Source organism: Phoxinus phoxinus, assembly GCF_949152265.1.
Source record: "Phoxinus phoxinus genome assembly, chromosome: 9".
Lineage (NCBI taxonomy): Eukaryota > Metazoa > Chordata > Actinopteri > Cypriniformes > Leuciscidae > Phoxinus > Phoxinus phoxinus.
This window is the reverse complement of record NC_136884.1, coordinates 18,792,483-18,916,420: the sequence shown is the minus strand read 5'-3', so window position 1 is coordinate 18,916,420 and position 123,938 is coordinate 18,792,483. Positions and strand designations below refer to the sequence as shown.

General features: G+C 38.5%; 3 protein-coding genes across 4 annotated transcripts; 1 reads left to right on the top strand and 2 right to left on the bottom strand.

Moving 5' to 3' along the window:
* Nucleotides 1-12,541: 12,541 nt before the first annotated feature.
* On the top strand, nt 12,542-26,537 carry nup50 (nucleoporin 50). Of its 2 annotated transcripts, XM_079622467.1 has the most exons (9): nt 12,542-12,842; nt 13,021-13,259; nt 13,982-14,060; nt 14,340-14,420; nt 14,505-14,697; nt 21,255-21,812; nt 23,183-23,264; nt 23,348-23,466; nt 25,554-26,537. In XM_079622467.1, the coding sequence occupies exons 3-9, from the start codon at nt 13,992-13,994 to the stop codon at nt 25,751-25,753; spliced, it is 1,302 nt and encodes a 433-aa protein (XP_079478593.1). In that variant the 5' UTR covers nt 12,542-12,842; nt 13,021-13,259; nt 13,982-13,991; the 3' UTR covers nt 25,754-26,537. The 2 variants fall into 2 exon arrangements, with proteins under 2 accessions (XP_079478593.1, XP_079478592.1); XM_079622466.1 differs by lacking the exon at nt 12,542-12,842 and having other exon boundaries at nt 13,114-13,259; nt 13,982-14,075.
* Nucleotides 26,538-32,580: 6,043 nt separating this feature from the next.
* kiaa0930 lies at nt 32,581-53,899 on the bottom strand. The gene is made up of 10 exons (XM_079622468.1): nt 53,565-53,899; nt 45,981-46,129; nt 44,649-44,753; nt 44,444-44,521; nt 43,701-43,802; nt 40,020-40,160; nt 39,747-39,935; nt 37,451-37,610; nt 35,402-35,557; nt 32,581-33,729 (listed from the first exon to the last, which is right to left on the bottom strand). The coding sequence occupies exons 1-10, from the start codon at nt 53,704-53,706 to the stop codon at nt 33,689-33,691; spliced, it is 1,263 nt and encodes a 420-aa protein (XP_079478594.1). The 5' UTR covers nt 53,707-53,899; the 3' UTR covers nt 32,581-33,688.
* Nucleotides 53,900-57,518: 3,619 nt separating this feature from the next.
* large1 (LARGE xylosyl- and glucuronyltransferase 1) lies at nt 57,519-95,089 on the bottom strand. Its single transcript, XM_079622913.1, is given in 16 exon segments — nt 57,519-60,054; nt 61,315-61,510; nt 61,740-61,886; nt 63,371-63,649; nt 70,873-71,036; nt 71,155-71,310; nt 73,891-74,016; nt 74,656-74,768; nt 74,910-75,014; nt 76,511-76,682; nt 79,318-79,441; nt 79,670-79,752; nt 82,863-82,932; nt 82,934-83,168; nt 92,086-92,265; nt 94,951-95,089. Coding segments are annotated over 15 exon segments (2,274 nt in total). The 5' UTR covers nt 92,192-92,265; nt 94,951-95,089; the 3' UTR covers nt 57,519-59,856.
* Nucleotides 95,090-123,938: the final 28,849 nt, after the last annotated feature.

Below are 123,938 nucleotides of genomic sequence, written 5' to 3'. Positions count from 1 at the left end.
CATGTCTGAAAAATTGAAAAATGTGTTTTTATTGGTGTGTATTAAAGTCAACCCTCATTCTTCTATCGGGTCTGACCCAGAATTTTTTTTTTTGACATTTTGAAAAATGTAGCTGATTTATTATTTATCGGAGGGGTCCAAGACCCTAGGACTTTTGTCGCACCTGAATCACCCAAAAAAAATGTTTTAATGGATTCGAGGATGTTTTGTGGTTAAATTTTAAAAAGTAACAAATCCTTCACTCACGGGTCAATTTGACCCCCTTAGGAATGAATGGAATGCGAGGAATGCTTCAGTACACATAGAAAACCCTAAAAATGCTAAAACTTTACCAAAATAATATTTTCTAATGTCTACATCATGTGTCTCTGAATGCATACTGAAGAAACACTGACTTTAGGACCCAGCGGAAACAGCTCATTTCCTCCAAATAGTGCTATAAGGCCATCTAGTGTCTAGAGTCAGGAAATATCATGTTATATCAAATAAAAAATCCACAAGAGGTCGGCGAAGACACCCAGTGTAAAATATGTTGAGCTGAATTAAAAGATTTATGCATGAAGTTGTGAGTTTTTTTGAATTTCAGTTGAAAGAATGTGAGGAATGTGCTTCAATTTCCAAATTATTTATTTATTATTTATTGATTAAATATAGTAATTAAAACATAAATTAAAAATTAAAAATCTCCAAAAAAAGGCATAAAAAAATGACAAAAATATTATCAAAATGAAATAAAATAAGCTTTCTGGACAAAAACAAATCCATTATAATTTTAGGGCATCGGGTCATTTCGACCCACAAGGGAAGGATTTGTTACAGGACGCGAGGGAAGGATAAATTGAGCAGTTAACAGATTTCTATGTACACTAATTAAATTAAACTATACTCTCAGTACACAATAGTTTTACAAATGAACTAAAGAATGCATTTATTTCCATTCAAAGGGATGGAAACCGATTGGGGAAAAAAGATTCCCCTTATCATGTGGCTCCCTCTAGTGGACAGCGTTCATTTCACTGTCTTCATCTCAGTAGAAATGGCTGTAAGATGTTTTGAGAAGTTTGGAGATCTGACAAACACCCGAGGAGGATTTTGAAAAAGTATATATATATAAAAAAAATGCGCTTGGTCTAAAAGGGTTGTCCCTGTTCTCTTAATGAACCGTAGTGGGTGTGTTTTGGGCTTTACTTGCAATAAACCAATCAGAGTCTCATCTCCCATTCCCTTTAAATGCCAGTTGCGCTCTTTAATTGCTCGGATTCGCTATTTACATAGCAAGCGGAAAGACTGAACGCTTCTCCAGAGTTGAAACTGATCTGCTTAATTTATTTATAATAATTTTCACATTGTAATCCTTTTATTTTTAATATTTGGCTAGTTTGTGTGCGTAATAACCAGAGTGGTCGCGCGCGTTGGGCCTAACGCCTAACGCGCTCGAGAGAGAGAGCTGGTGCTACTCTAGGCAACAACAAAAATATTGCGCAGTCTTTTTCAGTGTCCTCAAAATAGCAACGCGTCAATGCCCCTGAACACACCTCGTTTTCAGACCAGCACGTCCATGGGCGCACAAATGGGCGGAAATGCATTTGCTATTTAAACAACGTGTCGCAGGACGTGAAAATGATAACTGCGTCGGGCTGAAACTAGCAAAAACACTTGCGTCGTGTCTGGCGCTGCATTGCGCGGGGTGTGTGATAGGACCCATAATAGTTTTTTTTGTTGTTTTGGCGGAATTTTACGAAACTTGGTGCGCGCCCTCAGATTGTCCTTTTCTCTTTGCGTGTCAAATTTCATAACGCTTGTACATTGCATTCATCAGATATAGGTCAACTCATAAAAATGGGCATTGCATGACCAGGTAGTTAACTTATATATTTGCAATGCCACCAAAAAACGTGCTAAACTTCACTTCATCACATTGATCATTACACAAACTCTGTCTGTAGAAATGTCAAGTATTGTACAGCTTGATATGGTGTCATTCACAGGTGTATTATCATTTTAAATGATGTCCTTGGTGACTAATTGTTCTCATAAAATGTATGCAGCATCTGGGACAAACTTCCAGCATCACCTACACTAATAAAGCCACAATCTAATCCTGTCTACTTTAAACAAACCTCCTCTGGAGCTCACGGATCTGTTACCATGACAACAACTCCCAGGTGAGAACAGAACAGTCTAACCCTAACACACAAAAGAGCGGGGCTCTGAACACTAACCAGAATAACTAGCATCGCTTATATATTTAGAAATGAAGCATTAGGTCAAACATGTATTAAATACAAAATGATCATGATTTTAACGGTAACAGACTGTAAAAATGCTACGGTGGGAAACTGTTAATTGGTTAACAGAACGTTTTGTGTACTATATACGGTGAATAACTGTGATAGATCTGACTGTACATTTAATATAATTTTACAGTAAAATACCAGTTTATGGAAGTGAAAAATAATTTACAGTAAAAAAAACGTAAATTGACATTCCTACAAATTGATGTATTTTTGCTGTATGTTTCTTTATAGTTTTTTCTAATCAGGTATGTACTATATCTTAGGGTTTTATCTTACATTTAATGTTGTTTACATGTTTTAAATGTCATGTGTGTTACCATGATTGTGTTTAGTGTCTGTGTGAATGACACTGTGCAGCTTCTTTATTATTAACTATCTTGTGTAAAAGCTGCTTGTGATGAACTTGGACTCATCATGTGACTCTCATCACCACTGTGATTGGTATTTGTCAGTGTATTACAATGGTACAAAACAGATATTATTACTTCAATAGGTCCGCAAATTAACATTATATCAGTTAATGGCATTTTACTGTAAATTTAAGTGAAGTCTGTTAAACCTAAAATGTTGCTACCTTATTTTTTTACAGTAAATTTCTGGCAACCAGAGCTGCCTTTGTTTTGTTTTTTTACCCTAAATTTAACAGATTTTTTTTCTTTCATATTGACTTTAAGCTGGTGGAACGGTAAAACAACAACCGTTTCATTAGCTATCGACACATAATGTGACTAATTCCAGCCGCTTTCCTTCACATATCTTCGAGACACGTGAACATGACATCAGATCTCCGATGTCCTGAAACTCACTCTGACTTTAATAAGAGTTTCCTGGAATAGATGAGTGTGTGTCACTTGAGCTCGGCTCTTACTGTAAGCATCACGGCATGAGAGAGCGGAGATCTGATCGCACCGTAACCTTCATCTGCACATGCCAGCACTGGGAGTAGTTTTAGACTGAACTCATGTGCCAGTTTGGGAAACATGACAAACATACAATGCCTTAAATATTCTACGTAGCCATACTGTATTTCCACCACACGTATTTTAGCCAATAATGAGTATAGTTTTCTTTGAAAGAAAAACATTGCAATCATAAGTGCTAATCTAACTTGTCAACAAATCAATTAGGACTTGCAAATGTTATGTCAATATTCATGAGCCAGGTTTAATGAATATTCAAATGAGATGATGGAGTGGTTTAGTAGTGCGCATGTGGGCTCTACAGGTTTGAGTCTAAAGCTCTTTTATTCATATTCTGTTCTCTATATAACATTCTTGTCAATGTAAAGTGCGAAATGTTGTTTTCCATTTCAATTTCGGACTTTTTTTCAACCTCACAAACCGCATACGCTAAATATCCTGAGATTACATTAAGTAATGCTGAGCTGCTGGAGCTCCAGATGCTCCAGATGCTGGAATTCAAGATCTGAGGTGCGTTGAGTTGCCAACTATATGAACAAATTAAGACACGCTTCGTCGGCTGTAAATACTGAATTCCACTTGGCAGGCAGATGTATTTGAACGCATATCATCACAGTTTTTGACATTTATGATTCATAACTCCTTACAGAGGCAGAAACAGAGAACCAAAACATCAGAGAAGATCTGAATAAACATGTGTTATGCTAACATTGTATGTGCTATATTTATATATATATATATATATATATATATATATATATATATATATATATATATATATATATATATATATATATATATATATATATATATAACCGCTCAAAATTTGGGAAACATAACTATTTTTCTCTAATGCTCATCAAGCCTAGCAGTTATTTGATCAGAAATAACTTAAATATTGTGAAATATTATTTAAATTTTTTTTAAAGAACAGCATTTATTCAAAATATAAATCTTTTCAAACAATATCAATCTTTACTATCACTTAATAAAGGTATTCATTTCTTTCAAAAAAAAAAGAAAGAAAAAAAAACACTGACCCCAAAGTTTTGAACGGTATTGTATAATTACAAAAAGTTTTCTATTTTTAATCAATGCTGTTCTTTTTTACTTTTTATTCACCAAAGAAAGAATAAAAAAAGGTTAAGCAGAACACAGCAATTTCCAACATTGATAATAAATCAGCATATATTAAGAATGTGCAGGATCATGTGACTGGAGGAATTGGCTGATGAAAATACTTTGCATTACATAAATATGTTATATTTTAAAGTATGTATAAATATATATATATATTAAAATAGAAAACCCTTATTAAATTGCAATAATATTTCACAATTACTGTTTTTTCTGTATTGTTGATCAAATAAATGCAGGCTTGATGAGCATATAGACTTCTTTCAAAAACATTAAAAATAGTAATGTATCTACAATGCACTTAATCAATAACTTTACATCATGTTCTTGTTTATTATTTGAAAGAGAAGTATTTGCACTAGTCAGTGAACACTAATATTGAATAGGTGTAAATATACAATTGTGTACTTTGAGTCCTGTTTAGTTTTAATCTCCATCACAATCGCTCACAGATTTCACATCTAGGCAAGTGTTCTTGCTATTTTAATGTAATGGTTGTTTTGGATGACAACTTTCATTTAAATGATTAAAAAGATTGTGCCGCAGTGGCTTTATGGTGCTGAAATATGGTTAAAGACACGCAGATAATGCCAGAGAGATGGTTCCATTAAGAGAAACCAATTAAATTTCCTCTTAATTTGTCCATTCACTCCTATAATTACAGCATGTTAACTAAATCTGCATAATTAGACTTTCACTGATCTGTGCTGCCTGATTGACATTTAAATATGTCATCTGAACAAATTAGCAATTAGAGACGCATACCGCAAAAAAAAAAAAAAAAAGAATCAGCCCACATGACTTCATTAATACACTAGTGAGGAGAACCCATGACCGCTTTGAGTCACATATAGTTAAAAAATCTAATTTTTTTCTAGTCAGAAAGCCTCTACAGATTTTTTGCTATTTAAACTGTTAAAAAGCAATGAAAAGAGTCTAAGTGAGCGGATATTGGCTGGAATAAATGACAATATGGACTCAACCATATGCTAATAGTCAAAGGTCTAGCTAGATATTGGAAGTTTATTCCCATCAGATTTACAAACATTTTCGTCTTTCTGTTGATTTCGTCTTTCAGTCCGGATTTAGACCGTACCATAGTACCGAGACAGCTCTCGTTAGAGTCACAAATGATTTGCTCTTATCATCCGATCGTGGTTGTGTCTCTATTAGTATTACTTGATCTTAGTGCTGCATTTGACACCATTGACCACAACATTCTTTTAAATAGACTCGAACATTATGTTGGCATCAGTGGAATTGCACTAGCATGGTTTAAATCATACTTATCTGACCGTTATCAGTTTATAGCAGTAAATGAAGAGATGTCTTATCAATCACAAGTTCAGTATGGCGTACCACAAGGCTCCGTACTAGGACCGCTGCTGTTCACTCTGTATGCTACCATTAGGAAACATGGAATTAACTTTCACTGTTATGCCGACAATACTCAGCTGTATATTTCTTCAAAAACCTAACGAAACCTACCAATTCACAAAATTAACGGAATGCATAGCTGATATAAAAAATTGGATGACTATTAATTTCCTACTACTAAATTCAGAAAAAAACAGAGATTCTAATTATTGGACAAAAAAATTCCACACGTAATAACCTAGAGTTACTGTCTAACACTTGATGGCTGCTCTGTTAAGTCTTCGTCGTCGGTTAGGAACCTGGGTGTGCTCTTTGATACCAATCTTTCATTTGAAAGTCATGTGTCTAGTATCTGTAAAAATGCATTCTTCCATCTTAAAAATATATATAAATTACGTCATATGCTCTCAATGAATAATGCAGAACAATTAGTTCATGCGTTTATGACCTCAAGGCTAGATTATTGTAATGCTCTACTGGGTGGTTGCCCTGCACGCTTAACAAACAAACTACAGCTGGTCCAAAACGCAGCAGCTCGAGTTCTTACCAGAACCAGGAAGTATGACCATATTAGCCCCGTTCTGTCAACACTGCATTGGCTGCCTATTAAACATCGTATAAATTTTAAAATATTGCTGATCACTTACAAAGCACTAAATTGTTTAGCTCCGCAGTACTTGAGCGAGCTCTTAACGCATTATAGTCCTTCACGTCTACTGCGATTTCAAAATTCCGGCCAGTTAATAATACCTAGAATATCAAAATCGACTGCTGGCGGTAGATCCTTTTCCTATTTAGCACCAAAACTTTGGAACAGTCTTCCTAACATTGTCCGGGAAGCAGACACACTCTGTCAGTTCAAATCTAGACTAAAAACACATCTCTTCGGGCCTAGCATACACATAACACATTATAGACTTCTAATTCAATGTTAGGCTGCATAGTTTAGAACAGCCGGGACCAGGAACACTTCCCGTAAATCCTGATGTACTTGGTACATCATAAGAAGGATGGCGTCTACAATAATATTAGTCTCTCTGTCTATCCCGAGGTTTACCGCTGTCCACCGGAACCAGGCCGTATCCGGATCTGATGAAGGACCAGCGCCAGGACACGACGACGACGCTGACCTGAAGTGTCAACCAGTCTCTCCTCCTCTCCATTCCGACTTCACCCAACCGGAACTGGACAAATTCTCTTGATTCATTCTGACTTCTGACCTGTAATGCTCCTGAATCATAATCATACACTGTTCGCTCGTTGGCCAGAGGAGAACTGGCCCCCGACTGAGCCTGGGTTCTCCCAAGGTTTTTTTCTCCATTCTGTCACCTGATGGAGTTTTGGTTCCTTGCCGCTGTTGCCTTACCTTCTGGCTTGCTTAGTTGGGGACATTTAATATTCAACAATATTATTGATCTACCTTAAAGGTGGACAATGATGAAATTGTTTTTTGTATAAAAAATTTAATTAAAGTGTTTTTTTCTCTCCAATAAATATGATTTACAGAGCATAGTTCATTCAAGCTTCCAGAAAACAAGCCAAAGTGTGACTAGGAGAACCTCCACTGACAGTAAACACAAACCATTCTTGAACATACTGTGAGTGTGACCTAGTTTGGGGTCACAAAAATAATCAATTATTTGTATATATAATTTTTTATCTGCATATGTATTTCTATTTACATACGTTTTAATGTATCATAATGAGTTTGCACTGAACAGTTCAGCTGTATTTTCTGAATTCTGGTGGCAGTTGAGAGAGTTACCGTGGCGACTGCAGCACATCCTCTCAGACAATAAAGACGACTGTTAAAGCAACCACTAACTCTTGTCTCTCTCTCTCTCTCTCTCTCTCTCTCTCTCTCTCTCTCTCTCTCTCTCTCTCTCGTTTACTGCTAACTTAAGGTTAGTTAAAATCATTAAATTTCATATCAAACTGAAATTTTGATAACATTTTGATAACATTTTAATCTGTCATATGGTAATGTTACAATGTGCCCTAACTATGGGGCATGTTGTAACATTTCACTTCCATTCTTTAGCGGTAAATCAAGAAAAGGGTATAGACTATTAATGAAACAAAATGCAAGTAGGTTTAACTTACACAAACTGAGAAAGTCAAAAAACGTTAGATTGTCCCCCACTCTCCCCTGCTGCTAAGTTTTTCACAGCTTACTGTCCTGCCGACTGCCCCGGGACCTGGAACAATATGTACAATACAAGGAAAAAGATTAGATAAAGACTTATATACGAAATATTTTCTTGACAAAATTAAACAAATAGGGTTATGTCTTACTGTTATAAATAGGGCAGTCAATAAAATAAAATAATAGCAATAAAATGTTATATCATACATATGATATAAAGCAATGTGTTAAATATTTAATTCATATTTTTAGTTAACATGATAACTTTGACAGCCCTAAAAACTGCATTTTATTTAAAAAAAATTGCAGAAACTCAAGCACCTCTTGGTGTCTGAAACCATTTTTTAGAAGAACTAATAGAGAACCAATAGAGGACCTAAAATCAAGACTGTCTCCAAAGAACCATATTAGCAACTCAAGAACCCTACACAGTGGAGGGAAAAGGTTCTTGATACGAAGAATGTACTAACTTGTTAATAAAAAAAACCTTGTCTGCTCATTTGCATCTGGGTCCTATCTCTTGCAGAAGTTTGACAAATCGAACCCGCCAACACAGGACCCAGTAATGAGCATCCGTGTAGTCCCCCCCCCCCCCCCCCCCCCCCCCCCCCGTAACTGCCCAAGAGAGACTGGCACTCCAGCGGGGATTGTTATCGTTTCGCCAGCAGGGCCGGGATGTTCGGCCCTTTGCCCAGTTCTTCTGGACAATGGCTAAAGGCCTTAAGTATGATGATGTGTCCCTCAAGGTTGCTTTTAACCTCTGCCTGGATGACCCCTTGCCACAGTCGGAGATGAAGCAACTGGGAATTTTGGATTTTTTGAACTTCACCCATTATCTGTATCACCGCAAGATACTGACACCACCAGATTCAGCTCGCAGTGACCATACTGCCATCCCTCTTTTGTCAAATTCAAGATCTTTCTCTGATTCCAACATTAAAGCGTAGACTGAGAAGGAGGAGGGTAGTAGGGATGTCCAGATCCGATCATGTGATCGGAAATCGGGCCCGATCACGTGGTTTCAGACTCGATCGGAATCGGACGTTACCTCCCGATCAGGACTCGGATATATATGTAATGTATATATATTCTCATTATTTGGTTATGCGTTATACATCTATAGTTATGCGATGGCACAGAGTTAGACCCTTTTGACTCCACACAGAAACAGCAACGCGTGCGGCATGACATCACTTTGTTGACATCACCAAAAGTGAAGAATTTATGTTATTTATTACTTGATTGTTTAAGCTACCTCACAGAAGTGCTCTGTTTGTTAACAGAGTTGTTGAATGTTAAAATAAGGTGAATTAAATAAAAAATAAGGAACATCCTGGATCTGTTTTTTCGCTCTTCTTTATTCTTTTTTTATGTACGTATTATAGAAGTATCGGAATCGGTATCGGTAGATACTCAAAATCAAATGACTCGGACTCGGACTCGAGGGCAAAAAAAACTGATCGGGACATCCCTAGAGGGTAGTCCAGACCACTGTCTCTGAGTCAGTTGCAGTCATAGTATGCAATCCCTGCAGAAGATTCCAAGTCCTTTCCAGTTGTCTCAGAGTCTGTCACGTCCATCCTAGTCACAACCGAGTCTGTCAAGTCTAGTCACCCCAGGGCCATCCATGACAGTTCCAGCCACGCCAGATCCAGTCAAGTCTGTTCTAGTCAGCCGGGTGTCGGCTGAGACTGTTCCTGCAGTTTATCCTGAGTCAATCAAGACCACTAGTTCCAGATCCTCGTCTGACTCCAAAGTTTCTTTGGAAGAAAGGAAGAGAGCGACCAATATGGCTGCATCAGTCTCCGAGCCAGTCGAGCCCGCTCCTGCCAGTCCAGAGCACATCAAGCCCCCTCCTGCCATTCCGGAGCGAGTTAAGCCCCCTCCTGCCAGCCCCCTCCTGCCAGTCCTGAGCCAGTCAAGCCCGCTCCTGCCAGCCCAGAGCACATCAAGCCCCCTCCTGCCATTCCGGAGTGAGTTAAGCCCCCTCCTGCCAGTCCTGAGCCTGTCAAGCCCCCTCCTGCCAGTCCTGAGCCAGTCAAGCCCCCTCCTGCCAGTCCTGAGCCAGTTCTGAGCCAGTCAAGCCCCCTCCTGCCAGTCCTGAGCCAGTCAAGCCCCCTCCTGGCAGTCCTGAGCCAGTCGAGCCCCCTCCTGCCAGTCCAGAACCAGTCAGGCCCGCTCCCTGCCAGTCCTGAGCCAGTCCTCCTGCCAGCCTCCTCCTGCCAGTCCTGAGCCAGTCAAGCCCGCTCCTGCCATTCCAGAGCGAGTTAAGCCCCCTCCTGCCAGTCCTGAGCCAGTCAAGCCCCCTCCTGCCAGTCCTGAGCCAGTCAAGCCCCCTCCTGCCAGTCCAGAGCCAGTCTAGCCCCCTCCTGCCAGTCCAGAACCAGTCTAGCCCCCTCCTGCCAGTCCAGAGCCAGTCAAGTCCCCTCCTGCCAGTCCAGAACCAGTCAAGCCCCCTCCTGCCAATCCAGAGCCAGTCGAGCCCGCTCCTGCTAGTCCTGAACCAGTCGAGCCCCCTCCTGCCAGTCCAGAACCAATCTAGCCCCCTCCTGCCAGTCCAGAACCAATCTAGCCCCTCCTGCTAGTCCTGAACCAGTCAAGCCCACTCCTGCCAGTCCAGAGCTAGTCAAGCCCCCTCCTGCCAGTCCTGAACCAGTCAAGCCCACTCCTGCCAGTCCAGAGCTAGTCGAGCACAAATTGTCATGCCCTCAGAAGCCGAGGAAAAGGAGGCCCCATGTTGGCAAGTCAAATACCCTTCTTTTAGAGGCCCCTAAACCATTGGCCCAGGAGGGTCTGATGCAGGTGAAAAAAGTTTAATTTACCAATAAAAACTAAAATATCTAGTAATTTTTGCTTTGCTTTTGCAAGTGAGATGAATAAATGCACTCACATTTAGTCTAGAACTACAATAACCATCAGGTTTACACACAACGCCTCTGCACTTCGATTTGTCTCAACGTGGGGACAGGAGAACTGTCAGTCAATAAAAGGGAAAACAAAGAAACTTGTGTTACTTATTGGAAAAGTAACTCAGATATTTTGTTGTGCATTTAAAAAGTAATTTGTTACTTTAGTTACCTGAAAAAGTAATCGGATTACGTAACTCAAGTTTCTTGAAATGAGTTACCCCTGACACTGCTAACTTACTCTAGTACTCAATTGAAATACGGTATTGTATATTGTATTGCTTGTACAATAAAAAAAAAAAAAAAAAAAGGATTATTAATTTCAATTTGATGGAATTTTACTATGAATTAAATTGCGCAAACCTCAAAAAAGGCTTAAAATTGTATGTTGCTTTGGATGAAAGCATCTGACAAATGAATAAACCTAAATGTCTTTGGCTATAATGACAGAAACTGTCAAGACATTCAAAGTTTTGTCAGTGCTTCACACTATAAAGTCAACCTTGAGTCAAAGGGTTTGTTAACACTATAAACATTCCTGTAGCTCAAAGCATGGCGCTAGCAATGCCAAGGTCACGGGCTCAATTCCAAGGTAATGGATGAACTGATCAAATGTTTACCTTGAACGCGAGGCCAAATGCATACACATGTAGGCTAAATTTGACAAACGCCTAAAAGGCCTTCTATATTGTTTAATGCATTTTTTCACTTTTAGTCAATTGAAATGATTGTAAACATGGCACAGTCAGTCTCGGATGATGGCTACAGTCACCTCGGCTTTATCCCATCCATCTGGTCAGGGCTCTCCTGTGGCCACCAGGACCTCTGGCATAGCGGATATCCTGCTTTCTGAAACACCTGCTTCTGAGTTGGCACAGAAGTGTGGGATCCTGAGAGATTGGAACACAGCCATCTGTTTCTCCACGAAGTGCCAGAAGTGCCTGTAATCTGCCTACAGAAGGAAACAAGGCTGAATAATATCCACAGACACACACACACACACACACACACGCACGCACACACACACACACACACACACGCTGTTTGACCCATGCTGTAGCACTACAAAGTCATCTCACACTTATATCAACTGTATATATGTTTACTCAAGATAAACATCATGTAGAAAGTAGAAAGTATACACAAATGTTAATTTCCAGCGGTGGAAACCTTTCCATTGCCAGAGAGACTATTAAAATGAGTTTACTAGTTAAGACTAAATCGTGTGAGAATGAAATACATTGAGAATTTGATTATAAAATAATGCTATAGGGGAAATAAATTGGGTTTTATAACAGCAATAAGGTTGTGCTGTGAATATTTTATGCTGTCCCTTACAGCAGCTTTTAACTGGGACTATTTACATAATTTATTACTTAAATATAACATGGTGAAACAAAGTAACGTTATGGTTTTTTTGCAACTGCTTACACACAATTTCTGAAACCTGACACTCAAGCACCAGAACCACACACCAACTCAGCAAAACCATATTCTCTCGGCCTTCGACTCAGTTTTCAATTTCATAAAACACTTTTTGCAAACCACAACACGCAACTCTCTTTGTAGTAACACAAAAAATCTAACAGGACATATCTAGATTTCCTTTTTAAAACACAACCTATCAAAACACCACACTAATTGAACAGAGCCTCACACACACTCCTCACATGTGCACACACTCATTGCTTTACTTAACACCAACCAATCATGGCTTTAGAATAGGCCTATAAATAGGCCAAAGGTCAAGACTGTGTTATAGCCTACTGTATTCACAACCACAAATGCTTTCAGTAAAAAAAAAAATAGTTTGGTTTCAATCTTGCTTTCGTGTTTGCCATCAATTTTTCAACACCTCTCTATTAGCCTACTTTCAATCTTGTACAGAAATGTACATAGGAGCTTATGAAAGAAGACCTTTAGGTTTTGAGTAACTGTCTGTATATGATATATCCAAAACTATCATATTATGGCAAAGGTGTTTGCAACCTAAGACAAATGTTTGCTTTTGAGATGTGTTTGTGATACTTTGAATGCAGTGCTTCATTTGGCAAGAGATGTGAGGCATTTTGCATTTTGTGTGTGCAATTCTTGGATTTGTACAGTTTTGAAAAAAAGGGCATAGTTTTAAAAATGTGTTTAAGGAGTTTTAAAAAAACTGTAAGCGAATTTAAACATTCGTTGCATTCTCTTCAGCAAGACATGCCGTATTCATTGAGAGACTTCATTTCCCACAGACTCCTGCGGCCATTACAGCTCTTCGCACATGCGCAGTGTGAGGTGCGGGCGCCGCTTCTCTCTGCACATGCGCACAATACTTCTCTGTGTGCACATGCGGAGTGTGAGATGCGTTTGTAAGATGGCGGTTTGAGCGCGCGGCCTGCTTCTGTATGCGCGAGATTGAGATTCCCGCGGTCATCATTCAAGCAGTCGAAACTGTGTGTGTGGCGCGAACGGTTAGCGGGAATTGTGTGAGGTATGTATGTAACTTTATTAAAATAGTGGTTTGTTTCACACTGATCCGTGATACGTCGCATTGATCTTTATTTCAGAGCCGGCCCGTCATTAGCACGTTTAAACCATCGTATTCAAACAAACGCACCAGATAAACAGATAAGCTCGCTGCTAATGTGGTATAATGCGATTTGAGTCCGAAATTAATCGATTAAAATCATATTTGAGCTATTTAATATCCATCTGCCGGTAGTTGCTCAATCTGTCACGTCATTCAAATGAAATGCGCTTCAAAGACGTAATTAATGACTCATGTGGTAACATCTGAGGGAATTTCCGCATTATTTCATTTGTGTAGATATTATAATGTGGGTTTGAATGTTGTCTCTTCTTTAGTGAGTCAAATGTAATGGTTTTGGTTGACGGATACAATTTAACTAAGTAGGACTCCTTCCGGGGTCATGAACCCGAGACCTCAACTGATCCACACCGTAGACCTAAACTAACCCTAGACCTATTGTGTACTTAAGATCAGAGGACTAAACCAGGTGTACTAGGATCACTTGATATTTTAATGTTGATCCAGCTGGTGTAAGTTAAGTCACAAGCTTCCTTTTTACTCTGTAAGATAATCTGGCATTTCTCCATTAGTTTCTGTTCTAAAGGAATTCCAATAATCCCAACTCTGGTTCAGTTGATTTGTCTCTTATCATATTTACTGACTGCCATGTGTTTATTTGACAGCTGAGCTGTGATGGCCAAGAGGATTGCAGAGAAAGAGTTGACGGACAGGAACTGGGACCAGGAAGATGAAGGAGAGGAGGTGTGCCGTTTTAAAGTATCTACACACTTTCACTGTCAAACATCTTTACATTCCCGGTGGAAATGCTTTTGTCATTAGTGTCTCTTAACCTCTAGCCTATAACCGCTCTGTATGCATTTCTCCCAATCCCAAAACTACTCGGTTTTAATTTTACATTGTACATCCTTATGATATATTTTTATTTTAGATTCAAGCATGCCAAAAAAAAAACTGTTTAAGCGGTTAAGTGCTTCAGCCAAGAATAATTGAACGTTTGAAAATATAATCTTGTGTCTTCAGGCAGGAATGTTTTCAGTTGCAACCGAAGATGTGATGAAGAATCGCTCCATCAAGAAAGCCAAGCGTCGTAGCGTGGCAGAGGTAACACTCCTCCTGTGTCCCAGCATGCACCCGGTCATGTGTTTTGAGGGTGATTTATAGATGAGTTTTGTTGTTTTGTAACAGGGAGAGAGTGGAGGGGCTTTCAAAGCTTTTAAGGGGTTCTCCCTGACATCGGCCGCAGGGACGGCGTCATTCTCTGGCTTTGGTAACGGCGCTGGTTTCAAACCGATGTCCAGCCTGACCAATGGCAGCGTGGCTTCAGTGGCTCCATCTTTTGCCAGTTTTAACGTCCCTACGTTTGCTAAAACTAACAGTGGTAAGTGGGGGTTTTTTCATTAATGAAAAAGTTAATTGTTCACGGTGCCCACCTTAGCGTTGCTCTGGTTTCACACTCAACTTGATTCTATCGAACCCCGGTGCGTTTGCACTTGCGATCTTACGTAATCGCAAACGTGCACGGCGAATGATAGAAAATAGAAATCGTGCCAGATGGAGTGTCATACAAGTAGCCTACTGTAAGCTTGAGGATGCAATATTTACACTGCTCTATTCCTGTAGATAAATGTATATGTATTTGCAATTAAATAATTTATTTTATTTTTTCAATTAATATAGGCTATATATCAGGAATCAGAGTCTTCTGGGTTTAGATGGAATTGTTGTTGTTGCACTGTCTCAGATTTTGTTCAAACCTGGTCTATGATCAAGACCTGGCTGTGTCCCAAAACCAAAGCCTGTAAAATATATCTGTTCAAATCCTGTGTGTTCATATTTTCAGTTTTACATCCTGAAAATCACATTATCTGGTAAGCAATATTTGGACATTAATATAATGAAAAGTACTATCATGGGGAGCCCAAACTTTGTAGGGTGGAAGACAAACATATTAATATGACTGAACCATTACAAGTTTGTACGGCATGCACTAGATTTGGAAAAAAGTGTGAAAAGACTGACATTAAGGGTAGCATAAACTTAGAGCAAAATCTAAGAAGGTGCAGCAACTGTTTTCCTGCATTTTGTCTGATTTGACACAGAATGACCGAGCTGCATGTCATGTGGGTCAAATCCTCCCATTCAGTGCTACTAGACAGTGATACATTTTGAAAAATATACATCTGATCCTTCTGCAATTACGAAACACAATTTGTCTGTTTATAGCATTATCTCTTTTAATGTGATAAAAACACTAAATAATAATTTTGACTGTAATTTACGGTGGTGTAAGGTGCTGGAAAAAGCTTTAAAATGGACCTTGAAAATGCTTGAAAAGTGCTTGAATTTGACCTTGGAAAAGGTGTACGAACCCTGAGGACGTTTAAGTATTGTGTTGATCTGCCGCAGAATCCAGTGAATTAATGCTCATGCAATATTAAAAACAAAGACGACAATGCGAAAAGAGTTTTAATGTTTATAATACGATCCGCTCGTATGAGGTGTCACTTTAATACTTGAGCTCTGACACATCATGTCCTTCACTGACTACCTTTCGCAACTGTCTTGATAACTGCGGGTATGTCAAAGCTTTGAGTGACTCCCATCAGTGCAGAATTGCTTGAGTGATGTGAAAGTCGATATGACTGTTCAGATTGAGGTAACTGCAGTCTGAACGTAGCCTTAGAAATGGCAATAAACTCCAACTCATGTTATGCAAATCCACAATATAAAGATAATATCTCAGCCGATTGATTGGCCGGTGTTAGAAGACCTTTATTTTGATGGCACGTCTGACTTTTATTTTGACGAGTGGCCCTGAGAACGGTAGTGCCTGAACACCACGCTCACACACATTTTATTATTAATAGGAACTCAAACAATACTTTCTCATTTCAAGTCAGCATTCAGCAAATTAGGGATGGACATTTTTATAAAATAATACATTTGAATATTCGGGCTCATAAAATCGAATATTCGTTTATTGAAATGACGTTTAACGAGAAAGACGTTGTTATTTTTTTAAAGTAGAAATTGTTTTTTAAGTTAAAGTTTTTGTCACCATTTCTGAACAAGCTTACAGTTAGGCAATATACACAACAAACTTACTATATATCTTAAGGTTTTCTTTTAGTTGAAAACATTAAACAATGTGTAAACCAAAAATATAAAGGACAAAATAATTTAAGCTCAAGCAGCGCGATAAAAAACTGCTAATAAAGCAGACTGTGCAGTTATCGTACACGAGTCAGCAATATTATTTATTACATGGCTTGGTTTTGTATTTATTTAATGTATTTATTACATGGCTTGGTTGAATTCTAATGTAGAATGCGCCGTTGCCATGAAAAACAGCGTTGCCATGAACACGGTGTTCTTTAGCGGAAGCAATGCAATTGTTTTTAAATAAATAAACTCCTTTTTATTTGTTAAATTATTGATTTATTTGGTAGGTAGCCATGTGATAATGTAGAGCGAGGCGGTTGTTATAGCGAATACAACACCGACAGGCTGATCAGGACCCCGACGCGAAGCGCTTTTCTATGTGATTTTTCTTTTTAACTCGAGTCAGCATATGAGTATTGTGTTTATATTGTTTCATGTTGAGAAAAACAATAATATCCACCACATGCTCGAGTGAGGACACACTGCGCTGACAAACGTTGCAGAAACGCAAAGATAACAATGTGCTAAGTTTCTAGCGGTACTCCTGTCTCCCTCAACAAAACTTACAGAAAGCATATGTCTGAAAATGATTTTGCTACCTAAGGCAATGTACCGTATCATCTCGGCTAACTTGGGTTGCAGCTGCGCTTACCTGCAGTCGTGAACGGATGGACAGTCTTTCCTCAGTCGACTGCTGTTTGGATTTCATATGATTTCTCATTGTGGGGATGATATGTCATATTCATTAATTTGATCAAAAGTAATTCCATTTTGTAAGATCATTTAGTAAGATAATTTTCATCTAAGTAATTCCAAACTTCTCGAGGCAGACGACAACATTGTGATCAAATACAATCATCATGTTAAACGCTCCACAGCGCCACCACATTTAATTATAACTGCGAGTTAGTGCTTGGGATTCATCATGGATTCGTTTACGGCCAGCAAAGCAACATAGTAAAATTCTTATAGTATTTTATTTTTCGAATATTAATTACAGATTGAATATTCGTGCACACCCCTAATTAAATGCAAATGTAGATGTATTATGAATTGGTCGATTTTGGATGTTATTTGGACTTAAAGCACATGTGCTGTGCTACTATTTGTCTTGAAGCCAAAGATGAGGCGAAAGAGTCGTGCGCTGACAGTAATGCTCTTTCCACCTTCATAAATAATCCAGTTGTTTGTGGCTCACTATGGATATGGTCTCAATTCATAGTCTATTTTGGGCAGCAGTATTCTCAGATCTTCACAGCTTTTGTATTTGTGCTTTATTCCGTTGGCAATCATAGAGACTGTTTACCTCAACCCACAAACTGGTATTTTTAGTGTTGTGGCACCAACCCAGTCTGACATGATGCATTGCCCAGCAGTGAACGCTCTGAGAATTAGCTTCCTTTCAACTCATGAGTTTGAACCGCCACACAACCAGTGAGATTCATTAGTGCACCACTAGTTTTGACAAGACATAATTGTTATTTATTGCCTAGTTATGCATATTTGTTCTATAAAGAAATTGTTTCTGACTGATAGGACATATGTATTTCTTAACGTATCTTAATGTCAAAACAATTAAGTCATCAAAAATGATTAAAATGTGATCCAAAATGTTTTCAGGTAACTTTATAAATGAATATTGCCATACGCATTTTAATCTTATGGTTTTATATTGATGTTTGAAGGAGTAAATTATAAATAATAATAAATAAAAGTCAGTAATTGAAACAGAATTTAACTTTCTGGTTCTGATTCAATATGTAATACATGTTGGCAATATGTAATTGATGTTAACTCCGACCAGAGTAATAATAATATGTAATGTAATCTGGTTTTATGTTCAATTGTACTTGCACCAAAAAAAACACCATGACCATCATTCAAATGTTTCAAGCTGAAGTGTGTAGATTTTCTCAATCTATTTGTGCGCTTTTGAGATTTTATTCATATCTTGGTCTAATACCTTTTTTTTTTTTTTTTTTTTTTTCTTTTTGATACCGGGCGAGTAGGGGTGTAAGGATATTCAAACCGACCTGAAAATACTTCCGGAAATACCGAATAATAATTCATGACGTACCGAATGCGCCCCGCCCAGCTCTAGCCCATTGTTAAGGTTTACCGCATCACATAACTAGTTTTTCTTCCTTGACATACAAATAGTAATGTCCACTCCCAATACAGTCTTCAGTTCAGGTGTACATCTACCTCACAGATGCCTCGTAACATCTGCCTTCTAGACGAGACGAATGCCAGCGTCATGTTATCATCCGAGTCAACCAAGAAGCTCTCAGAGATCAATTACATCTCCCAAATACTTTCTTTGGGCACGAGTAACTGCGCATGTAGGAAAGGCAGCCGGAAACTTTTGCGCATCATTTTGAGTTGGTTCACTAACCAAAGGTCTAGGAAAAACTTCCCCACCGGCGAGATCGTTCCCTAGGATATCATCTTAACCCAGCAACATTTTGTGTGTCTTGTATTCAAGACGAATACAGCGTTGTAGCCTCACCACCATTAACTGGCCAAAGCATGGAGCTTATTGCGATTATTGGTACGTTCGATAAGAAACTGTCATTTTTCAAATTATGTCCATTTTATCACGAAATTTCAAACAATAAGTGCCGTTTTGACGCTCTTTAATGTGGCGTGACAGCTCGCTATATATCCGCCTCAGTTTAAGCAGCGTAGCACAAGTGAACGCAACCATCTCTTCCTTATAAACGTGAATGAGAGGTATCTCCAGAACATCTGGAGGTATGTTGAAAGATACAGGACAGTTAACTGAGACTTATTATTAGGGATGCATCGATCCGATATTCAGTATCGGTATCGGCTCCGATACTGCCATTTGTGCTGGATCGGGTATCGGTCAGACGAGGCCGATCCAAATCCGATATTGTGCGTATACTATTCTGTGCTATTGTTAAGCCCCACAAAAGGCACAAAAACATTATAAAGCACCATAAAGTTGTCCTGCACTATATTATAAGTGTTCTGAAGCCATTATATAGTATGATGTGAGATAGAAATGAATATTTAAGTCATTAAATTCAAGATCACGTACACTTTTCCCTCCGCTGCGGCTGTCAGTCATTCTCCATTCAGCATCAAACAGCGCGTCGCGTTCGGTTACGACAGTCAACACGATGAAAAACTCTTTTCAAGATGATTCAAAGTTACTATAATTATACTTGATCTGTAGATAAAGGTCTATGATTTTGCATTAAACAACTTTATCTTGCTGGACTTTATTGCTGTACCTTAATCATGTTACTTTCTACCGGGTGTCTCTCACAACACTGGAGTCAGAGCATTATAATTGTTCTTCACGCGCACAGTAACTGACATTTAAAACTTCTAAAAAAAAATGCTCAATAAACTATTGCATAGATAGATACTGTATAATACACTACGCATCAATATGTCTTTCCTTTGTGATTTGAACTTTTTAATGCGCGGACTCGAAGCGCTGCGCGCTGTGACTCGTGTTGCTTCAAGCGCATCATTCTGTGCTCGGGATGCGCATAAGCACTGTGTGCCGCACTGTACTGGAGCCTTTCATATCATAATACAGCGACGCAATGAACGATTATTAATAGCCTTTCTAGTTCTGTCCTATCTATCATATGTTGCTGCCTCATTAAACCGCTGTGCTATACATTTAAAACATGTCTCAATTTTATAGTAGGCCTAGGCTATAAAATAATTTATCTTTTTGATTTTTGTTATCTTGTTTTTCATGAATGTATTTTACAACAATACAAAGAGGTATCGGTATCGGTCGATACTCAGAATGTTTGGTATCGGATCGGATCGATTCTGAAAAAATGGTATCGTTGCATCCCTACTTATTATATCTCGTGTAATCGCTCAATCAGTGTTTCAACGGCAGAAAGACAACAGCTTTAAAACAATATCCCACGTAGTAGTACATTTACCTCAGGAAAGTCATTCAGTGTCACAGCTTGTTAGTTCGCTAGAGAAATGAACTCTTTCGCTAAATATATCCACTTTACTAGCTTTACTAAATATGAATTATATTTTACTTAGTCTGTTAGTGATGTCTTTTTATTTAATGTCTGTCTAAAATATCTGTCATGAAAATTACAGCCAATGTGTAAATCATTTTAATGCAATAACGAATTGTAGTAAAAACATAGAATTACATTTAGAAGTTAATACAAAAACTGCCTTATGTGCAGTTTACATGTTTGCATACAGTTTGTTATTTGTGTGTTGATTATTATTCTATCTAAAAAATAAATAGCAACTGAATTTAGGCTATTAGTTTGGGCTAGTTTGTTGGCCTTTAATATTATAGTAATGTGCAAGTAAGGGTTCCCTATATAGTTTACAGCATTAGCAGAGATGTCATTTTTATCCTTAAGAAACTTTATAACTGAATTCATTCAAAGACAGAGGCACATTTTGTTCAGTAAACCACGGTTTAATAAAAAAAAAAAAAGCAATTTTATGTTTTTGTACCACTACCTACTGGCTAGTGTCTCACTATTCAGGGAAACAAAACTTAGTTTTTTTGTGTGACAAAGGAATGTGAACAACACCAGTCAACATTTATGAGGACCATCATTTTCTCCATTGCCCCACTACCGTTTAGTGTTCTTATATAGGCCATGACGTTGTGTTGAACTGGGTCACTTGACTTGACCGGCCAACACACTCTACAGTCAGAGAGGGAGGATGGGCGGCACTGTTCACAGAGGCATCTCTTCAGAGCTCTTAGTCACCCAGCGTCTCTCTCTTCATCCTCAGGTCCCTTAACCTTCAGCAGCTCCGCCCCCTCCAAGCCCACGGATGATGTCACCTCCAACGGCTCCGTCCCCAGCAGTAAAGAGTACAACCGGCAGCTCACCGCGCTCAACTGCTCCGTGCGCGACTGGATCACCAAACACGTCAACGACAACCCCCTGTGTGACCTCAACCCCATCTTCCGGGACTACGAGCGACACCTGGCCAGCATCGAGAGGAAGTACGGCACGTCAGACGGTGCGGCGGAGAAGCGGCTGGTGTCGAGCGGAGCGGGAGCCGCCGTCTCCAGTCCTGCTGTCAGTGGAGCAGCACCGCAGCTGTTCTCCTTTAAAGACAAGGATGTTGACAAACCAGCAGCTGCGGCGGCTCCGAGCGTCTCTTTTAATTTCGGCCAGAAGGTGGACAGCTCTGTGCTCGGTGCGCTGACGTCCAGTGGAGCGCCGTCTTTCTCCTTCTCCACCTCCTCCTCCTCAGGCGTGTCGGTGTTTGGATCTGCGGTCAGTAGTGCCGGTCCTGCGGTGTCATCCTCTATGAGTACAGCCAGCAACAGCCAGACTGCAGGTGTGTGTGTTCTCGTGTTCACTAATACAGCAAGCGCACTGATTCATAGGTTTTTGCTGTAAGGGTGTAAGTGGTGTTTAGTTTATTTCATGGCATCTTTCGGTTTCGTGTCAGTCAAGTGCAATATAGGGTTTATTGGGGTGTTTGTCTTGATGTGTTAGCTGTTTGAGCTATAGGGGAATTGTGTAATGGTACATTTACAGTTGAAATGTGGGAGAAAATGATTTGTTCTTTCTGTAGAGATTCTGAAGAAATGGACCATGTTTAAAGGATTAGTTTATTAAAAAATTTAAATTCTGTCATTATTTACTCACCCTCCAGTTGTTTCAAACCTTTATGATTTTCTTTCTTCTGCTGAAAACAAAAGAAGATACTTTGAAGGATGTCATCAACCAAACAGTGGATGGATCTCATTGATTTCCATAGTATTTATTTTCCTACAATAGAAGTCAATGGGGTACGTCAACTGTCTGGTTACTGACATTCTTCAAAGTATCTTCTTTTGTGTTAGCAGAAGAAAGAAAATCATAAAGGTTTGAAACATCTTGAGGGTTATGCATCGCTATAATCACGGTACATCATTCATCTGCTAACAGAAAAGGGTGAAATAATGTTTATAGAATAATTAAAGATGCACCCAACAACTATTTAGATTTTTATATTATATTTGATGTTAAAAATCCGGATTTTTTTTTTTAGTTTTGGTATAAAATAGTTTTAAATAAATATTAGAAAAACACGTTTTTAAAAACTTCTTAAAAAAATGTGCACAGGCTGTAAATTGAAAAATTGAAGGCTGTAAAAAATGTAAAAGCATGAATGTATGCTGTTGTGTGCAAAAAAAAATATATTTTTTTTATTTCAAGCCTTTTTACATGTTGCATTTTATAATATTAGTAATGAAGTCAACACCATTATTCAATATCCTGCGGAAACTATAGATGTACATAATAGTCTTAAAATGTTATAAAACAAAGTTTCAACATGACTAATGCAATAGTCACTCACTTTTCTATGACTAAACATTATGTGGAATGGAGGTATACGTCTTCAATATCCACTGGCTAAATCTTGTGTACCTTCTCAGGGAAAGAACAGGTCAAGATACATGTGACTGATGATGAAGGGTGTAATTTTTAATGAAATTATCTGGACAATTTTCATTTTGGATGTCATCAATTAGATGAGATGATGGCGCTCTCACTGAACACACTTGTAACAAGAATATTCATGATTCTAGTGCAAATGCTGATAACGGATATAAAATCAGCAGAAGTCAGACTCATATTTAGAGCGTCAGTCAGCACATTTCAGAAAAATGCTGAAACATGATGTTTTTAATGTGAATTTCCTGTGCTCTTCTGTTGTAGATGAAAATGGGGAAGAATCAGAGGAGCCGCCGGTTCCTGTGGTGAAAGAGATCAAGGAGAAAGACGCCTTCTACTCCAAAAAGTACACTTCACGTCCCCGTCACTCTTTAAACACAACACCCGTGTCTCTCGGATATTTTATGTTTTAACATGATCTTTCCGCAGGTGCAAGTTGTTTTATAAGAAGGACGGAGAGTTTAAGGAGAAGGGGGTCGGGACGCTGCATCTGAAGATGGTAGCTGAGAGCAAACTTCAGTTGTTAGTGCGAGCCGACACAAACCTGGGTAAGTCATCAGCTGTTACATTTCAGTCAACTACAAGATACTTGACATTATCTGTAAAGAACCGTTTTTAGGATGATGATATGATGACAATAGTCAGGCTATGTTAATTGTGAGATTAAAGAGTCTTACAAGAAATAATCGGCTACCACTTTCTCAATGTTATAAGTGTGAAATAAAATTGCAGTTGTTAGATGAAAGGTACATTGTGTGTGTGTGTGTTGGCCATGATTAGAGAAGATCTGGATCCCCCTGCAGGACATTTCATGAAATGCAGTCATCTAGCTTGTAGTTTAAAGGGATAGTTCACCCAAAAATTACAATTCTGTCAATTACTCACCCTCATGTCATTCCAAACTAGGGATGTAACGGTATGAACATTTTATCCCAACATTTATTGACCAAAATTATCACGATTATTATATTATCATGGTCTTGTTAAAATGAGATGACAATGTTTCAACAAGTTTTATATTTGGAAATCAACAAACAACAAATAAGATTAAGCAGCTCTATGCACTTTTTTTAAGCATTCACATGCATATCTCTTCTATCACCGCGGAGGCGCTCTCGTTTCATTAAAATGCAAAATAACTATGATTCGCACACAAAGTGCCTAAAATGCACAGAATTTGGATGTCAGGTGTGTTTTAACAAGAACTGGAGTAGGCTATGAGAAGAAAATGAAGACTCAAAAACATTTATAGAAAATTGACCTATTAAACTTGTTTATATTATTCAGTTTGGGTAAAAGTATGTTGTGTTTTATAAAAAAAGAAAATTGAAAATAAATATTTGTGTGTGCTGTAAAGAGGTTAGAAAAATGTAATCGTAATCAGGTAAAATCGGTATCTGCATGTCAAACTCAATAAAGAATCGGCTAGAAAATTGTAATCGGCGCATCTCTAGCAGAAAACAAGGGGAAGAGAATAGATATTGCTGATTAGTGTATCATATCTATGCAGTTTATTGATCCTTTTCTTTTAACAGTTCGTGAAGAACATTTCATAGTGCTCTCTACTCCAGTGTGATCTGACAGACACCTGGGACAAAGACTCATGATTTAGAAACAAACTCCAGCGAGATAAAGAACTTTATGAAAACCCATAGACCTTTTTCTACAACTAAAGTGTAATGATGGGAACATTGATCTTGGAGTGAGTTTCCTCGTGTTAGTGTCGTAAACTAATGCGACTGGCTGTTTGAATGCTGAATTCATTTGTACCTCACATTAAGCTATCGAACGGCTTCAGAAGTCTTGGAATATAGTGTACGAAAACTTAATGGTGCTTTACAATATTTGTTTTATCTTTAGTGGGGCAGACTGACGCTGGACAGGATTTACCACGAGTTTTCAAAATCACCATAATCAAAGCCGGTGTTCGGGATATTAAATCTTAAACGATAATACTAACCGTCAGGACATTTTATCGTGAAACCGGTAATCGCTTCATTCCTGCCAAACCTGTAAGACTTTTGTTCATCTTCAGATCACAAGTGAAGATGTTTTTGAGAAAATCTGAGCTTTCTGTCCCTCCATTGACAGCTACAAAACTACCACTTTGACGCTTCATAAAGTTTGTAAAGACATCATAAAACTAATCCCTATGAATTGAGCGGTTTAGTCCACATTTTTGTTCTACAGGCCCACTCGGGCCCACCACCCTGTCTATTTCCACCATCCCCACCACTAAATAAATAAAATAGGCCTAGTTTTTGACCCATAACTGTAATAAACAAGGTCGTGACGCCAAAAACTACTAGCCTAACTCATATAAATTTCAAAAGTTAAAGACAACTGTCGTAATAAAATAAGAAAAATTACTCAATTGCGAGCACAAATACAAATAAAATGAAATAATGTTTTTCAGGTATGTTTGTTCTTTTTTAAGTATACCGGTAAAAAAATCAGGCAAGTGACAGTTTATGATTGACGCAGTCCTTAATGTCGAGCTTATTTTTGTCAATCTCAGCGAATACCTCCATTTTAAGAGATGTATCATATAGGCAGAAAGATTTATTTCTGATTCTGCTGTAGTCTGTACACAACTGATGTACGAGTGCTTACTGGCTCTTCTGGTTGTTTACAGGGAACATCTTGCTGAACATCATGGTGCCCTCTTCCATGCCCTGCTCACGAACTGGCAAAAACAACGTGATGGTGGTGTGTGTGCCAAACCCTCCCGTGGACGACAAGAACCCCAGCACACCCGTCCCGCTGCTCGTGCGTGTGAAGACGGCGGAGGACGCGGACGAGCTGCACGGGATCCTGCAGGAAAAGAAAGCCTAGCGCGTCGTTCTTACGTGTCTGACTGAACGTGGCCCACACCTTCTGTCTGTCTGATCTAGAACTGTTCTTTTGTCCCGTTAATCGTCTAGAAGAGTGATGGAAACCGATGGGTTCTTCTACTGTGAGTCACCGTGGTCTACTGTAAACGCTGCTCGTCGTATCAGAGAAGGCCACATGTATAGACACGAGTCTGGATTCATCGACATTCCTTTGAGTTTTAATTTAGCTGCTATTAAGGAATACTTCGAGGTTTAGACAGAGCCGACTGTTTTACGCCGATCCATTTGTTTTTAATTCGGACTCAGTTTTCAGAGGCAAGTGTGTGTAAGATCTTTTCTGTACGGTTTTCCAATGCTTGCTGGAAGAGTAATTTAGAGGTCAGTATTACACTTAATTTTTTTTTTTAAGAACAATACATGCATCAGATTTCCACTGCTCTAATCAAACATAACCCCCCACAGTTCCTCATAGCAGGAAGTGATCAGATATACCGGAGATGTTTCATACGGCTCATTTTCTCGCAGTACTTGCTGTGATGGTATTTATTTTGGTCGAGGGCATGTGTGGATGTGTGTAAACCACAGAACTGCTGAGGTTGAGAATGAATGCTGGCTTTATGGCAATCTGTCCTGAAAATGATCTCTGGAAGTTTTTTTTTTGTTTAGTTTTTTCCTGTAAAGTGGCCTTTTTACTGCCTTACACAGTGAGGTGTGTGTTTAAAGTGTTGAGCAGCACTCGATCTACCTTACATTCATTTACTGGTGAATAAATCAACTGAACCTGACACGACTCGCTTCATTTCCAGCAATCATGGCTATAGAAATGGTACTTCGGCCACTTACTGACCTCGGCCGAATCGAACAATTAAAGGGATAGTTCACCCTCATGTTGTTCCAAACCTGTATGAGTTTCTTCTGTTGAGCAAGAAAGATATATTGAAGAATGTGGTAGCCAGACAGACAGTTGACTGTAGCCATTGACTTCCATTGTAGGGGAAAACATACTTTGGAAGTCAATGGCTAGTCAAATGATTACCGACATTCAGGGGCGTCGTTTTTGGCGGGGGTATCTCCCCAATAACCAAAACTAGCAAGTACATTTTGACTAACTTTTAGAATTTATAATAATTAGCCTACGTATCTGTTAATGGAATAGATATTTCAATAAAGATTTATATTACAACTGTGCATGTTGTATATAGTTTCTGAATGCGTAGGTAGCTATTTTTCATTATAAATTAAAAGTAATGAGGAGCCAGCAATGGTTTTAACTGTAATTGTCATTATTGTAACAAATACAACCTTATTGTACAAAAATGACAAGTCCTGTCACTCTTTAGGCCAAGTACAAGTTGGAATCAAGAGGACCTTCTTAAAGTATTGATTAAACAAATGGTTTTCCCCAAATGTGTTCTGCTAATAATGACAGAGATTAGGAAAAATCTGGCTTTCAGATATTCCAAGATGACAAGAAATGTACATTTTCAATATAAGAAAAAAAGTTAGTTTGACCCCATGGCACTTTTGATTTAAAAAAGTTTTTAGGTGCTTGAATAAAATAAAATGCATTAGTATCCTATGTAAACAAGTGAATGTAACTAGGTTATTACTTTACTGCAGTTATGTTATCAATGCATATGTGGATACCACACAAAAAAAAAACTATTTGCAAAAAATGAATTAATAAATGAATCTCATGAGGGAGCATGTCCCGGGACCCCGCTAAACGGTTCACACTTAAACCCCCCAATATTAAAACCAGAACTACACCCTTGCCGACGTTCTGCAGAATATCTTCTTTTGTGTTTAACAGAAGAAAGAAACTCACACAGGTTTGGAACACCATGAGGGCGAGTAAATAATGACGCAAATTTAATTTTGGGGTGTATACAATCATAGATTGTATCATAAATCATAAGATCATATTGTATTTGATCATTTATTGCAGAAAAACACTTTATATTTTATAATAACACACAATAACATTTTGCCTTCAAACTTTTTAACCATATTCCCACTTCTCTTCTGAAAGAGTACAACTACAAACCAACATTTGATCACATGTATTACTACTAATAAATAGTTCACCCAAAAAATAAATTGGTATCACACGCCTCCATTTGATTCCAAAGCTGTGAAACACAAAAGATACTTTGATGAATGGATGTGGTGATCACTGACCATTTTATGGACACAGAAATGTGTTTCTCATGTTACTCGTTCTGCAGAGCTGATTTAGGCCCACATTGTTTTCTAGAACTGTCTCTACCCAGATATCAGAAACCGGGGTCGTGAACCTCTTATTAAATAAGTTAAAAGTGTAATATAACAGCTTTTGGTGTTACTGACCCTTGGTTTTATGCATTTAGAGGATGAACAACATGTTCTGAAAGTTAAGTTGTATGGTCAAGCACCAAGAAGAATCCGCTGAAGTGCTTGACCCTTGTGTTTCTGTCAGGACTCACGCGGCGCTCACTGAAGCTGATGACGTCGAGTCTCGCGGAGCCTGACCTTCACCCATATTTAGGAATATTACATCATTTGTAAAGGAGTGAATCCTGCAAGAGTGTAAAGGAGTGTAACTTGCTAAATGAGGGGGACGGCAATATACATTTTTGGTAAATATTCAAATTAAAATAGATTTCACTACAAGAAATTGACATTATTCTAACTTTAAAACGCACAAACTTTTCTTCAGGGAGAGCATTTCCCCCGAAAGGAACCTCCAAACCCCATAGTGTCACTAAATCCTGTGGGAAACACTGTTTATTCTATGAACGTTACTCCAGAATAGTGTAAAGTTTGGTTTTAGGCTAGTAAAGCCGTTTATGCCAAATTCCTACTCTACCTATCTTATGTCACTTGAACATAGTTACATCAGACAATGCTTGGCTCTTTTTAGGTGGCAGGAGTGAAACTTTGACATCCTCAAATGTGTTGTATTGTTTCAGAATAATGAAGGCAATAAAAAAAAAGTTCATATAACTGCCAGAAGTGTGGGAAAATGTCCCCGGACAAACTAGATTTGGGCTAAGCCCCGAATGTTTACAGTGTCCGTGAACCAGACTTATTATTTTGAAGTCCCCCTGTAGTCAATAATTGTATCCCTTAAAACTCATCTTTAGTGTCCAAAATAACATATTTAAGTGTTAATTTACTTGTAAAAAAAATTATTCATGCCTTAAAATAGCTTGAATGTAACTCGACACCCTTGCTTAATTTAGTATACGCAGATCTATGAATATGCAAATTAGCCCCGCCTCCACTCACTCACACAGCTCAGAGATCCACTGGTTGACGATCACACGTTGATCTGATTGGTTACAAGGTTTGTGACGTCAGAAACACCAGCGATTTCACACCGTGTTTTTGAGACTGTCTTTGGTTCACTGCAGTTTTAAACAGAAAATACTCAATACGCAATGGTGTTGACATGTGAATTTGCACATGGTTTGCCTTAAAGCGTATTAAAAACACCAAATAAACATATGAACAACATTAAAAGCTTGATTTTCACCACAGCGGGACTTTAACTGAGTCTTCAACCGGAGATTACTCTAATAAGCATGAGTCTCGTACCATGTAATTTAGAGTAATATTTCCAGTATTACTCTGAGGTCTGGTATGAAGTATGATTCTTCTGAAGAGATGGTGCTTTAAGTAATATCATCTAGTGTACACTAAAATTCCCTTTTGACATTTGTACTTGCTTCTGTATACAGGGCACATTTATCACTGATAGAAAATCTAATTCTTTGATAAAGTCTGAGTTAGAATTAATATAATATCTTGGTGATTTTAACATCCATGTTAACGCAAAAGGTGGATTGACTCCAATAGAGTTTAGAATCTCTGTAAATGCCAGACAACACGTTTCAGAGTCATAATCATACTTCGTTTCAGAGTCGTAATCATACTTCGTCACATGGCATCAATGTTGATGACATTGAAATTCTGCAGAGCGATGCATCTGTCACCTTTGGCTTGCTTAGTTGGGGTTTCAATGGAAAGTCAAAGGGTTTTTGAACAAGCTCAAGATATGTTCACATTTTACCCCAAAAATCAGTAATTACCCCTTGTGTTTTGTACGTTTTTGTCTTGAATAAGTGTCTAAATGTGGCTGTCGAGGACATTAAACGCCATCAGCCGAACAGAACTCATCTACTCACCAGTTCAGTTTTGCTCATGCAGTTTTACTCTGTAACTCTGGAAAGATATTAGTTTGTTTATCTCAAGCAATATTTTGCCAAATGTCTCAATGAATCCCAAAACTGTTATGTACAATTTGCATGATCTACAAACTTTTGACCGTAATTAATGTTTAAATTTCTTTTAATTTAAGTAATGCCCTCTTTCTTTTTTTTGTTTTAATTCTCGTTTATTTTTAGTTTGTCTAGTTCTGTGCTATGGTGTTGGTGAAGTGTTTTCTTTAACTATTCTTTATATTTGTTATTCTTAATGCTTAATGCTTGTGTTATAATTTAGTTGTTCCACACTGTAGTAAACTGATGTTCAAATAAAGCAGCAAAAGAAAACCCAGCCAAAAAGAAAAGAAAAAACTCAGTTCCCTTTTACAGCCTGTTGTGTTTATAATCATGTTCTTGCAAACTACTATAAACCACTCCAGGGAAAACTGAAAGTGGTCAGAAGCTTAGTGGTGGTGGTAATGTTGAAGTCATGTGACCATAGTGTAGTTCGTTTATATCTCTTTACTTCTGACGATTGCATTTGAGCTTGAAAATTCATAAAAGTTTTGTTCATTTGTCAAGATTTTTATGATAAAAAGATATTATGATTATGACTAGATGTGTAAGAATCATACATTTTTTGTTGGTCACAGAGCTTATTTTAAAAAAAAATCCAAATGCACTGTAAAAAAAAAGTTGGTTTAACTTAAAAAAGCAAGTTACCTTACATTTTTAATTACAACTAACTAAAAATGTTTGAGTTAATACAATGAAGAATGGTTTAATAAACAGAAACTCAAAATAGTATGTTATCTTCACACATTAGTTATCGAAGTTGATTTGACAAAAGATAAAAAGTTGTAATAAATCATGAAAATATTGTTTTACACTGCAGGATGATGTCAACTTCCGGGTTGGCATAGAATACATCACACTGTCTTGTATGAAGTAAAGCCTCGTCTGCTGAAATGACGTCCCTTGGCCAGTTCAACACACATTTCCAAACGGGATTTGTAAATGTTTTGAAACTTCATGAACGAAGCAGTTTTGAAAGCGTCCATCAGTGACACTTAAAGGGATTCTCCCCAAAAATGAAATTCTGGATATTACAGTTTTTCTTGATTGCTTAAACACTATAACCTCGTTTTTCAACTAAAATGTTCAAAACCAAACGCCCTTTATCAAAAAGCACACCCATCTCCCTAAACTATAAACACTATTCCCCTGTTTTGACACATAAGTCAGATTTGTTGAACCGTCACTGCAAAACTCTACACACAAATCCTTAATTTCTCATCGCCTACACCAAGTTGTCATTTAGAAAGCACTAGTATTCACTCAAGTCAGCACAGCTTCAGCTCAGCTAACTCAGTTACCCAAGAGGAAACACTAAGAGTCGAAACAGATCGCACACCAATCAGAACCTTCTATAGATAGATAGAAGGGCCAGAGTCAGCTCATTGGGTTCATGAACAATGGATCCAGGAAGACATGAAGGTTGAGGACACTGGAGAGGAGGAGGAGTGGAGGAAGATGAATGAGAAGGCCAAAGAGACCAGCAGTGCCACTCTAGTTGTCCATGGTATGACTATGAGGGCTGGGGTACGAGGAAGGCCTAACTTGAGTCGCTCCATCATAAGAACCTTCCGGGAGAAAACCAGGTAATGTACTTCAGACTGCTCTGTAACGTTTGCGAGCTGTACTACGTGCGGTCACAACACACACATGTCCTGCAGCTGTTGCTCTATACTACTGTGATAAACAAAAATGCCTCAAATACAGATCGCTTTCTGAATGCTTCAATTTTGTAAAAAGGATGTTACAGTTACAGTAATCAGTACTTTATTTTTCTAGGACACCGAGACGATGAAATGGAAGAAGCCTGGCCAATATCTCAGTTGACGTGTGCCGCGGGGAACGGGCATGCGAGAGGATTTACCCCTGCTGTCTGTCCAGGGCCAATATAGCCTGAGATGTGGACGAGTTCTCTGGCCTGACCCAGACGGGACGGGATGCTGGGGCAGAGTTTTGTTTTTCTGTTTTGTGCTGTACAGTACATTAAGGAATAAAAAAATGTGCCAATGTATCCATTGGTTGTGTCTTTTGTGTTCATCATGTGAAAAGGTTTGTGAGGGGGGAACCACAAGCAGCATTACTTAACAGTTTTGGAGATGTTGTTTTGAATCTATTTTGTGTGTGTGTGTGTGTGTGCGTGTGTGTTGTTTTTTCAACAAGAGTGAATGGTTTTGAGTGTAGAGCCTGAAAATAGGATGTTTGGGGAACTGGGTGAGCCGTTATAGATCAGTCTGTTCATCATCATATAAAGTGATCGTCTCTTCAGGAAATTTGGACCAAACCAAATTTTTGAAGCGTCAAAGTGGTAGTTGTGTAGCTGTCAATGGAGGGACAGAAACTCAAGATTTCATCAAAAATATCTGCATCTGTGTTCTGAAGATAAACGAAAGTCTTACGGGTTGTGAAAGACAAATTGTGCACTATCCCTTTAAGTTTTAAATATGTTAATTCATGAAAGGTAATAATTTGGGGGGAAACTAATTATTGATGTGCTTATTAACCCTTCACATTTGTGTGATATTCAACAAAACACTTAATCCCAAAAAAAAAAAAAAAAAAATCAACAAGAGCTTTTTTTATGTGTATTTTCATAAAGATGTACAGAAAAAGTGTTTATATATATATTACCAACATAAATATGACAACATGCACATTTACTGCTGAATTACCACTTGATACAAAAAGCGCATGTAAAGCGTTTAACAAACTGGGACTTCCTTAAAAACAGCCTTCCACTGAAGCTTCGCACATCCAGCAAAAGAGAAATAAAACAGACTAGGGTCTTAAAATAGATCGAACAACAACTTCAAAATGCTGCTGGCAAATCTCCCTATCAAATATCAAATGGATATTAAAGCTGTCGGATCAGTTATTACATTCAGCTGACACACACACACACACACACACATACGTACGTACAAAACAAAGTAATACTGACACTTTGGGTTGGCTAAACATGTTCAACTCCAAAAGCCCTTTAGTGCAAAAGAGTTCTCAAAACTGAAACTCGAAGTGGACCGAACGCGGAGAAATCACAGCGGAGGGAGAGAGAAAAGCAGTGTCACGTTTAAGAACAAAGTGTCTCTGTGGACGGAGATGTTTCCAAGAACTGTGCTCAGGTGCTGTCGTCGTCCTTCTCCGAAGAAACGGGTCATGTTCACTAGTATTTGGATATCACAATCTCCTCGAACACATCAAGTGACGACAATCGTGTAAGTATAGGACGTTCGCTGGACATTAGCTATCAAAAGGATGGCGTGTGTATAGATCAGCTGGTTAGTGATGTATTAAGGCCTAGAGCTGCGAGGAAACGTCCTTTGGAAAATATACTATGCACAAAATCAGCAATATGGTGAAACCTACGAGTGTCTCTCGAGGGAGGGGGGGAGACGGCTGTGGTCGGCACGGTTCACTGAGTATCTAAGCAGCAGTGTATTTACAAGAACGACATTCTTTATTGTGTTTCATTTCCCAATACACACTTCCCTTTCGCAGCGCGCCCGAGCCGTTCTGGAGGGCGTCTCACTGAAGAACAGGCACTTCTTGATGGAGTTTGTTCCCTTTTCCTCTTGTCCGTCACGGTTGCACTGTGTTTTTGGTTTTCTGATGGCGGTTCCTCAGGGGCCTGATGTGAGGAGGCACTTGGTAACTGTTTTTTGAGGAGTCTGGAAATGCTATGTCATCAAAATGGGCTTTTGTCTCACCTCCAGAATATCTAAACAGGAAACATTAGAGACATTAGCCATTACAATTAACGTTCAAAGATAACGTACAGAAAATAAGTTTGTTTGGGAACATTTAAGCTAAAATGTCTTGCCATACATACAGAGTTACTCGTCGTAATTGCATTCTTACTAGTGACAATTAAGTTAGGGAGCTTTCGAATTCATTTCTTACTGGAAACATTTGAGCTCTCTAGTTCAATTCTTGCTAGTAAGAATTCAAATTAGATTGACAATTTTATTCTTACTATTAAAAACTTGTATTTATTCTATGCAACACAGATTTGAGACTACGTCCATTTCCCTTGCAAACACCACCTGTGCTGCAATCCTTCAAAATAAAAGCCCTATTAGCTTTCATCGTGTCAGAATAACCACAAGACTGAGATGACAACTCGGACATGTTTGGTCATTGAAAAACTCACCAGTACGGTGGCCTCAACCTAACAAAATTTCCTTTCATTTTGGTGTTTAACATGTATGCAAATATCATTTTTAGGCTTTTCATTACTGTGACAAATGAGTTTTAAAATTTATTTATTTCTCTTGTTTTATCCATCATGATTGTTTAAATTTTCAATAATTATATATGAATTACATAGAGTGATGGAAAAATGCCACTATTGTACTAGCGCACCATTTTCATTACAGCATCTATATGGGAATACATTTGTCAGACATTGGAGTTTTATCGGCCAAACTAATGGAAAGTCAAGTCACCTTTATTTATATAGCACTTTATACAATACAGATTGTTTCAACGTAACTTTACAGTGATCAAAAAATCAGATTGAATCATTATTTTCTTAATATCTGGCGTGTAAAGCAGCTCTAAAAAGTAAATAGTAAACATTATTCAGGTGAATATCGCACTCATGTACTGATATTTGGGAAAACGGCACTCTTGCTTGTGTCATATTCATGTTCACTTAACCCCCAAGTTATAAATATATAAAAAACACATACAGGGATACTTTTTTCACCCGTAACTTGAATTCTAGGGGCATTCTAGCTTCACTCTAATAGGCTTCATCACACAGTGAATGTTTTTGTTTGCTTTTTGAGTGACCTACTCAATAACGTTAAAATGACAATTACGATATTACTGTAGACGATAAATAAATATCGCACAGCAAAATGACCATCCGTGATGTAACGGGACCCAGCCTCAGCAATATTCTGTGAGTGGATAATGTGAATAAAACCCTTGCGATGATGAACAAAACAGGTATTTACAACCCATAATTAAATATGCATATAACTGGGTATATCTTTTCTGTCTGAGTGTAAATTCATCTTTAAAAAGAGCTTACGGTACATAGCCTACCAATATTTCTTCTCTATAAACCATAATTTTATCATTTAATCAACACTAAAAAAATAGTATTAATTAAACGTTTATATAATTCTTAAAAGATCATTAAAGCCTCAGCGCTGCTATTCATCATTAAAAACGCAACTTTATGAAATGACGAGGCACGATTAATCATAATGAACGTGCTGAATGAGCGCTGTAATACTTTTTCCTAGTAAGACTGCAGTCGAAGAGCTCTGTACAGGCATTCTTACTAGTAAAGAACTATAAGAATTCAAATGATAGAGATGTTACTCGACATTTTCAGCTAACCCGGCGTGCCGTTAGTATGGAGGGCAGGTGTGCAGTACCTGTGGTGATGCGATGCAAAGGAAGAGTCACATAGGTGAGATGAGAATACAGCAGAAAATACTCCTCTTTTCTGTTCAGCTTGAGCCAAGAACCCACCAGCGAACGGCCCGTCCCTGAGAGAGAGCGGGAGCGCAGGTTTGTAGTGTTGCACAGGTCTGAGGAGAGAGGAAACAACTTACATTTGACTTGCGATGGAAAGCCTGACAACCTAATCGTTGCAACAACTACAGAGCAAAAATAGAATGTGTTTTTCCTCCACATAATTGTATGCAAATTAGTTTTTTTATTTCTTCCTGTTTAAAACTAAGGCTGTCAATAGAATAAGCTATTCTGACTGAAATCATGAGATTATTTGTGTCTAAAGAAGAATATAAAAATTAAATTGTAATAGTTATTTTGTTAAAAGCAGGGCGTTAACATAACATGAGCTTTAACAGCCCTAAACATACCAACATTTTCAAACAGCCATCCTGTGTGGATCCAGAAAAATGACAAAAAGATTTGAATTTTGTATATATGAATTTTACACATGACATTAAATTAGGAGTTCAAGCACAATGTCCTGAAACCCTATTGTTTTTGTAAGATGTTCTTATTTTTCTGCCCCAAACTTTGGTGGGATGGTTCATAATTACTAATTCGCCAGGTGGCGTCCTTTGCATATTCTATTTTAACTCCAGAACCGTGTGGGCTAGATTCACATTTATTTATCTAAAAATGTATCTCTTTTGCCAGAGAATTTAATTTCCACCGTAAAAATATTGTAAAGATATGTTAATGAATAGTCCTGGCGACATCCATTTGCACAAACTGATCTCTATCCGTCTTATTGATCAATACATATATTTACGCAATGTCAAAAGTTAATAAAACTTGATACACATAGACAGCAGGATATTCTGAGGCTGCACACCAAGTTTAGTTCAATTCCACCCATAGGGTGCGCTACAACTTCAAACCCACGGTAACTCCACAACTCTATGACCCATGAAGATGAAATTTGGTACACATGCTAATACGTTCATTAAATATCACTCATGGCCGCAAGCAGTCAATCATATTTCAGCATTTTCTCAATGTAAATGACAGACGAGGGATTTAATACTAATGTTGTCCACTAGAGGAAGCCACCGGATAAGAAATGTTTTTAATCATAATGGCAGAATATTTCCTCATTTTCTTATTGAAGTCAGTTTGTCTAGTTTAGAACTGTCATGCGTGTTTTTTTTTTTCAAACTGGTTAGTATTAGAGAAGATCCCAGGCTGTCGATTCTACACCGCTGTCTTTGCTGGACAAACACACATTTTCATTTATCTAGAGACACATGGCAGCTATATCACGTAATTGTCTACATGAGCTATTGCTGCTTGGACCCTGAAAATTGCAGCTTGCGGCTATATTAAAAATGTATTGTTTTAGTGGTTTATTTTATAGATTTCTTTAAAAATAAAACAAATTTTTAGAGTTGAAATCAACTTTAAACACACATAATATTGTAATATTACAGTTTTCAGATGGTACAAAAACTAGGAGAAGGCCAGGTTTCCGTGTCCCGCAGGGAGAAGCGGTGTTGTGTTAGCGGCCCCTAAGTTAATAACTAGTGATCTTTGCAACGGAAGTAAATCAATCAAAAGTAACTTCAGCTGGACAATAACTTTATTCTAGAGCTGCTGTAAAGCCAAAACAATCTCTGTTACTGTCATTTCCTATTATCACTGTAAAGCTGCTTTGAAACAATCTATATAAATGAAGGTAACAAAAATTATTTTAAAAAGTAGAGGTAATCAGAATACTGTGTTTTGACCAATCGCAGAGCTACTACGATTCTTTGGCTCAGTAATTCGCAGTTTAAGACGGCAGGAGATCATCAAAAGATCACAACATGGAGAGACGTCTGCTGGAAACTTGTCATTTTATAATTAGAATATTTACAGCTAATTTTACCTCTAAAAAAGTAAAAATAATTGTTTTAAAATCGTTTTAAAAATACAAATCTATAAGATACGCCACTAAAGCGGTTCACTGTTGTTCCAGTGTGTTTGTGTACCTTCATCATCCTCCTCTCTGAAGAACTCCTCACTGTCGTTGGCTGAGTGCGATTTCTTCATCTCGGCGTTTCGGTTTCGGGGCACTTTCCGGCGGAGAGACGGTGAGAAGAAGGATGGTCTGTTCCTCTCTGGGGTAGGGGGAGTGCTGAATGATGTCACCTAGAAGGAAAACAGGACTGTCAATTCGTTTAAAGATGCACATTAATTACATGATACAAGATTTGATCGATTCATTTTATTAATTGTTTTTTTGTGTGTACTAAATGAATGTGCTAAATTGATGCACCAATGAAAAACAACGTTGGAACACTTTTTTTTTAAAAGGGTTGTTTAACACAAACGTATGTTATCATCAGTTATGCATGTGTTCCACGTTACGTATAAGAAGTCTGCTTTGGGCCAATTCATTCACTCATTACATTTATATAGTGCTTTTCTCAGCACTCAAAGCGTAAAGTGTGCTGAAGTGTGTTCCCCCATAGAAGGGGGAATCTCCTCAACCACCAATCATAAAGCTCTGTCAGAGCTTATTGTACTTTAGTAGTAACTGCGGTATATATTATGCCTTATTTTCATATTAATATTATATGGTATCTTATTTTATCTTTAATTTAATAGCACAGTGAATATTTAGAGCTGCTCCAGCAGGGCTCAACCAGTGAGCAAACTTCCTCTTGTCTTTTGTTGTTAGATTAGCATTGAGGACAAAGACAGCACTAGGTTTATTAGGCTGCTGTCACTTTAAGAGCTGTTATCCAACATACTGTTACAAATCTGTTTACGTTCACTTAAGACATAACTGACTATGTTTCACAAGGATACTTGCATATACTTTGCCTATAATTTGACAATATTTTGTGTGAATTTGTCCATTCAAGCGCAAGATGACGAAAGAGAACCAATTTTAATTAATAAATAATATGCTATTCGAGCACTGCCTCCTGTGATGTTTACGCACAGAAAACATGATGTGATTACTGTACCGCCTTCCTGTAATAATGTAGGGTACCACTTCTTATACATAAATCATGTAATAGCCCGGTTCTGTCAACACTGCATTGGCTGCCTATTAAACATCGTATACATTTTAAAATATTGCTGATCACTTACAAAGCACTAAATGGTTAAGCTCCGCAGTACTTGAGCGAGCTCTTAACGCATTATAGTCCTTCACGTCTACTGCGATCTCAAAATTCCGGCCAGTTAATAATACCTAGAATATCAAAATCGACTGCTGGCGGTAGATCCTTTTCCTATTTAGCACCAAAACTTTGGAACAGTCTTCCTAACATTGTCCGGGAAGCAGACACACTCTGTCAGTTCAAATCTAGACTAAAAACACATCTCTTCGGCCTAGCATACACATAACACATTATAGACTTCTATAATTCAATGTTAGGCTGCATAGTTTAGAACAGCCGGGACCGGGAACACTTCCCGTAAATCCTGATGTACTTGGTACATCATAAGAAGGATGGTGTCTACGCTAATATTAGTCTCTCTCTTTATAGGTTTACCGAAGTGCGCCAGATCCAGGCCGTAACCGGATCTGATGAAGGACCAGCACCAGGACACGACGACAATGCAGTCCTGAAGTGTCAACTAGTCTCTCCCCTATGGTGGACATGTGCCTGGACCCATCCACAACACATCCCTGAAGTGCCAGCCTCATCAGCCCTGTGAAGGCCTCATCGACATCACAGCCATCGGCACCAATACTCAACAAACTCGTCTCTATACCGCCGTGATGACTCTGACCTCCAACCAGATGGAAATGGAAAATACTCTGAATGTTCTGATCCAACCTGACTTGTGACCTGTAATGCTGCCCGGATCATAATCATACACTGTTGGCCAGAGGAGAACTGGCCCCCGACTGAGTCTGGTTTCTCCCAAGGTTTTTTTTCTCCATTCTGTCACTGATGGAGATTTGGTTCCTTGCCGCTGTTGCCTTGGCTTGCTTAGTTGGAGACATTTATTATTCAACAATATTAAATTGATCTGCCTTACTTCAGGTGGACAATGACGAAATTTTCTTCTAGAAACAAACTTTGTTGTATTATTTTCATGTTATCACTGTGAAGCTGCTTTGATACAATCTGTATTATAAAAAGCGCTATAAAGGTGACTTGACTTAATAGTTCATGTTTTTAGTTGCACAAATGACGCATATGTGCTGAGTGAACGATCAGTAATCAAGAGCATACAACATAAGTCTCTCAGTATTTGTGTAGAGATTGAAATTGCAGCATATTATGACTGATGAATTGCAAACAGAAACAGAGTTGAACCGACCCTCTCGTGGATGGGGGAGTCTTGGTCCTCTTCAGTTCCACAGGGTGAGGTGTCTCCAGTGGGCACTCGACTCACGGCCATCTCAGCGTGACCTTTCCCCTGAGGACCCTTCATACGCACAAACTCCATGTTGTTGTACTTGTAGAAGCCGAATGACATCCGCTGGGCCATCTTAGCGGCCACACTTACCTATCAAGTTAAGAGATACCATAAAACACACGCATGCATATACGAGATAATGAAAACGTTGGACACGCACACAAGGAAGCGTACCCGGTTGTCATAGACCTTCTTGAGGGCTTCGTAGCGGATGGAGCCCTGGAAGATGACGCCCTGGAATGTGTTGCTTTTGTCACTGGCCACCAGCTCCACACAGACCATCTCACCTTCCCCAACAGTCATATCGTTGAAAACCTGCCCAGAATACACACACCAATCATGACAATTACACCACTGCTCATTCAGGAGGACTAATTATTCAGGCTGTTGCTTAATATGCTCATATTCATCATAAACTAGGTATCATTCGAAAGCTTAAAACACTCAAAAATTCATCCTGTGAAACCATTTTGAAATTGGACATTTTAGTGGGCTCCATTTCTGAGACATCAACTTCAGATTTCAAGCACTTGAATGTCAAATACAAATGTCATTAAACTGCAGGTCATATATTACTTAATGCACTTTTCTTTGTTCTTTTTTTTAAATGTACAAAAATGCAAAAAAGTGTCTGGTAGCTATGGGTGATCCGGATGCTCAACATCATATATAAAGTAAGAACATTCATTCTTATTTAACAAAATCTTGTTGTGTCTTTAAGGTGTACTTCCATCAAAATAATTGTACTTATTGTATTTCGTGTTCTATTACAAAACACACTTGCTGATATTGAGGTGATATACGGGAAAGGTTGGGGACAGGTTTGGTGGTATGGGCAGGTTTATGTTGCATTGTTTTGAAAATTTTTGGAAAAAAAATGTTTGTGTGTGTTTTTTCTTGTTGATGTATGATTCAAGGAATATCCTGTTTAAGAATATAGTATAGTCGAGGCAATAAAAACATGCTTTGCTTCCAAATTACTTATAGGTTGTTGTCTAAAGTAAATATTTAGCAAACTTAACTAACTCCCTTCACACAAACAGTGTTACAGTAGCTAAAAGTACAATACAAATAAAGCTACTCAATTATTAATTGTAAACATTTACAAACATTTACAAATGTTGAATAGTTTCAACTTTAGATTGGGTACTGCAAAAAGGTGAACAAATAATTATAAATGATTTGTAAAGATATGTAAAAAGAGTGAATTCAGGTACTTTTGGACACTTTTGCCATTGAGAGGACGGTCCATAAAGGTACTAAATGATTAGTAAAGGTTTATAAACAACGAATAGTTTCAACTTTAGATCGGCTACTGCAAAACATGAACAAATAATTAATAAATGATTAGTAAAGATGTGTAAATAGTAGAAGTCTGCACACACACCACAAACAAAGACCTTTGCAGACTGGTTATGAGTGAATGAATAATATAACATGAATAATTAATTAAACTATTTTTTTAATTAAACAACATTTGTAAATGTAAAAAGTGCATTAGCTAATAAATAAATTGAAGTTTAATGTTAGCATTTTATTTACATTACACAATGATTAACTGTAAGGTTGGAAATAATCCAAGATTATTTCAACGCAACAAAGACGCTTGCTTTTCTCTCAGACATTTCCAGTACAGCAGTGCTAAGACTGATGTGGGCCTATTAGGCCAAAGCTTTTGGACAATGGGGGAAATGGTGATGGTCTGGTTGGTCAGTTTGAATATCTCACACCTAGGTGTTAGTCACATGGTCGGAGGAGATGACAAAACAGCATGGCAAATGTTCTTCTGGTCTCTTTGCTTTGGATGCTGAGCTGGTCTGGAGACAGAGGCTCTGCCTTTGTCTCTCTATTTCTCTCTCTTTCATTAATACACACTTTATCTTATAGCTATTTGAACATATATACCGGTAAACCAATTATCCCTTAAACATTATATAAAGTTTCTTGATTTATGTTTGATGATTTATTAATGATGCTTTTAATCATTTGTAAAACAACTGTCGAAATCTTTGAGATTTTTAAAAAGTGCTTGAATATATGAATTGAAAGTTTAATAACATTTAAAAGCATTTAAATTTACATTAAAGGGGTCATGACATGAGAAACCAAATTTGCCTTGATCTTTTGGTATATAAGAGGTCTTTGTACCATTAAAACGTCCTGCAAGTTTCATAGCTTAAGACTTCCTCCCCATTATAAACGAATCATTTATTTAATCAAGCTCTAAATACAGCTCGTTCTGGATCCATGGTAAGAAGTGACGTCACGGTACGAAGTGACGTACCAGCGTTTGCATATGACCGCCTCCAGCACAAGACAACTACGCTTAAAGCGCAAGACAACTACGCTCATTTCGTATCATCGTCGCGCCCGCGCGCTGCGCGCCTCACAAGTGTTCAGTCGACGGACAGCGAGTGGGTCTGTGTACAGGGAAATTACGATGCCACGCAGATGTGCTGTTCCTGGCTGTGGACAAACAACATCTTTGAATACGCTGCGAAAGATCCAGTCGTCAGGGGAAAATGGACGCACTTTATTTTTTGCGGACGTCTCAGTCACGGCAGTGTTAGTTTAAGCGTTTGTTCTATAACGTTACATTTGAAGGATGACTGTTTTGAGAACAAATCCCAAAATGATGCTGCCTTTGCCAGAAAACTGTTGCTCAAAGATAAGCCGACTATATTCTGGGCTCAACATCGACGACGCAAACTGTAAGTAATGTATTTAAAACTTTAAACTACTTTTTAAATACGCTGAATCCGCATAATGTTCTGGCTGGGGGCGTTAATAATTGATGCATAGGCACTGACGTTAGCCAATCATAACAGTGGGCGTTAACACTGAACTCTTAAAGGGGAAACACCCTCAAAACAGACTGTTTGAATCAGAGGATGAGAAATAGGGTGGGAAAAGGTCATAAATCACTACATTTTTTAATTTTTTTGTAAAAAAACTATAGTAATACTATAATTGCACCTAAGGGAACATAATAATAAAATAAAAAAACCCATGTCATGACCCCTTTAAATAATGATCTTCTAATCATAATGTAGTTCATTAGTAAACATTAACAAGCACATTATCTCATATTTCTAGCTATGTGAATATGTTAAGCATTATGTAACGTGTGTTAATGATTTATTAATGAAAGTTATTATAAAGTGACTAAAACATTAACTACAATGAGAAAATATACAAATAATTCAAAACTTGTACATGTACATCTCGTATTAATGTATGTCGGTGTGGTTTTATTGACTTCACTGCTTACAGATACTATATATGATGATGATATTAAAATCTAGTTTGGAATACAGAACGAAACTGATCTTAATTTAAAACTAATTTTAAGTTCTGACAATCGTACAAATCACTCCATTTATGACTCAAGACCTCACCTGACAGCTATATATACTCCTTTACATATTACAGTATGACGTAACCGATACGAAAATTACAATCTTTGGTAAACTAGTTTTTGTGCTAAAACACATTTGTAGCATTTTCTGAAAAAGAGAAAACCCTGATCATCAGCCAACACACGTATTGTTTGGTGCAAGAAACCTTGTCTAACATTTGATTGGATTTATAAATACGGCTGCTTTAAGACGGGGCTTAATCCGTGTTTGTGTAATCTGCCGGAAAAAATAATGTACTAGTGTTGTCAACAACATCAGCAAAAGCACATAAACCTGTCCAACCTGTTCGTATTCGATCACTGCGATATGACCTGAAAGCTAATGTACTTCATTTCCTTATCTCGTAGACACACACCTTTGAATAACCTCATGATGTTGCAGTACACTAGCAGTTTTGTTCTAGCATCGTTGCTCCAGCAGCACATTTGAGAGTTACCTCCTCAAAGTTGTCAATCATGAAGAAGATGTTGGGGTAGCTCATTTTGGACTCTTCCCCTTTGCTGTCCATTGGGTGTTTGCTTGGAGAGGCAAACACTTGCTGTAAAATAAAGAGATGTTTTCATTGAAAACGTTTGAAATGCTTTGAATTGAAACGCTTTGACATTTGAAATGTTTTTATTGCAAACCGTTGAAAACGCTGTTTTCATTAGCATATACGCAGAAGCAATTCATTCATTCATTCATTAAAGATATTAAATATTTGAATGGTAAAACACTGCTGAGTGATTATAATACTGACAGACATGCCATCAGGGTGAAGGAAGTCATTTCTTCATGGACCAGTTCTTCAACCTTAACCTATTCTCGGTTATTACCGGTACTTTGTTTAGTTCGGGTTTCCTCATAGCACACATACTATGGAGACTAGGAGACGTCTATTTAGTGTCTGTGTTTTCATCTGGAACATGTTTTTAGAAAATAGCATCATATTCCAGCTTAAGTGCTGGAAGGTAACAGGGTTGACAGTCTTACAGGTCAAATCTAAGCAACTGTAAACCCTGTCGCTTTGGGTTTTTTTTAGTAAACAACTGACTAGTGAAAAGTGTATTCGATTATTTTTTATAATAAACACATTGAACATTGAGCTAAGACTAAAATCGACAAATTGAACTTTAAGACTGTCAACCCTGTTACCTTTCTGTATATCCCTATACACTAACTGCACAAATGTTGTCTTACCTGTGATTTCTTTTTGTGGATGTGGATGTCTCCTGCATCTGAGCGTGTGCAAACTGCACATGTGACCACATAATCCAGCTGTGGGACAAAAAGACTTCATAGGCAAAACCATACCAAACCAGCAATATGAAAACATCAATGACGCAGAGATATTGGGTTAGCACAGATAAACCCTGATGGCGTCTGATCATTGAGGTTTGCTTACTTTCTGCAGGATGAGATTGAGATAGACGCTCTCCTCCCAATCGATGTCAGGATCACCGAGTCCAGGCAGCTTTTTAGAGTCCCTTCTGTAAACCTCAACCTCCACCTGAAACCAAAGCAGCAAATCATCCTTACAGCAAATCAAACACAACTTCAGATTCTCTGTCTGGTTAGTGCCTGGACAGTTCAAAACGTTACTTTTTGGTGATCTCTGATTGGCATAATATGTCATTATTAATGTAGGAGAGATTAAACATCTCAGACAATCTATGTTTAGCCTTATCGGGTACTTTTAAATGGCAACTACAGTTTTACGTTTCAAAAATCAGCTTTGCCAACTGCATCAGAAATGACATCTGAGAAGTTCTCCATCTCATTAATCTTGAATAATGTCCAGATGATTGATTATAAAGCAATTTTCTCAGTTATCTCAGCAATTACTACAGATGTTTGTGGCTTTATTTATTTATTTACTCTGTAATTCTTTTCTGTTTAGTAGAAGGTGATAAAGAAACAGAGTATAAGAGACAGGACATACTTGGGCGTCACCCAAAAATGAAAATTATCCCATGATTTACTCACTCTCAAGCCGTCCTAGGTATCTTATTTCAGACAAACACAATCTGAATTATATAAAAAAATATCATGGCTCTTCCAAGCTTTATAATGGTAGTGAATGGGACCCAAAAAATTGGATCCATATGTTAATTTTTCGTACAAAAACCCATCGCTTCGCATCAGAAGGCATTTAATAACCCCCTGAAGTCATATGGATTACTTTTATGAAGGATACACTTTTTTGGGGGCTTCAAAATATTGGATCCCTTTCAAGTCAAGTCATCTTCATTTATATAGTGCTTTTAACAGTGTAGATTGTTTCAAAGCTGCTTTACAGAGATAAACGTATAATTTAAGGTAACAGATTGTTTTGGCTTTATAGCGGTTCTTGAATAATGTTATTTTCCAGCTAAAGTTAGTTTTGATTGATTCACTTCCGTCGCAACGATAATTTGTTATTAAATTATTCCCTACCATTATAAAGCTTGGAAGAACCAGGATATTTTTATATCTCTCCAATTGTGTTTGTCTGAAATAAGATGGCTAAGACACCTAAGATGGCTTGACAGTGAGTAAATCGTGGGATAATTAAAATTTTTGGGTAAACTTTGGTAATCCTTGAATCATTTACTCACACTCATGTCCTTCCAAACATGTATGACTACCGTTTGTTGCAGTGCTCACAAACAATAAAATAAAAACCAAAGGCATGTATGAAATGTTTTAATTAGGTGCGAAATATTTGGACCAATTAATTGATTGACAATTGATTCACCTTTTTCCCTTCTGTTTCGTCTGTACTGACATATGAGAGCTTGCGGCGCACATAAAAGAGCATGTCGTCCTGACGGGGTGCCCATTTCTCCATGAAGTATGTGGAGAACATCCATGTCCAGAACACTATACGGTCATCCTTGAAGCACCCTAAACAAAACAAAACAAGAATCAAGTACAGGTGTTTTTACTTAAATGCACAATATGTTTGTTTTTAGGACACACACATATACAATAAGACTGCAAAAAAATTAATTTGTAGATGGATTTCAGCTTAAGAAAAATTCTGACCATTGTTGTCAGATGCTATTGGTGATATTGAATGTTAGTGTAAACTTGACAAACAGTTTTGACAATATTGCAAGTCAATATGAAATCAGAAGTGATCCCATTTACTTGCTTAACACACATCGATTAATGCTTATAATCTTATGCCAAGATTTTAATAAGTTGCTCCAACTCTGAAATGACTTTCCTTTCTCACTGCATAGGTAATATTATTAACCAATGGTAAATTAGTCATGTGCATTCAGTTCTAGGGTACATTAACACAACAACAATGTACAAAAAACTGACAACGTTGTCAAAACAATCTCTGTTCGCACTGATTTGCGAAAACCACTACAAACGCTGTATTATTCTTGCCAGGACAGTAGTTGGCGATGTCACTTTGTAAAGAAACACTACACGCCTATAGACTGGACATTTAACACGCATGCACATAACATCACCATTTTCACAAATTTGCGTTTTTGTAGTTTACACAGAGACGATAACGGCATTGTTTTCAAAAACTTGAACTCGTTTTCAAAAGTTTGCGTTTTCAGTCCCCAAAACATCATTGTCTTGTAAATGAACGGCCAAAACAGTTGAATGAAAACGGTGACGTGTAAATGGCCCCAAGATTCATTCTGGTATGAAAAGCCTTTCAGCAGCCAATCAATTCTCAAAAGGAATAATAAAACGGATATAGACTTTGCTAGTCTTACAAGGTTTGAGAACCTTTTTTAAAACCTATTCTAAAGTAATCAAGTCATTTAATACAGTGTATATGTCATCATGAGTATCCTAAAGTTAAATACAAATGAAAATAAGAGAACAAGTATTTGATACACTGCCAATTTTGCTGGTTACAAAACATGTCGAGGTCTGTCATTTTTATCATAGGTATCTTTAACTGTGAGTGACGGAATCTAATACAAAAATCCAGAAAATCACGTATGATTTTTAAGTAATTAATTTGCATTTTATTGCATGACATAAGTATTTGATACATCAGAAAAGCAGAACTTCATATTTGGTACAGAAACCTTTGTACAGACTTTCAGCTCCTCCAAAGATTTTCTATTGGGTTCAGGTCTGGAGACTGGCTAGGCCACTCCAGGACCTTGAGATGCTTCTTACGGAGCCACTCCTTAGTTGTCCTGGCTGTGTGTTTCGGGTCGTTGTCCTGCTGGAAGACCCATCCATGACGCATCTTTAATGCTCTTACTGAGGGAAGGAGGTTGTTGGCCAAGATCTCGCGATACATGGCCCCATCCATCCTCCCCTCGATACGGTGCAGTTGTCCTGTCCCATTTGCAGAAAAGCATCCCCAAAGAATGATGTTTCCACCTCCATGCTTCACGGTTGGGATGGTGTTCTTGGGGTTGTACTCATCCTTCTTCTTCCTCCAAATACGGCGAGTGGAGTTTAGACCAAAAAGCTCTATTTTTGTCTCATCAGACCACATGACCTTCTCCCATTCCTCCTCTGGATCATCCAGATGGTCATTGGCAAACTTCAGACGGGCCTGGACATGTGCTGGCTTGAGCAGGGGGACCTTGCGTGCGCTGCAGGATTTTAATCCATGACGTTGTAGTGTGTTACTAGTGGTTTTCTTTGAGACTGTGGTCCCAGCTCTCTTCAGGTCATTGACCAGGTCCTGCCGTGTAGTTCTGGGCTGATCCCTCACCTTCCTCATGATCATTGATGCCCCACGAGGTGAGATCTTGCATGGTGCCCCAGACCGAGGGAGATTGACCGTCATCTTGAACTTCTTCCATTTTCGAATAATTGCGCCAACAGTTGTTGCCTTCTCACCAAGCTGATGCCTATTGTCCTGTAGCCCGTCCCAGCCTTGTGCAGGTCTACAGTTTTATCCCTGATGTCCTTACACAGCTCTCTGGTCTTGGCCATTGTGGAGAGGTTGGAGTCTGTTTGATTGAGTGTGTGGACAGGTGTCTTTTATACAGGTAACCAGTTCAAACAGGTGCAGTTCATACAGGTACTGAGTGGAGAACAGGAGGACTTCTTAAAGAAAAACTAACAGGTCTGTTCTTACTGGTTGGTAGGTGATCAAATACTTATGTCATGCAATAAATTGCAAATTATTTATTTAAAAATCATACAATGTGATTTTCTGGATTTTTGATTCTCACAGTTGAAGTGTACCTATGATAAAAATGACAGACCTCTACATGCTTTGTAAGTAGGAAAACCTGCAAAATCAGCAGTGTATCAAATACTTGTTCCCCCCACTGTATGTAAAATAGATTTAGTTTAGTTTCAGACAAGCAAGGAATTGGATGTTGTCCACTGGTGACATCTTTATTGATGTTAATGAGCCATTTAGTTTTGTCCAGACTGAGAGTTGTTGTGAAAACCAGAACCGTTCCAGCTCTGGCATCAGATCAGCGCCTTGCCAATGGAAAGTGGTTTATAGTAGTGGTTCCCAACACAGGGACAGGGAACTACACTGCGACCAAAATGGTCGCATATGCGACCTTTTGAAATGCCATTGCGACCCTAATTTTTAATGGGTCGCAAATGTATCACTGACTATTTTTGTTCCTACCTTATGTTTTAGGCAATATGCTATGATTTACTATGAGCATTTATTAAAACAGAGATGTGTATTTTAAGAATACGTTTTATAACGTGCTCTGAGCATTCAACACAAAGTTGGCTTCAGCCCCGCGACTTATAAAGTAATCGGGTTGATGTGTGCGTTTATATGTCACACGTTTCCCGCATAACCATTCTCCTCTATTGGTTCTTTATTTGTTTTAAAAAGCAGACGTAATATTAATCCGTCTCTGGTCATGATTTGGAGACAATGAGCATTGAACCGTTTTGCTTATTTATCACGCAGTAAAAATGCCCCTCCCCGCGGCCAAAACCAGTCGTCTGTGGATGAGAATCCAAAACAATTAGTGGGATGTTGTCCTGCTTCACTTCACAGGCGCTGAGTGAAATACGAATTTTAGAATGACGGGACACTCATTTATATGACACTTTATTCAACAGGAAGAACAGCTCGTTCCGCACGTCATTATACATGCGCAGTCCTTTCAGTTTCGGTTTTCAATCCGATCAAGTGTTGACGTGTTCTCTCGATCGCATTACAAAAGGAATAAACCACCCCTTTCAATCCGATCGAAATTGCATTCGGATCGAGCTCAATCCGATCGATTAAGGCGTTTACATGAAGATTTTTTTAGTCCGATTGAGCCGTCAATCCGATTATAAGTGTCCATGTAAATTGAAGCTTCTCAATGACAGTATGAAGCACGCGAAATGTATAGACATGTACATATGCCGTGACGCAGCAGCACTCCCTACTGCATTTCGGCGTCAAGCAAACCAAGCAAGTGAGGAATCTGAATAGGGTATATGTCGAACGTCGCATGACGAAACCGGAAACCTGGTCTCATCAGTAGTATATTCCTGCACAACCGGAGGCTGCAGTTTTAGGACCCCAGTTTTAGGACCGCAGTTTTAGGACCCTAGTTTTTTGTGACAGCGCCACCTACCGAACTGGATGATATAGCGGCGGCTGCTGTTTTAGGACCGCAGTTCTAGGATCCAGGTGGTTTAGTTTGTACATAGTATCAAGAAGATCCACCTTGATCCTAAGTCTCATTAGAAAATATATATATATATTTTAACAAATAAGATTATGGAATAGAATAGCTCCTGCAGCAGGTGGATTAGAGCAAGTAGCATCAATACACGATACAATTTAAAAGATTAATATTAAACTTTTACTTAAAGCTCACTTTAAACCACCATCGAGTAAGATAGGATATTTGTATCATATTCCGGTCACGGTTTAAAATGGTTTTAAGTCATAAAAAGATGTTGAAATATGGTATAATAAAGCAATTTATATGCAGCCAATGGCTACACCTTGCTTGGCAATACTGTAAACATTCTTAATTCATATGAAAATACCCAAAATCGAACGAAAATCGCACACAAACCACATATAGCCTACTCGAAATCATGCATTTATTAGCTTCTTGTTTCAGGTGAAGAGATGTGTCTTAGCTTTGTTATCACGGATAACAGGACCGCGTCATGCAGAAGGGCAGGATTATTGTCACGTTGAACCACGTGAGATGATACATTACTGACGCAAATCAGGAAGAGGAGACCCAGATCTCTCTGTGTTCGCTGTTTGAGTTTTATCATAAACACTATCGAGTCTTAAATCTTTCTAATTATGCTCAGTTTGTCCAGATAAAATAAGTAAGAGTGTGATGTTTTAACGAGTAATGAATGTTGAACAACAATCTGTTGTGATTAACAATGATTAACAATTAACAATCTGTTGTGATCTTTGCCGCGAAAGGGGTTAAATTTGTGTTTTTGGTAATACAGTTCTGTAGGTGGCGCTGTCACAATAAACTAGGGTCCTAAAACTGCGGTCCTAAAACTGGGGTCCTGAAACTGCAGCCTCCCGTTGTGCAGGAATACCCTTCTCGGTCTCATCGCATACGCTTGTCATAGAAAGTGTTAACAGCCGTATGAACTGACGCCGATATCTATGGAATTTTAAGGTAATCAGCTAACCTACCTATCTCACTTTGTTATTGGCGTTTTATTCTATTTAAATATCTTAACGTTAGAGTGAAGATTTTTTTTTTTTTTACTTTTAAATATCGATCTTCACATGCGAGGGACATTGGTTATGATCATCTTTGCTCGCTCCTTTTTAAGTTATCTTGAGTAAAACAGTAAAAAAATGCATGAAGCACATACAAAAGACCTGAACCGGAAGCGATGCGTTCTGTTTTCCGGTTTCGTAATGCGACGTTCGACATACACCCTATTGATAATTGAGTTCAATGTAGCTTATAATATAGCCTTATTTGTGGCTTATTATATTTCACTTAATTGTGAAGTAGACATGCATTTTTTTTTTATCTTTAATACTGAATAGTCAATAGCTGCTGAAAATCTATTATTATATTATTTTATGGATTATATTTATTTTAAGAGTTCAGGAGTCTGCCCATCTGTGGCAACCATAGCATGTTGAAATCCAAAAGAAATTAATTTAGCACATTATTGTGTACTGTATTTTCTATTGCAGTAAATCTATCCCAACCAATGTTAAAGAAAACAAGGCGGCATGTGGTTTAAAAGATGGAAAGTAAAATAAAAAAGCACATCTGTATGCAATACAGTTTCATTATTGTTCATTATTATCCAGAGCGGCTTACTATAAATAATTTGTGCGACCAAATCATGTTTTGTGCCAGTAACTGAAAAAGTGCCACCAGTGGAAAAGGTTAGTGTAGTTGACATTTACTTCCATGGGTAGCCACCAAAAAGAGAAATGATCGTATGCCCTGGACTCTCATATCCTCGTTTAGAAAGAGGAAGATGTTCAGTTCTGCCTGAAGATCTGCCACTCAACAAGCTTACGTTATAAATCTACAAGATTAATGCATCATTCATTTGCCCATGATTTACTAACCCTCAAGCTATCCTAGACTTTCTTCTTTCAGCCGAACACAATCAGAGTAATATTAAAACATATACTGGCTCTTCCCAGCTTTGTAATGGCATAGTGTTTCCACAAAGCGCATCCATCCATCATAAATGTAATCCATACGTTTTCAGGGGGTTAATAAATGTCCTCTGTAGCGAAGAGATGGGGGGTTATGTAAGAAAAATATCCATATTTAAATCTTTATAAACTATTATCAATCACTGGCTTCTGGTGACCTCTGACCCGACGTAACTCCACTGGAGTCGTATGGATTACTTCTATGATGAATGGATGTGCTTTTTGGATCTTCAACGCTATTCAATGCCATTATAAAGCTGGGAAGAGCCAGGATATTTCTTTATATATGTATAATATATGTCCGGCTGAAAGAAGAAAGTCATATAGGATGGCTTGAGGGTGAGTAAATTATGGGATAATTTTCATTTTTGGGTGAACTGTTGCTTAAACGTCTAGATTTGAGGTTAACTCGACACAAGGTTGCAATATCTACTGCCATTTCCCCAGTAACCAGCAAGAGTATAATATCTTTCTCTGGTAACACAGCTGGATAAAGTTTGTAATGCTGTGAAGAACAGAGAAAATCCCTGGTTTATTAACACATCCTGGAAATGATCCACCTATATATGCTTAACTAACAGGACTGAGGGAATTATTAACATTTCAGAATAAGGTGAAATTCAGTTAATAGTGTAGAATATAGCATTTAATAATTTCTACATTTTTCCAACATTTAAAGATGTGTAAATTAACATTAATGTATTATGTATGAACAAAACATGAAATAATGTCTATACAAGTTAGGCTAACATTAATCTAGAATAATAAAAAGTTAATTTTTAGTCTAAAGCATTAGCTAATGTTGAACAGTACAGTAAAAGTGTTACCAAAATATAACACCTTATGAGACGTGTCAGTTGTAACCAGAGGAAGATGTTCACAGAAGCAGAAGTGAAGACCGTGCAAAACGTACAACATTAACAGTGTGTCGCACAGAGAATGAAATATTTAACAGAGACAAAAATCAAAGACAGACGACAGGGACAGGGAGAGAGAGTGACGCACAAAGACCATAATCAAAAATGGAAAATGGCTAAAATTTCTTCAGTGCAATTTGGCTTAGTTGAGTGAGGTGACCTGACATATCTATATGATTCAGAATATGAGATTCACTCTAATGTGTTAATGTGTATGATCTTTGATGTGACTGGAGTTACTCAGTTATCACTAGAGTGACCCGGACAACACAACACTGTAACAGGAGAGCAGCTTCCCTGCAGAAAAAGCACCTAACAGCCAGAGTTCATCAACAACATTTTAGGACGGAAAAAGCCAAAGGGACAGTCATGAAATCAATCAGCCGAAATATAGTTTCACAAAGCAATATTATAAATATCTGGTGTATACAGACAGTACCACACATTACTGAGTGATGTCATTGTCAACAGGTGTTCGCTATGAGGGAGTTGTATTGTGGTTTCATCAACCATAGATAGATAGATAGATAGATAGATAGATAGATAGATAGATAGATAGATAGATAGATAGATAGATAGATAGATGTCGAATTGAACGCTGGAGCGAGACGACAGCACTATGACATCACAGGCTCGACAGCGCGGCGGCGCGCCTCGTGAATAATGATGTCATACGATAGAGGACCACCGGCTGCAACAAAAGCTGATGACCGCGGCCTGTCGTCGCGCCTGAATAACATGATAAAATCACGCTCTGCGGACGTGTCTGCGGCGTTCACGAAGGACCGAGAGGCCGTGCGTGTTCACAGCTGAATGTAACGCTACTGACCCAGTCCGCTGAGGTCCTGTTTGACGCTCAGGCGGTTGCGCTCGTCCGCGATGGCCTTCAGCATGTGCTGCAGGGACTGGTCCGGTTCGGCCGGGTCGTCGCTCTGGCCCGAGAGCGCTGCCATGATGCTCGCGGAGGTCATGACACGATCGCACCGCTCATCGCACGGCAACCCTGTTCATGACACGAGCCCGAGCACAACAACACTAGCGCCCTGTACTTCCGTCAGCTGAGACGGGGCGCGCGCGCGTGACTCGCGGTGGGAACACCCCGTGCTCTTCCTGACGTCATGCCGTAGGCGTCGCTCACACAGGGGCACTTCTACTAACATCACTATTAAACTAGTAATTGATGAGGTTTTAGTATCTATGTTTTTCCTCTTGTTTTTCATCAGAGGGGTCAATTGGACCCTTGGATTTTTGTCGCACTTCATCAACAACAACAACAACAACAACAATATGAATGGATTCGACGAGTTTTGTAGTTGAAATTTAAAAAAGTAACAAACCATTTTGGGGGTCAATTTGAGGGGTTTTGGGGGTCAATTTGGGGGTCAATTTGGGGGTCAATTTGACCCCCAAAGGAATGTGAGGAATGCTTCAGTACACATAGACAAACCAAAATTCAAACTAAAAATGCAAAATATTGTACCCAAAAAATTATTTTATGTCTACATGTGTATCTTTTTTTACTGTCTATGATCTGAATGCATACAGAAAGAAACTGACTTTAGGGCCCAGCGGAACAGCTTATTTGCTCCATATAGAGCTACACGGCCATCTAGTGGCTAGAGTCATGAAATATCATGTTTTATTATTTTATTTCCACAAGAGGTCGGCAACGATGTAAGATATTTTGAGCTGAATTAAAGGTAGGGTAGGTAGGATTTATATAAAAACTTTTTACCAAATTTGATTAAACTTTCTATATATAGCAATGCATAATTAAAATGTAAGTACTCTGATAAAAAGAGTATAAAAATCGAGTGACTCTAGACCGTTTAATCTTCATTAAACACAGCTCATTATTTCCATTCGGGACGAATCACAGGATTGGCTTGCGCGACTGTCACTCGACGTCGCCATGACTACCGCCGTTATTACTGGCTCTGCCCACGTGCGCGCAGTCGCGCACCCGTTTTTAGGTGGGAGTGAATGGAATTAATGAGCTGTGTTTAATGAAGATTAAACGGTCTAGAGTCACTCGATTTTTATACTCTTTTTATCAGAGTACTTACATTTTAATTATGCATTGGTATATAAAGACAGTTTAAACAAATTTGAATAAAAGTTTTTTTTAGACAATTCTGACCTACCCTACCTTTAAAAGGGTTATGCATGAAATTGTGAGTTATTTTGAATTTAAGTTAAAAGAATCTGAGGAATGTGCTTAAATTACTATTTACTCTTCATTTATTATTTATTGATCAAATCTAGAAATGTAAAGGTAAATGAAATAAAAAATAGAAGAAGAAAAAAATAACAAAATGAAATAAAATAAGCTTTCTGGACAAAAAAAAGTTTTTTTTAAACATATTGTTTTATCAAGGTCTTGTGGAGAGTCACATGATATGAATATGAAAAAAAATCGTATAAGGATCTCATAATGAACATGTTCACAAAAGGCTATTTAAACACAATTTCTTTCATGTTTTTATTTACACTGTAACAAAAAATATGTTGGTTCAACTTAAAAAAGCAAGTTACCTTGTTGCCTTAAAATTTTGAGTTTGTTGTAATTAAAAATGTGAGTTAATACAATGAAGAATGGTCAACAGAAACTCAAAATAGTATGTTATCTTCACACATTAGTTATCAAAGTTGATTTGACAAAAGATAAAAAGTTGTGATAACAAATCATGAAAATATTTTTTTACAGTGTAGATATGTATTTTTCTCCGTGCTCCCCTCTTGTGTCTGCATCTCACATTTTATTAATAGTTTTGAATAAACGATTGAACATGTTTGGGATTATACTATTAACATTATAACCTAATAGTAATTATTACTATTACTAAAACTAATATTAGTATTAATGATAATTAGTGATTAACTAATAATAATTAGTAATTCATATTATTGTCATAATTATAAGTTTTAGGTTTATTACGAAAAACAGGAATCAGTCAATGAAATATTGGCATTCTTCCTTTGCCAGACATAAAAACTTTTATTGATGTTGAATAATTTGGTAACATTTTACAATAAGGTTTCATTTGTTAACATTAGTTATTGTATAATAAGTAACATGAACAATACAATTGTTTCTGTATTTGTTAATTTTGTGTTTGTTCATGTTATTCACACTACATTAACTGAGGTTAACAAATACAACTTTTGATTTTAATAATGTATTAGTACAGTAAATGTATATTAACAAAGATGAATACATGCTGTAGAAGTTTAGTTAATTATTAGTTTATGTTAACTAATGTATTACATATATATAAAAGCCTAATTTGAATGCAGCCTAATTTACTTTAGCGTTCCCTATAAAGTGAGTTAGGATTGTTTATAATATTCCTTTAAATGCAGACTTCCATTCTTGATATATTGTTGCAACATTTTGGTTGTTTAAAAAATAATTACCATGTTGATATTTAATATACCATAAAAAGGCAAAATGACAGCCGTCTCTGTGAAACATTTGGCTGTTTTTATATATAATTTGATGCCACCTTAACTCAGAGAATGACATTTTTAATTGTTTTATGGCGTTAGGAGATTCATAAAGATAATGCAATGAATGAATGTATGAAATACTCAAACGGTAAAGCATTGTTTCAGCATCGTGTACATAACAGTAAAATGAGCAGGAGACAACACGATGTGATTTTATTCAGAAGCGGTTTTATCTGTGTTATCCTGGACATGTGGCTGTTTCTATTCATATTAAACACACATCAATCAGCTAGTGTGCACACACACCTCAGAAAATACTGGAAAATCATGACACAGCTCCAAAGCAAACATATCAATGATGAGCATCAGTAGCAACATGATGAAACATGTATCTCACAGAAGGGCATGACTAGTAAGGCTTCCACATCAGAACATTTCAGTGACGTGGACGGTTTCCAAACGACACAAAATAAAATGAATGGTTGGAACCGAGTATATCCTTTCGGTTTTACACACATATGCTGTCCATTAATAACTTCATCTGCTGGTTTTACTTCTTATGTAGCAAATACAGGAGACTGGGGCTAGTTGTCACCAGTGTTGGGGGGTAACGCATTACAAGTAACAAGGTATGTAATCCGATTAGTAACTAGAAAAACTTGTACATTTACAACAGTTACTTTTTCAAATAAGTAACGCCAGTTACTGTTTTCCCATGTATTGATCGACACCTCTTCTGTCCCCATGATGTGAACTCATCTCATTTGCACAAAACAGAATCTGTTTTTCTCAAAAAGAATGAAAAACTGTGAAATGCAAACTTAGAATATTGTGCAAACCTGCATTAATTAAATATGTTTACACAAATATACTTTATGTATTTAATCTCACTTTATTGACCAAAGGATTTGCTGCTGAATTTTGACGATCAAATTCAAGAATTCTAACAAAAATGACTTTAGATAAAGATCACATTTAATTTTTGTTTTGTTGTTATTGCTGACATTTCTTCTGTGATTCAGAAAGTGAGTACAGCTGAAGGGTTTGTTTGAGCAGCGCCCTCTGCTGTACAGGAGTAAATGTGCATTTCCTTCAGCCTGAGGCTTAATATTTCACTTTTGGTGTGAAATGGCCTTTACATTTGCCAAAAAACAAACTTTTTGTAGTTGTTATTATTAAAAATCAAACTAGCAAGCCCAGCCCCGGTGAGAAAAATGTACGTAACACATTACTTTTCATAATACTAAGTAATGCAATTAGTGGTAACTTTCCCCAACACTGGTTCACATAATTGAAAAAGTGGTTAGTTAAAAAAAAAAAAAAAAAAAAAAGTCAAATGTTTTTTTTAATGCCAAACTAAAATGTACTATTACATTTTTGTAATACACATTGAATAAGCGAACTCAAAAGCATGACACACATCTTAAATTTTCACCGTTTTTTTTAAAAACTGCTTTACAGTTTGAATCATCTTGAAAAGGCATTAAACAGCCCATAATATTTGCATTGCACACTGAGTCCGAAATTCTCGCAGGTTAAAAAATAAATACGACCTCACGTTGTGTCAATCACGTTAACACACTGCCTCCGAAACTTTCGTCCGTCATAAAAAAAATTTGATCGGGTTCGATTTTCTGCGTTTTTCTTATTCTTATTCGACAATTCAGAGACACCGAAATGCGAAAAAAACGCATACGAAAATGTCGGCCTCGGTGTGCAAGAACATACTGTGACAACATGCCCCTGTATAAGATTAACTGTATCTTTATTACCTGGACAATACCAGTGAAAATAGCTTTCTCAAGACTGTATGGTTCGTTTCTATACAGAAACTGACTTTAAAAAATAAACCCACCCTGAGAAATATCCACTAAAGTAAAATGAAAAAGTGACAACTAGCCAGATTTAATCTAATGGACCTGTCTTGAAAATAAGCAGCACACATTCATCATCACATTCATGTTGTTTTCACAGATTATTTCTATCTGCTTGTATTATATGTAAACACAAACTCTTCTTCCAAAACTTGCCAATGCAAGTGCGAGTGCGTTCTCGGCTGTGCCGCTCTCTATAGGACATCAGCACGAATGCTCCTTTTCTCCTTCAAACCAATGAAGTACGATGAAATAAAGCAGTGAGCGAGCTCAAGATCTCGCAGGCTTACTGTGATGCACACGGCACAGACCGTAGCCGATTAAAAGCACTTCATTGATACCGCGGTAAACACACGTACGCTGCCGAGAAGTCGGTCGAAGTGTACAAACATCTTGAAAATATCTGATTCACAAAAAACTCACAATCGTATAGGTGATAAACGGATGAATCCCAGTATATAACATCAGACAGGAGTTTTAGAGACGTGTGGCAGATGGAAACTAACACATGTTGAGCTTGTGTGCCGTCAGGGTGGTAAAAAAAGCTGATAATTCTCCGAATACGAGCCTGAGTCAGACAGGATGGAGAATAACAACTCATGACGCTGCCCTGTCTTTTACAAATAATGAAGAAAATGGTTAAGTTTGTTAATCAAGCCTGCGGTCGCGAGCATAAGTCGGTTAGTGTGCTGTGATGCCATTTAAATAACCGATGAAGTGTTCACTTTGGCCTCTCGTTGCGTATTATTGCCAGTCCGGTGAATGAAGATCCCTGTTCATTACACTGTTCACTACACTGTTCACATCTCCAGTGAGAATGAACATCTCCAACTACTTCACAACACACAACAACTGTGTCGACACACAGACTGAAACCTTGAATCCAGAGAGAGAGAGAGAGAGAGAGAAAGAGAGAGAGAGAGAGAGAGAGAGAGAGAGAGAGAGAGAGAGAGAGAGAGAGAGAGAGAGAGAGAGAGAGAGAGAGAGAGCGAGAGAGAGCGAGAGAGATTGTTGATATAATGAGATGGATAATTAGAGAGATATAGACAGACTGTTAAACAGATAAATGCAGATTTACATAGATAGATTGATAGACAGACAGGAAATGATATATTGAGAGAGGAACAGATATAAAGAGATTCAGACAAATTGTTAGATGGAGATATAAACAGATTGTTAAATAGATTGTCAGACAGAGATAAGCACAGTTCAACAGATATAGATCGAGAGATATAGATTGTTAGATAAACAGTTTTTAGACAGAGATTAAGACAAATGATTAGACAGACAGAAGCATAGACAGAGAGATTGATTGAAGAGATGAAAAGAGAGAGATAGAGGCATAAGGTCAACAGATAGATAAACAAACCAATAGATTGATATTCAGAGTCAGATGTTAGAAAAGGTAGCAAAGAGACGGACACAAAACTGACCGACAGGCGGAATGAAAGATGGAGAGACCGATTCAAGGCTTTAATCTGAAGTGCATTAGTGTTGTCGTCCATTTTTTAATAAGTAACAACAGACATCATTTATCTAGAAGTTTCCATTTGCTGAATCTGCTGGCCTTCTCACGAGAGTGGCTTGGAATCAACAGTTTAATTCTCGGCACTGGTGTCAAACGCCACTGGTAAACGTCTCGTCGGATCCCTGAATGAATGGATGATCACAAGCCGTGCCTCCTAATAACCCCGCGTTCTCAGTTTCACTGGACGCATCCATAAAGGTGCTGTCGCACAGCGCTCCAGGATCAGCCCGTGGCGGTCACCGGTTCGGTTTCCTGGACAGTGTGCTCGGCTAGCTGTTGTTGTCCACTGTCATGTATTTGAGCGCGGCGAAACCGTAGCGCCGAGACATGTTCTGCTGGAACTCTTCCTTCAGCGTCTTCAGACAGGCACGGTACTGTTTGTTTGAGCGAAACTTGGTGATGTCAAAGCTGGGCGCGTGCGGCATGTGGATCATGTAGGCGTTGGGCAGGACCACGAACTCGTACTCCTGAAAATACACAACAAACAACATTACATGCTGAACGATCTATGTATTCCCAGAAAATAAGATTACAGTTCTAGATAGAGATGCACCGATTGATCGGCTGGTGACCAGAATTGGCCGGTTTTCACGTGATCGGCGGGTTAGTCTGACCGATTTTATGCTGGTCAAATGCACTCGGGCGCCGCATTATCAACATCGCGAGTCTATTTTTGCCGCGCTGGTCACGCTCAATTAAAGTGAAAGCACTTTTGATGGACAAAATAAATATGATTTCACACACAAAGTGCCCAAAATGCACAGAATTTGCATGTCTAGTGTGAGTTTAACAAGAACTGGAGTACTAGGCTATGTCAGAAAAGAAAATGAAGACTAAATATTTATAGAAAATTTACCCATTTAAACTTGTTTATATTATTCAGTTTGGGTAAAAAGTATATGGTCTTTTATAAAAAATATATATTGGACATAAATGTGAAAATGGGAGATCGGAATTGGCAAAAATCAGAATCGGCCTAGAAAATTGTAATCGCCGCATCTCTAGTTATAAATATAACTGCAATTATCGGGGTTCAAGCGGTTTAAGGCCTTTAAAAGCACATGCATACTAAAAAGATATGTTTTAGCAAGCCTGTTAACATCTCAATTATAGATGGAAATTACCATTTTCAGCCAATACAGGAAATTTACCATAGGAAATATATGGATTTAGTAGATTTAGTAATTCATTGGCCAATGGTGGACATGCTTTTTGATAGCATTGTTGACGCATAGACAGTCTTAGACACCTTTCCTATGTGATTACGTAATGCGTGGTGCATTGCAGTGCTAGTGCAAAACGATCATTTGTGGTTAAAAAGTATATATTTTTTTAGTTTGTTTAGAAAATGGCAGATGGTTTGGCTAGATAAGAGCCTTATTCCTTGGCTGGGATCGTGTAGAGCCTTTGAAGCTGCCTTGAAACTGCAGTCTGGACCTTCAAAACAATCATAACCGTTAAAGTCCAGTATATGGAGAAAAATCGTGTAATGTTTTCCTCAAAAACCTTCATTTCTTTTTGACTGAAGAAAGAAAGACATGAACATCTTGAATGACGTGTTATGAAATTTTTCTGAAGTGAACTAATCCTTTAAAATTATGTGTTCTACTATTTAAGAAATAAAAAAAAACTAATCCGTCACATCATCCGTCTAGTCAGAGACTAATATGAAATCCCAAAAAGATTTTGAATGAAATGTAAATAGCATTAATGCATAGAAGTGTTACCTGAGCGTCCAGCTCCATGATGTGAGCTACTTTATTCCACCCAAACCCCACAAAGCGCCGGTCGTACTCGGGGCTTTCTCGTCTGACCATTACATACGGCTCAAAGTCGGCCTCCCACTGAACTCGGTACGGTGTTGTAGCGGTTCTCCATTTGGCAAAGTCTGTGGGAGCATGACCTTTTGTCCAGACATGATATCTGTGGACAAGTAAGTGATTATTAATTCATCAATTTAGTCATCGTAAAACGGTCAAGAAAATACAAAAACATGAAAAATAATAATAACTAAATATATAATATTCAGATACGTTTGTGATAGGTTGGTTAAATTTATTAAATTAAATTCATTGATTAAAAAAATATGATGAAATATTCAGTCACAAATCTAAACAAAATATAATCTGCCATAAAAAAAAAATTTTTTTACCTGAATGTGAACAGAGTGCCCATATCGAGCTGTGACAGGAGCTCTGCTTTAGATTTGGGAAAAGACAGCCGATAGCGCAGCGTTTCAAACGCCGGAACCACGAGAGCCTTTTTAGTGTTCGCCATATCCAGCTGAACAACTGATTTCCTAAGACAGAAACAAACTGGATTACTTGTAGAACGGATCTCTTGTACAAATCACATTCACAACCTGAGAACATTTCACTGACACCAATAACAGAAAACATGCTTTAATGTAAATGGGTTGACACTCTTGTATTTCTTATTTGAGAGCAAAATTAGTTTTGCTTTCAGCTTTTATTAGTTACATTGGTATTCGTCTAGTATCACCCCTGTTATGCTATGACTTTTGTCCCCTTATATAATTCGTACATCATATTTTAACAAAGTGACATCAAAAATGTTTTTGAACACATGGTTTAATCAAAGTCAAATTTCTCTTATAGACTATCAGTATTTCTAAACACATGGTCAACACTGTTATTGTTTGTTTTTTTATTATAAAGAAGTGCAGTGTTGACAGTATATAATGTGGTGATACAAAAGTATCACTCCCTTCTTGCACTCGCCACATAACCCCCGAAACATTTTAGGTGTTCCAGGGTTGACAAAACACTTAAAAAAACAACTAAATTGAATAAGTTACTGAAATCAATATAATGTATACAGGGCTGTGCAGAGTTTCTCAGGAACAGGGGCTCAATGGGGCATCTGTAACTACGTAATAATTATAACCATTACCTGAGTATCATATAAAAACATGTTAAGGCAACAATTTCTCAGTCTGACAGGTAAACTTTCGTTTTGAGTGATTCTTTACAAAAGTGTGCATCAAATATGCTAAGCAAGGAGGCTTGAACGTGCATGTTCGAGATGCTAGAACAGACCTTATTGGTTAACACATTTGAGCTTCTATTCCTTTTAATGGCGGTTGGCAAATCCACCTGAAGCAGCTGACATGACAAACGATCGGGCTTAGAACAGCTGATACCAGTCAGTAAAAAAAAAAAAAAAAAACTTAATTGGCCCCAATACCGATCCTTGAGATCGGCTAGGGACATCCCTACTTTTCACATTTTATCATAGTTGTGTAAACTTCTATAGCAGTGAATGGGAGATGACAGCAGATATAATTTTTGTATTTCCATATGCTCTAATAGCAAAAGAAAAAATCTGCATTTCCACAACTTTCAAACTTGAAATTGATTACAGATGTCAAATGTAATATCACTCCCTCAGCTGTTGTATTAGAAACACCACAGCACTCACAGCAGCGGTAATTTGTTTTTGTCAGTTACTGACAAAGTAATATAACACAAAGTATAGCATTATAAATGTATTCAAGTTTAAAAAATATATATATTTTAAACTTTATTAGATTTGCGATGTTGATAACTGTGGAAACATCATGACAGTCTCTGAAAAGTTCCATTTCCTAGACAAAATAAAGTAGCACATGGGCTTAGTTTTGATTATATTTTTTTGAGTTTTTAATTATAAAGAATGACAATCAGTAACCAAAGATTTAGGATTGTGGTCAACAGTTGAGATGAGACCAAACCGAAATGGACCAACATTGTTTTCCCATTCCATATTTAGGTTTTGTCTTACCTGAGGTACTCATAGAGTCCATACATTGGCAAGAAGTCAATATCCGACAGGAACATGTAGGGTGTGTTGACCTGCCCCAAAGCAACATTACGCAGCAGGTTAACAGGGTAGAACTGGCCTTCTTTATAGACTATGTGGTATCCCACGTTGCTCCTGCTCATCAGGACCTCCGAGCCCTGAGCGTATCGCAGAAACTGCTGGGCTTCGGCATCGGAGAGGTAGAGGGCCAGACTGATGGGCCCTTCCCAGTGTTTACAGATGGCCTCTAGCATCTGCAGCCTGGAACAAAGAAACACTCCAGTAACTGACCAAACACATACAATCTGATACAGTGGGTCCGAGACCACAGGTGAAATTGCTTTAATTTTGTATTTTGTCTTTTTAATTTTCTCCAGCGTGATTTAATAAAGATTCAAAAAGCATTATGTGCTTCAATGGAAGCAAGGAAAAGGTTCCCACCCCTTCTGACCCATTCATTTCCATGTTGTTGTCTTTTTTAAAGACGTTTGTAATGACAATATTTTTTTTAAATGGGCCACCGATCTCGATTCATGGTTTTCGGTCATGTGACTTGCATGGAGAGCTGGAGGGCAAAACATCCATAGAACTGCAGCACAGGCCTGTCAATTTTCCAATCCTCTTCCTGGAGGCAGACCAACAGTGCACATTTTGGATGTCTCCGTTATCTGACCCATATATTTTTGGTCTTGGAGTCTCTACTAACGAGCTGATAAGTTAAATCAGGTGTGTTTGATTAGGAAGAGTGTGAAAAAGTGTAGTGTTGGCGTGCCTCCAGGAAGAGGGTTGAGAAAAAAAACCTCCACGGACAGAACATTAACATTATCATGGTCTGGTCGATGTGGTAATTACAGTATGTCGGGCAGGAAATCCAAATGTTCGTCTATCATTCACCGACCTCAAATATGGCTTATTTGAAACATGTAAGTGATAGGCTTACGCTAGCTTCTATACATGGCCACTCTCTCTAATGGTAAGCTAGATAAATGTGTGCTATTATTTGGCACATATCCAAGTGTTCAGGCGGAGACCACTTGCATGTTTTCCTGATAACAGCGGAAAGTCAAAATTCTGACTTTGTTCTTGAAATTGACATTTTATATCTCCCAATTTGGACTTTATAACTCGCAATTGTGTCTATGTCACTTCAGAGAAAAAAAAGTACGAATTGTGGGATATAAACTCGCAATTCTAAGGAAAAAAGGCAGAAAATAAAAAATTTTCTTAGAATTGTGAGATATACTCGAAATTACTTTTTTTTCTTTAATTCTGTGGCAAAGCATAATGAAATGCAATAGAATGGTGCAGGTATGACGTCACTTTGTAGGCCAATCGGCAGTTAGCATCACACTGGATTATCACACTGGATTATCACTATAAACAAACTCGGTGATCAACACAAGTTTATGATACTTGCACGTTTTGTCTCTTGATAGACTTAAAAGAATTATCGCAGGTGAACACAACTTATATGAATTTTGAAGTCTAAATGCACTTGTTTGATGTAAAAAGCTAAAGATAGGCTATAAACGAACTACACCACGGTCCCACGAATTCAACGTCACCATCACTAATCTTGAGTTAGGAAGATTAGAAACTAACGTTTGAGTTAGGGGTTTGAGTTGAGGTGAACAAGGCTGAAAAAGCGACTGAGTTTACTTGTTCTGCGAGATTTAATCTCCTCAACAGCCTCTGTAGTCCCATTTAACCAATTTTTAGCAACCGTCTTTTTCAAGACACGCAACAGCTTCAAAAAAAGCATGAGAGGTGTAATACTGATGTACTTTATGTTGTAGAATAAAACGTGAAAGTGTCTTGAGCTTGTGTTCACCACAGACCTTATTTCAGTCATTTAACAAAAAAAAACTTCAAAAAACCTATTGACTTCGGGACGATGGAGCCTACAAAGTGATGTCATACCTGCACCACTTTATATAATGGTGATTAAGAGATGAACAAATGTTCCTCAATAGCCCGATACTCAAATTTGAAATTGTTTAAGCGTGTGTGATCTCATGATGTATACACAGTACACATGGTGTTTACACAGATATATTTTTTTATAGCCTATCATACACCCAGATGCAGCGCCAGATGCGACGCAATAGTTTCAGCCCGACGCAGTTATCATTTTCACGTCCTGCGCCACATTGTTTAAATAGCAAATGCAGATCGCTCTCTGAAAGACGTGTTCAGTCTTTCCACTATCAAATTCCACTATTTACACTATTTACAGAGTACTCACATTTTTATTAATTTCTACTCAAATAAATACTTTATAACTGAGCATAACTAGAAAACATTTTTTACATACCTGAATATACTCTGATAGACTATGGGAACCCTGAATATTTTCATCTGTACAAGTAGATATATATACTAAAAGTCAAAATTTCTTACTGATTAGTAACAAAGAAACGCTTTAGAAACAGCAAAAAAAAAAAAAAAAAAACATTCACAATATAGCAATAATTGAAGTATACAAAAACAGCATGACGTATCAAACGGACTGCACTTCTATCCCTCAAAGTCTCACTTCCATTCAAGTCGAACTAGATGTGGCATCTACTCTGACAGCCTTATTGCTCTTGGGTGCTATACTTGGCCGTCAAAGAGGTCATGCCCTCCAAGATGACAGCGGATTGCACCCGTCACTGTTGACAAGAGCGATAACCCTCCGCCACTGGCACTGACTGATGAGTTGTGTGAAGTAGCCCGAACATGCCTGACTAGACAGAGCCATCCCTCATTACACTGATCACAAAAGCCGTGAAGCTTTGACTCAAAACACTCCAATGGGGTTCATTTCCATGAGCAGTTTGCCAGTTAATGTCATCAGGATGATGAATGATGACAAGGCAAATCATTTTAATTGAGTTCAGGCCAAAGCGTGAATGCCATTGCGTATGATCAGGAGTAGAGTATAGGATACAGTGCGGTTCAATTAGCAGGAAACTCATTTCAGTGATCATTTACAACATTAAAGGGGGTCCTATAATGCCCTTTTCACAAGATGTAAAATAAGTCTCTGATGTCCCCAGAGTGTGTATGTGAAGTTTTAGCTCAAAATACCCCACAGATATTTTTTATAGCATGTTAAAATTGGCACTTTTTGGGGGTGAGCAAAAACGCACCGTTTTTGTGTGTCCTTTTAAATGCAAATGAGCTGCTGCTCCCGGCACAGAGGGCGGAGCTTCAAGAGCTTGTGTGTGACACAGACAAGCACTAAAATGTCAGAAACTGTTCTGCCTTTTATGTTTAAACCGGAGTCGGACAATGATGGAGAGATGGGAGAAAAAATCTATTCACCTAGCTATCACGATTATTTTTTATTACAGAATCGATATTAATTCAAATTCAATTGCTTTATTTTTGTCCTTGCTAAATGGACATGGACACAATTCTAAATTATGAGGTTGACAGAAGTTAGCCACTTTAAATGTGTCGTTATCTATGAGTGTTGAGTGACGTAATATCCCAAGTGGACACGTGGAAGAGACGTGAGGCTGAAAGCACTGAAAAGCCCTCGCACTACTCATATGCTGAGAGAGAGATAAGACAATAGAGCTGCACGATTCCTCTGTGATCTCGATTCAAACACCCATGCGATCTTTCAATTCGTCTGTCTATTAAACTTTGACAAAATCTTATCGCAACATTCAAAGCTGTGTTGGCACTGCCGCTGACCTGGAGAGAGTTGTCATGAAACAGCTTCACAAATAATCTTTTCAACCTCATAGTATCATTATTTCTGTGATGCAATTGTTAAAGCAGGGCTATGCAGTTTCGGGAATTTCTTCGCTGTATTCTCGCAGGTTTCTCTATAGAGCTCCCCCTACAGCTTCGGAATAGATATTTGACAACACTGTCAAAAAACTTGTTGTCGACTCTCAGATATAGGCTAGTAGATCAACGACATCAAAGCAGACGGGACATTCTATAAAACGTCGTCTTCATTCGGGTTTGAACAGCGAGAGGGAGCGCAATAATGATATCATTTTAGCAGATTTTTTTGGCGTAAAGAAATTCTTTACATCGCGAGACCTGATATCACGCGATACTTCCTGATGCGGCGGCCGCCCGAAGTAGTGTTTTTTTTCCGCTCACAGGTGATAGGGGAGTGCGAGACCACAACCATTCAACCCGAAAAAAAGTAATATAACCATTCCAATGACTCCGAAGCTGTTCAGTTAAGGTAAAAAACCTGCATAGTTCACCTTTAACTTTTCCAGATGGTCTAGTGTTTAAAAAAATTGCAATATCGAATCGCAATACTTGTAGAATCACAATTCTTTAAAAAAATCGCAATACATATTGTATCGGCACCCAAGTATGGTGATAGTATCGAATCGGAAGATAGGTGTATCCTCCCAGCCCTACTAACTAAAGTTAGACAAGTGAAATCATAATCAACCACCCCTTTAAATAATACACAAGTCTGAAAGGAATTAATATAAGTGCTTTAGTAAATTAATAAGCTTCACATTTCTGCTTTTAAATCTGCTCCACAAATTGGCCCCAAGTCAGTTCCATTCTAAGTGTCTCACTGTAGAGCTGGACGATATGGCCAAAATTTATATCACAATATATTTCTTAATTTCGGTCGATACGATATAATTCCGATATCGATATGAACAATATAAAAGCCTCAGGAAAAACTGCCAAGAACGCCCACAATTAATGTCTGTACCTTCTAACTTCTGAAAAATTTATTTCCCAAGTCTCTGAAACCTCCTCCTATAAAACTATATCATATATTAGAAATAAAAATGGTACAAATAAATTATTGTTAATATTTTATTTGTATTTAGCCTTCATACAAGAAATGTGAAATCGCTGTCAAATAAACATAAGTTAATAACTCAACTTATTAATATACTTTAACTTTAAGCTATAGGCTAACATAGGTTGATTATATTCTTATAGATTGAAAAAAGTGCTTCAGCCAGGATAAAGAATATGAAAAGTGCTCAGAGTTGCTGCAGAAAACAAACCCAAAAAAAGTGAGCAACAACAAAAACACAAGTTGCTGAGGGACATTGAGTGTTGTTGACACCCAGAGTTCATTTTGATTGATGAATCTGAATGTAGAGTTTACATGAACGCTAAACAAGTGATCGGGTTGATGTGCGCATTTGTCACAAGCTTCAAATCAGAATAGATTTTTTGACATGCGCTGTTTGCACATAATAACTCCATTCGCCGAATCCGCCATTTTTGCCTGACAAAACAGTCAGGAGAGTAAATTTAATAGATTAACGTTGGAGGATTTGAACTTGAAAGACGGCGTGTACTGACGCCTTTCCGCGGTTAAAACAACATTTCTTCTGATGTTCATTCATGCTTATTTGATGCTATAAATGAACTAGAAGGAAGAGATGATCGGTTCACGAGCAGCTTTAACTGATGCTCTACAGCGATCTGTCAGACACATTAAAGAGCCACAAAACGGTATTTATTGTTTAAATTTCTTGACAAAATTGCCAAATTTGAAAATTGAGGCTTTGTTTCATATCAAAAGTAACCGAAAAGTAACCTGGTCTGTCCTGTCTGTCAGCGTGTTGTCAGTGTGCTCTCTGCTCAGCGATGTATTTTTCACTGCGTGAGAACAGTGTGGCGTGAGAGTGCCGTGGCTTGTTGGACATAGCAACAGTAACTAAAGGGGGCGGGTCTTTGCGAACGGTCAATTTGGAGACAATGAACATGAACCGTTGTGCCGTGCTGCTTATATTTATCACGCAGTAAAAATTAAAACGTAAACATAGCCCATGCCTGTAATGTATATCGAAATATCGGAAATGTGTTTAAAAATCATACCGTTACTGAAAAAAATTATATTGCGATACATATTGATATTGAAGTATTGTCCAGCCCTACCTCACTGTAATATTATTTGTTTTGTTTTTTTTAAGAAAATGAGGGACAAATGACTTTTTGTGGTAATCAACATTATGCCACAGATGCTGTCGATTGCACTTTATTTGTATTGAACTGAAAATATTCCTTTAAAAGGTTCTTAACCCTTTATAGTACGGCGTTGCCATATGGCAACAGTTAATTTCTACCAATTTCCTTGTTATTAAAAAAAAATACAATATACTGCACTATGGGAATTGAAAGGGCAGGCCTTAATGTAGCCAATGATGTGCTGTTTTTAAGTCAAATGACATTTGAATGTCCCTCCAAAACTGTCTTTCCCTCCGTCACCCTCACACGGAAGACACCGGTTGAAGTGCTCCAGAAGATGCTCCATTAACCTCATTTCTAAACATCTCTTCTCAAGGGGGATTTTTTTACAGTATGTTTGATATGTAAATTAGATATTTTTATTCACAAATCAACTTTGTCTAACATAGTTTTACTGTAAATTGAGAACATATCACTGACTACGTTTACAAGCTGTTAAAATTCAGGTTATGGTCGGGTTAAGGTCACTATTCGGGTTTCTGAAACATTCGGGATAACCCGTTTACATGCGTGAGCAGAGAGAGTTACTCCTGTATACATGGAATGTGTAATCAGTCGCCAATATCCCGATGTAAACGGCGACGCACGGTTAGCGTCTGGACGTACGGACAACATTAAGACGCAATATCCGATTCTTCTTCCTGTATCCAAAGACAACAAAAACAACAGCAGCAGCAGCGCGCGGATAATGAATAGTTTGGGGCAGATAGCGATAGTCTTTGTTTGCGCTTTGGCGCTGGTACTGATCCACCAGCAGCACTTGACACTACTGTGCCTCATGGTCTTTATTAATAGAAGGAGAGAAATTGAGCAAGAGATGGGAAATGTAGCTGGAGCTGTGCCACACATATAAAGAAATTGGTCTCCTCCTCGCTCCAAAAGTGTGGTGATGTGCTGCGTCTCGCCATGTTAACCTCGGCTTGTTTACTTCCGCTATACTGCACGCGGGTTTTTTTATGCGCCGTCTCTACTCAAAAGACCAAGATTCCTTGCGAATAGAACATGCGCAGAACACACATTTTGATGGGGATATGCCGAAACGCGTTTACAAGACCAAATATTCGGGTTAGAAAAGGGGTACCCCAGGTATAATATCCCGATTTTTAAAAACCGGGATATGAGCATATCCGGGTTTTTGCCGGTGTTTACATGGCCGTGCGCGACCAGGTTATTGCTAATATCCCGGTTTTGAACGGGTTATTGGCTGCATGTAAATGTAGTCAATGGCAACGCTGTACCACAGTGGAATTGCAGTAAAATAAAAATCAGAATTTTTAGAAAAACTACTTTTTTGACCATTTTCCAACGTGGTTTCCCCAAGTTTTTTGATTTGTATGATTGAAGCCATTTCAAGAAATAAAAACTTATTTGAAAAATATTTCATGGCTAGAACATAATGCATACCATAGAGGGTTAAATGGCATCATCCATTGATCAAGTTTTGTGCCCTATATTGGCCTGATGCATGTAACATCCGTTGGTGAGGAGGTGTTGTAAGTGGGCCTATGTTTTCTTACCTGTCCATAGAAAGCTGGGCCACCAGAGTCACGTCTGTGTTATCTACGGTTGGTTCATACTCGTAGTGCAGGAAATAGACGTGTGTGCGGTGCACAGTAAAGCGCTCCCGACGAAACTCGTAACATGGGTCATCTTCATCCAGCTCGGAGAGGGTCTTTTGCAGCTGCAGGGATATTAGGAAAACAAGAGTTATTCTTTCATGCTGCCTGAACAAAGAAATCACTGCAGAGCTTTAAACTTTAAAAGTTGCGGTTGAAGTAGCCAACAGTGATAAAACTCACATTCTCCGAGTTGTGGTCCGTTTCACTGGGACAGCCAAAGAGCTCGCGCCTCAGCAGATTCCCATCATACTCCAGGAACGTCAGATAGAGATTCCTGAAGAACTCCACGTGTTTGTTCTTAACACGCAGTTTCTTCGGAGAGTTCCAGTGAATCACCTGGAGTTCAGAAATGTGGGAAATTATATGAATCAACCCTTTGCTTGATTTGGTGTCTTGTTGCTTCTTTCAATATTAAGCACATACACTATATTGCCAAACGTTTTGGGGCATCTGCCTTTACATGCACATAATGACATTCTTAAAGGGGTCATGACATGGTTTTTTTTATTTTATTATTATGTTCCCTTAGGTGCAATTATAGTATTACTATAGTTTTTTTTACAAAAAACTTTTAAAATGTAGTGATTTATGACCTTTTCCCACCCTGTTTCTCATCCTCTGATTCAAACAGTCTGTTTTGGGGGTGTTTCCCCTTTAAGAGTTCAGTGTTAACGCCCACTGTTATGATTGGCTAACGTCAGTGCCTATGCATCAATTATTAACGCCCCCAGCCAGAACATTTGCGGATTCGGCGTAACTGTTTAATAGTGGCTGATGCATGCGAAGCGATGGCTCTTGCAATGATAAAGCCTTATTATGTTTGAGCCGGAATCAGAGGAAAATGAACCATCACCACAACAACGAAGACTGGATCAGCCCGTGTCCACATGGAAAGTGAAACTATTTTGAATTAATAAAAAAAAATTAACCCGAGACACTTGAAAACGGATTATTGTTGCATAATTATCCTATAGCTTTATTTGCTAACAGTTTAACATTACTGAACTAATTCCAATGAAATGATAGGGTGTACCACGGACAAAAATGCATGCACAGACAGGCCATCTTTGAAGATGCAGCATTGATAAAGGCAACATCTTTGAGCAACAGTTTTCTGGCAAAGCCAAGCATCATATTGGGATTTTTTCCTCAAAACAGTCATCCTTAAATGTATAGAACACTGCCGTGACTGGGACGTCCGCAAAAAATAAAGTGCATCCATTTTCCCCTGACGACTGGATCTTTCAGCGTATTTAAAAAGTAGTTTAAAGTTTTAAATACATTACTTACAGTTTGCGTCGTCGTTGTTGAGCCCAGAATAGTAAGCACGGACTTATCTTTGAGCAACAGTTTTCTGGCAAAGCTCAAAACAGTCATCCTTAAAATGTATAGAACAAACGCTTAAACTAACACTGCCGTGACTGAGACGTCCGCAAAAAATAAAGTGCATCCATTTTTCCCTGACGTCTGGATCTTTCGCAGCGTATTCAAAGATGTTGTTTGTCCACAGCCAGGAACAGCACATCTGCGGCGTCGTAATCTCCCTGTACACAGACACACTCGCTGTCCGTCGACTGAACACTTGTGAGGCGCGCGGCGCGCGGGCGCGACAACGATACGAAATGAGCGTAGTTGTCTTGCGCTTTAAGCGTAGTTGTCTTGTGCTGGAGGCGGTCATATGCAAACGCTGGTACGTCACTTCGTACCGTGACGTCACTTCTTACCATGGATCCAGAACGAGCTGTATTTAGAGCTTGATTAAATAAATGATTCGTTTATAATGGGGAGGACGTCTTAAGCTATGAAACTTGCAGGACGTTTTAATAGTACAAAGACCTCTTATATACCAAAAGATCAAGGCAAATTTGGTTTCTCATGTCATGACCCCTTTAATCTGTAGGGTTTAATATGGAGTTGGCCAACCCTTTGCAGGTACAACAGCTTCAACTCTTCTGGGAAGGCTTTCCACAAGTCTTTATGGACCTTGCTTTGTGCACTGGTGCGCAGTCATGTTGGAACAGGAAGCGGCCATCCTCAAACTGTTCCCACAAAGTTGTGAGGGAGCATTAAATGATCCAAAATGTCTAGGTATTAAGAGTTCCTTTCACTGGGACTAATGGGACAAGCCCAACCCCTTAAAAACAACCCCACACCATAATCCCCCCTCCAACAAACTTTACACTTGACACAATGCAGTCAGGCAAGTACCGTTCTCCTGGAAACTGCCAAACCCAGACTCGTCCATCCGATTGCCAGACAGGGAAGCGTGATTCGTCACTCCAGACACCTAGAGTCCAGTTGTGGCGTACTTTACACCACTGCATCCGACACTTTGCATTGCACTGGGTGATGAAAGGCTTGAATGCAGCTGCTCGGCCATGAAGCTCTCTAGTCTACGCACTGATCTTGAGCTAATCTGAAGGCCACATGGTGTTTAGAGGTCTGTAGCTATTGACTCTGCAGAAAGTTGGCGACTTCTGCGCATGCGCTGACCCCGCTCTGTGATTTTACGTGGCCTACCACTTCGTGGCTGAGTTGCTGTTGTTCCCTATTGCTTCCACTTTGTTATAATACCACTAACAGTTGAACGTGGAATATGTAGTAGTGAAAAAAAATTTCACGAATGGACTTATTGCACAGGTGGCAACCTATCATGGTACCACGCTTGAATTCACTGAGCTCCTCAGAGCGACACATTCTTTCACAAATTGTTTGTAGAATCAGTGATTTTATACAACTGTGGCCATGGAAGGGATTGGAACACCTGAATTCAATGATTTGGAGGGGTGTCCCAATACTTTTAGCACTATAGTGTATGTAGATGAGGTGTTTGACATATTCACAGAATATAGTGTTACAAAATAAGGTGGATAGTATACGTGTGAAGAAATCGTGTGCTCTCCACAGTGATGTCACCTTGAGGTCGGACACGTCTTTGTAGCACTTCTCGGAGCGGGTGTGATCCGACAGCTGAACATTCCAGAAGCAGGGCAGCTGGTGCACCAGGAATGGGTTCTGCTTGATCACAGCGTTGAAGATGTCCTGCAGGCACAATGTTGTTCAGAAAATTGATATTATGTTAAGCAGCTCTACTCTAAAATAAAATTGCATCTGCATTTTGTTGTTTATGATGATAGAATTCACAGTGCAAAATTCATTCGGTGAGTACACAGAAACAAATGCCTGTGATTGGCTACTGCATTCATATCCTCAACAAAAACGTGTGATTTGTTATGCTCAACGCTGCAAAAAACAATGTATAAAAAGAAATCTTTGATGCAACATGAGCAGATGCATTTCCGCATGCAACACTTTTCATTCATTTTCACATCACTTTCATTGCGACAGTCATTGATTTGTTTAGTTGTTTATGGGCAATTTTTTGCTCCTAAATCTTCAATTTGGGGGGCATTTTGGTGCCATTCCTTGCCTCTAGTCTGTTCATTTCGGACTCTGATCTGATCTGCACTGCCCACAGCCTTTTAGACCTTTAATCCCCGTCTACTTATTTATTGATAAACAAATCAATTGAGGGTCTCCCATGTGCTTTTTTGTGAAGCGTTATTGGTATTGCTGCATCATACAAATGTACCTAGTTGAAAATGAGTCACTTATAATGTTATAGTCTAAGTAGACAGCAGGGCAGCTCAGTGGGCATTGAAACAGAGCCGATGTTTTCACCTGATCAGCAAGTGATGTAGACAGCATGCTCATGAGCTCCCTCTCTGCCGTCAGCCGCCACATCTGTTCCCACTTCAGCTTCCTCAAACGATCCAACAACAGCAGAATCACACCTTCAACACACACACAGCACTTATAATATAGTGGATGTTGTGTAATCTAAAAATTTACTCTTTATTTATCAGAATCTTTGGTATTTGTTCTAAAACTTGTCTTCCCTTCAAGCGTGATAATCAAAAATCTGTCTGACGTACCGGTGTTGAAGCCTCTGCCCAATGCTGGCCACGGCCGATGGTTCTTCCACAGGTTCCCCAGGTACCAGTCGCTCTGATTCTCCACTAAACCAAGAACCTGCTGACCTGAAACACACAAACACCGCCACAGTGACTTTAGCATCTAAATTTACATTACTGATCGTAGCATCTGAGTTACTAAATATCACTAAGAAAAGCAGGAGAGGCCACTGTATAAAGTCATTTTCATATTTAATAAATGACTTGCGTCTCAGAGTGCACAAACTAAATGAAAATAAAAACACTTTTCGGAGGATGCCTGATGTTTGGCTTTGACGACAGACTTTGCTCAGGCATTTCAGAACAACCAAAACAGCATTTCAGATGCTGTGGAAAAAGATTGTTGCGCTGGTTAGTCCAGTTATGCCACCCAATCGCAAAGTCACATGTTTTTTTTGATGCACATAGAAGAATTTATTTAGTCAATGTGTTTCCATTGTTGTTTATGCACATTTTTCTTACCGGATAAATAATGTATCCGATTCTAACGAGAGCACAAGTTTTTTTATGCGCATTTTTAGAATGTTTGTGCATCTTGGCGTTTCCATCCAGTGTTTTTTTTATGTGATATCCCAAAATTTGCATAAAAATAGGCAGATGGAAAAATAGATAATGATTGTGTCTTGTTCAAATGTTTGATATACATTTCTGAATTCATTATACATCACATTTTTGGGGAGTTGCACCACATGACATTTTACAAACTGACCTAACCTTACATTTTTATTAAAGGTCTAAATTATCTGATTTTTAATTTAATTTAAAAAAAATTATTGGGATTGAGCAGAGATTTATCATTTCTTCTGCATGCTGGATGCACTTTTTGACTTTTTCCAAATATTAATAAGCAGAAAAAAAGATTAAATTATGCAGCTACTTAAGTTTTTCCTTTCAAGAATTAAAAAAAAAAATTCAGGTTCTTTTTCTTCACTGTGATATCAGAAGAGCTGTATCACCCTGACATTTTTTACTTTATGCCCCCTAAAAACGAACATGAATTTCAATACAGATATGAAAAAAATCCCCCCAAAAGTGTGTGGTGTGAATTAGCATATAGGACACAATAAATAAATAAATGAGTGTCACATCATTGATTTAATTGACATGAAATCACATTTGTGTGTGGAGTAACAGACGGGTACTGATCCTAACAAACGGTCAATAAGACATGCACTTCTTTTGGCTTTCCTTTCATCTGTTCTTCAAGACACAATAATCAAACATATTCAACAGGAGCGTGTCGTTGTTTCTAAGCAACAGGGTTTCATGTCGAAGGCCAATCCGGTACAGTGGCATGTGACGTGACTACAGTACATGCGAGTAACTGTTGATAACACTTCAGGCATGAGATCAAATAATGCAGTTAAAGGCGCACAAAGGGGGGTATTTGATACAACCAGTGATTCAAAACAAAAGATTCGTAATTGTTTCAAAGCTGCATGAAGCAGTGTTTCTGAAAGCTCACCAGCCACAAAACTTGCATTGTTTCATTAAAATACATTTGTAAAGTGCAATTGACACAAAAACAGCTGTCGTTTCAATGAAATCTTGTTCAAAAGTACCTTTGAACTTGTGGAAGACGACCCACAGCTCAGCGATGTCTGTGGCGAAGGTGATGTCAGTATCCAGGACGATGACCTTCTGGAGGTCGGAGGGCAGCGTCTTGGTCAGCACCAGCTTCATTAGGCCATAGATGCCAGAATAATGCTTGTTAGGTATCCAAGACACCTCAGACTGGAAAACACACAGAGAGCAAACAAAACACATCAAATTAATTTAAAAACTGCAAGACTGCAAAAAAAAAAAAAAAAGGAAGTATGTGTAATTACAAATTATTTACTCTGTAGAGCAGCGTTGCACTGTCAAAAATAGACATAAGGTCCTTGATACATATTTTGGATTGTGAAAAAAATATCACCCAATCGAAATGCCAAGTAAGCAGCTGCAATACGTTTTGCCACTGATTTAAATGTCAGAAAGTCTTACATGTTCGGACTAACCAAAATGGTGCTGATTCTCATGCCGGAGCTGGGGCTGGTTCGGTGGTTTGGGTTTAGTCCCGGTTGAACTGCCCAAAGGACGGCCATGTCTGTATGTGCATGGGCTTTCTGATCATTGATGATGATCATTGAGCATTAGAGCTCCAACAAAGCGTATGAAGATTGCTGTTAGAATTTATTGTTGTATATAAATGTTTTTTTACTGCTCTGATTCAATTATTAACCGTTTTAACCGTTACTTTATTTGATTTGTATAATAACACAACATAAGACCAGAATATTATTCTCCTAAAGATTGATCCACCAATCCGGTGAGTTGTCATGGAAAAAGACATCTCAGAATTCCCAGGAAGTAGTCGAACCAGACTAACCTCTCAAACTACTTGTATAGAGCCGTGGCTAAAGATTTTCGCAAAGTTTTCTGATTCAGTGTTTAAAGATTATTTTTTCACATATTTCTATGGTATACTGGAACACAATGAAAAGCATTGCATGAGTTTTAAAGGCTTTCGTTGGCAAAAACTTTCAATATATGCAAGCAGCGTCAATATTTACAGTGTTGACCCTTCTTTATAATCTCTGCAATTCGCTCTGGCATGCTGGATACCAGGTTTTGGGCCAAATCCTGACAGATGGCGAACTGCTCTAGCCTTATTAGTGCTCGGAGTTGATCACAATCTTTAGGCTTATGCTTGTCCACTCGCCTTTTGAGGATCGATAACATGTTTTCTGTGGAATTACGATCCGGGGAGTTGCCTGGCCACGGATCCAAATAATCTCAGAGCCACTTCATTATCACTCTTGCCTTGACACATGCTGTTCCATCATGCAGGCAAATGCACGAATCATCACCAAATATCTCCTGGACTGTTTGGAAGAAGTTGCTCTAGCAGGATGTTTTGATGCATGGCAGTGTTTGATACATGCCAGTGTTTTGGGGCAAAAATGTGAAAGAGCCCAGATCCTTGGATGAAGTGCAGGGCAGGGCAGGGCAGGGAAGGCCAAGTATGGTAACCCATACCTGGAATTTGTCCTCTACATTTAACCTATCCACATTAGAAGTAGTGAGTAGTGAACACACACACCGCGAGCAGTGGGCAGCCATTCACTGTGGCGCCCTGGGAGCGGCTGAGGGTTGAATGTCTTGCTCAAGAGTACCCAAGTCATTTCCTGTCGGTATTACAAATCAAACCCGCGACTTTTGGGTTACAAGTCCAACTCTCTAACAATTAGGCCACAACTGCCCGAAAGCAACCTCACACATGGATATTCTCAGGATGCTTCACTGTTGGCACGACAAAAGACTTGTGGTAGTATTCACCTTTTCTTCTCTGGATAATCGATTTTCCAGATGTCCCAAACAGTCGGAAGGGGGCTTCATTAGAAAAAACAACTTTGCATCCGCTGTCCAATCCTTGTACTTCCTGAAGAATTTTATTCTGTCTTTAATGTTTTTCTAGAAGTGGCTTCATTGTTGCCCTTGTTGGCACCAGGCCGTTGTCCAAAAGTCTTCACCTCCCTGTGCAGTATTGTCACCGTTGGGGAGAAGTTGCTCTTGCAGTATGTTTTGATGCATGGCATGGTTTGAGAGATGGCAGTGTTTTGGGGCCTATTGTGAGTCCAGACCCTTGGATGAAAAGTGAAATGAAGGCCAAGTATGGTAACCCATACTCGGAATTTGTCCTCTACATTTAACCCATTCAAGTTAGTGCACACACATTAGAGTAGTGAGTAGTGAACACCTGCTGCCAATATTGAGCGAGCTCTGCACTGAGGTGACACGATTCTGTAGCCGACTACTCAGGAGGAGACTGTCCTGGTGCTTGCTGGACTCTCTGGGATGTCCTGAAACCTTCTTCACTGCAGTTGAACCTCTCCTTGAAGTTCTTGATGATCCGGTAAATGGTTCTTTCAGGTGCAATATTCTTTGACGGTAGCCATTGCGAACACATGAACACAATGATAGATTGAAAGCACTTCTTCCATTCTTTTATAGCAATAAGTGTGCTTCTATAATCGAATCAGAATGATGAAGTGATTTCACCTGACTAGTATACGTTCACACTTTGAAATGATGTTAGCTGGTGTGCCAGCGCCAAAAAAGTGTACAATTTGAATTAGAAGTCAATAGTTTTATATTGGTCTGTCATTTATGACAGTATTATAATTACAAGTAGTTTATTCATTAATAAACACTGCTTTAAATCCAAGTTGTGATTCATTTCAGAGCTGGTTGATTTAGTTCATGAACCAGTACCTTTTTTAAAGTTTTAATCTCTACTAATTGGGAAAAATCCTTGTGACATCAAGGCTGCTGAAAATGTGCATCACCGTTGAAGTATACTGAGCAAAGCAGTAGCTACACAAACCTTCAGCTCATCAGCGTCATAGAAGTTGACATGAACGGCCGGCACCATCCAGGTGTGAAAGAGGTCGGCCAGGATCTTCCGAGCGATTGAGTCCGTGATAATATGGAAGTGGAGTGGGTTCCGTCTGACACATAGAGAGAGAACAGACATTCGTTGTCACATTCGGTTTTCAGCATAATTACTTTTATTACCCCATACCTTAAATGTCTAATAAAAGTTTTTTACATACAAATCATGTCTAGTACAAAGGACTAATACCTATGATGAAAAGAGTGAAAGAGTGACTGGTAATTCCAGTCGGGTCACCCACACTTTTGATGCTCTTGGACAACCACAATGACTCTAAACTTACCTGTGAAACAGAACTGACTTGACCAAAGTGACGACATCTCTGCTCGCGTTGTACCCCGCACACACGATGGCAATGTGAATGGTCTGTGATGAGAAAGACAAGTAGTGTTCACAGCAGTCTGAAGCAGCACTAATGCAATAAAGAATGGTTTTAAAATATGACACTGCATCTACAAAATCAATTTTATAAAATGTAAGATGTAAAAATACACCGCCATAATGCTAGGTTGTTATGCAGTTTCTCAATGGTTGCTAGGGTGCTTTTGTTATAGTGTTCTGGGTGGTTTCTAGTGTGGCCATTGATGTGTAGATGCTAGGCTTCTCTGGATGGTTACTAAGTGTTCTGGAGTGTTTTTTAGGGCATTGCTATGCGTTTCCTAAAATGTTCTGGAAGGTTTCTTGGGTGCTCATATGCGTTTGGCAATCGAAGGAGACAAGCTGCTGATAGAGCCGCCGCATGCATCATATAAATCTCCTGTCCGTGAACATTCAGGCTTCCCAATACGTTACAACAGCGATGGTCAAAAAAATGTGGACAAAACTGTCACTCTTTGTAAACTTTGCTGCCGTGTGCTCTAGTGTGATCAGTCATGTACGCCGGGTGTTGATAGTGTGTGAGTGCAGGTGAGACCACACACTGCTTTTCTGTTTAAACACACACTCAGTGCTAATTCACACAGGCACAAAACAATAACAGAAGAGCTGGGCAGGACTCAACAATAAGGACTGTCCGATGGCACGGGAGTGGCGTGAAAGATGCTGACGGAACGGTCACTGTCCCGATCGGCTCAGTGCGGCACCATCACAAAAGTTTATCATTTGCACATGGTTTTAAGCCTTGCCAATTTAAACATTCAAGCACAAGAAGATGCGAAAGAGAACTTGGACACGCTGTACATTTTCACGATCTACATTTTCCCATGGTCATAAGGCCGCAACCCAATTTTTTTCCGAAATTTGACCTACTTCCTAAAAGATTTTATAAAATAATAAATTTACTTTTTGAAAAAAAAAAAAAAACAGGCAAATTTATTTAACAAAAATGGTTTACACTCAAGTACCATCCCATTTTACCAACCAGTTTTTGTTAATTCAATAGAGTTAGTAAGTTGATACCACAGTCAATTGAAAATATGTTGAAGTCATTGAAAATAAAGTGTTATTTTACCATGGTAAATACACAATACTAACATGAACTGTTAATGCAACTTACGGACACTAATCCTGATGAACAGAATGAACATCACACCTGCGTGGAAATCCTTCACAGCTAACGCACTACATACCAGTTACGTAATTTATTGGTGCTTTTTGGTAATTTTATAACTTACGAAAAACCAACGCAACTACGATGTTGCATGCTCGGAATTTCTTTTGTGCATTATATATAGTAAGTTAAGAAACCCACCAGGAATCCCCTAGGATTTCTAGAGAGTTGACTATAGCCCCTTTCACACAGAGATTCCAGAAAATACACAGATAATGTGTCCCGGGATAGTTTTTCTTTCTTTCTTTGTTGATGACGAACACAAACTTTCTTCTAAGAGCAACAGAGTCGCATGATGGCATGTGCGTCATCACTACGACACACCCCTTACGGCATTGGTCCTGGCTTTTGTTCACACAGGCCGTGTTCCGGGACTGATCCCGGCAATGTTACTAGGTCCCCAACCCGGCATCAATCCCGGCATCAATCCCCGCATCAATCCCGGGACGTGTTTGTGTTCACACAGAAGGCACTCTGGCAATTTCGCAGCAATTTCCCGGGATCAACGCGCTGTGTGTAAGGGGCTATACAGTTGCAAGAGTGTTCTTGGTTTCTAGGGCCTTTCTATGCAGTTGCTAACATGATCTTTCTGACCACTTTCTGATACAAATCTGACATCACAAGCAAGTTTTACTTTAAGCAAGTTTCCATCCCTCCTCCAGTGTAACTCCGTGGGATTTGTTCATCTCTTTTGTCATCCAATATCATAAAATCGTAAGCCTGATCAATAAGTTTAGTAACAACACACCTGACCTCCCCTTAACAAAACATATAATGAGGACAGGCTAGGGGTGTGCGATATTACGATTTTTGATCGTGGGCGATTAAAATGTCTCCACGATCTGCTTTTGAAGAAATATCGTAGGATCGTGCATTTTATCAGTTTGCATTTCTGGCGCCTCCGTCTCAACATACTGTACAGCGCGACGTATATTCACATGAAATGCAGAGGAACGGGACACTGTAGTTCATAAAAATGTATTATTTGCATGTGCTTTAAAGCCTTGCCGGTTAAACATGTCATTCGCTGCTGATGCGCTGTTCTAACGGGCGCTTTTCTGAGCGCAATAACGTACCCGACGCCCACATGCACTAAAGCCTGTCTAACAGCGTCTGATTACTGAACTAAGTTATCTTTCGAGTCTTATTGCGCTAATACTGTCAAATACACACAAGGTTTACATAAACAAAGTTGGTTATGTCTAAAGTGAAAGAACAATAGAAAAAATTAAGAAAAATCTGCTTGTCAAATGCATGTAGACTCAGATCTTAGATGCGCAGATCTTAAAGTGACAGTAGCCCTAATAGTAAACATGCTGCCGCTTGTCCTTAAAGGGATAGTTACCCAAAAATAAAAATTCTGTCATTATTTACTCACTCTCTAATGTTGTTCCAAACCTGTATTAATTTCTTTCTTGTGCTGAACACAAAAGAAGATATTTTTTGTGGCTAACCGGGCGGTTGCTGGTCCCCATTGACTACCATAGTAGGAAAAAACTATTATGGAAGTCACTGGGGTACATCAACTGTTTGGTTACCCACATTCCTCCAAATAACTTTTATTTTCAACAGAAGTTGTGTATGTGTATCTTTGTTCTTAATTTTTAATAACAAAGAAAATCACAAAGATTTTTTATCTTCGCCACTTTGGCCTAATGTATGCCATTCTTTTTTATTTTATATTTTGTTACCTAAGGCTTTGTTTTTAAATAGCGACATTAGTTTGGCTGTGATGCTCAGTCACTTGCAAAATAGTAAAACCAACATGAAAAGGAATCGTGATAAAATCGTGAATCGTGATTTTCCTGAAAAAAAATCGTGATATGATATTTTTGCCATATCGCCCACCCCCTAGGACAGGCTCAAGGTCAGGGTCTTGATAATGTCTGAATCTGTTCAGTGTAAGGTATTCATTCAGAATACTAACCTCACATTTGTTCACCACAGGCTGAGGCACACAGTCCGAGCTGTTGCCCAGAGGCAACTCCTTTTTTAGCCTCGCTATCACCTGTACCCTCTTCAGTGGAATGGGTGTGCAAGTGGTTGCCTTGGCGACCGTTGCTATGATGGCTGCTATGGGTCGGGACCCTGGGCAAAAGGCTAATCTCTCTCCGCAGCGCATGGTTATGCTCCTCCACGTCTCGTAGCCGCAGCTCCAAAGCCTGATGCTCGGCGGCCGCACCGATCAGCACCGATGACTGAGGATCCAACGGTGACAGAGACAGCGGTTTGACTGAGGAGGAAACAGAGACCGTCGAGGATCATTTACTAGTTTAAAGCTTGTCAAATTACCAAATTATGAGTAAAGGTGCACTTTGTCTAAGGATACACAAACATAACAATGCAATAAACGTAACTGCTTCAAAATTCACATTTTCGGTATGGCTGTGTGTCATTTACGCAGGAGAACAAAACAAAGTATCATCAAGTTAACCACAGCCTTTATTTGACTTGATTTAATTAATTGAATGGAAAACCTCATAGGAAAATCTCAAGGGACCACTGGTGAATTAGTCTTCTGGGCTTGACGTCATCCCTGCAGAACTCTATGGTTGCTCTGGGCTTTATCTTACTCTTTTTTCCACTGGATGGTTTCTTGGGCCGCTGCTCTTCCTCTCTACCTGAGCTCTGCCTTACTGGACAACTGGGTTAAAGCCGTAGGCCTGACTAAAGTCCTGAATGACATCTCTCTTTTACTTTTATAAACTTACACTATACCTCTCTCTCTCTCTCTCTCTCTCTCTCTCTCTCTCTCTCTCTCTCTCTCTCTCTCTCTCTCTCTCTCTCTCTCTCTCTCTCTCTCTCTCTCTCTCTCTCTCTCTCTCTCTCTCTCTCTCTCTCTCTCTCTCTCTCTCTCTCTCTCTCAACATTCTACACATCTCCTGGTATAATTAACTATATGTTTTATAAACTTTTTTGTAACCAATTCAAGTGTAACCATAATGAAATACTGTTATTAAACCATTTAAACTATAAATAACTAGTTTTGATTAAGTATTAACATTAAAGTGCTACCTATTGTGAATTTGCAATAGTCAAGTCACCTTTATTTAGTGCTTTTTACAATACAGATTGTTTTAAAGCAGCTTTACAGTGATGACAGGAAAATAAGTTCTAGAAGAAAATAGCGTCCAGCTTAAGTTCAGTGATGGTTCATTGTTGATGTTCAGTTTGATGGAAGGACAGGAAATCTCTTGATCGAGTTATAAGATCTGCTGAAAAAATCATTGGACTTCCCCTGCACCGACTGGATGATATTTTTAAGATTCGCTGCCTCAGCCGAGCACGTAACATTGTACAGGATGAGACACACCCCTCAAACCATCTTTTCTCCCTGCTTCCATCTGGCAGACGGTACCGGGCTCTTAGAGCACGCACTTCTAGGCTGCAGAACAGTTTTATCTCAAGAACCATCGTAGAACTGAACAATTATGCACCTCTATCTTCCAGTCAGCACAGTTGCACTTTATAGAAATGGACTTTATGCAATGGAACTTACGTGTAATGTTTAATACCCTGTTATTTTAACTATATTTATTGTGTGAATGTGTATATGAATGTGAGCATTGTTTTTTAGAGGATGCACAAGCAAATTTCGTTGTGTGGTACTACTGCACAATGACAATAAAAATCTACTACTACTACTACTACTACTACTATGTAAAACATTTATTAATTTAGTTAATTTATATATATATAGCGGCCAAATACAATATAATAAAATAGTTATATATTTAAGGTTATTGACTAATGATTAATGGAAGACTTAGATTAGAAGAATATACATAGATGATGCCTACGTTTATTCAGATTAGAAATAAAAATAGCTCTTATTTTGAATGACCCGGAAATCAGTTTAAGCAAATATCGTATATAATGGTTACAGATAATTTCTTTCACTGCTGTGAACTAACCACCAATATATAAATATTTAAAAAATCTTTAGGAGTCAGCAGTCCACAACAGGACTGTTCAAAATTCCAGAAAATATTAAGATACAATTTTTTGTCAGGGTACAACAGCTTGATACACTCAAAGGGAAATCTCTGTAACTTATTTACCCCTAAAAGGTTTACAGCTACAGCAGCATCTTAACGGTACATATTACTACTCAGAGGTACTAATTTGCACCTTTTAGGGGTAGATAAGGTACAAAGTTGTCCCTGTAACAAGCTGCGGTACCCAAAAGGTACAAACATAATTTTTTTCCTGACAGTGTAGAATAAATCCATGTTACACGGCTTACGAACATGCGAGAAACATGAATGATAAGGATACAGATGGCAACTGGATCTTGATCCTAAAGCCTGTTCATACCAAGACGAATGTTCGGTCCGATAAACTGTTTAATTTGTATGAATGGCTGTTAAGGAATCTGTTCAGACGGACACAAATCTCTGCATGCAGTCAATGCACCGGCTCTCATCTCAGTATTCTTGTATATTTGATGCTGTTTGATAAACACCATTGACTGTGTACATGAAAGTCTGAATAGTTGTATGAAAACATATGAATGCGGTTTGATTTCCTTTCTTCTCCATGACAAGCGGGAGTCAGAAACAGAAAGTAACAAAGCACTTTTTGTGCCAGGGCATTTCTGCTTTTCTAAAAGCGCCACCTACTGTCAGAGAGTGAATCTGCATTAAGGAAAAGAATCACCCGACGCAAAGAGAAGTGCATTCAAATTGCATTGATGGACTGAACAGAAGAAATGAACAGAAGATTTCCACACCAAAGAAGGAGCCTCAGCGCATACCAAAGACCCTTTTTGTCGTCTCAGGACTCTTAAAACTATAACCATATGATCTGAATGATCGAGTGATTAATAAAGTGCTTTTAAGCCAATAAAGTGCAAGAACACAGAAAGCCACCTCTAGGACAGAACGTGTACCAAACTGAGAAAATCACCTTCTGAAATAACTTGATACTTATTGAATCAATTACATTGTTACACCAGTAGCTGGCGACAAGTGACTTAAAAAATGTATTTGACATTGAATAATTAATTCAAGAGATTCATTCAAAAACTCTGATTCATCCAGTAATGAAACAAGTGAAGTCTTTATGAGTCATTGAATCATTCAATCAACGCTCTGGGGACGGATTGGACGGAACTGCCCAAAATTGCGTACTTTTACAAATGTGTAATTATCTTAAAAGCTATTAATGATAGAGAGGTGTGGTCTTTTTGCCGTCTTCCTCATATTCAGCTGAAAACAGAGGTATCCAGTTTGTATATATACACACTTCCTTGTTGCGTAATACCACTGCGTAAAAAGGCCAATGAAATCGATGTTGTTAGGCAGATTCCACGCGCAACGACAATGGAAAAATTGCCGCTGGGAGAAATATTTTTCTTACCCAATCAAAGGAAGGTTACCATGACGTATTCTAGCTAATCAGAGGACTCTGTAGCCTTGCAAGGGATGGTACCATAGTAAGGGACAGCTATGTACAAACAGCGTCGAGTGGAGAAGGAGACAGAGAGCGAACAGAGCGGAGTATTACAGAGCGCAAATGTGCGCAAACAATTACAAATGTCTGTCAAGCAAAGGGTTTGAAAATATATTTTTTTGTTCAAAAACTGTTCACTGTTGTTGTGTGAGGTGTGATTTTCGTTTTTGAAATTCTCTAGTTTATTGTACATTTTTCACTCATACTTCTTTTATAAACACATTACATGCATGCGTATGTTAGCTTAGAGTCTTCTGAATCCATAGATACCAAACACATGGTGTTCAGTCTCATTACATATGTTTATAAGCCCAAATGTAAAAATAGAGAAAACGGACCAAAAGGGGCTTAGTCCCCAGATAGCCTGCAGCAACTAACATGCAAGGTTATTGACAAACAGAGCTTCTGACAAAATGTTACGTTGTTTAGTTGTCTGGTCAGAATGGTGATTTCTATTTTAAATAACAAAAAATTGGTGACTCAGTTTATCTAGAATCATGCAGCTCTCTCATTTGTGTTGGTTTCATGTCTTTGACAAACTTTTAGGTCATGTCAAATGTCAAGTTGTGTAACCAAGTAAAAAAGTCACAGTATTTTCCTTACACCTTAGATACATGTTAGTTTACACATTTTAATAATAATTTTCAAAACGTTTAAAGGTAATACTTTACAAATATCAAGTAGCATTAGGTTTTATGGGCATCACACCACAACATTTGACACATCTGAATTACAAAAATTACACACAAAAAACTTTGATGTAATGGATTCAATGGTAACAGGAACCACCAAAACTGCAACAGAATCCTCTATAAACGCCAAAATAAGAGATCCTTAAACACTAACAGATGTCGCACTATATGAATCATGTTTAAAAATACACAAACACTTCATTTCAACATTTACAGTCTGAAGCAAAGCATGATGGGGGAAAAACAGATTTCTCTCTCTGTGCACGGTTGTTATATGATCATGACGTTCAGATATGCAACTCACTCAAATTTCTTAAGTTATTATTTATATTAACATAACTAGGGAGGGAATGATTAATAAATGTAGTTATTGAAAAAGAATATTTTTGATCAAAATATTGTAGTATTTATTATAAATAATGTATCCGTGCACATCATTTAATTCATGTGCCAATTCAAAATATTTTCCTCTCTCTCTTGCATTCTCAGTTTTTAGTTCACCGTTCACATACAGTATTATTTTAGTATTGTTTATATACTATCAAAGTTTTAATTCATATTTTGAAATTGCTTTTATTTTAATATTTTCCATTTTCATTTATTTTTAAATAACCATTTAGGTTTAATTTATTTTTGTTTCAGCTTTAGTTATTATTTATTTATTTCCAATTAGTAATTAAAGGTCCAGATTTAGTGGCAGCTTGCGCCAGCGCGACTACTGTCAGGGTTTACTAAACACACAGGAGACAAATTAGCGCTGAAAAGGCAGTTATTTTTGCAACTGACCTTATTGCATATGTATTTGTAGGAGTTTTCTTTTCAGACACAAAATTCATGGGAGGAGAGGATTTAAATGAATCACGCAAGGGGATTTTCTAAGGTTTGCACCATTATTTAACGGCCCAAAAAAGCAGGTCTTAAACCAGATGCTAATTTGCGCTGCTCTCAGTAATTATGAAAATGATCAGGCTGTGTGTGTTTGTAGTCTTTATTTTGCGCGCCGTCAGTAAATCACGTGCAGAACGTTTCATTCCCATTGGGACTTTTATGGGATTGTGCTCTCACGCTAATGTACCCTGTTAAGTAAATCTGGCTCTTAGTCTTCTACTGCACTTAAACTCACTTCAGACAGTTTCCACGGCAACATTTTTTCCATCAGATATATATTTTTTTATTTTCTTGTTCAAGAAGTAATTTCACTTGCATATACATCACAATAGAGAAGAAAAGAGTACCGCAATTTGTCAAATGCTAAGTTCTTTTCATGAAATGCATTCGAACAGATGTCAATACAGATGTCGATGTCAGACTAAATTCACTTTTGGATTTATTTAGATATGCTCAACTCAAACAATCACTTAAGATAACAATGTTTTAAAAGGTTTAAAATATGTGCTGATAACCTTTCAAAAATAACAAAATGTTTGCCTATTATTTGAAAGCAGCAAAATAACAAATACAAGTTTTGTATTTGTCTTTAAAAAGGACATTTAAGCATCCTTACTAATAGTGATATCAAAACAGATTTTAGGATTAAGAAATGTGCATTGTGCAATAAAGAAGTACTCCAAATACAGTTTCATTATAATTATATCAGTCATTCTCAAGTAATGTGTCAGTAAATAACTAAATGGATTTTCAGTATACTTAGTATTCTTAGTATGAATAATAAATGTATTTTAAATACATTTTGGTATAGTTTTTTTTTTTTCACCAGAATGTATTGCAAGAACACATTCACATGTCAAACTTCAACACATTATTTGAGCTGTTCGACATCAGTGAGCATGAATCAGAGCAGTATAATATTTAATTTACAGTTAATAAAGTGACCGCAAAGACATTAACTTTCAGCCAAAAGTCATTAAAAGCCAGTGGAGTAACACATCAGTCGACAGGCTACGGTGACTTCAGTCATTCAGCACACAGTGAAAATACACTTCACTGCGGTCAACTATAGAGTACAAGAGCAGTGGAATGAACTAGAACAAGAAGATTCTGTACATGTTTGTATCACTGTTACATGTCAACATTTAGTAGACACAAAAATCATTTAACTCTCACATTACTCTACAAAATATATTTTTCAACTTTTTTTCTTCATTTTTTCAGATTACCCAAACTGTTTTTTATTTAAAGGTATAGCGGAGGATTTTCTTCTTCCGGGTGGGTAGTGTATACTATTGGTCCACCTAAGTGTCAATCATTCTGGTGATATGTTTACGTAAGGCCGTTCACACGCTGGCGTGCGCTAAAAGCACATGTTGGGCTTCCCACTGATGCCGCAGTCGCGAAGATTCTACTAGACAGGTAAAGTTTGTCATGCTATTTGGAGAAATCCATTTAAAATCACTGCTAGTAGGCGTTCCCTCTCGGTCGGGAGCAAATAGAAATTGGAGAGGGCGGGTCTTTTCTAAAAATAGGAAAGATCCTCCGCAATACCTTTAAGTTCATGTCTAACAGTTGCATTATGTAATTGCGTTTTTCTTTATCAGTATATAAACGTCTTAAGCATAAACCGATCGACACAAGTAGACTTTGCCCATTACCATTTCTTCTGGAAAAACTTATCCTGCATTCATATTGAAGTATTTATTTAATTTTTCAAATACCGCCAAACAATTGCTGCATCTATTCAATGGTCACATAGAGTGCTATAGACACTTTATTTCAATAGTCCACTTTAGTCATTCTACTAACTATAGGTAACTTTGCAACTACATGTCAACTAACTCTCATTAGAGTATTAGTAGACTGTCTGCATAATATCTGCTGTACTGTATTTTGAACGGTCCCCCAACAGACATTATATGAATTGCAGGTGAAACTCTAAAAATGCTAAGTGAGGTATTTCAAGCCTTTATTTGTTATAATTTTGATGATTATGGCTTATGAAAACCTTTTCACAATATTCTAATTTTGAATATGGGGTTTTCATAAGCTGTAAGCCATAATCATCAAAATATGCTTGAAATATCTCACTTTGCATGTAATGAGTCTATATAATATATTACTTTCACCTTTTAAGTTGAATTACTGAAATAAATTAACTTTTGCATGATATTCGAATTTTTCGAACTTTTCTACTAACTCTAACACCTAACCTAAGACTGAGTCTACTAATACTCTAATGAGTATATTGACCAAAATTTATTCAGACACCTTCAACATTTCTCACATTATCACAGTTTATTCGCTATAGTTTAGAAAACGGTAATAAAATATGACAAGAAGAACTTAGAGTTATCAAATCAGTTGATATTTGATAGGTTTTGTCCATCCTTCTGTTAGACTGTCTCACAAATTAATTATGTTGAATATCTGTCAGCTGTTAAATTTAACTACACAATCAGATAATACCAGTTTAGCTCAACCAGTTACCAAGCAATGCTTCATTTTGTTCAGTCTGTGTTGTAAAAAGGTCGCACTAGAAATTAAAGAAAAAACACTGAAGCAAAACATGGTCAGGTCAAAGGCCACATTTACACATAGCCGGGTATTTAGAGAAACGAATATCCCCCCCCCCCCCCCCCCCCCTTCCGGTTTCAATAATAACATCGTGCACACAACCCGCATAAATACGCTGTCGAGCGCCATCATAACTATGCCAAACCTATGGGCGGCAGTGTAGGGAGAAGGATAAAGCCATGCAAGCCAATCAGAATCCTCAGAATCGACAAGAGAGAACCTAAAACCCCGTTTCTCCCAGTTGACACGGCAACACATAACCGGCGTTTTCAGAAATCTCCACTTTGGCCGGAGTTTTAATAATCGTTTTCTGTAATAAAAACAGGGTTTTCGTGTAAATGAGAGGCCAAACCACAGGGAAATATCTGCGTCTTCCCTTCGTGTAAACGGGGCAAAAGTGTCAGAATAATTTTTGGTGCCAAATTTGAATAAATTTTACTGGTAGTCCACTGTATGAAGAATGTTTGGGTATAATATGTCATAGTTTACTTTATTTTGCTATCCTCACTTACATACAAAATAACTATTGTGTCTTGCACCCACTAGTAAAACAATATCAAAAATGTCTGAATAATGAATGGTTTCTGAATCATTTTTGGTTTGACTGTAGTCAAAGTTCCTTATAGTTAGTAGAGTATATATAAAGTGTAACTGGGACCTCTACAAACTGCACAACCTTCTCACTCATGGTTATTACCCACATAAGCAAATGCCATGTAGAGTCCTATGATTTCCACAATGCAGATTACATGGACGGAATCCAGTCACAAATGCAACTTACTGTATAAAGTATCCCAATTTTGATATGGACTAGTGTCTGTGAATATTAAAGCTCAAAAAGACTGCTATGTAACTCTGAAGTCTTGTGTCTCGGTGAATGAGCGCCGCAGTTTCGTCTAGTACACAAACACGCTCATGGTGTTTTCAGCCTCTGCCGTCTCACTATATATGGATATGAACTTCATCTCCAGAACTGCTCTGAGAGTCACTTCACCAGCATTTCACTATTTCATTTGATATCATATACACAAAGAAACTCTAAATAATTTGGTTTCACTTGAAGAAATTATAATAGAAATATATTACTATTGCACAGCAGTGTACTGTGTACTACTTTAAATAATAATAATACAATTTATAAAAAAAAAATGTTTAAGGAATATCACACAAGTTTTTATGTTTTAATTTAAACCGCAAACTTGCTGGAAAAATAAAAGGATTGATTAGATTTGAAAAGATTAGTTAGTTTTATCTCCATTTTTGAAAGTAAACTTGTGTTTGACATTACAACATTAAACAATAATAATTGTGTTAATTACAGTGACAATTTGGAAAAAAATAAAAAACTTCTAGTACATTTACACAAACTGAGAAAGTCAAAAGTGTTAGGTTGTGCCCCGCTCTCCCCTAATTGTATTACTGAAAAAAAATTGTGTGAAATGATTACTATCCGACGTAATATTTGCTTCAGGTGATTTGAGTTCAAGACCCCAGTCAGAGAGAATCCGTCTGTGAATCTGTGATGTGTTGTCGTACCTGTGAAGTTTGCGGATGACAGATAGAGCCAGGTGAGCGCCGGGATAAAGATCAGGGCGAGGGAGGCAGCCACAAACTTCCTGCGCCCACGACACATTCCCAGCATCCTCTGCGGCCAGAGGGTGTCTGTTCAGAGACCTCTATGTGGGCATCAGCTTTTTGGATGGGGGGTGCATAGCACTGCTCAGTAAAAACACACACACACACAAAAAATGTTAGGCATTGCATACATTTATTGATAACAACCAAATGCTTATCTTCCAGAATACGTAAAACATCAAACTGACTTCAATTGGGAATCCAAATAGATTTTAGAGTCTGATATTAAAGGGATAGTTCACCCAAAAATGTTTATTCTGTCATCATTTCCTCACCCTCATGTTGTTCCAAACCTGTATGTGTTTCTTTCTTCTGTTAAACACAAAAGAAGATATTTTTGAAGAATGTGTGTAACCAGCTGTCGTTAGTTAGCCATTGACTTCCATAGTTTGGGGGGAAAAATTATGGAAGTCAATGGGGACCAGAAACTGTTTGGTTACACACATTCTTCAAAAGCAGAAGAAAAACTCATAGAGGTTTGGAACATTCTGAGGGTGAGTAAATGATGACAGGATACTTTAATTTGACTGTTTTTAATCGTTTCCTTTGACCTCAAGTTTGTCTAAGTGTACATGAAGTGTTCCGTTTGGGACAGGGCCCAGGTTCCAAATAAAAGAGAAAATCAAATAAGATTAAGCACGTTTCATTTGTCAAGTACATTTATTTATTTGTATTATCCAACAGCATTACCACATATTTTATATACAAATCAAGTTTTAATGCAGATTCCAGAAGAAAAAAAATCTCAATTGTGATATAAAAGTACTCATACTGTGATAAAAGCCACTCAGTTTACCTTTACGAAATTCAGATATTATTATTTTTTCAGCAGCTGCTGTCAGCACTTAAGACAATATTCCAGCTGTGACAATGCAAAGCTTCTGAGAGTAAATCTGACCATGTTCAAATCTTCATATTCTCCCCTTAAGAACAACAATACAGATCAATGCTGTTACTCATGGCATCCTTCCTTCCAATGTGCCAATATACCACTAATGAACACCGGAAAGTACTAGTGTCCATGGTAGTTGATTTACATTCATGACAATACTCAGCATTTAATAAACTTATTCTATCAATACTTTTTAATCAGAACAATGTAAAGGGAACCTTAATGTTGTCATCTAAATTAGTATTAGCAATTATTTACCTTTATTCAGCAGTGTTATAAAGAATTACAAAAATATGTATTATTTTTTACCAAAGTATGCACTCTAGGGGGAAAGTCAGCTATGCGTTTCAATTTAAAAATCAATGTGCCTTATATATTCATGGAAGAGTTAAATATTGTAGATCTTCCTGCCAAGTTTCTCTAACTCCAAATTTAGCTACCGGTAATATACAGCTGAAACTCGAAAAATGTGAATATTTCTGTGGGTAAATAAACTATCATAAATCAATGAAAAATAAGCATGAATAGCACAGGTGACTGGATTTAAAACCATCTAAAGAATTACCACGATAACCAGTGTCTGGAGCTAAAATATGACTCTAGTAACCCTATTCACTCAAAATACCACAGACACTATCACTGTTAGTGCAGTCTGTGGTAAATATTAGCACTGTAATAAACGGATGAAAACTAATATTCTGAAAACTTCTGACACTGTTTGAATGAGTCGTATGCATTACTTTTATGATGATTGGATGCACTTTTTTGGGGCTTCAAAAAGGTACCATTCACTCACATTATAAAGGATATTTTTTAATATAACTCCGATTGTGTCGGAGTTGGAAGTCATACTACTTGGATGGCTTGTTTGGGTGAATTTCTACTTTTGTCCAGCGGTTTAATTAAACTTATCCCAGACAGCAACATAGTGTCGCCCAGATCCGGCCCACATCTGGTACACGAGAATCCACACGTACCAGATGTGGTCCGGATGTGGGCCCACATGTTGCTGTCTGGGTTCTTTTTGTTACATGAAGGTCGCATTAAAAAAAGGCCTACTTCCCAGCAAGCAGTAGCTGTCATTTCACCGTCTCTGTTAACTAGACCTGATAGTCCGGCTAGGAGTAACACACTTCTAGACAAAATAACCTTGAATTGGGTAGTAGCCTACACATCGTTTTTGCCAAAATAACTTGCGAGATAAATTATATTCCATCATGTAAGCAGTCAACAGTGATTACAATGTGATTGGTTTCATTTCTTTGACATGTTCTATGCTATGTGTAGCCCACTTATAGTCAAAACTGATTCTTTGTAGTTTTTGGCCAGGCAGTGCATGAGATGGTTGATATCCCATCATGTTACCAATGTCAATAATATCTACAAGATGTAAGTGCAATTTCAAGTCATGGTCAATCTAGTTTTTAAACGCAAAATTGCTTGTTGGGTTCTTATCAAATGACTTTTACATATTGACTTTAAAGATAGTTGTTTCTTTTTTAAAAATAGTGTTTATAAACTGTTTTAATATTTTTGTTTCAACACACACATTAAATATCCCTCGCTCAGGTATGACAGGGACATTATCTGTAGCATTAAGAAGCCGGCCATTTTATTACAAAAATATTCTAAATATCAGTTAATTTGCATAATTAATGATGATTTGAGATGTGATGAAATGGCATTTGCTATTTACGATTCAGGGAATAAGCTAATAAAACGAACTAATGAGAGAATGGGGAGTGTTTTATGAGACTTTATTGAGGATGAATCCACAAAGGCCAAAGTGGCACATTGATTATGTATTACAGTTGAAACACTGTATAATTATGGTCATTTATTATGGTGTATGGCTGATATGCATGCCGTCTCACCTGTGATGCTGAAATCACTGTGACTGGACTAGTCCTTTACTGACAATAAAATATAAAACAACAGACGAACAGATGATCATCAGTATCCGTATGATATGTGCATGAATGAAGAACTGGCGGCTTTAATGCCAATCGTCTTCCCCAGTCCAGTCAGGATCACCGTGAGGAAATATCACAGATATGTCAGTGTCTCGGGTCGCATTTGTGTCCATTTCAGATCCAAGATTAGCGCGTGAAAATGCCGCATGCTGGATTTGCTGAATGCGGTGGGTTTTTTAGTAAAGATATGCTGTAAATGTCGTCTTCTGCTTCTCTGCACGCGAGTTACACATCACATTCCGCAAACCGCGCCGTTTATTCGATCAATTATCTGATATCATTGCGTATCATGTGAACACTCACTGCGGCCTCTCTACACAACACTCCCTGTTTGTTTCCCATCCTCCTTCAGTTCTCATTCCCAACATATCCTCCAATCACTGCCTCAATCCACAATCCACAATCCAGTCCAGGCGCCTGTGTTTTCACTAAAACCCGGGAGTGGATTTAATTCTGCTCTGCTTTCTAAAGATTCACAGTCACTGTACAAGAAAGCATCAAAAAATTTAGCTAGCATGAGCTAAACTGTTTCTTTTGATAGCTTTGAAGTTTGTCCCCTTTGCAGTTTTGTCTCTGATGTTAGCCACCCTTCCTGAAAATATTATGAATACAGATTCAGGCCTGGATGTTCTTGTCAGATACTGGGCTCTGCTATAACAAAATTTCATAATATGTACACAGATAATTGATTCATTGTTATTTTGCAAATATTGTAAATAGAATTGGAAAACTTGTTATTTGTACAATTACTTATTTTGTCATTTGTAAAGACCCTTTTATAAAGAAACGAATAATACGAATACTAAAAAAAAAAAAAAATCACGAAGGAAAATATAACTGCAGTGTGCAAATAGGCTAAAATTTATATATATATATATGCAGTTATATTTTCCTTCGTGATTTATATATATATATATATATATATATATATATATATATATATATATATATATATATATATATATATATATATATATATTCAATTAACCAGAGTTAGACACTGTTTAAATTAGATCCCTTATTTTTTAAGTTTTAGTGATGTGGTTTTTATAGCAAAGTCCATCTTGAATCTTCACTGCAAGTTTGGGATCATAATATATGGTGTATGATGACTCGTATTTAACATTTAAATTTAGATTAAGTACATGTCTAAGACTGTCAGGACAATTTTAGAGGGATGTGAAGACATCGGTTGCAGCTCAAAACCTTATTTTATCACATAAGAGTTTGTTTTATTATTCATAACACAACAATACATGTCTTTATAGAAATTGTACAATATATTGTTGTGAAAAAGACATAAAATTGTCTCTTCTTTTTAAATTGACAATTTAAAATTAAATGTCTATTTAATTATGTAATCAAATACATCATTTTTAATACATAACAACAAAAATACATAACAAAAAAATACTTTTTAAACGGACAATTTAAAATAATTAAATATCTACTTAATTATGTCTGGCAACTTGAAAAGTGTGTTTAAGGGTGTCTAAAAAGTTAAACGTTTAATGATTTAGAAGCTTTTCATAAGATTTCTATATAAGGAAAGGAAAAGCATGGTAGCCTGTACACTATTATAAGTTTATACGATTATAACTTCACATCAATGCATTTATTTCCGTTCAGAGTGATGGAAACCGATATAAAAAGATTATTCCTTATCCTGTGGCTCTCTCTAGTGGACAATATTAATATCACATGCAGCCTTCATATTTCAGGTGAAATGGCTGATAGGTTAGAACCTGCTGTTAACCTCCTGAGAGCATCATAAATTCATGAAACTAAGCATGTTTGCTCAAAATTACTTGTTTTCATACAGTGTTTAATAGATCAAATTACTTTTGATAACTTGTCAGCATGGCCAAGAGCTGATGTGTGCAAAGTTTGGCGAAGGACTGACAAAGTCCTTTATGGGAATTTTTTTTTTTTTTTTAACAAATTAGAATGAGTTCACAATAGGAATAGCTAATCTCTAAAACATTGTATCTAAAAATACTGTTAATTGTATAATTGTAAAAAAACAAAGAACATTCACTCAATTATTAAGGGAGTAATTAATCACTCATTCACATACTCATTACAGTAATAACTTACTCTTATCCAGAAACTCACTGTGGCGTCAGATGTCGAGCCTTGAGTCATCCGAGATTCTACAGCAGGTAGGGGAGAATGGGGTAAGATGAGCCATTTTTGACTTATGTGGTCCTCGAGATCAGAGAAAATAAGTAAAATGAAAGTATCTAAAGAAATTTCAGGATGTTTCCTATCTTTTTAAATTAGCAGAATACATATATGGCAAAGGGTTCTAAAAATATAGCTTCTTATAAAAAAAGTGATCCTGTGGCTCAATTTACCCCAGGTTAGGGGTAAGTTGATCCGAGTCGGTGGGTAAGTTGCACCATCTGGGTGTAAACTTACTATATTATTAAATCTGATTCAAACTGTGAAATGTTAAAGATTATTGACTCTTTTAAAAATGAAGTTAATAATACAATTTTATTTTACAAATAGTCATATTTATTTTCTTAAAGCTAACTTAAACGACACAAAACCAAATTAAGTTGTAATTTCAATATTTTTAATTGTTTGCATTTCTGAAACAACATGTCGAACACCAAAGTTGTAACCTTCCCAAAAACAGACTAAACAGAGAGTTTGTTAAGTTAAATTAAGTAAAATCTGAATCAGAATGAATTAATCAAAGTCACTGAAACTAATAAACATTTAGTCAAAAGGTTCTTGGCATGGTTTTCAGCAATGCTGAACATGTTAGGCCATTAGGGACTACAGGTGGAAAGATATATATGATTATAATCTGGTGAAAAGCATCTTCTGGTTCTTATTAGAGAAGGATTTGGTGTAATTGTACATTGTTCCTATCAAATAAACAAAACAAAACAAAAAAAGATCAACTAAACCAGTTATTAAAGTTATACCAGTTTATACTTCAGAGATTTAAATTAACTGGTGCCTTATGGTTGGTTAAATTCAAATGCTGGCTCAATTTACCCCACAGCATTTGGCTTACTTTGCCCCATAGCCATTTTGGGAAAAAAACTACTTATCTTACCAATTCAGGCTAATATTTAGCTAAATAATTTGCATGGTATTCTACATTGCTAAATCACCAATATGGATCATAAATATTTTTAGACCTGGACAAATTTGCTTTGATATAACTGCCTTTCACATGCAGTCGGAATTTAAAAAAGCAAAAAAAATTAGCAAAAAGCTGAGAAAATCGTGTTTTTGTCAAAGACTACGTCAGGAGGGGATTCAGAAAGATGATCAAAACATAGATGGAGTAAATTGAGTCCATCAACACCCCCAAAGCTTCACAGGCCTATACCTCATCCTTGGTCAACATTTCATTCAGTAACATTAGGCAGTTTTGATTTATATGCTGTTTAATGTTGATAAACGTGTTATTATTTTACATATGCATATGCTTATATGATATTGTTTCTGCTGCTTCTTTGCCTGTTTTGATCAGGAGATTCAGTAGGTCAACTCCTTTAGAAGATGTGTCATAGCACCCCCTACCATATAACAGTGAAAACACGGAAAGCCAGAAATAGGTCAGTAGGACTGCGATAGGTCAGTCTGGGGACTGCAAGAGAGGGGCGTAACTTGTAGTCTTGCAGGCTGCAGACAGATTCTATTGGAAATTTCCGTAAATGGCGGGAAAACATCGTCTCACAAATTACGGAAATTTCCGGCAGGGAAAGAGTTAAAAGTAATGTTACAATATTGCGTTTTCCTACAATATTTGCGTAGGGCCCTTTCACACTAAAAATGAAATGAATAAGTCTCAGGCTGAATTTACCTTTACCTCTGTACAGATAAAATGTTGTTAAAATGATTCCAGTTCACATGGATACGCGGAAGCGACAAAAAAAATTCTGTATTATGAATTTTTAAGGCCAGACAATTTAATTTGTTGAGGTCAATTTGTAAAGAAAGACTACACATCTGTGCACATATATATATTCAAACTCGCATACCTATTATTGACACGTAATATGCATGTGCACGCCGTCAGCGTTTTCACAGATTTGCGTTTTTGAAGTTTACGTGGAGATGATAATGTTTTTCACAATTTTTCAAAGCTTGCACCTCGGAACCTATTTCAAGGTTTGCATTCTCAAGCTACCAGGCACTGCTGTTGTGCAAATGAGCGGGCCGGAGCGCATTAAGGGTTTTCTGTTAGAACGGTGTCGTGTAAGCGGCCCCTAAATTAATAACTAATGATCTTTCTCTAATGATCCTCTACAGCAGAGGGCGCAGCTCAAACAAACCTTGTTTGTGATGCCATTCTGAATCACACAGAAGAATAGGACGCATCCCAATTCGCCTACTTATACTATGCCCTAAAAGTGTGTACTCTTTTTGTGAAGAAAAAGTACATACTTGTGAGTGTGTAGCAAAAGAGTAGACAAGCTTTGGGACATACTATCACGTCATACAATTGTCTTTAACAGTTGCTCTCAATCGCATCCTGTCACTGTAAACTGGCCTGTCAATCATCTTGTCAAAGATCAAATCCTTTACATTTCATTTAATTTCCTACCGTATTGGAGAGAAATGCAGTAGCACGTTGATCTGCAGTTGCGGGTCTTTCATGCAGAGATTTCATGCTCTTAAAGGAACACTTCACCCATTTGCATTAGACTTTGTATCTTTAGAAACCCAGTCACATTTTCGAATGGTCATGGTTTATTCCCTTATTTTCCCCTGAGATGGGAGAAATAAGGATTTAAGTGTTCCACTTCCTGCTTTTTATGACGCAAAAATCGTCAATTTGCGTCATAAAAAGCAGGAAGTCAAATTTCTTTGAATAAGGGTAAGACTACAAACACTAGCTCATCATTTATCCAGTAGAAGGCGCTGTTCCGCATGTTTTCAACCCGCCCATAGAGGGATCTCACTCACAGAATGTACATATAGTGTCAGCCATTCTTTATTTAGAAGCTAAGCTAACAGGTTCTTATTCTGTGGAGAAAGCTGAGTAGTAGCGGTTACCATCCTCTTTTTCCCGGACATGTCCGGCCGTCGAGATCGTCCAAAATGTCCAGGATTCGGCTTTTGCTTTCTGCAGTCGCATTCATAGTTTACATGCACACCCTTTGTTTCAATCTAACTGAATTCATTCCGATTGGTGAATCTGAATGTAGTGTTTACATGAACGCTAAACAAGTGATCGTTTGATGTGCGTTTTAACATTGCTAGGAAAATTTCCGCTCCTCCGTGAGAGATACGAGACCGGTGCGTCTCACAGGCGCCGGCGCCACTCATCACGCCACCGGGCTCGCATCGTTCTCCGCGGCCGTCAGTCTCGTTCCTGCTCGTCACAGTAAACATGAGGAATGGCGACTGTAGAACGCAAAAGCCGAATCCTGGACATTTTGGGCGACATCAAAATACTGGGCAGACTCACGGAGACTCACTAGTAGCATAGCCTTGTTGTTTACTGCGATCTCTTACCGGTAGGCGTGGCCTCCTAGGGCAGCGAAGCAAGTGCATTCTGGGAGTTGTTGTCTTTCATCCCCATAAGCCAAAAATACATTTTCTGGCTTTTCTCAGTCTAGAAGGCTCCAAATTCAAAAATAATTTCACATTTCTTCTACAGAAATGACCCATTTTAAATACACATTAATCTTTCCAGAGGTGAAGTGTTCCTTTAATTACTTACTTACTTTTGCCCTTCAACATTGCCAGGGTATGGGCCGCCAACCACAGATCTCCAGATTATTCTGTCTTTTGCAATTCTTTCCAGCTGGTTCCAGGTGTAGCCCATCTTGGTGATGTCGGCTTTGAGGTCACGTCACCAGGTGTTTCTTGGACGGCCTCTTCTCAGCTTTCTTTGGGGGTTCCACTTCAACGCCTGGCTGTTGATGTTGGTTGATGCTTTACGAAGAGTGTGCACTATCCAGCCCCATCTTCTCTTCCTGATTTCTTCCTCTGCAGGGAGTTGGTGAGTCCTTTCCCAAAGGTTGATATTGCTGATGGTATCAGGCCATCGGATAGAATTCTTCTAAGACAGCTGTTGATGAAGGTTTGAACCTTCCTGATGGTCATCTTGGTCATTCTCCAGGTTTTAGCTCCATACAGCAACACTGACTTCTCGTTGGAGTTATATAGGTGGATCTTTGTTGTCAAGGACAGGTCTCTTGAGCTCCAGATGTTATTAAGCTGTACTGTACGTAGGCCGCTCTTGCTTTGCCAATCCTTGCCTTAACATCTGCGTCTGTCCCGCCCTGTTGGTCAATGACACTGCCCAGATAGGTGAAGGACTGAACTTCTTCCAGGAGACTAGGATCTTGGTCTTATCTCTGTTTATGTTGAGGCCAATCTGAGATGAGATAGTTGACACTACATCTGTCTTCTCTTGCATTGCTGTTTGTTGTGAGAGAAAAGTGCAAGGTCGTCAGCAAAGTCCAAGTCCTCGAGCTGGGTCCACGAGGTCCACTGGATTCCGTTTTTTCGCTCTCTTGTGGCTTGCTTCATAACCCAGTCAGTGGCAAACAGGAACAGGAAGGGTGATAGCAGGCATCCTTGTCTCACACCAGTTTTCACCTGGAAGATGTTAGTGGGCTGCCCTCCACTCTACAAGACATTCCATCATAAGATTTTCTTATCAGGTTGACCAACTTAACTGGGATGCCGTAGTGTCGAAAGAGCTTCCAAAGAGTCTCTCGATCCATCTGGTGTGACCGCCATTTTCTTCATGCAGTGCAACACATCTCCTTCGCATAGAGTTGATCAGGTTGTTGATTGTGGCCTGTGGAATGTTGGTCCACTCCTCTTCAATGGCTGTGCGAAGTTGTTGGATATTGGCAGGACCTGGAACACGCTGTCGTATACGCCGATCCAGCCCATCCCAAACATGCTCAATGGGTGACATGTCTGGTGAGTATGCTGGACATGCAAGAACTGGGATGTTTTTATCTTCCAGGAATTGTGTACAGATCCTTGCAACATGGCGCCTTGCATTTTCATGCTGCAACATGAGGTGATGGTCGTGGATGAATGGCACAACAATGGGCCTCAGGATCTCATCACGGTATCAATAAAATGCAATAAAATGTTCGTTGTCCATAACGACTGCCCATACCATAACCCCACCGCCACCATGGGCCACTCGATCCACAACGTTGACATCAGCAAACCGCTCACACCACGCGACGCCATCTGCCCTGTGAAAACTGGGATTCATCCGTGAAGAGAACACCTCTCCAAAGTGCCAGACGCCATCGAATGTGAGCATTTGCCCACTCAAGTCGGTTACGATGACAAACTGCAGTCAGGTCGAGGACAATAAGGACAACGAGCATGCAGCTTCCCTGAGACGTTTTCTGACTGTTTCTGCAGAAATTATTTGGTAATGCAAACCGATTGTTGCAGCCGCTGTCCAGCTGACTGGTCTCAGATGATATTAAAGGTGAAGATGCTGGATGTGGCATCACGTGGTCTGCGGTTGTGGGGCCGGTTGGATGTACTGTTCAAATTCTGAACAATATTTGAGAGAAATAGGCCTTTTGTGTACATAGAAAAAGTCTTAGAAACAAAAGTGTTGCATTTGTAATTTTGTTCAGTGTATATAGAAAGTGAAAAACAGTATGTATGTATTTAGAGTTATCATAAAAGAGTAGCCAAAAGTACACCGATTACCTACTACTTCCAGCGAGATTCTGAAGTGTGCTTTCGATACCATGGATCATTGCATACTCCTCAACCGGCTACATCAAACCATTGGACTCACTGATATTGCTCTTAACTGGTTTAGATCATACCTCACTAACAGAACAGAGAACATTTCACTTGGAAGTGCAAGGTCCCAGCAACACACAGTCACCCCAGGGGTCAGTCCTTGGCCCCATCCTCTTCATCACTTATATCCTCCCCCTCGGTCATGCATTAGCCACTATGGAGTCTCATTTCACTGCTATGCTGATGACACACAACTGTACATGAAATCAGAATCACATGCCTCTGCAACTTCACCAACATCATTTCCGTCTTCAACACTCACCACCTTGTCTGGAGGAGATAAAGGTGTGGATGAAACAAAACTTCCTTCAGTTTAACAGCTCCAAAACTGAGGCAATTCTTGTTGGCACCCCACATCAAACCCAGTCTTCCTCCATAACTGGTATAACTATCTCTGGTCATGACATTCCCCTGTCCACAACTGTCACAAATCTTGGGGTATCTTCAGCAGATGCTGAAATACTGGTCCACGCCTTTATCTCCTCCAGACTGGACTACTGTAATGCACCTCTCATCGGGATCCCTAATAAAAGCTTGCAGAGACTGCAGTATGTTCAGAATAGTGCTGCAAGGATCCTGATGAGAGTGTGAAAATAAGACCACATCACACCCATTCTCCATTCACTTCACTGGCTTCCTGTTTCTGCCAAGACTGAATATAAGGTCGCCTTTCTTACCCACCAGTGCATCTATGGAAATGCACAACTCGATCCCTCCGTTCAACAAACTCAAACCGCCTACTTCTCCCCAAGACTAAGCTCAGCACCATAGGTGATCAGGCTTTCTGTTCTGCTGCTCCTCGTATCTGGAATGCCCTCCCCGACAATCTGAGGGCACCTCAAACTATTGAGACTTTTAAAAAGGGACTAAAAACATTTCTTTTTAGGAGAACTTATGACTTTTAACTATTATGTCTATTTGTATTTTATACTGATGTTTTTACCATGCATTTATGATCTTGATGATTATGAGATTTGCTCCAAATGTAAAGTACATTACAAATAAAATATATTATTATTATTATTATTAAACATGAATGAACATAAGGAGGAATGTTGTTTTAACCGCGGAAAGGCGTCAGTACACTCCGTTTTTCAAGTTCAAATCCTCCCATGTTAATCTACTAACTCTCCTGACTGCTTTGTCGGACAAAATAGCCAGCAGACATATCACCCTGTAGCCCAAGACTGGTTTCCACTGAAAAGGGCTGAGGGCTGAGCCTGGTCAGTACCTGGATGGGAGACCTCCTGAGAAAACCAGGTTGCTGCTGGAAGAGGTGTTAGTGAGGCCAGCAGGGGGCGCTCACCCTGTGGCCTGTGTGGGTCCTAACGCCCCAGTGTAATGACGGGGACACTATACTGCCAAAGAGCGCCGTCCTTCGGATGAGACGTTAAACCGAGGTCCTGACTCTCTGTGGTCATTAAAAATCCCAGGATGTCCTTCGAAAAAGAGATCCTGGCCAAATTTGTCCTTGGCCCCTATCCATCATGGCCTCCTTATCATCCTCATATACTGATTGGCTTCATCACTGTCTCCTCTCCACCAGTAAGCTGGTGTGTGGTGGGTGTTCTGGCGCAATATGGCTGCCGTCGCATCATCCAGGTGGATGCTGCACACTGGTGGTGGTTGAGGAGATTCCCCCCTTCCACATGTGAGCGCTTTGAGTTCACAGAAACAAATTATTATTATTATTAAAATGGTGGATGGCGATTGATGATTCAGGAGATCACCTGTCAATCAAGCTCCCTGCGAAGGGTCAATTAGAGAATTGAGATGTCCTACAAGATGACTGACCGGGTCACTGGCTTGAGGACTTACATGAGGAGCAAGGAAATGAGAAAGCATACATTTTAATATTAAGAAGCACCCTCTTAACCTATAAAAACAATCAAATGAAACCTCTTCACCTAAAGCTGAATTTCTGCTCATTTCAAAAGCTCATTTCTGCTTATTCTTATGGTTGAATTGGAGCATCAAAGGTCAGCAGCAAAAACAATGGTTAATAAATTGAGATTAAACACACATTAATTATATTTGTGTTATTTAACTAATTTCATTATTGCAGGTTTGCATGATATTCAGAGTTTGCATTTGACTGTTTTTATTCATGTTGAGGAATACCGAGTCTGTTTTTTGTCCAATTGAGTTGAGCAAATGTTTACACAATGCACACAATTACATTTATTAATTTAGCAGGAGTCTTACTTACTTAATCATAGCGATTTACAATTGAGAAATACAACAAGCAATTTTATCTTAAAGGCCCCCTGAAATAAAAATGTACGTTTTTTAGCTTTTAGTATGAATATGTTAGTCTTAAGATTATGAATAAGCTGGTGTCTTCCAAAACCATGACGAATTTTGCATTTAGGAGATATAAGCATTCAAAACGTACAGTCTCTCACTTCCGCTAAAATGGATCACGTTTTTTTATGACATCAGCTTCTCATCACATATTCTGTCTAAATCTAAAGTGTCCCGCCCCCTTTGCTATAAATGCCCCCTATGCTATAAATACCACCTGGCCAAAGTGACCGTTGAGACGTCACGGAGCAATATGGGTTGGAGATGTGTGTTTGGTTGCTCAAACGCTTGAGTTTTATTCAGTTTTCTAACTGTACGAATGAAATTAAGAATGAAATGACTAGAAATTATTCCCACCTCTACTATTGAATCCAATGTATCATCAGCGCTCGTATTCGCTTCCATGGTGCTGTCAAGTACGACTTGCAGTCTATGAGGTAAACTAAACGCTATTGGCTATTTGAAAAGGGGGAGGAGCCATTCTATATATAATACCGCCATAGCTTCGTGTTTCAGTGGAAATTATGTCAACACATCATACAAAGCTGCGCGTTCCAAGGCTTTCAGTGGGAATTTAAGAAAGCAATAAACACGAGAAGTGCCAGTAATACAAAATTTCAGTCATCGTTCAAGATAGTATAATCTAGAACAGGGAGGGATTAAGGAATAATGAGAGCATAAACGTTTTTTTTAGCAGGATAATAGTCTGATTACGTAACTCTCGTTACTTGCGTCAGACCCCAACACTGGTTATGAAATATGAGGAATATTTAGAGGACTGACTAAAGATCATAAATATTACAGTTTTACGATCATAAAAGGACAAGACATTTTAATGTTTAATTAAAATTTAATGTTATAGGAAGGTGGTTAAGTGAAAAAATGACCTAAAAATCTACAGATTGGAGAACCCTATGTAGGAAACTTTTCTTTCTTCTAAGCAAAGACCAGGAGACGTTTGGATCACGTTCAAGCAGAAGTTCTTCTTTATTGAGCGCGTCTGCAATTCTTTCAAACAGTCTGAATCTAAACAGTTTACATTGCAATTTTATCTCCATTCCAAGGAGGAGGGACTTGGGGGTGGAGACAAATTCAAACAAATCATACGAAAGCAGGGAGGGGTTGATTCTATCCAGCGAAAAACCTGTATTGCAGGTATTGCTCCAGAGAAACCGAGCAAAATCAGCATATTCACTCTATTGTATTGCTAATCCAATCATCCTGACTTGATTGCTCAAATCTTAACATTATCATAGAGACAAAGGCACTGCTGTATCTTGAGCTTAACCCTCTGGGGACCAAAAACGCGCCGGCGCGTTTTGCTCGTGTTTTTTTTTAGCAATGCAAAATAAACTCAAAATGCTCTGTTAATTTTGATCTTTCATTTTCGTGTTATACATCAATCGATCCTGTTCAGTTTCTATTTGTTTTCTGTATACTCACAATAAAAATAAAGTGTTTTGCTTTTTGCCAAATAAAGAAAAATTAACATGATGCGAGTTCTGCACTCTCTCTGTCAATGAACTCCAATTTGAAACGCGTTCGAAAATGATCTGTAACTCCGCGAAAATTCAGTCAAACGGGCAAACATACCCACGGGCATAAAGCTTGAGATCGCATCTTTCAAATGAAGTAATTTATATAAAAAACAAATATTCTCAGCCTCTGTAATCTGTATGAAAAGAGAGCGATTCCAGTCGAGCTCATTACGAGCTCATTGACTTTAATTCGTTCACACCTACTCACGCACTATTCATTTATGCATTTGTCGACGCTTTTATCCAAAGCGATTTACATTCCATTCAAGGTACACATTTTACATTTTATCAGTTCTTGCTTTCCCTGGGAATCGAACCCATGACCTTGGCGTTGCTAGCACCAACACTCTACTGTTTGAGCTACAGGAAAGCCATTTTCACAAGATAATGTGTTAAGCCATCTATGCAAAACAGGTAAACGCCTCCAAGCAAATGCTTTAAGTTTCATCATTCAGTCACCTGCGCGTTGGGAAGATGGCACGATACAATAATATTCTTAAATTTTTTTTTAAAGGAATGGAGCTTCATCACTACCTACCAGTGGCAGAGCCAGAGGGCTAGTTGGGGTGGCAATTGGATCGATGACGAGCGTTTTGCTATGTACGGCTTTTATTGGTATTAAATTAAACGAAGTACTGTTTTAACGGGAAGTAAGGGAGACGTTGCATTGTAGTGCTTAGCATTAATACTTAAATAAGCATTACTAGTCTCGTGAAACTGACTGACTGACTAACTGTGCGTTCACACCGGACGCAAATAGCACGTCAATTTCGTTCCAAACGCTTGCTTTTTACGCGCGTCCATTTCGCTTTGGACGCGCGTAAAAAGCAAGCGTTTGGAGCGAAATTGACGCGGGTCCGAGGCGAAATCCGCTTCTTCTGGGAGAGGCAAGTGCTAGGCGGGAAATTTAAAAATACTACTGTTATTGTTGTTCAGTCGGAAATGTAGTTGTTTAAAGCTCAAATCTGTGGTTTGCTTATAAAGATACACTTGAAAATGCATGTTTATAAATAACTGAAAAAAGCACAAATGTCAGGGCATTTCAAAACATCCCAAGGGCCCCAAAAACACCTTGGTCCCCAGAGGGTTAATGGTCAGAAAGTGCATAAAGACAAAAGCTAATGTCAGACACCTGAATTGCTTGACTTAATCTTCATCTATGCCTCAAATGCTAAAATCAGTATTCTTCAACAAGATGTTTATGTAAGAAAGCATATCTGAAATAGATTCTTAAAATTTGTTATTCTTCACCTACATCCTTTAAATTTTTCCCAATTGAAGAGGACACAACTATACAAGTTCGGAGCAAAAATCATGGGTCAGGTGTGATGCACTTGCAAATTATTTAACGTGTTTCAACTTTCCCTCTGTTCCAACTGCACAATGCACGGTCTGCCCCTATTCTTTCAAAACCCTTTATAGAAGACGATTGGCTCGTAGAGGACGTCCTCCTTAAGTTACTTCATTTACCAGCCCTCATAAGAGAAAGGAAGGAAGAAGTTTTTACTCGCAGAAAGAAGATGAAGATGATAATATGCTGACTGAACCCAAGAATAATCTTCAGCATTGACATCTATGTTTTATGTCAAGAGAAAAGTCAGATCACATCAGTGCAAAGGTGACTCAGTTTATTTGTCCTAATTCAAATCGTTTCATAAATTGGAGGAAATGTGATGTTTTAATGCTTTTTTTTCCGCAGAGAAATGGGATCTGATCACGGCGTCGTGGACCGAGTGTCATATGCTCATCCCTTGATGTTCGGCTCGTGTTTGAACCACCAGTATTTCCCCTTCAAAGATGCACTGGCAAATCCCCAGAATGACCAAGAGCAAGTCAACGGTCAACAGTACTTCGGATGCTTTTCCTACCTGTCCTACCATGGGAACTTCAGTGTGCATGACCTCTCCTCGGAACCTGCATTCATCCACAGACGTAACGAGAGGGAGCGGCAGAGAGTCCGCTGTGTCAATGAGGGATATGCCAGACTCCGTGAACATTTGCCACAGGAATTTGAGGATAAGAGACTCAGCAAGGTAGAGACACTGCGGGCGGCCATAAGCTACATTAAACACCTGCAGGACCTTCTGGAGCTCAGTCTGCCTTAGGGAACGTCAAGACTGTCTTCAGGGAAAGGCAGAGGAACTCAAGGACTAGTGTGAGTGGCAGCATTGATCTGGGACACTGTATGCTTGCCATTCAATTATTCATCGTTTCGTTACTTTTAAAACACTGACGTGATGAAGCTTGAATAAATGTAATGCTTTCCAGGTGATACACTCTTTAACCAATGTCTTAGAGGTGTATGTTTGCATACTGGTTATGATTCTGTTCATGGTTTCCCTTCAGGAGCATGTACAGGTATGCTTAAAATGTATGTTAGTGTTGTTTTGACTAAACAACAATTAGTCAAGGAACAAGCCAATAAAAAAGGTTAAATGGGCCTTTAAATGAAAAAAGACATTCATAAAACTATGCCTCTAATCTCATTTTAAGTCTGCATCTTAACTTTTTTGAGATTATAAATTCCTTTGCTCAAAAACATCACAAAATGTTATAAGATGTCAATGATAAAAAGGGTATTTGAACAGTTGAATTAAAAACTGGTTTAAAATATGCAATGTTAATATATATATATATATATATATATATATATATATATATATATAAATGAAGTTTATAAATAGGCTATTTAACGTGTTCATTTAATCATACAATTATTTTTCCTTCTGTTTTCTCCTTTCCATACTTTGTTCTAGCACAAAACGTGACGGCCGTGTCATATTTTCATTAAACACACTAGACAGATAGCCTACAACTATAAACATAATGTATAAAAATATTGGTAACACTTTACAATAAGGTTTCATTCGTTAAACTTAGTTAACGTGAACAAATGAAGGAACAATACTTTTATACAGCATTTATTAATCATAGTTTACATTTATAAATACATTTTTAAGATCAAAAGTTGCATCTGTTAATATTAGTTGTATGCACTGTGAATTAACATTCATGAACATTTGTATTGGCTAATATTAAGAAAGGTTAATCAATGCAGTGAAAACATATTGTTTGTTGTTAATTCATGTTAGTTAATGCATTAACTAATGTTAACAAATGGATCTTATTGTAAGTGTTACCAAAATGTTAATAAAAAAGTAAGGATACTAGTAATTTCACATCTGATGAAACTATATCTTTGTGTATTGTCTATCTACACTGCTAGTGATATATTGTTTGACAAATACTTTTTGAAACCACAGTTTAAGTACAAGAACAGTCAAAGAAGCTGAAGTATTGTTCACTATAGTGTATGGGATCTACAGCAATTTAATATTAAATCAATTTCCATTGCACCTTGAGTTGTCGCGGTGCACATATAAACAATAAATAAGACCCAGTACTACAAAAGAGAAGTTATATAGAAATAGCCACAACATCCTAACATCATTCTAACAAATGTGGTGGTGGGATTTACATTGAATCAGCCTGTACACACAATGAGGAACTGAAGTTCTTGGGAGATGCAAAGATGCTATCAAGATAGCCTACTATTCAGGGCCAAACACATTTGTGTAATAATAATGTAAAATATTAGTGATAAATTAGTCAAAGGAGATTACCTGAAAGCTATTATCTTTGACAATGTTGTGTTTAGAATTGAAACTAGCGATGTCAGACTTTGGAATTGATATCTTTTGATCTTATTGGACAAATGGGTTGGCAAAAATTTATTTTCACAATGGAGTTGCTGTTTGGCACCATTTTCAACTAAAAGCGGAAAACTTCACAAATTCGTGTGTTGTAGTTTACAAGGAGACATCCTTTTTTTCACATCGAAATAGTAACGGGGTATTTTATCAGACAGCTCTTTATTCAACATGCAGCTTGTGAACGACTCTGTTCTGCAGGCAAGTAATTTATATCCATAACAATATAATAAATAAATAAACCTTATTTTAATGTGGGCCTGTGCCCCAGTTCTTAGAAGCACTCCGAATACTATGAGATGCTTTGGCAGGTGGTTGTTTATTTCTAGCTTTTATTCTACTATCTTCTAGAAGAAATTGATCAAATGTTAATACTGTGCACATATATGGGTATGCTGTATTGTTTTTATTATGCTATGGCCAATTTAAATCTAAAGGGATAGTTCACCCAAAAATTCAAATTCTGTCTTTATTTATTCACTCTCAAGTTGTTCTGAACCTGTATAAATATATTTAAACTGCTGAACACAAAAGAAGATATTTTGAGGAATGTCAGTAACCAAACTTACATACACTTACGTAAGACAACATCGACTTACATAGAATGGAAAAACACTAATATATATAAAAAAAAATACTATGGAAGTCAATGGTGCCCCACAACAAACAATTCTGTTACAAACATTCTGTAAAATATATTCTTTTGTTTTCAGCAGAAGAAAGAAATTCATACAGGTTCAGAGCAATTTGAGGGTGAGTAAATTAGTGTAAGTTAATTTCAAAGTCCTTCTCATTGTCAAGTCAAGTCACCTTTATTTATAGCGCTTTTTACAATACAGATTGTATCAAAGCAGTTTTACAGTGATAACAGGAAAATGATGCTACAAAGCTTGTTTATTTGTTTCACTGTGGTAAATAAGTTTAAGGATTGATATTGCTTTCATTTAAGCATGTAATATTATTATAATCATATTCAGCATCTCTTCCCCCTATAACTACGCAGAGATTTAACACCCAGTCCCTCTGTGGACAAGCCTGCCCCTCTGGATAATATGTTCTGGAATGCATTCCTTACTTTGAAAAGGAAACAGAGGAAGTATAAACCACATCAAGCCACAAAAAATACCCTCTTCACCTCTGCTTATCCTTCACGCTTTAGCTAAACTACGGGGAAGTGGCATGCATGTTCTTTTCTTGCTAATGTACCAGCAAACTCTTAACCACCGCAACTGACCGGGAATCAGTGGGAGACAGAAAACCAGCAAAGAGGAAAACCAATGAACCATGAAGGCTGGAAGAACGCTCTCTGTCAAGGTGGAATGAGAGTGTCAACAAAGCCCTTTCACAGCATCCGTGTGAATAGGAGCTGGTAATTAACAGCGGTGCTGGTACCCTGACTGTAATGGTTCAGTGGCAGGCAGCGGGAGGGAGGAAGTTCAATACGCAACTAGAACAATAATAGCCTTCCACCGAGATCACAATCACAGAAACACCACCAAGCTAGAAACCAAATCTTCTAGCTTGCATTTTGTTTCACAAATAGAAGTGTACAAGATCTATCAGATGAAAAGTGATCCAAGTGTGAACAAACTTTTGTTTTTACTTCCTGCTGCTAGGGGTATACTTACTACTTTATGTAGTAACTTAACTATACTAATATCAATGGACTAGTATTATACTTGTAAGTTTACTATTTCAGTACTTGGGACTAAATTGGCCCACTTTTTAGTGTTTTTAGTGTAAAAGGATAATTTTAAGTGCAACAGTAGTAAACTTTTAGTTTACATACGGTTTTCATTTGTACTGCAACTACACTGTAACAAGTGAACTTTTAATAATTTGCTAGTTAAATACTTGTAGAACATTTGTATAAAAGTACACTTGAAGTACTCTTAGAAAACTTTTAGTTGAAGCATCTTTAGAATCTTCTTTATACTGCAAGTACACTTGTTTACTCTAAGTTAACTTTAAGTGAAGGTATTCATTTTTATACTTGAAATTTACCTTTAACTGTGCATTAAGTTTAAAGTAAAACACGTGTATTTAAAGTTTAAAGTTAACTCCTATGTACACGGACTACACAAAAAATCCACATAGCCTACTCAGAATTAGGAACATATCTATTTTCTTTATAAATCAAATTCTTTTCCATTCTGATGCTCTGAACTTCAGCAGATCGTCTTCACCATGTCTGTCAAAAATAATAACTTTAAAATTTTGAATGAAATTCTAATTTCAGTTAAATTTTCATGTTGAGTTTACTTAAATATACAAGCACACTTGAAATTAACACTAAGTTAAGTGAACTTTATTGTTTAAGTACATTAAATAATCGTCAAGTTTGGTGAACAAAACAATTTAAGTCAACATAAGCACCAAGTTAAGTAAACTTAAATATGCACGTTTTGGGAGACCCCCATTACTCAATTAAATTGAGGGAACGAGTTTACTCAAATCATTTGAGTTCAATCAACTTATTAGGGTTTTCAGTGTACATGCCTAAATGCATTGAGTTTGCTGCCATGTGATTGGCTGATTAGATATTTGTGTTATCGAGCAGTTGAACAGGTGTACATAATAGAGTGGCAGGTGAGTGTAAGTACACACTGTAAAAAATAAAACATAGATTTTATTTATATTTAATTAATTAAAATGAGGCAACAGATTACAAGCAATATTAATAATTAAATTTAACTAATTAGAATTGAGTAATAATTAATCAAATTAATTCCTTAAATGTTAACCATTTAAAATGAGTAAAATTTACAAAATATATGTTATTGCCAACATTGAAGACACCTGATGTTAACAAGCAGAATCACTGAAGGAGAAAACCATAATTAAAGTCACCATTATGGAGATCGGTGTGTGTTTTAGTTGGGCTCTTCACCCTTAAATTATTAACTTTAAGTTTTTTGTTTGGCTGCTGTACATAAGTTATAACAGCCAGATGAACAAATGGTGATCTGATGGTGTTGGTTGTGTTTTAACATAATCATTATTTCACAATCATATGACCTGAATCACTGAACTCAAATGGAGTCCAGTTTCTGAGTTAAGTTAACTTTATTAACTATAGCAGTACTGGCCTTGTACACCATAATATTTTTAACTTTTACAATGTAATCCAAATAATTTCTAAAATGTTTCTCTTGTACAAAAAAAAAAAAAAAAAAAAACACAGACATCATGAATCAGCCTGTGCATCTCAACAATGGTGACATTTATAAAGCATGTTGCAGTGCATTCTGGGTTGCACCAATCAAAACTCATTCATGGCTCCCATCATGCATTGCTGCATGAATAAATAATGAGCTTATGATCAGAGGTTGTCACCATTGCTGAGATTCATACGCTAAATCATGATGTCTGTGTGCGCCTAAAAAAAATACGCATATATTTTTTATTATTGATTTGATCATTTGGATTTCATTGAAAAGGCTAATCATATTATGCAGAAAGAATTAATAAAATACATTTAACTGGACTCTAAATTGGACTCTACATGAGATCAGTGATTCAAGTCAATTATTGTGAAATTGTGAAACACAACCAACACCATCAGATCAACGTTTCTATTTGTTCTTCTGGCTGTTATAACTTATGTACAGCAGCCAAACTAAACTTAAAGTTAATAATTTAAGGGTGAAGAGCCCAACTAAAACACACACCGATCTCCATAATGGTGACTTTAATTATGGTTTTCTCCTTCAGTGATTCTGCTTGTTAACATCAGGTGTCTTCAATGTTGGCAATAACATATATTTTGTAAATTTTACTCATTTTAAATGGTTAACATTTAAGGAATTAATTTGATTAATTATTACTCAATTCTAATTTGTTAAATTTAATTAATAATATTGCTTGTAATCTGTTGCCTCATTTTAATTAATTAAATATAAACAAAATCTATGTTTTATTTTTTACAGTGAAACATAAACTGTAAAATAGGTAAAATGTCCCAGGCTCTAGACCCTGCCCGACTTCATACCTCAGTAATGTTCATTAAACTTTACAGTTTTTCTCGATTGCTTAAACACATTTCTTGAAACTATGCCTCATATTCTCAAAACAGTAAACACAAATCCATAACGTCTCACCAAATTCCCCAAACATCCTATTTTCAGGTCAAAATGAAGCTCTACACTCAAAACCATTCATTCTTGCTGAAAAACCAAACTTTGTCCTCAGACTGGACACACAAGCCATCAAAATCACACACACTACAACATAGTCTTACACACTGGTGTAATAAATTCAAAACAACATTTCCAAAACTGGTAAGTTATGTTGCTTGTGGTTCCCCCCTCACAAACCTTTTCACATGATGAACATAAAAACACAACCAATGGATACATTGGCATATTTTTATTCATTCATGTACTTTTTATATATATATATATTTACTTACGTAAGATATGTGTGTGACCATCATATGACAGTAAGTAATAGAGCACACACAAACCTTATTCAAATATGGAATTGTATTGGAATGGTAAAGAGTGTTGGTCGTGTCAGAAGGGCCTCCACTAAAGGATACAATATGATGAACAAGTCTAAGAATGTTCCACGTATGGTTGAAAAACCATCATTGGCCTAGAAAGATAACATTCTGGGAGCCAAGACTATAAAGGAGGAAGGATGCTCTCCCTTCACTGTCACACTCTGCAGACACTCTGTGTGACTGTACGACTGCTAGCCTTTTCTTGCTAGAAAATAAACCTCATTAAAGACAATGGGAAATGTTTGCCTCTTATTCAGTGATAGAAATGTGTTTGCCAGCACACCTCCCTGAAGCTTCTGATGATGGAGGTGACGATGAAGTGTCTCAAATTCTGCCTTACTCATAGTCCAGCCTCCCTCATAGTCATACCATGGACAAGGACATGGTCAACTAGAGTTGCTTGAATTTCATCCAAGACCACTTGTCTTCTTGCCCTTCCCCTTACCTTTCCTCCTCTTCCTATTGTTACGGGGTTGGTAGGATGAACCCAATCGCAGACAGCAGATAACTCAAACAGAGGTTTATTGAAGACAAAAACAGAAAACAAAACCCACGAGGGGGCAAAACAGAGGCAATACAAACGAGGGGTAACTAACTGGATAACACGTGACAAAAACTAGACTATGAACAAACAGCAAACACAAGATCAAGACGTTCTTCTCAGACAAGGTACTCACGGGTAGACACTCACAAAATGTGACACATCAAACAATGAACCGGCAAAGGACAGCAAACACATGGGGATTATATATGGAACACTAATGACAAAGACAGGTGAAACTGACTAGACAATAATCACAAGACGAGGATAACAAGGGGGCGGGGTTACATAACGAGACAACAAGCCCATGGCCCAAACAGGCCATGTGCTTGCACACAAAACATGGGTCTGTCATGATCCTGCCTCAAGACTAGAGAAAAATCAAGGACATGAGGGCAGAATCATGACAGAACCCCCACCTTAAGGAGCGGCTACCAGACGCTCCTCAAGGGGACATCAAACACGGGACATGACAGACTGAGACATTGACACAAACCAACAAAACATGACGAACAACAGCAAAGGCATACATGAATAAACAATTACAGGGTTGGGGTGCAAAATCAAAAACAATAAACAAGGCAGAGGAGGTGGGGGAAACACAAAGTCCTTAAGGGGCAGTTCAGGGTGGATAGGAGGACTGGGGGTTTTGGGTCTTTGGGACGAGGGCTGAGGACGGGGAATCCGGGAGGACTTGGCTGGAGACACACGAGGAGATGTCTTGGGGGAAACAGTCCGGGGTTGAGCCATGACAGGGGAAACAAATGGAAGACCGGGGACAGTGGGGACTACAGCAGCAGGCAACGGAGCAGAGACAAGGGGATTGACAGGCGGAAAGGGAGCAGGACCAGGAACAGAGTTCATAGAGGCCGTATTGGAGTCAAGGCTTCCCCAAGAAGAAGCGACACTCATCACCACAGAGTCAGGAGAGGCGTTGAATGTTGCAGACTCAGAAACATCACTAACTGCGGCCGGCTTGAGTGCAGCGCGTTTAGCGGCTGGTGTGGGTGCTGCGCTCTCTGCGGCTGGCGTGGGTGTTGCGCTCTCCGCGGCTGGCGTGGGTGCAGCGCTCTCCGCGGCTGGCGTGGGTGCTGCGCTCTCCGCGGCTGGCGTGGGTGCTGCGCTCTCCGCGGCTGGCGTGGGTGCTGCGCTCTCCGCGGCTGGCGTGGGTGCTGCGCTCTCCGCGGCTGGCGTGGGTGCTGCGCTCTCCGCGGCTGGCGTGGGTGCTGCGCTCTCCGCGGCTGGCGTGGGTGCTGCGCTCTCCGCGGCTGGCGTGGGTGCTGCGCTCTCCGCGGCTGGCGTGGGTGCTGCGCTCTCCGCGGCTGGCGTGGGTGCTGCGCTCTCCGCGGCTGGCGTGGGTGCCATCGCGGACTCAAAGGAAGGTAGAGATGGAGAACCAGAAGCTCCCTTCTTCCTCTTCTTCTTCCTGGGACGCGGAGCAGAGATTGTGGCCAGACTGGGGACCGGAGAGGGAGGTGAAGCAGGATCCGTTACAGGAACTGGGAAACTCACAGCAGGCGAGGAGGATTCCGAGCAGGAAGACTCCGATGCTGACTCCCACGACGGGTGCCTTCCACGCTTACCATGAAGATTGATGGACGTGGAAGGTGTCTCAGGAGTCGCGGTAGGACTGGCCTGGTTCCCCTGCGAAACAACGGCCAAAACACGACCCTCCGGGATCACAGGCAGACAGGCAGAGGGTGGAGGTCCCGAGGAAGAAGTCTGCAGATCCTCCTGGGAGAAATGATCCCAGAGTCGGGCATAATTCCTCAGGATCCACTCACCCTCGGACGGGACCGGACAGTTGACCCGCTCTCTGTCGGTGGGAGCCGACAACCACCATTGTTCCGGTTGTAGCCGGAGCCGGGAGGACCTGCTGTCTGCTGGGTTCCTTCTTGGCCGGTTCATTCTGTTACGGGGTTGGTAGGATGAACCCAATCGCAGACAGCAGATAACTCAAACAGAGGTTTATTGAAGACAAAAACAGAAAACAAAACCCACGAGGGGGCAAAACAGAGGCAATACAAACGAGGGGTAACTAACTGGATAACACGTGACAAAAACTAGACTATGAACAAACAGCAAACACAAGATCAAGACGTTCTTCTCAGACAAGGTACTCACGGGTAGACACTCACAAAATGTGACACATCAAACAATGAACCGGCAAAGGACAGCAAACACATGGGGATTATATATGGAACACTAATGACGAAGACAGGTGAAACTGACTAGACAATAATCACAAGACGAGGATAACAAGGGGGCGGGGTTACATAACGAGACAACAAGCCCATGGCCCAAACAGGCCATGTGCTTGCACACAAAACATGGGTCTGTCATGATCCTGCCTCAAGACTAGAGAAAAATCAAGGACATGAGGGCAGAATCATGACACCTATCCCTCCTCGACTTCTTTCTTCATGTCTTTCTGGATCTATTGTTCCAAAACTCAATAAACTGATTCGGGCCCTTTTATCTATCTCTTGAAGGATCTGATTGATGTGTGATAAATTTTGACTCTTAGTGTTTTCACCTGGGCAATTGTGTGCTAACTGAGCTAAAGCTGTGCTGACTTGAGTGAACAATACTGAATACTAGTGCTTTCTAAATGACCACATGGTGTAGTCAATGAGAAATGAAGGGATTTGTGTTTATAGTTTAGTGAAATGGGTGTGCTTTTTGATAAATGGCATTATGGTTTTGAAATTTTAGTTCAGAAGCCTGGTTATAGTGTTTAAGCAATCGAGAAAAACTGTAATACATTAGCTCATCCATGATGAACATGGTTTCTGCCTGTCAGATGTGGAGGTGAAGACGACAACTCCCATGGTTCTACACTCATTCACGGCGTCACCAAGCTACACCTTTGTTATTGTTTTGAATATGTAACCTCTAGTGGTGAAACTTACATACTGTGCCTTTAAACAAGTAAAAATAATATCATTTTCTTTTTAAAGATTGTATTAAGTAAATGCCTCACAAAATCCAAACAAAATAGACGATGAATAACGATGAGGAAACAGGCTTGAACAAGGTAAAAAACAAACTAAAGGACAATACATTACAAAATGTCGCAGAAAACACAGAACTTTTTCTTTTACAAAAAAATAGGTACTTAAAAAGCTTTGAAATAACAAAACAATAGATAAGGCTGTTGTTAAAAAAAGATAAATATAGAATAGAAAATAGAAATTGTCTGAAGTTATTCTGAGCATGTGTTTGCAGTTTGCAGTTTGCAGCATGTGTTTGCAGCCACCGCTTTGTTTGATATTTTGTGTGATTTGTATGTCCAAAACTTTCTGAGGCCAGTGTAGACTGTGATCTGTGTTTGATTTGACGCTAAAGCATGTAGCCACATGTAATTGTAGTAAGGCTAAATATCTTATAGAGAAGTAAAAAATGGCTTTGTGTGTGTTTTGGTGTAAATGTATGATGTGATATGGAGATAGCTCTTATCAGCTGCTGGAAAATCATTGCCAGACCACCAGGGTACAAACAGTAACGTGTTGTGACAAAGGCCTTATAAACACAGCCAGTAGAAACAAGGGCACATGGACGTTGTGTCTGCCATTTTCTTAAAATTTCAAATTTGACATGTATTCTTGTTTGTTTATGATTATAATCAGTAGAAAGAAAATGAAGCCTTTATTAGTCATTTAGAAGAACATTTGTCAAAATTATTGACTAAATATCACAATTCCATGCTTATTTTTGGTGGAAATGTTAATCTGGCTTCAGGTAGCAGGATAAGCATATGGCCTCCAAAATTCCCTGACAATACTAGTTTATACTTGAAAATATTTATGCAAAAATTCTTCTTAATCGATAGTTGGAGGGAGTTGTGTGGAAGAAATGTAATATGTTATGTTTGCATTTTCTATTGTATGTTTGCTTTTCCATATTAATTGACTTGCTTAGAAAGACAGTAATTAGATAATACGATAATTTGCACGAGGACTGCATGTGGAGCCACATGCTTCTCTGCTACTTGGATAGAACAAAGAACAGTTATTGATCCTATGAATGTATGATGTATATGACCATAGTATGGCTGGAAATGAGAAATGTGTGACCATTATATGTCCGTGACAGAGGGGCCTTCGCTCAAGGATAGAATATGATGAACAAGTCTAAAAATGTTCCACGTATGATTGAAAATATTTTCATTGGCCTAGAAAGAAAACATTCTGGGAGTCAAGACTATAAAGGAGGAAGGATGCCCTCCCTTCACTGTCACAGTCTGCAGTCTGTGTGACTGTATGATTGCTGACCTTTCCTTGCAAGGCAATGAATAATATTTAAAGACAATTGGTACATGATTGTCTCTTATTCAATGATACAATTTAGTTTGCCACCACAATTTGGCATAGTTGGCAGGATTCCTTGGATTTGCCTCTTGGACCCAAGAGCGGATGGTGACTGATCATCCTGGACTGAGCAGTTCCAGCCCTACCTCGTAAACTTGAGAGACGATGGACCAACCGCCAGGGCCCAGGAGGGACACCACTGGAATCACAAAAATAACTGAAGTGGCATAAGCTCAGACTGGTAAGGGACAACATTTTAATTATAAAAGGTACCTGAGAGGTACCTGATGGTTGGTGAAACTCTGAGGTGACTGGTACGGGAAAAACTAGTCGAGTGAGTTCAGTTAATCCACGGTAGTCTAGGACTATGGAACGTAGTGGGGAAGCGACCCCGAGGGTCCAGATGACCAAAACCGAGCTAAAGCTGCAATTGAGCAAGAGCTAAATTTGCTCTCTCTAGAGACGTCTAGAGTTATATAGGTGCGCCGAAAACTACCACAGAGATTATCTGGCCTACATGGGGAAGTCCCAGAGTAAAAACAATATGATACACCAATGTTTTGTCAGATGAGAAAAGCATATGGGTAAAAATGTATGAGGGGTATTGAAGGATTAATCAAATAAACCATGATTTCCCTGAAAGGGAACTTTAATTGTCACTAGGCTGACAGCAGTGAGAGACTCGGTTGTAGAGGGGAGTGAAAAACAAAAAGGCTGTTGTGCTAAACGTGTGTGTGGATTGTAAGCCAACAATAATGTGGTGGTTAGATGAGGCAGAGCGGAGAGAAAGAAAATCGATGCAGGGGGAACTGGGAGTAGGAGAAATAAATGAGAAAAAACCTACTGCACCAACACTTATTAACCCTTTTCCTGTTCTGTCTGTTTTATCACCACCACCCTATCTGTATCCTGTGGCTGAGCTGCAAGCGCTGAAAATGGATCAGACCTCAACTGCTCTCCCCCAAGACGACAAGCGCAAGCAGGAACGGAGGTGAAACAGTGTCCATTTATCAACAGGAGAGCTGGACAACACTTTTTTGGCCTATCGCTATGCTATTCCTCGGGCCGACTGAAATGGAGTCGCGGAGACCCTGGCACCCATTCAGAATTCCAGGGCTGTGTGGTATAAGGGGTACTACGTGCATATTGACTGTGTTATCGGTGGGGATCTGTTTGATAATCATCTACTCCACGGAGTTCATCAAGGAGACTGAAAAGGTTGACAACCACACTGTGAGTACCAACAGTTATGCAAATGTGAGTCATCACCTTGTCAAAAGGGCAACAACACTGACAATAGTAATTCCAGTACACAGTTTAGCAGGGGACATAGTCACTCTGGTGGAAGGATCAAATGCCAGATTCGAGTGTAATCCTTATGACAAGAACTGTCCCTACTGTGCAGGCTATGGCGGCGAAACCAGGTTTGCTCAAGTGTATTTCTGCAAACACCCGTGTAAGTGGTTGGATGTGACAGCTTACCACCATCCGATTAGCTATGGGACTGATGGCAGGTTTAGAGTGACCAAAAAGAGCAAAGTCGGTGATAACAGTGATGGAATGGCAGTAGAGCTAAGAGGAGTAAGATCGTCATATAGTGGGATGTATTACTGCGGAATTGACAAGACAGGAACTGACTGGTACCAACAGATCCAGCTTGTTGTGGGACAGAAAGATCTCAGCCCTGCTGGACCCCTAATCGAACCAGTTGACAAGCCAGTGGAAAAACGACCAACCTGGATGAAGGATGACGTGAAAAGTGAGAAAGGTGAGGTTAATCCAGCAGTAAGAGATGCTATGTTAAAATGTCAAGGGAACAAGGCTTGCACTTTGGCCCTTTTACAAAAAGATTAACTGAAAATAAACCCAAGCTTCTGGCTCTGTTTGCAACTGTCTCATGCTCACTGACTGTTGAGACTGTGAATGAAACTGAGAGTCTGATACCGTGTCAAATGACCAAGCAGCAGCTTAACTGGAAAAAGGGGAGAACACCAACAGCAGCTAAAACCACATGTAGTGCACTTATGCATGTAAAATGTATCAAACTCGTCTCCATAACTGCGTGATGATTCCCATCTTCAACCAGATGGAACTGGATAATATTCTGATTGTTCCAAACCAAACCAATCTGACTTCTGACCTGTAATGCTGCCTGCATCTCATAATCATTCACTGTTCGTTCGCTGGCCAAAGGAGAACCCCCCCGCCATTGAGAGTAGGATGGTCTGGTTCACTGACCAACGGCACCCACGCCATGACCTTTATGTGTCCTTTCGACGGACCAAGTTACACTTTAGCAGTTTGGGTATGTGGAGACAGGGCTTCTTATGTTCTAGCAAAGAAATGGTCAGGTTGTTGTGTGTGGCACATCAGTGTATTTACAGGAGTGCCAACTGCCGATGGTAAGACAGAAAAGAGACATTAACAACATTTTGAGAAGAACCCTGTTAGAGATGCTAGAGATGCTGTTATACAGAATAGATTGGTGTTATGTTAACTGCCGAGAAAGGAGGGGTATGTAACATTTTGGGAACATCATGTTGTTTTTACATTCCAGACTATAGCGACAACACAACCAATATTATTGAGCACCTGAGAATGGCCGTAAAAGAACCACCCAGAAGTGACAACTCATGGTTTGAATGGTTCACCAACCTCTGGGCTATTGGATATGTCATACAGTACTGCCAGTGATAGTGATAGGAGGTTTGTGTTGCTCTGCCTATCATGTTAATGTATTTCAGCTTTAGAGGAGAGACTGGTGAAAGGACAGTCTCATACCAAATGCTTCAAATGTCTGAGGATCAAAAACCACAGAAAGTTGATGGTAAGACTAGCAGAAGTCACAGTGAAATGTATTAATTGAGTTTAGATATGTTTTTCCTATTCTGAGCATCTATACTATTTCTTGTTTATACTGAGGTGACTGAGGGTCTGACCTAGTGTCATGAGTGCAATAACAGTGTTTCTTAATTTAGCCCGGCTTCAGATAACAATCTTTACTTGCTTGCTTATACCAAAGGGACTATCCCCACAAAAACAGCCTAAGCTTTCTTCGTTTTAAATCTTTTTCCACAAATTTAAGAGAGTGATCATTTATATGAAAATAAGTGTATATATAATGTGTGACCATTATATGTCTGTGACAGAGGGGCCTCTGCTCAAGGATGGAATTGATGATCAAGTGTAAAAATGTTCCACGTATGGTTGAAAATATTTTTATTGGCCTAGAAAGAAAACATTCTGGGAGTCAAGACTATAAAGGAGGAAGGATGCCCTCCCTTCACTGTCACAGTCTGCAGCCACTCTGTGTGACTGTATGATTGCTGACCTTTCCTTGCAAGGGAATAAATAATCTTTAAAGACAATTGGTACATTTTTGTCTCTTATTCAATGACATAATTTTGTTTAGCACCACAATTTGGTACCAGGAGTAGGGTCTGGATGTGCAGCCAGATAAGGGAAGTGAACATTCCATAATCATACACACGCACACACACACACACGCACACATACATTGATTCTCTGGCTCTCTGAAATGAAGAAAATGCTTTGTCTTGCAATGTTTCTCTTTTGTCTGATGTCAAATGGGAACTGTAGAAAGATGAAGGCTTTCTTAAACTGCTTAAATATCCTCTTTTAGTAGAGGGTACATTGGTATTGTTTACCATAGATAGCAGTGCCACTAGAAGTGCTATACAATCTCACGACCAATTCGTACCAATTCGTACGATTTGTCTAAACCGCAGTGATGGGTAGGTTTAGGGGTGAGGTCAGGGTCATTTGTACAAATTCATACGAATTGGACAACTCGTAAAATATGATGTTTTATAAACAAAGTTCGGGAGGAGCACGTTCAAATAATTGATCCAATTATCACATCATTCCAACCAGCTGTCAACAATCAGTAATCAACATTTCTATCCAATCAGCATGAGTGGAGACCTATATACATACTCATTTGACTCCCCAACGTTCCTCGACAGTTTTTCAGCATCCCTCCACCACCCCGTCTCCTCACACTCGCCTGGTTACTTCCTAAACCAGCAATACGGGGGGAGTACTCTGGGTTCGGGCCGAATACCGAGCCCGGAGCCCTCTCCTCGGACAGCACGCCAAATATGCATACCATTTATTCCATCTGACTTATTTGTAAGTGTGAACTCGTGAAATGTACGATTTAGCAAAAATCGTACGAATTTGTACGAG

What these genes read in the sequence shown, in the direction of transcription:
- nup50 (XM_079622466.1), top strand. Translation starts at nt 13,992, where the DNA reads ATGGCCAAGAGGATTGCAGAGAAAGAGTTGACGGACAGGAACTGGGAC. An exon ending in AGCGTCGTAGCGTGGCAGAG is followed by an intron (nt 14,421 to 14,504) that starts GTAACACTCCTC and finishes GTTTTGTAACAG; the next exon opens with GGAGAGAGTGGAGGGGCTTT. An exon ending in CAGCAACAGCCAGACTGCAG is followed by an intron (nt 21,813 to 23,182) that starts GTGTGTGTGTTC and finishes CTTCTGTTGTAG; the next exon opens with ATGAAAATGGGGAAGAATCA.
- kiaa0930 (XM_079622468.1), bottom strand. Translation starts at nt 53,706, where the DNA reads ATGACCTCCGCGAGCATCATGGCAGCGCTCTCGGGCCAGAGCGACGAC. An exon ending in ACGAAACAGAAGGGAAAAAG is followed by an intron (nt 44,754 to 45,980) that starts GTGAATCAATTG and finishes CTTTGGTTTCAG; the next exon opens with GTGGAGGTTGAGGTTTACAG. An exon ending in TCCACAAAAAGAAATCACAG is followed by an intron (nt 43,803 to 44,443) that starts GTAAGACAACAT and finishes TTTATTTTACAG; the next exon opens with CAAGTGTTTGCCTCTCCAAG.